Below are 144,179 nucleotides of genomic sequence, written 5' to 3' on the forward strand. Positions count from 1 at the left end.
TTTTCATAATTTTGCATTTTTCAATTTCCAATTTTCTTAAATAAATTAATGAGTGGCAGATTACGTGCGATTTTTTTCATATGCATGTTATCTACCCTTTCTACTACGATGATGTTGTACCTAATGTTATGTTAAAAACTTTAAACGTTGATATTTTATGAATATTTTGCTCTCATAAACAGATATGATATGAGCAAGTACATTTATTTTTTATTAAAGTGCGATAATAACAATTTAATGTAAATACGACAACCATAAATGTATACAACAGAAAAATCTCTATGGAAAAGACCTACTATGTGTCTCGTATATTTTTATTTGCATAACGGCAATGGTTAAGGTTATTTTTTAAAAATAAATTCGTGTCTTGGTTTTCACCAAAGGAAGTAAGATTGTTTGTTACACCCACGGTCTTCCGTTCATGGTATTTGTTTTGTTTAATTAAACAGTTGTGACGCCATAAACGGGGCTCAAATTAAATTTAATAAAAAATCTATACATATAATAAAATCGTAGAAAAGTGCTGTCTGTACATTGAAAATAAAAATAAAAAAAATAGCAGGGGTTATTGTTATGTCGATGTCGAACCCAAAAATGTAATTAACTTTTTTTTGTCTGTTTGTCTGTTTGTCTGTTCGTCTGTGCGCGCTAATCTCAGAAACGACTGATTCGAGTTGGATGCGGTTTTCACGAATATATTGTAGGATGCTTAAATTTACATTTAGTGTTTGTTTCATGTCAATCGGTTCATAAATAAAAAAGTTATGTCAAATTAAAGAATCACGTCGAACATATTATGCTTAATACCATTAATCTCCGCAACTATTTGACGGATTTGGTTGAAATTTGGTACAGATATAGTTTAGAACCTTAGAAAGGACATAGATATATTTTTATTTCAAAAATCAAATCGATCGACATAGATAATTCTATGTCGATCGTTACACGACTTCGGTTCATGTTATTGTTTTAATTCATCGAAAAAAGTAAATAAATAGTAAAAAGGTATGAAAAAAATAATATCAATATAATTAAACTTTTAGTACAAAGAAAATGCCCGAACGGAGTATAAATAAATAATCCAAGTTGTCTTTATCCTCGATAGATGGCGTTGGGATCGAAATAGATCGCGCTATGGTTTCGTTACATTCATTTGGTTGGGTATCGGCCGAGCGCTTCGGTACTATCGTAGAAAAAGTGTATTATCAGTCGTATGATTATTTGTCTGTAGTGGTCCTGCTGTTTCGTATTTTCTAAATTGGTTTCGTTGTATTTGTCAATTAATAAGTTTATTTGTTGGGTTTTCCTGGTTTTTTGGTTAAACTATTTAACGTAGGTTTAGTTTGATATCGATTATTAGTAGTTACTGTAGTTAGTTTTTTTAATAAAATTGTAAGTCTAATTTTTTTTTAATTAGATTAGATTTAAGTCGTTTCTTTTAAATTATTTAGTTTAAGCTTGGTTATTATAGCATAGAGGATAGGTTGTAATATAGTTTCTTTTTTAATTGTTATAAATTCGTAATTCGTAGCTTTCTTTAGTTTTAAGTTAGTTTAAGTCCGTTTTTAAACTATTTTTTCAATGCCCTAAGTGAGTATACATCTATTAAATTCAAACGCAGAGCTCATTATGTTGATTTTTGAAGAGTTCCCTGGAATATCTTCCACATCTCATTTTTGAAGAGATCCCGCGAGATCGGGAACTATGTGGTTAAAACCAAAAATTTGCCGGAAGTCACTATTCCACGCGAACGAAGTCGCGGGCAAAAGCTAGTTGTAAATAAAACACAAGCTTTTGGAACTTTGCTGAGAGAACTTTTCTCACTCACACGTCCTTAAAATCCAAGAAGTTTTTTTAATCACTCAATGAACAGGAAAAGTATTAGCTTATAATTTTAAAAAAATCTGAAAAGATATTGTATCCACAAAATAAGAAAATTCTGGAAAAACATTGTGTTTCTTCATTTATGTGGATGTTTAGAAGCACACTAAATACTCATACGAATATACGTATATCTGAGGTAATTTGGCTGATTTCCACAAGATCAAAAAACATAACCTTCACTAAAGTTTAATTAGGTACATCAAAGTCAGTTTGTAGTATGAATGTCACGAAAATCCGCTGAAAACAAAAAGTTGACATTTCCGTCGATGCATGGCCCGTTTATAAAACATATTAAACGATTTTTGTGACTCTATCACAAAGTACATTATATATCCATGGTTATTTCTATTATAATACGTTTTGTTGTGCCCGAAAGGATTTGAAGCTGGTTAATATTATTATATTCATACTAGCGGACCCGACAGACGTTGTCCTGTCTACACGTTAATTTAAAAATTTAAAACTTTTTCATCCTGGACCTTTTTGATGAAAATTATTATTCAAATGTTATGACAATATCTAACGTCATTAATATTTGACACTGCGATGGTAGCGCCGTCCGTCGGATCCGATGTAAAACATTCCAAAATCAACAATTACTAATAAATTAAAAATTAATTAAAAAAACATTGTCCAGCGGACAAAATTGTGAATCTAAACCATTCTCAGATCCTCTTGAACACACACAAAAAGTTTCATCAAAATCCGTCTAGTCGTTTAAGAGGAGTTCAGTGACATACAGATGCATCCAAATGATTATATTTGATTTCAAATATAGTTTTTTTTTGTCATATCTTTTACTATGCCGAATATTATTATATCTTTTACTATGCCGAAGCCGACACAGAGTCTCATGTCACGAACTTTTCACGCTATAAAGTAATTTAAACATAATCAAAACATTTTATGTTTATCATTATAAATTCATAACGTTATTACATATTTAGTTTTCGTATTAAACGTGTAAATATTTTTTATTATGCAAATGTAAACAGAACATGTTGATTAACAATTGCCTAGTATTAATGTTTTAGAAAAGTTCTATAACGTAAATACTTTGGTAACATTTATTAAGATTAGGTAGACATGGAGAACAGAGATTCTGGAAATTATAATTTATTCAAAACTTTAATATAAGGCCGACTAAAAATAGTTGATGTAAACTAGATAAAATTCCCGCCTACAGTGAAGGAAAGCGGTTTCATTCGACGGTTGGAAGCCGCGGCTATCAGTGATCCCAAACTTTCTGACAGTTTACTGTGAAGTTTAAGTTCAAGGACTTGTAATTGTTTATTACAGGTGAGGCAGTGACTATTATAATGAAACAAAACGGTGTTAAAGTAATATATCTGACACGTTAATGTTGTTAATTAAATTCAATAATAAAATAAATTAATTGGGAAACGCCAACGAGATATTCAACAAAGTGACATTGTTCAATTAAAATCTTCTTGTCTAATAATCATCTATTTATGTTGGTAGCACATGCGCAAATTAATTTACGTCTACGTCCAATTAATGTACCGGCACATAAATCACTTGTGCCAAAGCATGAATCATCGATACCTTACAATTGGTAGAGACTTATACACGTCAATATGATCATCAAACAACATAACCATGCTTGCTGAAACATTGCAGGTGAGGGCGTCCATTTCCCAGACTCGTGCGCAGGCAGTGGGCGGGCGCCGACCGCGGACTCAGTTAGAGACAGGCATCGACGCCGCTCGCACGAATCTGAACGCCGCACAAGGTATAAACACTAAAAAACCAGCGCTTCTCACTGCTTCATATAACATTTGCACTAATAAAAGCTTACGAATGTCTGTGTATTTTTTTCGACACTAATCACCTGGTGACCTCGACATCCATGACTAACTTCATGAACAAGGTGTTCAGTTACAAAAATAATTCGCCGTGACTTCATGCGACTGAAATAACGCGTTCATGCGATCGCGGTAATATTTTGGCTGGTCACGGGAAAATTTGTTCCTCTCTTCGCCGTCATAAGTAGGAACTTTTAAATGTCTTTAGAAATTAAATGTTTATCAGTCAATCGTAAACAATACCGGATATAAACAACACAATTTAATAAACGTCCTAACATCCAATTTTTATATTTGTGACTCGAATTAGAACGGATCTTATTTTCGTACATCAGACAGTCTGAATTATACGAGTGGATTATTTTGAGCCTTGATGACGGTATTGTTAACCTCGTCCAAGCTATAAACATCTCTATTGACCTTAAAACTAGTTGAATATTTTTAATGTTTACTATATCCGAAGGAAAGACAACATTAAAGATTCCAGTAAAATTAAATTCTTTTAACTATATTGCACAATGTCAGGTTCACATCATTGCTGACAGTTAATATATTACAAGAAACTAGAATCTGAAACGAATGAAAATAAGCAATCGATAAATGTACTTTATAAATGATTCCTAATATTTAATATCGTTGATAGTTAAAGAGAACCTATAAGTGTAGCCTCTATTGAACAACATCTCCAGTTATCTTGAGTTATAATTCCGAAAATAAGTGTGCAAATATTTATTACGCATGCGGGCAAGGAGTCCAGAACGAAAATAGACTATACCTCTCGCCGTTCACATTAAATATCGCATCTTGAGCAGCATGGAGATAACAAACTATTTTTCCAACACCTACACACATTCTCAAACAAATTTACATGAGCGAGAGCTACATTGTTTGAAATGCATTCATTTTTCATAGATTCAATAAACGTATCTAAATAAAAGTACATATTTTTTCTTAGAAGTCTCTTCGAGTTGTCGGGAAGTAGTTTTATGAGAGTAGCGACACAAACCTTGCACTTTTAAAAGCACAATAAAAATGCTACTTATTCTAGTTTACTTTCTGGACATAAAACAGTGTATAAAATGTCAACTGTATGTTGCAGTACTTTATAAGTTCGTAGCTAAATAGAACATGAACAGAAAGTTTTCATTATTTATACATTTTCATACCTATAGCAGAAAATGAAATAAATAAAGGCATGTTAATACTGGTACAATATACTTAACGAATATCAATTTGTTTTGACATCACAATCAACACACTCGTCACTCTGTTAATGCACAGATTACCGACATAAGATTTGCATGTCAAACGCATCAATACGCTGATTGTAAACGGATGTGCAGTCGGAGTGAATTCTCAGCATGCATCAGTAATAAATGGCCCGATATATCTTTGATCTACGCTTAAGCCAATCGCGTTCGCATTTCAACGTGAACTGTTTTGCTTATGTTTTTGTGACGGTTTAAATAATATCAACTATATTTTGATTATAATATATCAACATACCAATTTTTACATAATGTCTGGGCGGAGGTGTATCATGTACCTATATGTCTATATCCCGCTAGTTATGTTATTAGAACTATAACGTGTAATAGGTGTTCTGATTACTGAATTGCTACCAATAATAACTTAGTCTAAAATTGAAACAGAGTTTCTGCTTAACAATAAACTCGTGCCATTAGATTAATGAAGTAATCAATATCATTACGTCAATCTGAATTCTCAGACGGTATAGAAAGGTTTATTTTACATGGTCTGTTATTTGTTTACTTTTTTACATTTTCATGCATATACATATACATTATGCACGTAGGCGGTCTGGACGATGCACAAACAGGAAAATGAAGATCTTGCGTAACTTTTTGTAATTATTGTATGTATGTATTTTGTAATGCGGGTTTTAGAGCAGTCATGGGGTGCTAGATACAATATACTAAGTCTGAAACAATAAGTCGATACTAAAATAAAACGAAACTCTTTACAAATTAGTCTTTCCGGCCTAAAAATATTGCTCGTGCATAAATATAAACTTCAACTACACGCCTACTAATTACTTACAAGTTTCCGGCAGTTTGTAGCGTACACAACATACGCGAGTATCTAAACTTTGTTTTGTTTCCATTTATGAATGTATCGGTTGAATCAAATTAGAACCACTTGGGATATGAACAACGAATATCTTACTAACAATGTAACAATCAAACATAGTTAGAGTTTAATAAGATAACGTGTAATAATTTTAATACTATTCTAGGTAAACATTGAGTATATATTGATAGAACTACTAGCTTATGTAATATTTACTAAGAGATTATTGGATCCCCTATCACCCTGTAGCTGATTTGGAAGGAAAACGATCGTTGTTGTCATAATGAAATCAATTATCAAGTATTCCAAAGAAAATTTTAAAATATAATGTTGTTTTCCACGATGCGGTAACATAAAATAAGCTAATTCTAGAGCAGAATGTGACGGTGTTGTGAAGAGTCGCCTTCCGTGTCCATTTCGCAATTACAACGAGACGCTTGTACACAAATAAATCCAGTGACGAACGATTCTTTGGTGGACGATATATTATCTGTTTTGCCACATTATTCACCGCTAATCACACATTAATTAACTGACAAATAGCTTTTAGAAACCCAACATTGTTGTAAGAACTATAAAGACGAACATTCCATATGTGAAAAGATATAGTATGTAGATTTCCATCGGTGACTGTTTTGTATAAATCAACGATAGAGACACCGAAATCTGTAGTGAGACGTATCGAAAACTTATTCGTACAAAGCTGGCTGTCTGCGGCACATTCTTCGGAAAAAATATGATAGCCGTCGTTGGCGGTGGCGGAGCTAATAAAAACGCAATAACACGAGGTGCTCCGACGCCAACCCCGAGGCGTGAATCTTCCGAGAGTGTAATAAAATTATCTCATGAGGAGGATAAAATTTGTCATCCCTAATTTTTCTGATATGCGTCCTGGGGTAAATAGTCGTATATTCTAGGCTAGCATACTCCTACAGTTACAAGGGCGTTGTTGTGTCTCATAAACTTGTGTTATAAAGGCCCTTTAAGTAAACACTAAATAGATTAAGCAAGCACGTTCTCGATTAATAAAGTTGTTCTCTGAAAATTATGATTAGGATTTTCCCTCCCTCTTTTTAGATTATATTGCTTTCAAAACTAATGTCTTAATTAATAATTAAGTATTCTAAGATCATTATAATCCAGTTAAATTAAATTATCTGTTTATTAGCTACATCTGTATCAGTTCTTGGGTCATAAACCATAGACGTTTTTGAATGTCTGCATGCATCGTAAATTTTATTATGCTTTTAAAACTGCAGTTAAGAGTTGAAACTGATTCAAAATGCGTAAGGATCTAAGAGTGTTTTTATCAATTCCTATTTAATTTAAAGTAACAGTACATAATTATACCTATTATTTTGAAATATAAGAGAAACCATCAAAATTTAAGTGTCATCAAAGACTAATTACGTTATTTTAAGAACCCTACGCTAGAAAAGTGGACGTCAAATGTTTTTGTAGTACAGTACATACAGTTTTCTAACAATCTTACAATAAATTACACGTTATATACACATACTTAAATATAAAAAATACTATATTTTTGTCAAAATAAGTAACAATTTGTTTTATAACATTCCAGCGCTGAACGAACGACTGAAAGATGGCCACCGGCCCGAAGATAGTGCACAAGCAGTTCAACTCGCCCATCGGGCTCTACTCCCAGCAGAACATCAAGGAGACACTGACCAAGCACATGCAGAACCTTGGCAATGGCACCGTCGGGTCAGTACCAATATTCATTACCTACTCATCTATCTTCCTGGCCCAGCGGCCATCAGTCCTCTGAGCGACGTGGCCTGCCCATTGCCACTTCAGCCTGCATATTTTGAAGACCAAGGGGGAGGCCTTTGTTCAGCAGTAGACGTCTCTCGGCTGATGATGATGATGATGATTCAACTATCTTCTCAGAGTACCTACTCCGATAGGCGATGCCGCCCTCATCTAGTTATTTAAGAGATTGACGTGTAATAGAGTTACATTGTAACCCATTTACAAAAATAAATACTATTTATTATTTATTAACTCATTGAATACATGACTATAAATAATATTAATAAGGTCAACAAAGGCAGTTTTACAATATAGACTTTTGTGATATAGTATAAAGTCTCTCTATAATGTAAAGAAAAGTAGTAGGTAATATAGTAAAGGAGATGACGCTACTTTTAACTACTGAACATTTTATAAGTAATCCCTTATACTAATAAGCCAAATTACTAATACTTATATTAGCTATGAATATAGTCGTAGATGAATAAGGCACTGTATAGTATACTTTATTCAGGCGAATAAATGCATTTAGATTTCTTAAAAAATAAGTAAAATGTTTCTTTAAAAATATTTTACGAGATGCTGAAGAAGAGTTAGTTAAATTATTGTAAAATAAAAAAGAGTTAATACAATCGTCTTCAGATTTAGTAAATCGACACTCCGATTTAAATATTCAACCATTGATATATTACTGTCTTTTATTAAGTTTACACAATACAACCTGAATCTGTAGAGTTAAATATTTATCCTAAACGAGAATCGAATACTCAACACGATCTGTAAACCGCAGAGCAAACCGCACAGTTAAATATACAACTAGCAATAACTATAACATAATTATACATCACTAAAAACTCAATTGAACATTTTCAATGAATGAATTGAATTATTAACTTAAAGTGATTGAAGTTAACGACAAACTAATTCAACAAACATAATTGCATTGTCTCCTACGCTTTCACCAAGCTTTTAAATTGTATTACTATAACAAGCTAGACATTAAAATACAAACTACATGTACTAGATATTGAGATAATGTTACTTATAATGTAATTAAGATCTTCGTTACCGCGCCCTTTTCCTAACTATATTAGTATTCTCTTGACTTTCAGTCTACAATTTTCTGCTAACCAAAGTAAGTAAGAATAAGAAAATTTTAAGAAAATATCATTCGTTTAATCTTATCCAAAATTTTTAATGCTTAGAAACTATCAAAGCAATTAAAATAAAATCGCATGCTCTTACTGTATATCTGTTTTTAAGTACCAAAGCATCTTATTTTTACATTTCAGTAAGTCAATACTCGTCTGAAGAATACGATGTTACTAGTAATTATGATCGATTACTCGAGTCGTAATTCGTCTGCGTATTAATCTATTAAGGGCACTTTTGTTGCCATATATTGAAGGAGATAAGTAACTACATTGTACGTACTATTGATATTAATATGAATAGATATTATTTAACTTAGTTTACGCACCCTGGAATAAACCTTGACATTATTTCCCAAAAACACTAAGCAAATGTTTAATTATATTGATCATGGAAAAATAGTTTTTATTATCAAGGAAATAAAATATAGATTATAATTTTATTTCCTTTCAAATTTTTCTCGTGTAAAATATCAATGCCTATTCTAAAATGTTTGTAACACAGGTCGGTGACTTCGCAGAGTAAAATAATGCTAAAATGTATACCATACCGCTATATGAGTGACTCGCACAATTTTCTACAGGAACAGGTAGTGCTTTATCTCCAATTTACAGTGATCGGTGGACAGCTGAATACTTACCCACATCCATCACTTGATACAATCTCATCCGTCTCTCTAATAAAATAGAAATATCTATTTTAATATTTAGTGGTGTAGATAGACAGTTCAGTCCATTTTGACCATAATACCATTATGTCATACGAACGTAAAACCAGAAATAATCCTCGTACTGAACGAGGACATGACATCTCTGCGCTCTCATAATGGGTGCTTCCAAAAATAATTTTCCGAGGGCAAGGTCATATTAATATGAATAAAAAGAACGGAGTGTATATAATTAAGGTCCTCTGTCACATATTTTGTAAAGATTCCGGTAATAAATAAAGCGAGAATGTATTGTGATCACCTGTGTACTTGAGAAATAAGGGTTTTTTGTAGTAAATAATACGCATTAGCAGTCCAACTGTGATAAAATGATTTCGTTAACAAGCCGAACACAAGCCAAAACACGGACCCTTTTCTTATTTTGGCTTGTTTTCTGTCACCTGAATAACAAAAAATCAATGACATTTATTTATGTAAAATTTTGAGAAAAATTGTTGTTTACATAAAATGTAAAGTTACTGAAAAGGCGGTGACATTTTTTTAAGTAATACAGCCAAATGAATCCAAAAATAATAAAATTAAATAAGTTGTAAACAGTTGCAAGTCAATATAATTCTGAAAGTTCGAGTGTTAAACTGTTAACTTAGTCAAACCTGTAATATCGAGTTTAATTCCCAAATATAATTTCCAACTTCACAATATTAGATCGGTTAGTGATTAATTGCCTAAAAGTGAATTTGGTCACAACCTTGGGCAAAATACAAATATCGAAACTGAGCTGGACAAAATATTTATTTATAGAAAATTATAATTATTTATTTGCTGTGAACTGGAGGATCCGAGATCTTTAACGACAATCGTGTTAACCATAAGTAATATGCAGTTGAAGCAGGCAGAGTCGCAGCCTTTTTTTGAAATGAATAACGGAACAAATGTCTTTGTGAAAAATACAAGAAACAATTTATTAGTGAATATTGTTTCATCGGCTTTTGACCGCTTGCCAGACCGATGACGTCTTATTGATACAATTGTCGTGCAATTAGTCAATGAATTATAACAATAGAACTTTGCTGTTTATTTTAGTACCTACTACATATTTTACAATGTGTGTTACGGATTTACGCATTAGATATAAAAAACTAAATAAACCCTGTGATAATTTTATCGTACTTAAAAATAGCCTTAATCATCTAAAGAATAGTTGCTAGATTCCTTCCATGTTAATAATAACCAAATCTCTAGACCACAAACTGTGAACAAAATTATTTAAGCACTATCGCGTCAAATCGGAATGTAGCCTCACTGCATCGCCGTTAAAAATAACAGAAGAGAGCTATAAATAAATCGCGTTACAAACGTGTAGGAAACAAAACAAAATGATAGACGTGCCAATAGGCGGTCGATGAGTCACCGTCACCCCTAAACGAATCAATACGAGGAATACGATCACTCCACACGAGCATTAGAGCCCTATTTCATAGGACACCATAAGCATACGGCTAGGTAGACTGAGGAACAAAATGTATGGAGCAGGATCTCCCCAATCTATGAGGCCCGATGCACTGGTATCGAGCGAATTTTTTAGTGGGCCCTGTCTGTAAAACGACGCACCAACCAGTTCCATTATTTTTTTAATGAACTTTGAAACCGTTATATTACCTAAAGGTGAGTCGAGATCCACCTTCAACCACAATCAAAATCAGGACTTTGGTAGTTACCAGGTAGGCGTAGTAGTACCTACTAAAAACAAGTTTGTTTTAGATAGGTCGTAATCCAGACAATTTGGAAACTACAGGTAAAGACGTATCCTTATGAAATAGGGCCCTTATCCGTATTGGTTGGGCGTATGGATCGGATCACGTGTCGTTACGGTAATAAGATGAAGCTCTCACTGATGCCAGTACTAATGCAACGTGCATTCAGCCAATTTGGATCTGTTATATGGACAATGGACAACACATTAGCGACGGTGCATACTGGACACTACAGGACACTAATGATTATCCTGTAATACTGAACTTGATACAGATTAAGCTAGTATATAGAAGATTTACCTACATATATAATAACAAAATTAAATTAGTATAGTCCAGTAATTTAAGCTCAATGTCACATCTATCAATGATATTTCAGTTGACCAGTAAACTGATGAAAATACAGATTTCTCGTTAATTTCTTTTAAATGTTTACTGAGTGATATTTTATTTCGTGTTGCAATATTACATCATTAATTTTGTTTCTATCTGAATTGAGGAAAAAAGATAATATCAAAGGCCACATCAAAATTAGAAGGGTTTCGAAACTAATATTTCCGTTAGTAACAGGTAATATGATGAGAACTATGATAACTAATACAGTAGAAGCTGTAGGAGCACATTAAGGTATAGATCACGTTACACCTGACACACACACTCCTCAAGAGCTTCCCAGTCAAGTATTTATATCATGGTACAAATAATATTTTATAGTTGATATATTAGGCGAAAGTAGCTTCTCTTTTTCAACTATTTTTGTTGCCTTGCACCATATTTTACTAAGAAATCGTTTATTAAAGGCGGTCAACGTCTTTATTTACATTTACCTAATACCTTATTGTTTTCTCGTACTTCAATACGATTACCTACGGATTATATGACATTTTAATGTCTTTAAATACTGAATTTAAAATATAAAATTACTCATTGTTAATTCTAATTAGTCTCTGCTAGTATTCACATTCTTTGTTCAGATAAATAATAATCTGTTCTACAATGATTTACAGTTTGTAGTAACTGTTAACATACCACAGACGTGTCTTTTATCACGGGCGACAGGCCAAACCGAAAGTGCAATTCAAAAACAAACAAAATGACTACATGACGCCACCGTCTTAAGGTGAAGAAAGTACAGGGCGTTGTTTAAATAAAGATTTCTTGGAAATATTTTTCAAGTATCCAATGCCTTAATTTGATTATAGGGTTGTTTTGAGCTTTGTAATCAAATTACGAATTACTCCTGAGCTTTTGCGCCTTTTACGTTGTTGATAGTAATTTTGTTTTAAATTCTTTAGCGAAATTCTCATTTAAAATTACGAGTTTTTATAAAATTCTTATCAGCTCTTATTATGAACGGTTTCAGTGAGTACCCGTAAAAAAGAAACCAAAAAACTTTAAGGACTTATCTGTATATTGTTATCTAGAAGATGGTTTCTCATGAATATTTTAAAATTATTGACAGATTTCCTTTAAAATTATGGACAATGGTCGGATTTTCATTTTGTTGTTGTTGACTTGTAGTATCATCTTTGTTATCCGGGTCACCCATATCTTGAAGGTCATCGCTCTAAGTAGAGCCAACATCAATTACTGCCCCTTCTCACTTTCCACCTAAACGATTTTAATGCAACCATAACATTGTTAACTCTCTCGATTCACGACAAATCTTATCAAAATCTGCGGCGGCGGCGGATCAAACAATAACTTGTACTAATTGGATTATAAACTTTATTACTCACTGCAACTTTCAACATTCTGATGTAAGAGAGAGTGGAAGTTGGTTGGTGTTAATACCTTTTTTATTATTAGTATACCTACACGGGTTGACTGAAAAAATGCTTCGTATAAGTTGGTAAATGATTACAAGTATACAGGTACATATGTAGCTATTAGTAATTGTCTTACATTCAGCTGCAGACAAGATGCAAATACTTAACATTACTAAAAGATCGTAATTATATTGATTACGAAGTAGGCAATTACAAACTTGTTTGTTTATTGTTAAAAATAAAACAAAAACTAAAATATGTTCCGTTCTCACACCTGTCCGCTCTCAAATTGATATACCTACAAGATATTTCATGTTTTTACTTTTCCATTTTTTAAATGTCAACATCGTCTAACAATTAATTAACACAAGTATGCGAATAAAAAAATATTAATAAACATCATCCTGTTTATAAAGGTGCTTTCATTGAAGAGTGCTTCCAAAGATAAACGTTGGGCCGATTTGAATGCCGTTGACCGATCAATTATGGAGTGCGCGCCGCTGAAGGGGCACTGACATTTACGCAGATGAAATTTAGCAACGCGCCAACATAGTGGGCATTCCGGAGTGCATGTGGATCATCAAAGTAATGCCAAAATAAATTGGTGCAATACATGATACCTTTGTGCCGGTATGCGAAGTACGGATGGTAAATGTCTACGCTCAACGTGGTAACGATAGAGGCACTCAGTGTATTTGCTTTTCCTGAAAGCTTTACCTGATTGAAGACAGATTGCGCTTACATTGCAGGCGTATAGAAATATCTAACCAGGAAATGAAATACACATGTTATGAGTTATGTTATAACAAGTTACTACATAAGTAAATCTTGAAAGCAAAATGTTTTAAAATAAAGAATGCAGATAAGCTACCGAAAAAAGTATATAGGTACTTAATTACGTGATTTAATACGCTGCCAAAAAATAAGGCGCGGTGTACATCCCATACATTGTCTTTTTACTAAAGTTATTCTCCAGTTTAAATATTTGTTTTTTTTAATCACTATCAAACAAACCGAGTCGGTTAAACGTTATATAGTAATTACACTTTGTATGTTATTTCGTGCGTATAATTGCTACCTGACGCCGTGTTTTATCTCCTATATAATTAATAATGGCAAAAACGACAAAAAGTGGAAATAAACAAGCAAATGAGGAAGAAGACGCACGCGCCGCCACAGTCGCGACGCGACCGTAACCGCGCACAACACTGCGCCTGCGCGAATATTGAAATTCCGTTATCCATAATTCAAATTATTAATCATTTCTATAAAAAATATTTTTATTGAATTAAATTCAAGAATTTGGCGGTTTAAATAATCGCTGCTGAGTAATTTTGTGGTTTTTGTTTATAAATGTTATTAAATAAAAATTGAAATACATAAATTTTCACAAATATCAAAATAAAAGCTTTCTTTGTTTTAAATTTGTTGCACCATCTTTATTGTCTACAACAATTTTATCACAGTGATATCATAATAATAAAAATAGAAGTTAGCCTGATGCAAGGCAGACTCACCAGCGAGTCAGGATTTGGCATAAAACTGGGCGCACACTCATCGCAATAAAAATAAATATAATCGTGAAATATTGTTGTATAATTAATTTATCTTGAAGTGTACCGCGAGTGTTTGTTACAATGGGCACTGTCATCGAAACTAACGGGTAAGAAATGCTCTTATTCTGCTGAATCATTACAAACTGCTCAATGACACAATCACATATTTTTTTATAAGTTACAAGTCTCATGTTATAGTTGCTCTATTAAAGGGTCCGTTAATTTCCAATATATTATACACCGAGTATTATATCAGTCAACACGCTGCGTAGTCCTAAATAGATCAGTACCTACTATTGAAGATTTCAAAGCCAAAAATCTCATTAATTTATGTAGTTGCCCGTTGTAAATGCTCAAATGTCTAAGTACATAGACGATTTTTAATCATACGTCTGTCTATGTGGTACAGAAGTATGATTGGCAAGTGATGTGGAGATGTTTATTAGCGTGTAATAATTACTTTCTTTGCAACATTTGCATTAATATGCCATTTATATTCCATGTCGTATCAGGCATTCGTTGTTGAACGGAATATGTAAAATATTGAAACGCATTTTTAATAAAAAAATATGTTTCGGTTGACGGACTACTGATTTTAATATCGCACCATAAATAAATGATTAAATTAAATTACTTATTTGAAGAATTAAATTAATTTAATCAGTCGCAATAATATTTTATAGAGCCAGAGGGGCATAACTTATTTTTACACAAACCAAAGTAACCAACAAAAATTGTATTTGTTTGTAAATATTTTTTTCTTTTTTAGAGCACCATCTATTTATATTTCTACATAATAATATAAATGTTTTAATATTTTATTTATTTCATAATGTATTGACTTTATTCATTGATACAAGACACAATTAACTGACATTGACATCTGATCGCGTTACCAATAAAGGTGCAGTGAGGTGAATGTAAACTCGATTCCTTAATATGGACGCTGTTTGTTATACGGTGACACGGTCAGACGTTGCGAAGTAATAACATATTATATACTTATTTATGTGTGAAAATATAAATACTTCAATCAGACTATGTTTACTTTGAAATATGTCTAGATTTATTAAAAAGCATTTTATCACATTATACATATTATAAATGTAAAAGTTTCTTTGTTTGGATGTTTGTCCGTCAATCACGCTAGAACTACTGGACGGATTTTGTTGAAATTTGGTATACAGAATTACAGACAGAGTGTGAGCTTACTTGAGTGATATGGTACTTCTTATTCCACTGTAATGCGGGCGAAGCCACTAGTAGGAGCTAGTATATAATAATAAATGTTTTCACCTAAAATTTGTTTGCATAAGTGAAGCAAAGTAGACCATAAGTTTAACATGACTCAAACAATAATATTAATAAAAGTATCTAAGTATCACACGTACGGTATATCAGACGAACACGATGAGTTGCACGTCTGCCGGCTGACGCATCTCTAAACCTTGCCAAACTTCCAGTACATATATATTTCAGATGACTACACTACAGTTTAAAAACTGTAATTTACCATTTGTCTGAATGATTAACCAAACAACTTTGTAAGTTCATCATACTTACTATTAACCATTGTTTTACAGTTTATTTTATATTAGCTGCCACCTGAACAGGTCCGCTCAAACTGCTGTGGTTCTTTCCTCAAAAGACCACTACAGAATAAACTTGGACGGTTCTCCGACATCTTTAATTGATTTTGTCTGGACTTTAAAAGAGACTATGACCTCTGAGTTTGTTTCGGCATTTCTTCTCAGAGTAGCCCGATAGGAAATGTCGGCCTCATCTAGTTATTTAAGAGATTGACGTGTAAAAGTGTTATCTTATAACCTATTTGCAATAATAAATATCATTTATCATTAAACTTAAACTTATTCATTAGGTACTCGAAAGGTTTCATGCGTGGCAGTAAAAGATCTAAAAATACGCATCCTGGAAACTGTATTTTTTCAATGTCATATCCCTCCTACGTGCATTGAAAATATATTTATAAAAAAGCGTAGCTTCTTTATGTTTTACTGATTATGTAAATACTGAATATTGCAATGCATGTGATACAATCCGTTTATTCTTGTTCTTAATAAAAAAAAATGTGACAAGTTTGTATATGCACCGAGTTTTTTGTCACAATTTTCTCTGTGTCTCACTTACTTATATCGATAGGGACGTTTTAGGATCATTGATTATAGCTATCGACACACAATCTTCCTTCCTTAGTCCTCGTTCTAAACCTAAACAAACTTACACGAAATCAATTGATAGTTTTAAAAAAATAGTACAAAGAAATACGTTCATCCCATAGATACATCAACCAAAAAATAACACTTATTCTGTGTGTAGACATGATGACTCAAATCTGCTTATAAACGTGTCATTTCATGTTACTGACTTTAGTCAGAGCTATGAAACATGGGTTTCAAATAGTGTAGTGCTCAAAATATGGCAAAGGAACGTGCCACATTATTGTTTTAAAAATATGTCAGATTAGCTTTTAAATCATTTTGAATTGCCTTAACTTCAACAACAACATGTATTGTTTGACATTACCGTCCCAAAACATTCCATAATTCCATTTTGTATATGTTCAAGGTGATAAGTTATTCTTCTAACGAATATGAAATATTAATTTTCCTAGAATTCGACTAGTTGACGGTTCGGGAAACGTAAGGTAAAATATTATAAATCTTAAGCATTTCGTAAACAATACGAACTCCGACTGAAGTAAAATGAATGAATGAAAACTTACTACGAAACAACTTATAATGTTCAATTGCTACGAATACAGATACGGATTTAGAATCACTACTTTTATGAAAACGAAAAACATTATATTCTAAATGAAAAGTTATATTAAATACATATTGTATGTTCATAGCAATCGTAGCTATTTGTTGTAAAATTATCTATCGTTAGTTAAAATAAATTAAGTCCATTTTCAAAAATTAGCTCAAGTCCCCATAAAATCCCAATCCGTCCCTGTAAATTTCCGGAAATAGAATTATTAATTGACTAAGTTTTTATTGCATGAAAATGTTTCATTTATTTTCCGTAAATAGCACAATATTTATAATCCTAATTATAAACAGGGGGCGACAAAATTCACACTCTCATTAAAATAAGTGTGGGAAAAGAGTAGGTGGTAATAACGTAATCGTGAACTTAATAAAATGAATTCTCGGCCGTGACCTATTTAGTGCTAACTATCGTGTAGGTAAGATTTTTTAATCTGATAAATCTCGTATCGTAAGCTAATAACTACTTACTTTACCGCGAACGATATTATGAAAAGTTCATACTTACATCAAACATTAATATATTATAATTTAATCCCTAAACTAGTGGGCAGATGCAGAAGTGCATTTATAATACGTCCACATTTTTCAGCGACATTAATGTGTTCTCATTAGACATATAGGTAGGTTAGACGTCCTTTCGAAATACGTGTAGCAAAGATGTAAACATTCCGAGATGTTTGAGATGATTTCCAAATAAAATTCCACTTCATTAACATACGCTACGTACATAAATGCATAAGTACAAATTTTCAATCGCCTTGAAAATATAATCTTCATAACAAGTGAAAACGCACGATTTGGCAATGTTGATTTTGATCACGAGGTTGAACTTTGTACGGCGGTAATGAAGTCGGGTGAAAGTGTACTTACTTATACTTTCAATGGGCTGCCTGCGGTCGGATTGAACAAAAAAGGAGGTATCATGCAACAATGCAAACATGCGACGCTGAGGACCGGTGTACACATTGTATTTATATTTACATAACACCTTTATATTGTATACTTATTTATTACTAAGGTCTTATATGTGTGTGTTACTGAACTCTTAAACGGCTATACTGAGAATGAGAAAACTTTGTATAAGCGCCATAATCTGAGAAATGTACCGAAAAGAACTACATTTGTTGAGTTTACATGTAGATATAAAGTCCATTGCAGGAGTAGGAATGAGGTGAATTTTAGTCAGTAAGAGTAAATAAAAATAAAATAAGAATATGTCTATTTTCGGTAAGGATGATTTATGTTCTTGAATTGGTTTCGAAAAACTCATTTAGTTAAATGAGTAAGTAGTTACTTATACAACAAAGCTTTTGGCACTACCGTTCATACACTACAAATATCTTTATTTTCCTACAGAGGATGCATCATTCATTCACAAATCCCACACAATATTTTTCTTGGACAACTGTGTACCCTTTAAATGCAGTAAAAATTAGACATCAAAGAAAAGCATGTTATCCAAATGCTTTTCTATGAGTAAAATGAACTTATTTAGAGATTCAGATATTTTTTTTTAATATCTTTCTCTTTATGTGATTTGAACGTGGCTTCTTCATTAGATACAAGGTACTTACATTAACAGATTAGAAACATAATCCACGGACTAAGGTTTTATCTTACTATAAATAATAAGAAAATAAAAAAATGTTTTATGATTGACGTCAGATAACAGTTGTTTTCACTCGAATAATTTGATAAAGAAATTTTCCATCAAAATGCGCAAACATAATTTATTTCAGGTATACAAGGCTTCGAGATCAGTTACAATAACATTAATCTAAAGGCAACTGTCTTATCGGCCAGCTTCGTATCAAACATACACAAAAGTAATATAATTATGTTTGTTTTATTTTACACTCAGATATTTGTTCGATCTAATATGTGTGTATAATATAAAACTTTTTACTGGCTGTCAATTAACATGAAAATCTCTTAAAATATGAGTACGAAAGCAGACAAGAACTATTAGTCAACTGTTCATAATTAAGACTATTAAGCATTAACTTTCCAGTTGTTTAAATTTTTGGAGGTAGGTATTTCGAAATTTTGCATCACTGCGCTTTGGTTGGCCGGTTCCAATGAACTAACCAATCACAGCACCGAACGCGCTCTCGTTAAACTTAAAGCAAACTCGTACTAAGGCCCCAGTTTTTGTGTCGATTCGAATTAGTTCCCACGTAGTTTCCTGTGTTTCTAAAACACTGTTAATGTTTTTACATGACTTTCCGAATGGCAATGATAATGGTTTTAGTTTGAAAGTGAGTGAAAGTCGTTCAACGATTTTCGAATTCAGAGGAAATTAATGTCATTTATTTTCGTTTTAATGTTCAGTGATAAATAGTACTTATTGTCAATCAGTGCCTATACAAGTTTTGTCGTTGAAAACTTAAATAAAAAAAAATTAATAGTCCATTTTTCTCTTTATAAACCACATTTTAGACAAACCACTAAATCTAACGGAATTATGCCAGACCAGTCATAACCATTAGAATTAATGGAATAGAATAGCGTGAAATGTCAGGATCAGGGTTAATTAAGACAAAGAATGTTGTATTTTTTATAATATTGATATCACTACGCACATTGTGATTTGATCTATGCAGTCGTAAAATAGTTAAAAAACAATGTATGAGTAAGAAGGTTGTAATCATTCTCAAATTGAAGGAAAAATATTAAGAGATAAAAATATTAAGGAAAAATTTACATCAAAACTACTTCTTATAAATATCGCCGTTTAATCGTTTCATAAATTGAGTTACCTAATTTAAATTAAACAATTTCATTATTGAAGCAGAATTAATTAAGTTAAAAAACTTGTGGCTACTAATTCGATAATGAGCAATTTTTAATTTGTTTTATTAGCGGTTTAGAAAACTTACGCAGTCAAAATAAAAGTTATACTTTTTGAATTAATTTAAAAAACATCTTTTTTTTGTACCTAAGCCATAGAGACCTAAGCTATTGTAATGTGAAACGATTTAGTAGACACGAGAAGTGAGATTGAGATTTTAAACATCACTAGCACAACGATCGAATGGAAATTTATTTTCTAGTAAATTGGTGAGCCACTCAAAATGATGAGTCGTGTAACAAATCAACAGAAGATATACATGACTGATTTACTGATTGACATTCTAGGAAAATCATAAAGATAGCGGTTTGACGTGTTTCTTAGTTCTGTGAGTGCACTGAAAGCGAATTTCCCACGGGAAAGTAAAAAATAGGAATTCGGGAAGTCGAGAGCGATGAGTTATAGAAAAAACTACCATTATCTACAACTTGCTACAGCATTTCAAACCTTAAAATGACTAATTGCTTTTATAGATTTCCACTTTGTTGCTTTTGATATAGGTTTTAAAATCTATTAAAGAAATCAAATACTTATTGGGTAGCTTTAGACGCCGGCATCTATTCTACATACATCATTTACTCGAAGTTGAACACCTGTGTAGGTACTTAACACAGGTGTAATAGGTTTCGTTCACCCTCTTTATTTTGGTTTCGTTGTAAATCCTACGTAATACACAGGGATGAGACTGTCCAATCGACTCTTGTAGAGATCCCAGACCTCACAGGTGCTACTTAATTATCTTAGGTAATTGAATAATGTGTAATCAATTGACTGACTGTATCAGCTCTTTCGTAATAAGTGACTGAGTAACCGACAACGCATAGTTGAAACTGCTAGTTCCTTGTGAAGTATAGTGGGACAATATAAAACTTTTTTTCGGATTTAGCCTTGTTCCCTATTATTACTAACTAGTAACGTGATATGCCTTGGGCTGGCGAACCATTGACGGCACGCAGCACAATATGATGGGCACGTCGTTGATGACATCTGTCCTATGCCTCTGTCGCTATATTAATTTTTATTCGTAGTTGTCTCAGCCTACATATGTCATGCGTCTCCACAAATAAAGTTACGAGCCGGAAAACAAATATTCTATGACGTCCAAACTTTTTTTATATTGTCATAAAAAACATTTGCGTATTTTTTATAAATCATATTTTGCCAACACTTTCAAAACCTTAGTGTTTTGAAGAAAAATACATAACGAAAAATATGCGTCAATTTCTGAAAAAATAAAAATAATTTATGTTATCTAAAAACCCGAAAAAACAAAAGTTGTTTGTATTATATAGAATACGTGGATACTATAATATTATATTACCTACTTGTATGTAAAAATTCATTCACACGTACTGACTACCGACGCGTATAATTTGTAACTACTCTTCTGGCACTAATTCAGTAATTATTCAATGAAAAATCGCGGACCAACGTTACATCTACTAATTAGATTTCACACAATAACAGACAACACAACGATAAATCCATACTTATTTAGAAAGTGTAATTAATATAACACATCTTCACGATTAAATCATCCACACGGCGTCTACTGCTAATAGATGATACCCATAAAACAGCAGCATTAGGTAATTTTATAAATCGCTAATCACAAAATGTTTCCTTCAACACATTCAAAGCGACAATTGAATTGGTTGGACTGCATGTGACCCAAGTTGAACTCATACAAACAAACAAAAACTAATGAGACCAGACAGTATACAAATGAGACAATATTATATTTATGTAAAACAATTTAGAGCACGTTAATTACTTCCGCGAGGATGAGGCTAATCAAAGCGTTTGGACATATGAGTACACATACGTACGATTTAGTATTGGAGCCACAAATTGCCTTCATATCGGGCTGTCAGAACAATAATGAACATTTTTTAAAGTACCTATACTAAATTTTGTTAATCTATATGACTTTGAAAGCCGTGGGATACTTTAAACTCCCGTAATAAAAGATTCTGGATCAGTTACTTACTTGTTTCCTTTTACTCTCAAATGTTGAGTGGCAGTATACACCTATTTATTAAAGGCTGTGTATGTACTTTCCAATATACACGTACATTAACGGTAGACTTAATGTACGTTAGTTTTGTTTGTTTTCAAAAGTTAAATTATTATTTTACTTTTTGTTACAGGATTGACTTCAACGACCCGATCACAGACAAGCCCGCGAACTTGGCAAACTCTGCCGTTTTGCGCATGCTTGAAGAAGAAGAACGCAATCGCAGCAGGGGAGGACGCCCTAGTAAGTAGACGGCTTTATTTAAACTTTGTCTAACCCTCACACAGATAACTGCATGCACAATAAACAATATAATGAGATTTCTCCGTACAAACCCTTTTCAAGGTTTGTTTGTCAAAACAAAATGTAAAACGGGATAAAGAAACAGAAAAGGTAATTTACCATTGATTAATTTATGTTTATCTAAAGTCAAAAAACCTACCAATCCAACTGAAAACAACGACCACCTTACAAATCATGGACAGTGTCATTTGGATCTCAGTCTACGTAGACAAAAAAGGTACCACATACCCCGGTTAGACGAAGTGAAACGATTTTTGCAATAACGATAATGCGTAATACTCATAATTACGTTTAATAATTAACTACCCAAAGAAAAATAAAGCTGAATTAAAAATCCAAAACATATTAAAACAACAAATAAGAGATAAAAAGAAAAATGAAGCACGCGGTTGATTAATTAATTAACTGACGTACTTCTCACCTTCTCTAACTGAGGAAATACTCGAGCTAAATTTATTTCAAGCTAGCCACACCTGCTGCTTATCATATTTCTTGCACAGTGTGTGTAAGCATTTTTAGTCATTTCTGTATAATAATATACTGTTTTACTGAAAGAAAAATACAAAAATAATAGCTGACTTTAACTTGCAGTTCACTAAAATAAGCTCAGAACATCGGCCAATATTGTTACATTTCCCAAAAATCTTATACATATCAATTTTAGAAATGCTTCGATTCGAACAGACCTGAACAACGATCTCCGCGATGTTCCCTGCACAGTTGAATAAGAACTGTGTATGCTTACTAATCCACTAATGTTTTTCCCTGCTTTATCAGACTTAGACCCAACCCAGATATGGGCTATCAAGAAGAACATGGTACACATGAGCCATCCGTTTGACAACTACTGGCCTCCTGATAGATCGAGGATGCGATCAGCTCGGAGCTGGGATGGTCAGCTCAACACCACAGGAAATGTATATTCAGAGTTCTTGAAGGCCACTAAAGGTACCAGCGCGGCCTGGTAGAATAGACGCAGCTTTGTCTGTTCTGTACATAATGTGTCACATATAGCACAGTTCATTAATCGCTGTCGGTCAATCAACTCATGTAGTGTCTAGAATCATGGCAAGATTGGGATTCATACATTTTATGTTATGCGTAAAACAATGTCTTAACGTGCGTATTAGCGTAGCGCAAGGATCACGTCGAGTCTTCTTTGTATTTTTGTGATTAACAATATTTTGATCACGTTGCATCCAGCTATCCGTCATTAGAGTTGAACTCACGTAGAGAAGCCGTCTCACTAATACTACACAGACAACTAACTGGTTCAACAGGAAACCCTCGGCTACCAGACGTTATATGACGCTACGACACTCGGATGATTCATTGATCCCGATATACTGAATGAACCATGATGTGGTAGAGTGTATTGTCCTATCTTTTCAAGTCGTCAGTCGTTAAACTCGTCATTGTATTGACTAAAACCGCCCACAAATGACGAGAAAATATTCATTAGTGGAAAGTATTTGGCAAGGTTTGGAAGCTCCCCATAATGTGCTTTTACCTGTTGTATCTAGTGTTAGTGCACAGTCGGCAACGGAAGGACACAAACGGAAGAAATGCCTGAAACAGTGTTTGTAGGTAAAGTGCTCACTTTATTTATTTCTTTGATAGAATTTCTCAAGTGTACATGCATCTTAAAGTTCATATTTAGTGTAGTTTACGTTTATGTGCATAGTTTGACGAGTAGAAGACGCGTTCGACGCGCCGCCTGTAAGAGAACAAAGGTTTCAAATCTTTGTTTTACTTGAGAAGATAATAAGATGATTGTTAATATGGGAGCTTGCACACCTCGTTCTAAATAGGAGGAGCTCTAGATTATTTTCCTAGTATCTAATGTCAATAATTATATCAAAACAGAACGGCATTATAATTACCACGCTATAAACTATGGAAGCTATTCGTTGTGGTTCGAAGAATTAATTCTTTGAAGACAGTTACAACCGCAATTTTAATTTATACGACCAGACACTACAAATGTATAAAGTGTACCATTCTTCCGTGTTTATTATCAAATATCGACCTTGATTCCAGGATTAAAATCTATAATAGCGTTGTTTGACGTCAAGTCGACTATTTCTAGGACTGTAGATCTCTGTAGGCTCATGAATCAGAGTTTATTTTAAAGCAGGTGCCGAAAAGTTGCAAACGACGTACAATATAAGTATCATAGTTCATACGTTTTCTCCAGGTGTGCACTATTCTGAGAGCTGGCGGTTTTTATTTAGACTTCTTTACTTATTGGCAATATGTTTGCCACAGTTGATTTTGATATCGAGATTATAATACAAAACTTTAAAGATTGTTTCATCGGTATGTTTAAAAACTTTGTCCGGTAGCTATTACAGAAGTTAAAAACATATTCTATTTAATTGGCTAACCCGTCCTTCTCATCAGACCAGTCAAGTGACATTGGAGTCCTCTAAACCACTCTAACAAGTTAATAACTTGCAAGTAGCCGTCGGCGACGATTGGTTATCTGGACCGTTTGTAATTTATGTGCAACTCATGGCCCAATGAATGAGATAATTGCAACCATGTCCCATAATCCCTGATGGATCAGATTGCTGTACTAATTACCTAGGTACCAATTTTCTCCTTATTAAACTCTAGAATATAATTTTTATGGTTAAAATATGATGCACTTACATGGGCTCCATACATCATCCCTGTTGGTATCTATGCAAGTTTCGCAAGAAGTGAAATATATTTTCCGTCTTGCCATTTCGTTAAAATTTACGATCTCATTGTAATGTACGTAGCTAATGGCTTTATGCTTCCATTTCAACATCCATAAATTATTATTACCTAGGTGTTCAGGTGGGTGCTGGAAGTCTAGGTCATAAGAATTAAGTAGGTGTGTTCATTTTTCGGGTGTCGGTATCAGCAGGCGTGAGAGAGTTGGCGAATGCGTGTCCTAAAAATGCGCGTTCTCAAAATATAATATGCGGCAGATATTTGCGCTCGTCGCACCTGCTGGCCAGGCTACTAGTCAAACGTAGTGCTCACCGGCCCGCCGGCGGTTGCCGCGTCTCACGTACTTAACCAATTGATTAATTTAATCGTGAGTTCCTCTATTATAATTTATCACTTTATACCTACTACAACTAGTGAAGCTTCTTCATTCATTATTTTGTGTTTATATTTTTATTTTTTATTGCTTCATTTGAATTTAATTTTAAAAGTGCACTTTCACTATTTTGAGCCAGTTTGATTTTTTTTAATCAATTCGAGCAAAACTCAACAACACAGCTTCAGTTAACATAGTGCAACAGTGATAAGCAATACTTACCCTTTGGGGTAAGTGAAACTCAATACAATATGGAGTAGGATATAAACAGAAGTTTGTTTTGGCAGAACTTCACTTACTCCGGTACAGTTGAACATTGTTAGGATGGTTTCCTAAACACAGAGTAAATTGAAACTCAATAGGTTGTAGGGTACATCGACACATTGCGGTTTTAAGTTGGGAACAATGTTCGGTAACGCGTAGAACACCAAGTACCTTGGAACTTGCTTGGAGTCCTGTCTCCTGATCAAACCTTGAACTACTTTACAACACTAATTGGTGAGACTAGTCTACACAAGTCCTGTTTTTTGTGTTACAAATTACTGATTGACAGCCTGGCGAGTCTTCCAGCTCCAGGTATCAATTACAGCTGTTCTAATTTGGATACTCCATCTCCAAACCTTTATTCTAATAGTTACCTTTTAAAGGTATTCTTGATTTCTTCAAGCTTTGTTGGTGTTTCACTACTTGCTAATTCAAGCTGTGGCATTTTTTTATAGCAAGTTTAAATCGTTTTAAATTCAGTGGTTTATTTGTTTTGATGAACTCAAAAATCTTATTGGCTATGCAGTCACTCACTTATATAGTGTTGCGATATTTCAATGGGGGGAGCGTTGATAACTTATTGCCAATAAGTTATATTCTGTTAGCTCGTTTTATTCCTTAAAAAATAACTAGGTAGGTATTATCTTTTATCCCCAAAAAAGCTAGGCACCCTTTAGTAAAGGTATAGTCTTACTTTAGCGAATCTTAATCTTCCAATCCTGCCTATACCCCAGATTCTATTTCTGATTGTCTAAAATATCATTGAAACATTTTCGTAAATTAGCCGTGAGTCGTGTAGTAAGTGGGAAGGTGATTAAATAGCTAACGATTTTATAACGCATAAACAAATGCAAGGCCGAGTTCCAGTTTATTTTATCTACTCTCCGTGTTTTAACATCTGTTTACTGTAACGACTGCACTGCACATTTTTCAGTCATTTCTAGAAACACCTACATTTATTTAGACAGTGCAAACAAGTCGTTAATGGAGTATCCAAATCTTAACGGATTAGAGCAAATTGTTACACTCCTGGAATAGCCACGTTGAATCATAAATCTTTGTTCGCCTACAATAAAACAAACTTATATTCTAGAAATGTGTTTTTTCGATGCTCTGGCGCATTTCCAACTGCTTGGTGGGTCGCGCTAATTTAAAGAGAGATGTGTCATAATAAGCGTCGTAGTGTTCAACACTGTGTCTCATGGTCTCCAGAACCATATCACCCGACGATTGAGATTGTACGTCTTGATTACACAAATTCCTAGAAACACGTATTTTTAAAAGCATGCCACAAAAATCTAAAATAATCTCTGGCACGTTGCACAAAAGCTAATCATGAAATGAAACGAATATCTTGCATTGTTACAGGCCAGAAGAAAGTAGTGTGGCCACCTGTGCCCGAAACGAACGGATATCATCAAACACCACAGGTAATTAGCTAATGCACTTAATGTAACAACCCTCACATAGATATGACAAAATTACATGTATATAGGGATTGATTTAGATGCAAATGACATCACAGCTGCACATAGCATACATGCGCTTTACGGTGGCGGAGCAACAATAATTGCATGCGAAACCAAGCTATTATTACAGTATTTCGATATGTATTATAAGCTACATTATAAATCCCAACAGCAACAGTCACCTGCGTCCTACAACAACGCGCAGCAATCCCCAGCTTCTCCACAGCCTCAGTACCAGCCCCAACAACAACCACAGTACCAACAACAACCACAGTACCAACAACAGCCCCAATATCAGCAACCCCAATATCAGCAACCCCAATATCAACAACCCCAGTATCAGCAACCCCAGTACCAACAACCCCAGCCCCAGTACCAACCCCAACCCCAGTACCAACAGCCCCAATATCAACAACAGCCTCAGTACCAACAACAAGCTCCCGAGTCGGATCCTTCGTTCTGTGAAGGCCGACGACAGGAAGCCACAGGGCTGAGTAAGCTGATTCCCGTCGGTCCAGGCGTTACCGCGTCCCCTGCCTCTTACCGGCCAGGCCCACAGTCACCAGGCGTCGCGCCGCAGCCCTATCGCCCCGGACAAAGCCGCTGGGCACCAGTACCAGCCCCTCTTTCCCCTCAGGTATTAGGCCTCAATGAAGTTGGAACGTCAACGTCGTCGAATAGAATTTACTTTTAGTGTTCATTATAACTTGACTTGCACGTTTTCATTCTACTAACATTGTCTAGGCAAGTACCTAGTTGTATGTGCAGATCGCTATTGTGTAACGATTGCTTTGCCTTTGTCTGTGGGATATCAACTTTCTAGTATAGAAACTAAGATTAATACAGAGTGATATTTTTGTAACCCTTAGCAACTTTGCAAATTCTTAATTTATGACAATCGATTAATTTGCAATATGAATAATACAGTGTTATTTTAGTTACTTCTCACTTGTACAAAGTTAGTAAGTAGTACACCATGTGATAATCTACTTGCTATCTGATTAACAGAGACGTTGTCTTGTTTGGCATGTTCTTTATTAGTATTGTTGTGGACAGACTCAAGGGTCGCAGCCGGGGTACCCGTCGCAGCAGCAGCTATCGCCGAGCCAGTACTCGCCACAGCCTCAGTACTCCTCCGTGAGTCCGTCGTACTCGGAGCCCCAGTACCAGGCCCCACAGAAGAATTACGAGCCCCCACCAGCGACGATCACTCTTCGTCAGCAACAACCAGTACACCAGAAACCTCCTCCGGTTTTCCCTAGTCAACCCGCCACAGCTTCTTATCAAGGTAACTTCCGAACTCACATATTTAACTTCTACTGGGAACCTGGGTGTCTTCAAAGCCCGAGTGAATAGGTTGCTTATGGGCAGACGTGCTCCACCGTAGGCCGCATCATCACTTACCATCAGGCGAGATAGCGGCCAAACGTATTCAATATAATTTTCCGCGTAGCGTGGGTACAATGCTCAGCACGAGTAGGTGGTTGTTTATTTCCTTATTCTTTTAGTAAAATTTATTACATAGAACGCTTTACCTATTTCTGTTAAAATGAAAGTCTCGCTCGTTCAAACATAGGAACGAATTATGTTTTAACACAGACTAGTAAGAACTGAGAACATTTTTATTTCTCATAGCGCATATCTTCGCTTCTTTGAAGACAGGTGCAAACATAATAAGTCGGGACCCACGTTACAAACATTGCTGTTTGTGAGACAGCTTTTAATGAAAAAATACTTAGGTATAGGTACTTGCGTGCATTTGAAGTGTAACATTAAAAAGTTTAAGTATATATTTTAAAATACATTGGAACTAATCAATATTCTTTATTTATTAACAAAGGTTCTTTATTTAACCGATAAAACTGATAGGGCCGCAAGGATGTACAAATAAATTTGAATTTCAATTAATTACACTAATTGTTCCTGGTCGTAGCATCAGATATCAGCATTTTAAACGCGATATCCCCAGAGATGTAAAATAATTATGTGCTAACAAGGAAGTACGTAATTTCAAGTCTTTGGAGAAACAGTGAGGAAATCCTTCGACACTTGACTTCCTAAAAGCTAAGCTGAGCACTAACAAACTGATGGATATCTAACTAACCCTAAATGTGTCGACGTCTCGGCACAGAATACTAGTCACGGCACAAATACTCTAGGGGTGTCGCGCGCTCAAAAGCTCAGCAATTTGCTACTGAAGCCAAATTTCATTCCGCATTTAAGTTTATAAATAAAACAATAACATTGTTTTAAAAGGTGACCAAGACGATCGACAGGAACAGTTGTGACTTGTGAACTAAATGATAAAAATGTGTTTACAAATGCGACACACTGCCAACGACGAGTATTTTGGCAATTTCGCAACAACATAGTACTTAAATGTCCTCGACATTGTCTAATTAATATCAAACGTTAACCTAATTGGGGCTAGTTATCTCGACATATATTCATTATTTCCAAACTATTTGAGTTCTATTTGTTTACTGAGATTATAAAATCTCCAGGAGGCCCCAACATGCGTGGAGATCAGAAGTGGCCACCACAGTCCGTGAAGGAGGCAGTAGCCGCTGAGAATGAAGCCAGAAGACAGCTGGCAAGGGGACCTGCTTGCAGACCTCGCAAGGTATAATACTATGAAGCTTTTTGCCTAATTGTACATAAGTAGGTAATTTTGGATTTCGGTTTAAGTTTTTAAAGGTTGGTTTAAGGAAACCTACAGGTTTGGGATAGTTACCCCTGTATTTAAACTGTTTATTGTGATTCCGTAAGTACTTACTCTAATATACCTACTTGGTAATTTTATATTACCAATCTTACGCTGAAATTTCAGAAGTGTACTCATGAAGATATAAGTACCTGTCTATCATCGTGTGAACTCCCCCTAATACCTACTCCTCAATCGCTAAAAAAATACCTAAATAAATGCTAAAAATAACAAGAACCCACCTAAGCATGCTGTATATAAGATTCAAAATACTTGTTGTATTTTTTTTTGTAATTGCCTTTTAAAACTTACAAGATATAAATACTCCCATCCACGAGTCAAGTTCATACGTCAGCATTTCTTGAATATTTTGTTCATTATTGTTTTACAATTTCTCATTCTGAGACTCACTCATTGTATATTTTTCACCTACCCACGTTTTGTTAAATATTGTTTACTATCCTAAAAAAACTATTACAAAGCCTACCAAAAAATTATAATAACCCGACCCTTAATAAAAAATAATATAAAACTGTTTTCTAAATAAATATATTCAATAATTACACAATTGCATTTAGGTGCACAATCACCACCCATTTACAGTTCTTGATTGAACATGACTGAATTGGCGTCGACTACAGGGAGATACTCTAACGTTTGTATCTACTTCATATTTAGAATTACTTTCACCAAACTTCCACTGAAACTAAAACAGACGTTTCTACAACATAATAGAGAACCGATAAACAGTAGCTACCTTCACAGTTTTCAAGGAAACCGTTGTCTGTTTTAGCTGCGCCAATATTCGCTTGCCGAATTAGTTGCAATGAACGAGGTGTAGGCGTCGATTCCCAAGTCCGTATGTAGCCGGACTTTAATACCTAAGGTGTAAGTGCAGTTTGACTCCTAGTGCAACTATATGTTTGGACAAACTTTCCATTAACAGTTCTCGGCACTTGATGAAGGGCAAACCTAGTACCTACTGTTTAGTCGCGAGCACCTAACTCGCGTTTAGTAGGCTTTGCAATATCTATCTAGATGTAGGTGTACGACTCTGATTCTAAATTGTAAGGAAACTCTTGTAGACTTTTTAAAGTTTAGATATGCAGTTTAGATTTTTTTTATAATGTTCAAGACAAGTACAAGAATTTCACAATTTCCACAAAAAAAAAAGAAAATTACTATTTCTGCCTTTCGTGTCTCGTAGGCTCACGGAATATATGTCTCCGGCATGTAGATGCAGCTCTTCTGCTATAGCCCAACAACGCTGACAGTAAAAACATTCAATGAACTACTTTAACTAATTAGGCAATTCAGTTTTTCTGAAGATATTTAATTACTCAGATTGTTAAAATCCATACGTATATAATTAGGTTTTGTAAATATAGACGTACAGAAGAAATGTATCTAATAATAATTAATTCTGTCTATCCACAAATCTACTTTAGTATATATCTACTTTCTGAAATGTGCAGCTAGTTTATAAAATGAGTGAATTAAAGTCTAGATGAGCTCGAGAGTCGTACACCTATCCCACCATACATTCACGTAATGGACTAAATCATTACACAAAGACATTCATTTTTCTTCTGTGTTGCAGTGCTTTGCAATGTAGATAAGTTTAGTTTAGCCGGTGCATGAGTAAATTTAAGATCGAAATTATTTATTAATTGGAACTGATTCTTTAAAAAATGTGTTCAAATACTTTATAATAATCTATTTTCAGTGTAATGTTAATGTCATAGGTACCAATTTATCTTAATACTTTATAGAAAAGATTTATATATGTCATTTTACTTCGTGAGTCGAAATTTCCCGAAACATTCTCAACCACAATTTGAATGAAATAATAACGCGATCTTGTTGTTGCCTCTGATTACAGGTAAAGAAGGACTATGGTCCTTTCTTCGCGCAGCACGCCCTGAACAACAACTACCCAGGATACCGCGCGCCACCCGGCACACAACACTATGAGGACCACTCAGGCCGATCTTCATACTAAAACTAGATCTTAGTACTAACTACATCCCTCATGGAATGAATATTAGTCTGACATCAGTCTTCACACGAGAATTTGTTGACGTCACTCATGCCCGAGTCTAGTGTCTACTCGCCCTTAATTAAAGACAGCATTTTGTAACGTCAACAAACGTAGATATCATCTCATCAAAGTAAACATCAATCAATTTAATTGATTCGCTAAAAGCGGAAACGCCGGGATTTCGAGTACTTGTATAGACTTTAGGTATTAAAGTCTTGAAGCATGTACGAATTGAATTTCAATCTGTACTTAATTGTAGGATTAATTTATTTTAACCATTATCATAGTATGTAAGTAAAATGTACTCATAAAAAATATAAAAATAACATTATCATGTTCACAAATCGCCTTAAAATTGTCTCATCTTCATTCATGCTCATTGTTTTCTAAAGTGCGGCTTTATACATTGCGAACGTACCCGAAGTTGCTTAACATTGTAACTGTAAATAATGCTCAACTACCAATGTCATAAACAGATTTTTAAACTCGAGTTAATCTATAAAACTTTACGCAGCTACGTGTAGAATGTGTTTATAATATTGGATATTTATAAATTGAACGCTTCCGCCAACGTAAACATTAACAATTGGCTAAGCTTATTGTACCTACCTAGTCATGAAGAGATTATACGAATATTTTGTATATAAAAAGTTATCTAAATGGCCTTATTGATTTGGTATATCATTATGTAATTATATTTTAAATTAAATAAATTATATTAAATGCCACTTTGTTCTACTTATTTTAATTCGATAATGTTGATCCTTCCTGTCCTCTACTGCTCATTAATTCCTCCTAAATTTAAATAAAATCCAGCATATAAATTGACAATTAACAATAAACTACATATATTGCAACCTTAGACAACATTTTAATCAATAGTATTGTACCATAATCTAGTATAATATTGGCGTATTAACAATTTATCATAGAACAAATAGAACAAGATATTACACTTAGTCAATAGAGAAAAGGCTACAATACTTAATAAAATAAAACCAGAGATACGTATGAAAATATTATATTATCATACATTACATACATCGTGTACAAACCACGCCGAGTACCTAGACAGAGGTGCTCCATAAATGCTTCAAAATAATAACAGCAATCTAGCCAAGCTACGTACAGTACCAATATGTACAACATGTACAAGTATAACAAAACAGTAACAATTACAAAAAGCCGTTGTATTGTCGCCGAATTGAACCAATGGCATAAGTTTAATATCACATAGGTAGCCAGTTTATGTACAATATCATTATGGCTACATGTTTCTAACGTACAGCAACAAAATATAGTTTTATCCCCAAACGATTCTCTTTGAGGCCGTCTGAGGAATTTCTTATATTGAAATAGCTTCTGTTTTCTATTGGCAACATTACAACTGTCAAATAACAAATCTAGCACGCACTCAAATGATTAATTTAGGCCAACGATTAAGTCTTTGTAACAAAAGAAAATCGGTAGATTCTTTAAACAATTATTTACTTTTTTTCTTAGGTAACTGTTTGAACGCAACAACATATAATGGGGAATATTATTATGTAAGGAGACAGAGCAACTTTTTGTGTTTTCGTTCAAAAAGTGTTCCTTGTAACTTCCTTACGCAAGCTCCCCACGATAAAACCTTTTATTTACACGCGTTAACAATAGACAAACTTTTTAACGATACCTGAACCGAATGAAGCGTAACATTTCAATTATTGTGTTATACATTAAATTAGATGAATCTTGGAGATTTACATAATGCATAGGCGTTATAATGGTGAGTGCGTGCTAGGCCTGCTATACTAGATTGGTGTAATCAAGTCTTCGTCTAACTTCGGCAATATAAACTGGACACGACATACAAAATTGTTCTATCGTATTACTATGTAATGCAGTGTGTCGTGTCAGAACACTTCCAGTTATCACATCACGCTTTGCAGCATTAACGTAAATGTAAATCGTCTTATCGGAATTAACAATTAAACATTTGTATATTAAAATATTGCATAACTGATTTACAACACTATTAAATATGTAATTATAAAATATTTAAATATCAGGAATAACGATACAGTTTCATGGAAAGGCACTGAGTATGCTAAAACTCTGTCACTAAAACAATTTACATAACCAAAGTATATTTTCAACTGCTTAAAAATAGATGAAACATTAACAGAATTCGCTAATTCGGTAAATATATTTTTGTTGCATTTTAATATCGTATTACTATTATTGTATTGGGCTTGAACTAGAAACCAAGGTTTCGGAACACATGTACTTAAAATTTACCATAAATAGCAATCAAGAATATGAGCCATACATTCTCACACAGACTGTTCCACGTCGGAACACATTACTTAGCTCGTCAAATTATTAGATTATTATATTATTAATTGAATTTGTAATTCCACACAATTAAAATATTATTACACATCATTTTTCAATATTATTCTCCTGATTGATACTACGTATTAAACGAACGCTTCCACGCTTCGCTGGACGATTTCTTTTTTTACTTAATATATTCCAGATGCAGTAGAATTGTAACTCAATCACTACGCTCTAAGTCCCATTCTAAAGTGCTGAGCTGTATACACACCAAATGTCAGTAGAACATTAATCTTGATACCCAGTGTGTATACAGCTGATACCATGGTAAAGTTCAATAGACTAATTACTAGTAAGTATCAAACGAGTGAGAACCCTTGTGTTTGTTGAATTGCTTGTACTAAATGGTACTTGAGTCGTTCTTTAGTCTTGTAGCGTGGAAGATCTAGGAGGTTGAAGCAAGTGTGAGCTACTGGGAAGTACCTGTCGTCTGCTACTGCTTGGATTCTTATCTGTAACAAAGTTGTATTAATTTTACTTCTGGAAAAGTTGTATTAATTTTACTTTGATTTCGTTTTAAAACAAATTCCATTGACATTAGAGGACATTATAGGACATGATTCTTCTCGAAACCGACTGTATTATTTCTTGGTTACAAATTATATACTCGACGTGCAAATGTGCCTTAAATATTTTAAAGCAAATACTCACTTTAATATCTCTCATTCCTTGTATCGGAACACGATCACTGCCAGTCAAGAACAAAAGGAACTTCTTCTTATCTTCAAGCGGAAGCTCGTGGAAGGTTTCCCAGAACCACCTAAACAGACAAAACACAAATACATTCTATAAAAAAATTGTTAAGATACAGTCAATCATTTTTCCATATGAAAGAGTAACAAACTATCGTACATTCTGATAAATCTTTACATCTTACAAATGTGAAAAAGCTGAAAAGTTTATGAATTTGGTTACTTGGTTGGGTGAACTAAAGTTATTTCACACAGTCGCTATTTAAGTGTGTTGTATAGTCAGGAATAACAAGTTAATAATATTAGTACGATATTAATGTCTTAATGAACCTTACCTGATTTGTGGATCGGTAGGAGTGTAACCATTTTTATATTCACAGTTACTTTCAAACATCTCCCAGTCGTATTCCTCGTTACCCATGACGACCGACATCATCTCATGTGATCTAAATAGTTTAATAATTCTACCGCCACAAACCTGCGAAAAACATTGACATTTTATTAAAGCAAAGAAAAATTAGTAACTATAAAGCCACAACTGCTACATTCTAGCAATAAATCAGACGATTACCTAATAATATAAGAAAAAGAAAACTAATATAGTGTGTCTCACCTTCTGAAAGCCTTGATTGAAAGCTTTGAACTGATTTTCAACAGACTTATTGAGCAAGAAATCTACATATAGTTCAACATATTCCTCTTTGTTCTCATGGGTGACAGGCAAGTTCTCGCCATTTTCCTTCAGCGGATGCACTTCTATCTGACCGAAAACTTCTGTATTCACCGCGAAACATAAGCTAAATACCTGTTCACATAAACAAAAAGAAATTACAAATAGAACACACTACAAGGTCATTGAAGTTAACATTGATCAGTTTTAAATAGTATTTTGATATATTTCTAATACTTTGTCGATTGCCCGGCTTGATACCGAGTTTGACAGCACCGCTTACGACTACTCGATGAACGTGACAGTGAACGTAAATGTATTTGAATAAAATCAAAGTCAACATTATTTATTTCAAATAGTCCAGGAAGGTACTTTTAAACGTCAAAGCTAATATTATAATATTAAAAAGTATTTGTCTGTCGATCAGCCCTCTGATTCTATATGCTCATTTCAAAGTGAAGACTCCTATGGAGAAGCACGAGCAAGAAACTCCATAGGCTAATCTTTTTCAATCACATTCACAATATAATTACAATAAAAGGGCAAAATCTTAAGTACATATGTTACGTAAAAAATTAGCTATCTTACCTCTTCCACATCCTCGTCCGGATAGTCGAGTAAACTTTTAAGACTATTTGCAAGAGTAGGATACAAGTCTGACAGATCATCCAACATCACTGCTTCTTCCAACAACTTCTTGTATAACACCAACGGGAACGGAACGTAGATAATTATAGAATTGTATATAGCGAGACCATAAATGGCACCTGCAAACCGAATTTTCAATGTCATTAAGTTCACATTGACCATGCAGCATATGAAGTGAGAAAATATTAATGAGTATTATCTTTATCTTTATATATATAATTCTTCTGTAAGTGTGTATGTCACTGAACTTCTCTTAAACGACTGAACTGATTTTGATGAAATTTTTTGTGTGTGTTCAAGGGGATCTGAGAATGGTTTAGATTCACAATTTTGTCCGCTGGACAATGTTTTTTTAATTAATTTTTAATTTATTAGTAGTTGTTGATTTTGGAATGTTTTACATCGGATCCGACGGACGGCGCTACCATCGCAGTGTCAAATATTAATGACGTTAGATATTGTCATAACATTTGAATAATAATTTTCATCAAAAAGGTCCAGAATGTTTTAGCTTATTAAAAAAGTTTAAAATTTTCAAATTAACGTGTAGACAGGACAACGTCTGTCGGGTCCGCTAGTGTTAACATAAAAATATTATTAAATATGCAACAAGGTAACGACACAATCTTATATCATTACTTTATTCATCAATAATGAATAGTTATAGACTTGACACGATTTTCTCCACTTTAAAATACTTCAATAGGTTTCTATGTCGAAAAAATATTTTAAATTCTCCTATTACTTTCTTACACTACAGGATATTATTCTTACCAATCAAATAGTACATGACGTCGTCTTCAAATGGATTATTTGAGAACCAGATCATATTTGTTTCTTCTGATTGCTTGAACATACCATACACAGGGTCAAAGATCTCTTTCAGTAGCAATAGAAAGAATTCTTTTTTCACACCACCTGCGTCTTCTGCTTCTTCACCAACAAATTCTACCTGAAATTGTGGATATTTATTTACTAAAGGTCTTTTGGATAATTTACAGAGAAATAAGGGGAATAGGAAATATGTTAGTCATAACAATGTTTCTACAGAATAGTCAGTATGAATGAGGTCGTTGCGTCAATAGTGCGAGCTTGCGCTAGTTTTTTGCGCAACAACGCAAACGAACATAAAATATTATAAATTTTACTATACTGTATACCGAAAGTTAGTCAAATTACTAAAAGTACTTACCCTTAGCGGTTTCTTTAACTGTGAAGTTTCATGACTACTGATTTGTGTCATAGTGTCTCTTACAATATGGTTCCTTGAAACCGTTAGGTTGAGAAACTGGTCTCTTTGGTACTCATATGTAGGATCCATGAATAACCGTGTGAATATTTGCGTCGCTGCTCTACTGATTGCTATCTGCATTTGTAACTGTTGATCTATTTTTAATAACAATGATTTACATTGAACATCAAATAGGAACGCATAGTTACACATGTGGGGGTGAGTCGACTGTAAAATAAAATATTAATTAGATTAACTGTGTTGTGCTATATCGATTTCATACTACATTTAATGAAACATTTATAAATGAATGCTTAGATTTGTTTCATGTTATTTCATGAGTATGGTTACCTATTTTTATATAACAAAGTTGATTAGCAATGTATTTACAATAGTTTTATGATACATCTAATACTTACAGAATGGTCCGATAACCAGGTTATGTAATCAGTAGCAATGTCCACATGGTCACTCAGGTCTTCGATATAAAAACATTCTGCGGGAATTTTCGGTTTCTTTGGATTTGTAAAGTTTATTTTGTTCAATGAGGATAGAGTATTGAGTATCTGTATTATGCTATGAGTGAAGTAAAGTTTCTGGAACGAAACAAAGTTGGAAATTAGAAAAAGATTATTTTGGAACAATTAAAATACCTTATAGCTTTTATATTTATTTTTTATTTACCTTGTTAGCTCGCACCGTAGGTTGCATTAGTTCGTATACAATAACACTCTTGAATATATCAACTAGCATCTCAAAATATTCCGGCGTCTGAGCCTCCCACCATAAATTTACTATTCTCTGCGGGTGGGTTGACAAATTGTTGAAAGCTTCTGCGAACGGACCCTGGAATATAATTTAAATATACTTAATTGACGGCGATAATAACGAAAATTACATGATTAATGTGGTTAGCAAAAAGGACTTATTAGGAATTAGATATTTTTAAAACCATAATTAATCTATACATACTAATATCATAAAGCTGAAGAGTTTGTTTGATTGTTTTGTTTGTTTGAACGTGCTAATCTCCGGAATTACTGGTCCGATTTGAATCATTTTTTTTGTGTTGGATAGTGCATTAATCGGGGAAGGCTATAGGCTATAAAACATCATGCTATGACCAAAAGGAGCCAAGCAGAGCGGGTGAAACCGCGCGGAAGTAGCTAGTTTAGTATATTATTATATTTCTGCACATCGATGATATTGGGATCCACACGATACATGCCTTTAATGTAAATAAACAACAGACAATTTTACCTGTAATTCCACATGTCGGCGAGGATTACGCATTTCATGATACAAAGGTAAGATAAGGAACATTCTGAGAGCCTCCGCGTCAGGTGGCGATACTTTCATCTTCTTTATTATATTTTCTGTCAAGTGATTGAATATCTATAAAATAAAATATTAAATTATTACAGAAACCTAAAAACATATTTTAAATACAGATTCAACCTGTACACACCGATACCATATAATATATAAATGTGCAACTAAATTCTGAAAGTTTACAAAATCAATCACAATTTTTAAATATATCGGGTCTATTTCTACATAAAAACACACTCACAAGTTCCTTAATCGTAGTATTTTCAAATCTGCTAACTAACGTGAATGCTTCCTCTGCTTTCCTGAGGTCTACTCCAGGCACCTTTGTGTTACAGCCGAAGTGAGCGTTGTTCGCCGCTAGGAACGAACCGTTCACACATGCCAGTGAACCGAAAACTGTTTCTAAGTATGCTAACATGTCCTGTAAAGTAGAAAGTTTATAGTGTTCTACATCATGTATCAGTATAAGAATTATTAACTCAAACTATAGGGACTAATGACTGCATAGTTTTGGAAGGTGTCTCTGTTGAGACCGACTTAGGAACAGTATTAATGTTGGTTATCCATTAATTACACTCCACTTCCATTTCCAGTTGGCCCGCTAGACCTGATTTTAAATACACAGTTTATTTTTAAACTGATACGTCTGACATAATGTATTAAATAAGAGCAAATACACATCTTACCTGATTAACAACATCAGAATCTTTAAACACTTCACAAGCAGCTAGTTTTGGAATAGTGAGTGTTACAATTTGCTTTGTATGATCTTGTATACGGAAGTCTACGGGCCCAGATCTGTCATGGTCTATGATCAGAAAACTGTGATCGCCCCCTGCAAACACTTTTATAGGTCCCTTGAAGATCTCTTGTGAAAACTGCAAGCAATTATGAATTTAATTAATTTAACTTGGTACAGGCACAAGGTGCATATTTGTGGGTAACGAGTTTAAGTAAGGTTGAATATCCACTTCAACAATTTCAAAGAGATAATTATCAATTTAGTTTTGTATTTGTTGTGAATATCACCTTTTCTAAACAGGCTTAGAGCACAAATAAACACCCTGTAAAGGTATATAGATAATTTGAGAACATTATTCATTACATTATTAACAAGACAATAATGTATTAAGTACAGTGTCATATTTTATCGTATGCACCGAAAGAGCGATGTCAGAATGCGAAGCATGGCTAAATTGGTAAATCTCACTACATTTTATAAAAAGTCTCTTTGTATGATATTTAGTTCTTCCCCTTGTAATAATTTGCTTATATGACTACTGGACCGTAAATAGAAAAAAAAAATCCCAACTTGACCATTACCAAATCGGGGATTTAATTGTTTATATCTAACGCAACAGGGATTCCCCGTTTGAAGCAATTTAATATTATTTTCAAGCAATCAATCAATTATTCATGCATCATTTACATATAATTGATACTAATACTAATACATATAACCAGAACTGGTACCCCACAAACATCATATTATTGTCATTGTAAGAATTTTTCCCTCAAATGTAACAATTACTCTACACAGATGTTTAGTTAAACTGAATTACTAAAACTATCACAACATTAGTATACCATACCATGCTCCACTTTCAAACAACTCTCCATTTTAGTAATTTTAATTGCAATTTAACCCCTTTACTAAACAATAAAGTATACCATGCATTAACAAAACAAGATACAAGTCACAGCTAAAAAGAATGAAAAAAGCCCTAAGCTACTAAATACAGAAACAATAAAAATGTACTAAATATACTATATTTTGATACTGCAATACATTGAACATAATACTAATATATATTTTTAAATATACAGATGACTCAACAGTTAGTTTGGAAACGCCCGCGTTGCTATTTCTAGTTATTCCTGTCGCGGCCTCGACTTTCGGTTTCTTCTTCAGCTGAAGAACAATATAATTGATGTTAATAACCTATTCCAGGCTATTATTATATCAAAATAAACAATATAATTATCATGTTCAACATTCAGTAACACTGACCACTTAAATGACCAGTATTTTAAAGACATGCAGTAAGTCGATGCGTATGTTAACGCAGTACTTGAAAAGAGAATTGCGGTTTTATTCAAAAATTAAACAAGAAATGAGCAACCAGCCATAATTCATTGATATGAATTCCTACATAGAAGAGATATTTAATAATATAATTTGATTAAATATATCTCATTAGAATCGGTCATAGCAAGAATACAGAAGAGAACAGATAAACGAAGAAATTACATAATAATATGCTGATAAAAATAGGAGGTGGTAACATCCCTCCTAACCATAAAAAAATATATTGAAGAGTTTATAATTGAGCTTTAATTAAACTGGTTCAGATTTTGTCGAGGATAAAGTGCATTTAAATCATTTTGATGAATTCGATTTAATGAAATTGTGAAAATATCAAGCACTGACTAATCACGCAGTGAACGACCGAATGGATATGATGACACTGCTAATATTACACTAGATGTTAAAGGAGAAATGCTCAAAGAAAGAACAACTAGGTACTATCTAATATTGTTTTGTAACAGAACTACGCCATATTCTTATTTACCTTGCTTTGGCCAGGGTTTTCATTCTGTATGGAAACAATAGAATTGAAAACTGAAGAAAAAATAATTTATTATGTGTCCTAATGGATGTAGCAGCTGGTAGGTAGACGATAAACTAACAAAAGACGAATTCAAGCTTGTTGTAGGTCTATAACACCTTTCCAATTGCAATGATTAAGTAAGCAAACGCGCAACTAATCAATAAAACGACAATAGCTTTGTTACACAGGCTTGTCAGTAAAAAGGGCAATAGTTTATCAAGGTTAGTTGCTTTCAATCAAAACTTCGTTCTCGAAACATATTTTGTGAAATCAATTCTTGTATTTTACATTAATGAATGTTGGAAATAAACTCACTGGTGATTCATCTGTGGGTGCAAAGGACACAGGCGTCGGTACTAACGCGAAGGCCATATGTGGACAACCGAGTTGCCCTCGAGCACCATATCCACACGCCAGAATACGGTCACCGACCCTACAGAGCACATGTCGGCGCCCACAAGCTACTTGCGTCACCGTACTGCCCATTAACTCCATGACCTGTCAACAACCAAATAAATCCGTATTTAAACAGTATCATTAGCAATGCATCACTCAGTCGTAATCTATCCTTATACTGCAACTCCCGAAAATATAAAGCGCTTATAATATTGTGCAAACAGTTTTTAAAAAAGAAATAGGGTGTTTTCTTCTGTCTTAGGAGTACATATTTCACAAACCATCACACCAAGACACTAAACAACAATTTGTATGGATCAAACAGTTCAGATCAAACCGTTATTCATATTCCAAGGGCTTAAACCAAATACAAAATTTAAATTCATACACATACTTTTCTAGGAACCAGTTCATCTTTAGTTGTTCCATGTCCTGTCTGTCCATATTCACCAGTGCCACATGTGAACACACCCCCATCCAATGTTAGGAACACAGTAAAGTCTTCTCCGCATGCAATATGACACACCTGGAAAAAATATGATGATCAGTAACTTAGTTTGTAACTTTTGTATAAGGCGGTTGAATTACTGATAAAATATTTAGGCTCGGAGCCTCGGAGCGTCGGAGGCTCGGAGCCTAACTGGCCTTAGTTATTTAGCCAAATATAAATCAGTACCAAGTTGACGTGTTGTATTAGTTGTCAAAACACACTTACAAATCATGTGGACTGTACCTTAACATTTCTCAAAGTCTTCAAATGCGACGGGTAGCACTTATTCTCTCTGTCTTGTAGTCCCAACTGGCCGTGAGTATTTTTACCCCATCCAAAAACTGCACCAGATCTGTAAGTACATAACAAAACATTATTTTGTCAGTCTTATCTCAGACAAAATCATCAGACGCCTTATAATACAGTGTATCATAATTGTTAATTATTTAAACACATTGATAACATAAGTGACAGTAATAATGATGAGAAAAGTCTTGAAAGTAAAAAATAAAAATCATAGTTCTTAGAGCTAATTGTTATGAGTAAAGTGAATTGCCATTCATTTACAAGTTATGCCTGTTACTATTTCCTATTACACAGCCACAAACAATGCATTTTGTTCACCAATGTTTATCTAACCACACTGATAAATTTTGGCAACATAATAAATATTACATTTCTGATAACAATTGTTTTTATTCTCTACCATTCTAGAACATACTAGATTATATTCTTTATTTTATTTGCATTGTAATTGTAATACACTATGGAGAGACTGTCTTATCTTAATGCATTAGGTTGCATTTAAATCTTTCAAGGAGAAGTTATGACAATATAATCAATATGAATGTTTATCCACTCTTTATTTAATATTAATGTTCACAAGATAACCAACATTATGGGCTCTTTGTAATTATCGTTAAACATATGAATTTACCAAAATTGTAGAAAAAAGCAACAATACAGACTGATATGTTTATAAACAATAAATAATGACCATGAACTGATAAAGCTACTGATCCAAATATTTTAATATCCAAATATTATCTTTGACCTGATTACTTTTCTTTGTAAAACAGACTTACTTGGACAAAGCAAATGTGTGGTTACTGCCGCATGCAATCATTGCAATTGGAACTCCAAGCAGTGAAGTAATTGCTTGTGGAATCATTTCTTTATTAGTCATAGTACCCAATCCACATTGTCCATAGCTATTTGCTCCCCAAGAAAATAAGTCACCATCTAAAAGAAAACAAGGAGTTAGGTATTAGCAATGGTCATATTTTATAGTATGTGAAATAACTCAATCTTAAAAATTCAACAAAGTTATTTGGTTATGGATCATATGTGTTTTGAATAAGACTCATGTCTACAACCCACCATATGATGGCTGGTTAGTTCAGATATTATTATGAATTTGACTATAAAAATTACTTAATAGACTCAAAGATAATATTACATTTTTATAGTTAAAGATAAATAATATAATTAATTATACTTACTATTTGTCAATGCTATTGAATGGTAAGCTCCACATGCAACTTGAATAACATTTCTTGTGGCTAGTACTTTCACAAACTTAGGCTTGTCTTGTGCATGCATGCCCAAATTGCTGCCCAACTGGCCCATACTATCTGAGCCCCAACTGAACAGCTGTCCCCACTCATCCACTGCAACTGAGTGCTGTATACCACAAGCTACTGATGACACTGTGCATTCTTTGAATGTTTCAACTAGTGCTGAAAAATAACTTGAATAAATACAAGATTGTTTTTATGTAACAATATTTATAAACACCATTTTTCTAAAACAAGTAGGTAAAGGAGTTCACCTCCAATTTTCCCTATGTCCCTATTTAGTTATATTTAAACAAAATTAACTACATATATCATTATAATAAAATATAGAATTTAATTAAACTAATGCTCCATTCCTCATACCACATCAAAATCAGTACCTTATTTTCAAATGTATCAATTAGAAATAATTAATGACAAATTGAGCATCTATTTTAAATTGATTGATACAATTATGTACCTAGGTAAATTCCAGAATTATGTAGTGTTCACTATTTGAATAGGTAACAGAACTGCAGAACCAACCTTCAATTTACATAAGTCAAGGTATCACATGTTTGAATGAATGCATTAATAACAATTGTGTTTTGTTGTGTTACATTTCATCTGAATACCAGATGAGTAGAATAAAATGGGAGTGTACTCATTGTTACAGAATTGACACATTTTGATTGAAACTTCCTTTATATTGAATATTAACCTTTTGTCTGCAGGTATATACAAAAGAAAACACATTGTATCTAGTACAGATCTGCACCCTAACATAGTATGGGTTAAAGTACAGGCTCATTCTAATTACTATTGTATAAAATATATAAACAAAAAGTAGGTAGTTGATACAATAATTACAATTATTAAAATAAAACTGAATTATAATTTAATTGTTTTCCTTGTGTCTTTATTATTCATTCTTTCATAGTTCCCTTGCATTGCATCAGCCCCTTTACTTTCATCTTACACAATATTTTTTAAATATTGCTTTAGAAGCCTATATGAAGCTCCTCTGTAGGTAGTACATGAAAAGCCAAGGCTCAATGCATTTAAAAAGAAAGTATTGAATTACATAAAAATTAAATATAACAATAGGTACCAGGTGTTTTTCCTTCTCTGTTGTCAGTGTGGCGCCCCAGTTGGCCAACTTCATTATTTCCACATGAATACAGGTGCCCACTGTTTGTCAGGTACATTGTGTGGAACTCTCCTGCAGCCACAGCCTTTATATGGTTGCTCTCGCGCCATTTTGATAATGTGGGTTTTATTACCTGTTAATACAAAGAGAAAAACAACTTTATAATGGATATAAAAGATAGCATACCCAGGTTCAAATCTAATAAGAATCAGTACACATTTCAGTATCTTTCAGCAACACAGTTTATGTATTACTAATTAAATTTTGTAAAATTAACTTCAGTAGCATTATGAATTAACTGGAACCTTGATTTATCGATAATATCTAATAACAAACCACCTTCGGTTTTATCTAACCCTACTTGTACATCAAAGTAATTATTAGGCATGACGAATATACTTACCAAATCAAGAGTCTCTGGACCTTCTATGCACAATTCATGATAAGTCGCATTACCCCAACAAAACATCTTTGTGCTGTTATTTTGCAATGACTTTTAAATTTTACAACTTATGTATAACCTCTACTTCCGATCCAGATCAGTCTGATTGAGAGGTAGTTAGGAATCTGATTATTCTAAGCCGGGAGCTTTACACAGTTAATTTTATTTGCAACATAGTGGATGAAAATAATAAAAAAGCATTTTCAAAAAGTCGAGAACAATCTTCAACTTCGGCTGTCATTAGCGCTGTCATAATTTAAGATGCGTTCAGGAATATAAATCAAGAATTTTTGGACGTTCGAATAATATTCGACTAAATCTTTCTTTTCTAAATTAAAAGGTCACTTTAAACTGAAATTAAAAATAATATAAAAAAATACAAACGTCTTATTTTTCTCTTTACTTAAAAAGTAAATTATAATAAAATGTTTATTACAATGAGTTCACAACCATTACCCCAGGACCCACTCATCATCAGCTGCTGCTGAGCTTTGTTCGAGACTATGGACATAAAGACGTCTATGTTTGAGAACATTTGAGACATAGGGGTATTTTCTTAAATTAAATGAAATAGGAAATCATTTCTTGTAAATCCCTGAGGATACTCATGGACCGAATAATATTATAAAAAAAAATTAGTTCACCCGCAATCATAGATAGGCGATTTTTGAAGTAATTACTCACAATAGATAAATACCGTGAAAATATTGAGTATTTATCAGATTATACTACATAGGTATACGTAGTCATACGTAGATCTAAAACATACTACTACTATTTACTCAGTGTTTATACATGTTTAGTATTTATCCGAAAAGTCGCGCAACACTACCAGCAATTCAACCTTTTTATTTATTTAGTTTAGATTTAAGGTATGTGTTTATTGATTGTATGCAAGAAACATTTATTCTATTCTTTTCTATTGACTATAAATTCTCAAAAGTCTTCAGTCATCGTCGGAAAATTACTGTAATAAGTATTACATTATTATAAACCCAACCCGCACTAAACAAGCGTGGTGGATTAATGCACAAACCTTCTCTGTGAAAAAAAGCTTTTGCTATCTATAGGCTGATGTAATATTATTATAAAACAATGATCTAAGTTATATAAATTTAATAGCAAACTAAAACCATTTTTTTTATTTTGCTATCTGTACATTTTTAATTTCGTACTTTTACCAATAGATGGCGGTGTCATCAATTTGCAGTTATGTACTGGGTATAGATGTAAAAGGTAGACCGTAGAGATGTAAAGTTTTAGCTATAGATAGATGGATGGTACTATGGGACGTTGTTCGGCCATATTTGTTATTGTGCTGATGGGAATTTATATAGATCGTTTGATTTTAAACTAGAAAGTTTTACATTCTGTAATGTATTTTGCTTCATTATATCCTTTTGAGTTTTTTTATCTTGTGACATAAAATCTTCAAAACAATTAAGAGTTATGTTAATTCAGTGACTGTGGATACCCCCTTGTGGTAGATTGCTGTGCTGTTCCAGAGCAGTTTATTGAGAGAATTCCATTAAAATCTCACTATCGTGGCGGGGGCTTCAAGTAGCAATGGCAAAGGGGGCCGACAGGCCGCCCCAGTCGACGTGGGGTCTCCCCTACTCGACTGGGAGGAGGCTGACCATTTCAGTTTTGAGGATTCAGAGAGATTCGAAGAAGATTCCTTATGCAGCTGGAGTTCAGAGCCTGAGAGCCTTTGCAACAACTGGCGAGGTTGGAGAAGGCCAAATCTTCAGAACTCATTCGGAACCCGATCGACAAAAAAGAACATTCAAGGTAACTATACAGCTGATTCTTTGTTTCGATTTATTGAAAATGCATAAGATTTCTTAGCGAATCACGTTAACGTAGAGGAAGTTGTGTTAATTTTATGTCATGATTTCTATAAATAGCTTTATTCAGCTTATATTTTCACTAAAGAGCTGTGATGCCATAATCTATAGGTACTAATTCAATGTACATTGTGTTTAGTGATACAAAGAACAGGTGCTAGAAGTCATTTACCTTTGAATGAACTGTGTACTAAATGGTACCTTTGGGTTCAAATCCTTGCGTTTTCAATGTTGTAGCATCTTATTTTATTTTCCTAAGTGAATGGAGTATGGTATTTTTTGTTCAAGTCAACTTTCTAACTTTCACTGTTGCTTTTTTTAAGTAAAAAGTGATAGTGTTATAAATTAAATATGAACATCAATGTTTTTTTTATAGTAATATAAAACATATATTCTGTATTTACAAAAATGCTTATTTGTAGTAGTTAGTGATAATGTACTGCATTATTGATTATGAAATGCTTTTGTAAAATAGTAGATGTTATTATTTCATTTATTAGTCCTATGCTTGTCATTACTATAAATGTATTTATTCAATATTACAATATCCTATATAAAACTAAAAATTAATATACATTGAAAAAGAGTTTTGGACTTAAATAATAATAACATATTCTATAATAATAAAGTGCAAAGATTGTAGCACTCACATGAAACAATGTATATTAAACTTTACAGAAAAGACAGTTTCAACACTAAGTGAACTTGCAGCAAAATGCGTAGCATCTCACATACCATTTGAATTAGTTGAACATGTCTATCCACCGGTACCGGAGCAACTTCAACTCCAGATTGCATTCTGGAGTTTCCCTGACAGTGAAGATGACATCAGGTTGTACTCCTGCCTTGCAAATGGCTCATCTGATGAGTTCCAGAAAGGAGAACATTTGTTCAGAGACAGAGCAGTCAAAGATGTCTTACAAATTGGTAAGTAACATTGCAAAGGTGATTGTGATTACATGATTAAGAGCCAATATTTATTCTCTTGCTTATTTTCATAGGTTTCCACTTATCTGCAACAGTAGTTGTTCTAAGTATGCCTCGGGCGCAGTTCAATGTGGCCGTAACCTTTGACAGACAAAGAATATCATCCTGCAACTGCACTTGCTCCTCAACAGCTCATTGGTGTTCACATATTGTTGCTGTCTGCCTTTACAGAATACACCTTGTAAGTATATACAAATTCTATACTTGTGTGATTATGAGAGTCTGGTAACAATCAAAATTCTTCAAACTAAAAATGAGTAAATGTTAGTTAAAACAAAGTGGTTGTGATGCAGAATTTTTTTTCAAAAAAGTGTTGCATTACCCATTCAATTTAAAGATTTGTCAAATACACTGGTCAATTTTAAATGTTGAAGAAGATATTTATGCTACATGCTAAACATGACTTATGTACAGATCTGTCTATTTATAGATGAGACATTAACTCATCTGAAATGACTAACCAACCAGTAACCTTATAGTTTGATCATTGCCAACTACTCTGTGAAAGTATTGCTAAATCTAAACTTTGGCAATGTGGCAAGGTTTATTTGAAGTTAATTAGGTGTTATTGATTTGTTGTTTTTCATATTACATTATTTTTTATTCTGACTTCATTATTTCCTACAATGTAATTAATTAAGTAAATATAATACATCAATGAATCATATTATTATAGCATTACATTGCACTTTTCTGCAATGAATAGGTAATTAGATACAATTTGTAAGTGCCTATTGTTTTAAACATTAACTTATTTCCAAACAAAGTAAATTACAATTTTATTTAATGTTTTGTACATCTCTAAGCTTGTATTAAAACAATCATCGACGCAACTATGTTTGGTCGAGAGGTATTATTAACAGTTCAGGAAACTTCATGAGTAGGAAATTAATTGGTAATTACTTATTTATAGAATAAGTGATTAAAGTTGTTAATTGCATTTATCAGTCAATTAATTATTGTTTGTGTTTATCTACTCTAGCCAACTCAAGTATGCTTGAGAGCACCAGTTTCGGAGTCATTGCAGCGGTTACGAAGAGATCAACTGCAGAAGTTCGCACAATATTTAATATCAGAGTTGCCGCGGCAAGTCTTGCCGACGGCCCAACGTATTTTGGACGAACTTCTGTCGGCCCAACCGAACACAATAAACACGACATGCGGTGCACCCGACCCTACCGCCGGGGCTTCGGCTTACGAGTACACATCCTGGTTCCTTGACGAGAAGACCTTACATAACAACATCAACAAGATTTTAGTCAAGTTCTGTGTTCCAACGCCTATAGTATTTAGGTAATATTTTTTCTTATTCCTGTAATGTACCTTACTTATGTCATCTTCTCAGTAACAATATTATTGATTATCCTAGAGTGTGATGTTGTCAGTTGTTTTCCCGGGAATAAAGTTTATTGAAGTCCTTATAATAATCCTACAGCGATGTCAACTATCTAAGTACAAGCGCGCCTCCCGCTGCGGCAGAGTGGTCGTCGTTGCTGAGGCCACTACGAGGCAGGGAGCCAGAAGGCATGTGGAACTTACTCTCTATTGTCAGAGAGATGTTCAAGAGAAACGACAGAAATGCTATACCTCTCCTGGAAATTATCACTGAAGAAGTTATGGCTTGTGAACAGGTAATTACAAATACTCTTACTACAGGAAATAAAAAAATACATTGGAAGATAGTCTAGTCTAGATAAACGTCTTGTTGGTACATAAAGTTATATAATATTATGTTAATTTGTTTATAACAGATTATAGTATGGTGGTACACAACCAAAGCTGCTTTAGTAGCATGGGGCAACAACGGAGGCGGCGGCAAGCATGGCGGTGGCGGCGGAAATTCTGCCGCTCAACATGCCTGCTCTTCTCTGTGTGACGAGGTATAAAAAATATTGTTTTCATAAACATTTGAATGCTGCTTTTGATAAATAATACCCTAAACATAAAAAAGCCAAACATTTAGTGCAGATTTTCTTGCAGTATTATTTTAAAACAATATTTGATGATAAAAAATGCGATATTTAGGTATCTCTCTCGTAAAGTTGCACTTAAAATAATGATGACGTGTTCAGCCCACATTGTGATCTCTCCGTCAATTTTTGGTTGTGGATAACAGTAAATGATAATACAACAGTTTAGGTATATCACGCTAAAACATATTTTTATGAGCCATAGTATATTTTTCGATTGTGAAAATACCTACTATACTTCAATTTGATTATCTACTGTGTGTCCGTATCACATATATTTCATGCTTTTGGAGACTGAAAAATGTTATTATTGTTATTATTTTCTTCCATATACAGGTGGTTGTATTGTGGCGCTTAGCTGCTTTAAACCCAGCTTTAGCACCTCACGAACGTGACACATTACACGAACAATTTGCACAATGGCACATGAAAGTGCTAGATAAGGTAAATAAGGTAAATCATCATGTCACTATTTTGTAAGTACTAGTGACACTTTTGTTAATTGACACTCATAATACAAGATGCATAACATAATAAAATAGATAACAATAATATCTACATTATTATTATTATTCTACACATGAATCACCATCATATTCTTTACATTTTGAGTTCCAAACTGACACACAATTATTTTAATTTTGAACAGGTGGCGAAGAGTCGTAATACTCATATACCAGCAAGTTCGTCGTCGCACAGTCGCCACTCGTCGCGTTCTCACTCACACTCTCCTTACATCAACGGCATAAGTGAGAACGAAGTCTTTCCCGGCTTCCACCCGGCAATGGAAGCTTGCTTCTTAGAGTGGGACGACTATCAGATACCGGGCGTCACATATACTAAAGACTTGAACCCACTTTACCATAGCCCTTTCACTATCTTCAGACATGCAGACAAGCAAAACGATAGTGTGCATCAGGTAAGTCGTTTGTGGGTGATATTGTTTAAAATCTAAAACCCGATTAGTTTCAAATTATTTAAATCATGGTGTGATTATTATGTAACTATACTTTTTCTTGACTGTTTTTTATTTTCTTTCTTATTTGTCGGAACACTTACTTAGGTTTTAGATTTTGAACAGCTTTTCGATTTTTAGTTTGTTTTGAATATGCAGAGCTCCAATGAGCTTCATACTTCAAAATCTTCACCATCATTTATTATATATTTTAGCTTTAAAACTAGCCTTTGCCCTGCAGAGGGATATATAGGCTAATTCATTTATTTAGATTTAGCTCTAGTTCTTCATTCATCTCTTTACATTAGTCATCTATGCCTACTATAAACATTACAACAATAATAGTTTCCATAGAGTACACTTGCATAAAATTATGTATGTTCCAGGTAAATTCGTCTAAAGCAGTGTTGAATAACGAGATGTCACTAAGTTATAGACTTACGAATCCTGATCCCTCTCTGCACGGCCATCGTACTACTGTTCTTAGAAATAGTCATATTGCAGTTGACTTAGCGATTCCTGGCCCATCAAGTCAGGTACTGTTATTACAAAATAAAACAAACTATTTCAGCTTTAGGTGTTCTATTACTTTTTTTAGATAGCTTTTGATCATAATTTCATTCGCGCATTAATAGCCAGATTTTTCCGATTATTTCTGATCTCGGAAAATATTTTATTGCTCCCAAACATTTTTCAAAGAAATCCATATGTCAAAATACAGCTTTCTACGACCAGTAGTTTCGGCTGTGCGTTGTATTTAAACATGAAGTAAGGAAGTGGTTTTTATATAGGTTTTCATATTGTTTGTAGCCTTGTGGAACTGAAGAAGGACCCAGTGATCCACCACGCGACTCTGGACCCAGCGATGGCAACCACTCTAGTGTCTCGTCTGAAGGCAAGTATTTGTTGTTGTTACCATTGCAAAAAACTAACAAGTGGAATTAAATTAAGACTTTAGAGTAAAGATATAAATTAACTTGAAAATAAACTAAGAATCCCTTTGACGATTTTGTTTCATTACCTACGATTTTGTTTAGATAAGACGACGAATTGAGATAATTAATTATAAGACGAACATTTTGTTGCACTGAAAAGGTTTCTGCGAGAACGAAGAGGAGATTCTACAGCAGAGTGGTGGAGATACAGACTCTCAGGAGTCAAGCTCTCCCCCCATATCGTCTGATGATGCCCAACGTCGCGTTTCTAACGATGAGTCGGTGTCCGATGATGACTGTAACTTGTACTTCTACGACACTGCTGCTGCCAGGAGGGCAGTGGCCGACGAGGGAACTAGCTCAGGAACCGTCGTTGTAAGTAGTCAGACGTTAGCAAAGTCAGTGTTTTGGAGTAATACCATGACGTAGATTAACGTGTGTTTCCCTGCAGTCGATGAGTGCGAGCAGTTCGTGCGGCATGGGCTGGGCGTGCGGGTGGGAGGGGTCGTTCGCGCGTGCCGAGGGTCTGCACGCGCACGGGCACGCGCGCGAGGCCTGCGCCCTGGGCGCGCGCCTGGCGCGGGAGCTGCTGGCGCGGCCGCCGGCGCTGGGCGGCGCCAACCTAATGCCGTCGCTGGACCCGAAGAAGCCGCGGCGGCGCCACACGCCGAGCCCGCGCCTGTGCGCCGCCAGCCACCGCCTGTCGTGCCTGGCGTCGGCCACGCTGGCCAAGTGCGCCTTCCTCTGCACCGTAAGTACCTTGCCTCGTGCTCTCCCCGTGACGTAGCGCCGCCGGAGCCGCGCCGCTGAAGAGACTCCCGGCCCTAGACTGCACCGCCTTGCATCGCCTCTTGTGTGTGTCGTCCACCACGCTCGCAAATTGCACTTTGGTCGGCGTAAGTACGTAACGGATGTTTTGTCTTTCCTAAAACTTGTACCGGTTTAGACGTTGGCGCGGCCGGTCCCGCTGGGCGGCGTGCAGCGTGGGCCGTATGACCCGAGACGGCCGAGACTTCGGTTTACGTTCAGCCCTAGACTGGCTACGCATCGCCTCTTATGTTTTACTTCCGCGACGCTCTCAAAGTGCGCCTTCCTCGGCACTGTGAGTACATTTCAGGGGGACGAATTTTTCTTAAAAATCCTTTCGTGCTGGTTCATCTGTGTAACTTCTATGTAACTTTGAAATGGTTTTACCGATTTAACAGGGTTATCATTTTAGTTTCAATGTTCAACGAATTTAAAGTATGTTATAGGTACATCTTAAAACTATGAATGATAACGAATGTAAAAGGTTCTATTCTTATAAAATAAATCTTCAAATAACAATCACGACTGCTGATGACTACTTGCAAAGTGATGAACTTTGTTGCCTTTAAATTTTTAAGGTGCGCGGAACTGCATGACCCACGACTATGAACTATTTGAAATGCAGCAACAGTAAAATAAAAATGCAATATATGGAACACTTAGGAACCTAAATTCGCTCCCCCATATCGGACCAAATACAATTTGCGATTTGAAGAGTAGCGTGAAGTTTGGTAACGTGCCATTTTGTAGTTTACACATAGTATACATACTACTAATAATGTCACTAAAATGTTGGTACCAAAGGTAAAAATGAGATTTCCTTTTTTTCTCCCCACAGTTTAAACCTGGTGTGATATACAATCACATTGGTATTGGAAATAATTAAGATTTATATTTCAATTTGATAGGTTTTAGCAGAATTCAGCGAACACCACGAGCTTGCCTTCCGGGTAGGTCTGTTTGCACTTGAGATGGCTCGACCGCCGGCGAGTACTAAGGCTTTGGAAGTAAAACTAAATAACCAAGAAACGGAGTTAGTTTCTCTACTGAAGAAACTTCCAACTGGCGCCGAACAGTTAGCTTTAGCTCGAGAAAAAGCCGAACAATTGCGCGACGGTACGCTAAGGTAAGCGGAACTTCATGTTATAAAACAAAGTTAAATAACACAAATCATAATGAACCATATTACCTTAAGTAATAAGATCATTGAAATTTCGTAGGAACCGCGGACCAGCTTTGCTGCCAATAGCGTTAGCGAGCTTCCTATTCGATGTGTTGGTTTTATCTGCTACTGATAAAGATAATAAACATCCTGTAAGTAAACATTACAAATTATTTATTCACATATGTGTAGAACAACTAGATACAATAACGATAAAATATTGTTTTCAACAGGCAAGGTCGCCAAATGATGAAACACTAGGCTTTGAAGCCGCTGTTGCAGCTTTAGGTCTCAAAGCCAATGTGTCCGAAGCAGATCATCCTCTACTATGTGAGGGTACAAGAAGACAGCGCGGAGAGTTGTCTCTGACGCTTTTGTCTTTCTACAAAGATGATCCTGTCAAACTTGCTAGGATTATGAATAAAGTACGTATGCAAGTTAGCATTAAATATCTTGTACCTTCTTTTTGAGAGGTTTTCAGAGTTTGCAGAAAGTGACATGGGATTGTTGATAATGCTAAATTTTGTTGCGTCGTCGCGTGTGTAGTTGCTGGACCGCGAGATCCACCAGTTGACGAAGAGTCCGATGGTGAGCCTGTACTACATGAACAACCCGCGCCTGGCCGCCTACCGCGCCGACGTGGCGCCGCACGCCGCCTTCGCACCGCTCCCACCGCACGCGCCCAACACTCTGCCGCCTCAGGTAACCTACTCGTCCTATATGTACCAGTCATCTATTGTTAAAAACTGGTTTTGTAAGTCTTATTAATACAGGTGCCGAGAATAAACTTCAGCTGGTAAAGTTTTCGCTATTTAATTAGAGCGATTCGTTTATGCTTAACACTGATTGACAATAGACGATGAAACACAACCTATATAATAATAAAACAGAAGCACCGTATTATGATGTCCTCGTGTCTGTATTAGTTGTGATCGTTAAGAGTGAATTTCTAATTCTGTGATTGTCCTAGTAAACGCTTATGCTAATGTGTGTTACAAAACAAATCCTGCTTAACGAATGTGAAGTGGCGTCTGTAGCGTGGCACGCATTGAGCAAGGTATGACTGGCGTGTGCAGGCGGTGTGCCTGAGCGCGGAGTTGGAGCGGCTCGTGGTGACGGAGGACGGGACGTCGCCCCCCGCGCACTCGTCGCTCGCGTCCCATGCGTCTCTCGCGTCCCATGCGTCGCACGCGTCTCACGCGTCGCACGCGTCCCATGCGTCGCACGTGTCACATGCGTCTCACGCGTCACACGTGTCGCATGCGTCTCACGCGTCACACGTGTCGCACGCGTCTCACGCGTCCCACGTGTCGCATGCGTCGCACGCCTCGCACGCGTCCCACGCGTCGCATGCGTCTCACGCGTCGCACGCATCGCACGCGTCTCATACGCCGCATCCTGTGCCCCACGCTTCTTCCACGCACACGCCTATCTCCAGGGCCAAGGATTCCAGGTTAATATTGTTTTGTGTTATTATCATACAATCGTTTATAAATATTATCTTTGATGTAAATGTCTTAACATCTACTGTCTATGTTTTTAGATATAAAGGCAAGCGCCAGTACCCTTCGGTGCCCAACCAGCCATCCGAAGCGTCTGCGCACTTTATGTTCGAGTTGGCTAAGTCCGTACTATTCAAAGCTGGTGGGTCATCCAGCACTAGTCTGTTCACACAACCCTCATGTGCCAGGGAACACCATGGACCTCACAGGTATATACATCTTCCAAAAAAGCATAAAACTTTCAAATAAATTAATTTAGAAAGTAAATAACTTGAAATAGCGCTTTAAGTATGGATTAAGACGGTTCGTTTATTTTACAGAGGTTTACACATGGCCGCATTTCAATTGGGACTTTACGCCCTTGGCCTACATAACTGTGTAAGTGCGAACTGGCTCAGTCGCACTTATTCATCTCACGTTAGTTGGATCACAGGCAAGTACTTTTCTGTACATTAATGTGACAAAATTACCATGATTGGGTTCTAATTCCCTTTTTTGTTTGTAGGTCAAGCTATGGATATTGGCGCACCTGCTATTTTATTCCTGATTGACGCGTGGGAAGGACATTTAACCCCGCCTGAAGCTGCTAGCATCGCTGATAAAGTAAGAACATTATTTTCTAACTTTGATCTCGCATTTCATGCTAGGATTCTTTGCGATGCGGTGTGAGTGCGATTAATAAATTTATATGGTTCTCAAATAAGAATTTTACGTCGAGTTCCATTAGGAACAATGTCTGACAACTGGACAACGTTAATACGTTACTTTAACGTCACTGTGCCGCCAATTATGCTGTAGTATTTTAATGATGTGCTACTGTTTTCTAATGAAATATTGTTCGTGCGTCCTCTAGGCGTCTTCAGGCCGCGACGTGCCCACAGTCCGCGCGGCGGCAGAGCTGGCCCTGTCGGTGTTGCCTCACGCGCATGCGCTCAACTACAACGAGATACAGCGCGCCGTATTGCAATGCAAGGAACAAAGCGATTCTATGCTCGAGAGGGCCTGTCTTACTGTTGAAGCTGCCGCTAAAGGTATTGTACTAGATATTGATTATAGCGTGCTCGACTACTTTTGAGTTACACCAGGGCTCATATTGTGATAAATTGAGTTGCTGCGTAGTTTTAACTAATCTTATTTTTCGTATTCTAATACGTGTTTGTGTTACAGGTGGTGGCGTGTATCCTGAAGTATTGTATACAGTGGCCCGCTACTGGCACGAGCTCTACCTCCGACAGGCCAACGAGGAGACCGAGCCATTGCTCGACGAGCCACAGTACCGCGCCCAGCCACCGCCTCTTGCCGTACCAGTGCCCTACCCCATTCCCTACCCATTCACCTACCATCCCTACCCGCCCACCATCTACCAGCTTCCGGTAAGAAGATTTCTAAATCTTTAATAAATATTATTGATTTTGCAGAGAAAAGAATTACACGATATTTTTTGGTTTTCAGTACGCAGGCACAGGTCCTCCACATCCTCCGCCGCAGTACGCGCTGCCGCCGTACTTCGTCCGTGGTATAGTGGCGCCGGCCGCCGCGCCCGCCCTCGCGCAGCATCCGCAGCACCAGCAACACGCGCCGCTTCCGCAGCACGCGCAGCATGCGCAGCTCCCGCAACACGCGCAGCATCAGCCGCTGCAGCAACACGCGCCGCTACAGCAACACCCCCAGCACCAACCGCTGCAGCAACACCAGCCGCTACAGACTCACCAACCGCTGCAACCGCACCAGCCGCTACAACAACATCAACCGCTACAGCAACATCCGCCACTACAAACGCTGCCGCAACCCCTGCAGCAACACCCACAGCCGTTGCAGCAACATCCCCAACCATTGCAGCAACACCCACAGCCGCTGCAGCAACATCCTCAACCGATGCCGCAACACCCGCAACCGCTACAGCAGCACCCGCAACCGATACCGCATCCACAACCGATGCAACATCCGCAACACCAGCCGATGCAGCATCCTGCCCTTACCCAGCACCCACCGATGCCGCAACATGTTACACATGCCACTCCGTTACCACAGACTATAACTGTCAACGCTACAGTCCATCAAGTCGTAAGTATTAATCTTCTCATATAAATTTCACAATGATATTTGTCTAGAATTTTTATATAAGATTGGCATTTTCCTTATATAATTTTGAAGATTTTAATAACTTGAAATAATCATTCATTTTTGGGAGTATGGATAATTTACATGTATTGTTTTGTGGAAACAACCGATAAAACATGATGAACATGAAGTTATAAAACGCTAAATGACAATTGTTTGTTAGCAGCACCCAGCCCCGATCCCGCCGCCGCTGCCGGGCCCGCAGCAGATGGTGCCGGTGGCGGGCGTGTCGGCCAGCGGCGTGAGCGTGGCCAGCGTGAGCGGCGTGGGCAGCGTGGGCAGCGTGGCGGGCGTGGCGCCGGCCGCGCAGCCCGCGTCGCAGCCCGCCGCGCCCAACGTCAACCAGACGCAGCTGCGCCGCCTGCTCGCCGCCTACCGCGTCGGGATGTTGGCCTTGGAGACGCAAGCCCGTCGCGTACACGATGATCGTCCACAAAATAAGTTTGGCAGGTAATGCTCAGCTTCAGATTATTTTTCTAGCGTAATATGTTACAAATAATATTTTTTATTCAATAAGGTATCTCAAAAGAAAATTATGGTCTTACTAATTGATTTAGTTATAAACTTGTTTTTTTTTTAGTAAATTGTGAGAAAGTAGTTGTTAATTATGAGTTCAACAAAATTTATAAAAAGTTTTGATATTTAAAATTAAAAAAAAATCATGTTGACCCCTTTTTTTCAGACAAAAAATAAGTTACAATTTTACTACTGTAGAAATACAAACATAATGTATTTGCGCAGGAACCCGCCGTACGGCGAGCACGTGAAGTGGTTGCTGCGCATATCGAAGCGCCTGGGCGCGCAGTACCTGCACCAGTTCTGCGTGTGCGCGGTGAACTCGGTGGTGTCTCCGTTCGTGCTGTACGAGCTGTGCGTGGAGTCGGCGCACTGGCTGGCGCGCGGCGGCCCGCACCACCTCGTCATGCAGCACCTGCGCGGCACGCTCGCGCCGCTCGTGCAGAAGTGCCAGCAGATGTACGTATACCTCTCTAATATGCACTCTCTCTTTTCATACGTTGAAGAATGCATCGTGATCCATACGGTCAAATTATCTAACAGTACATTGTTTCTTTTATCGAATGGTCGCAAGAGCGATAGCCAACCAAAGGATCTTCGGGCTAGGTTTCGTCTAAGATTTTCGAATCACCGGTCAAGTGTATTAGTATTTATAGTATTTTAGATTTTCAGAAATTTTAAGTATTAGCTTGAGTAGTGTCTTTCATCTAGATGTACTATAAAATATTTATTCCCAACAGGTACATTCAATGCATCCATCAAAAGCTGTACCACCTGACTACAGTGGAGTATGAAGAGTTCGTGAGCATCGTACTGTCGGCGCGCACCGCGTTCCAGCTCACGCCTGAAGGAAACACACAGTTCAAGGAGTGGCTCGCTTCACTGCGCAGGTCTGTAAAATATCATCGGAATGTGAACACACACATACACTAACTTCCCAAAAATATTGCTTGAAATAATATTAATTTTAAATCAATATATCGAGATACTAGGATTTATTATATATTATGTTTGTTGCTATGAAAATTTTAGTTGTTATTTTTAACTGACGAAACATCCAGACTTCCCATCAGCCAGATTGTTGGAAACAAAACAATATAAATTACATCCTATTGGTAGCTGTCCTATTTTTCATTACACTCGACAACACTAACCCGTTACTATAAGTCTATTTTAAAAGACTTGCATGTGATGGTAAGCAGCTTAAACCTATATTTTTTTTACTCCCAGATAAGTGTGGAAGTTAACTCACCTCCATCAGATTGTGAACTGACATTACTTAAAAGTGTGAGTACTTCTGTACTCGTACACACTGCAATACTGCATGGTCGTGCGCCGTCTGCTCGCTGGCTACGATAGATCGTCACAAATTATAAGAACATTACTGTTGCTTCATGTGCCCAAAATGTGTATTATATTATAAACATAACAAACCGTAGTGAGTTGTTTACTGGTAGTACAGACAACAGTATTTGAATGTATGCATTGATGTTTGCTATATTCCTATGAATGAAAAAAAAAGTTTTAATTTGCAGGACATTTTCTTTATTTATATGTTGAAAATGTAATGTTTTAAATATTTTTCTGGCAGCAAATGCCTGTATACTTAATAATAAAACAGTTTCGCATTCTTCCAACTGCTTGCGTTATGATTGTGGCATTTATCTGTCAAATTCACTATCTGTTGAGTCCTTAACAAGGTTAGTGTTTTGTTGTAATGGATGTATACTGGCTGTTAATGTCGATGAGGAATGCATGGATGTAAGAAATTAATTTGTTAAATGGTAATATTTTATTACTTTCAAGTGTCGACGCTTATTAGTTTTGAACATCCCTTAATGTTCTTTTTAACCCGTATAAGAAGAACGCATTACGAAAGCAATAAGAAATAAAGGGTATACATATTCATTTGCAGGTCCAAATCGTGCAAGAAAGATCTGTGGACGCAGCTGAACGCAGCTCTGCAGACAAATGGCAAATGACGTCGGCAGCCGATAGTTTGTAGAGTGCGGTGTACCGCGCGCAAACTGTCACAACACAGGCGATGGCCGCGTTATCGGCTTGTATACCATCTACATAATAATATTTAACTATATTACATATTGTGTTATTTGTAATTTGAGTTCTTGTTTACTACGGAAACGATTCTATCAGTACTGAATGATTGATGTATTGTTAATACACGTTACAGGATTGAGAGGTTATAATATACTTTAAGCTAGTAACTAGTAATTGGGACTTGAGATATTTCTAATCGTTGATGAAATCATAAGTAATGTGAAAATACTTATAATAAATCTGAAAAATAGTAATTCGTAAAGATAATCGAGACATGAAAATCAGAAGGTGTATGTAAACTTAAATTACAAATAATATAATTCCGACTTGAGAAGATATAACCTCTGTTAGAAATAGTAACACTCGACTTTGAGGGTAATCGATCTCAGTGTAAACACAAACGGAAAGTATCGGTGATCACATGAAATGTTGCTAACTCCTAATATATGTTCAGCGTTTTTGCACATTCATATATTTGTTTGTATAATCGTTTCAAGACATTCGCGAAACCGTTTTTGTGTCAGAGAACAGAATGAAAATTCATAATCATAATTTTATTGTCGTTTGAATTCACGTTACTAACACGAGAGAAACATTCAAGCTCATTTGAAGGTTGTGCTTAAATAGTCTGAGATTTGGTTGTTATCGGAGTTTATTGTAAGAAGAGTTCATGTTTGCACCATTGCTATTTGAGGAGTTTAGCAACATTTAACTTGTTTTTCTTAGATTGTGCAGTGTGACTTCTCATAAATGATGTTAACCACTTCCATCTTCTAAATTGCTTATTTTGTAAGACATTGCACAAAATCACCTTGAATTCCCTTTTGTTTTTCCGTGGATTTTTAATAATCTTGACACACTTGAACTAGTCAGTGGTTTTGAAGATCCGTATTTGGTGACCCAATGGAACTTCTCAACTGTAGCTCATTTAGTTTTCTTTTTTTTTCTTTGAATAGCTTAATGTAAGACATAAGTTGGATTTTAATGTCTTTTTACGTATAAGGTTTTAGAACCTTTTGACTGCATTCGCGTAAAAGGTATTAAATGATAACGAAATCATGGAGAATGTTAATCAGGATCGGAACTTATATCCAATATTGGAGTTTTGAGTCGAAATGTTTCAGTTGTGGTTAGCATTTTGCTGCTTTTAGTTAATTCTAATTGCTAGGTGGGCATCTGATGATATAAGAAGGATTAACTATGTTTAGAGAAATAATAATGAGATGCAATGCTTATTTTCATGCTAACCCTCTATAGAAGCCTTTAGTGCTAGAGTTAATTCATCAGTTAGTTCAGTATGCATAAGTGTAAAGGAATTCAAATTATGTAGCCGTGGGACTTGATTCAGTGGCGTGGACATTTAAAAGTCAGACAGAAATTCGGGCGTTAATTACTTAATTAAATCAGTGTCCACTTAGCGGTTTTGTCGTGAAGATCTCTATCATTTTGTAAGCTTTTAGAACATAGTACGTCACTCATTTATTGTATGCGTTTCATCGTTCTTTTTATTTTAGTGTAATGCGAGTTTTCATTATATCATTTGGAAGATTAAGATCGCGATGCGCTATTATTTATACTTTTTATTTGTTTTATTTTTAGCAGGAATTGTGCTAATTGTTTTTTTGGTTGGGTTAACGTCGATTACGCAATGTTACATTCACCAATACTGACTACTATAACGTATAAAACGACTACAATGTTATATTATATGTTTATTAAATCAAGACTTTTAATTGTAGTCGATTTATAAGATATTCTCGTGAATGTAACTCAAGTATTGCGACGAAAATACGGAATTTCAAAATTGTAACCATAGTCCATATTACACGAATTGGCTTAAGATGTTTCAAGTGACCTAAATAGCGTCATTAGACTACAGATTATTAGACAGAATGTAGGCGATGACCGTCGATACACTATTTTTGATATTCTCTTGTCGAAATTTGCAGTTTCATGATGTTTAATGTAATAACGTCTCGCGAAGATATGTAGACGTGCGTTCTATTAACTATAGTGACTTTATTTACACGTTTTTATTATAATACATATTATATATAAAGTATATGGTAATGCGTAGTAGCGTTGAGAGCCTCTGAAATATATTTAAATAATAATGTGTATGAAGCGTGTGCTGGCAACAAATGAATACCGCAACATTAACTTCTCGAAGATATAATGTTCATTTTTAATCACATTTGCTGAACAATGATTGTCGGTTTCAAGGTCTTCGCGTTAATTACATTCGAGCGGGTTAAAGTGATAATTTAACACGATTGGCACGCTGAAAATTAGAATTTTATAGAATAAGTCAGACGGTAATATATTATTGTGTATATTATATTAAACGTAAAGTGCTAGAAATTCTCCTAACATGAAAGCAATATTGAAATATCATTTTATAATAAATATTACGAGATTTAGAAATATGTATTGTCTATTCGCAAGAATATTATTGTAATTGATGTGGTGGTACATTAAGTATAAATGAAAGTTGTGCATGTTTAGTAAAAACGATTAACTTGCCGGTAGTTTGCGTGTTCGTGTCTTTTTGAATATCGTAATACGCTAGTATAAATTGCTCAATCAAGTAAACAAGTGAATGTTCAGAGAATTTGCGAGTAAACCGTATCAGCGGGCTTTGGTTGTGCTCTACTTCAAAGATACGGGAAATATTTACTAAGAGGTCGGAGTCGGAAACAGCTGTCGTAAAATGTAGCTAAACCATAAATGTTTTAAAATTTGCAATACAATTTGTTTGGACCCTGAAATGATAAATATACACAAGCGAGACATTTGAACAATCAGCTTGAGCAAATCAGTGCTATTAGCCCCGGACTGGACATGTAATATGGTGTAATATGATCTAAACTGTAGTCCCTTTTTTTTGCAATCTTGAAAGAGGTTTTAGGACTCCTGTGCATATTCTAGAGTGAAGGAAAGTCTGACATTGGAATGAAATTTGTTGCCAGCCTAAGCATCAAGTAGTTTTAGTTCAATATCTTTATAAAATTAGATGTTTATGTGCATTCATTAAGTGTGAATGTTTCAGCATTCAGTAGATAGTAAATTTTAGAATGCTAGTTAGATTAAATTGAAGGACGTTACAATCAGATCAAAGTTAAGGTTTACTATTTTAAGTGACTTAAAAAAATATGTTCAGAATTTTAATCAGGAAAATGGTTGTATGGTATTTCCTAAATAGACTATTTGATTGTTCGATATTCATATTCAGAATTATCCTCTGCACAAAAGTTTGCTGTTACCAACTCGTTAATAATGCACTTTGAGTTTTCGTTTTTTTGCGTGTTTCTTAGGGAATAGCATTTCGTAGCGTTTTTTTGATTAGGTTTATGTTAGGTACGTACATAGATTATAAGAACTATACTGTAAAGATACGAATGCTTTAACATCACAAGAGAAAGATGGACTCAAATCAGTGTTCTTTTTATCAGAAATATACTGCATATGTTATTGGACGAGTATCTTTGCAGTATCTCTCTCTATCGCGTCCAATTTTGTCTACTCAATTCACATTATTTTATTAAATTTTATTTATTTTTACTACCTCGTTAATCAGACTTAAAAATTAGAAAGAGTTTATCCTACGTCATTAGGTTATAAAACGTGTATGTGGACTTTTCCGTAGATTACAGAATAATGTTTTATTTCTTTTTATTTCCTACTATTCCTAATTTTCTTCCTACATATTTCTTGCTATTTTACACAATATAAATACAGTTAAAAATATAGCCTTATAAAATCGTGATGTGCTTCATTTTCACGAAATACAGTTCTTTCAACACATTCACAGGATTAATGAAGTAGGTATCTCTTGGGAAGACAGTAATGGTCATAGATATTTGCCGTCCATAAATTTATTTGCAGAATTATACTCCTTTTTAAGTCATCTTCCAGTTGAATTGAAAGTATATTACAGTTCAATAGCAATACGCTCGTCGGGCATTATTAACATTTTCTGGTATAATTTAGTTTACTATATTTTTTTGCAATAGTCTTTAAAGCGCTTCGACATTTTTGTCTCAAAAACTATTTTTACACGATAAAGCGTATTTAAACAAACAACAAAAAAAAAAAGATTAAATATATCGTTAGTTTCGTAAATATAGAACGTTAGTACGGAGCATATTTTAATTAGTCGTTTAATGCATGTTCATAGATTTAATTCGCCCAGAGTCAGGCAAGTTTGCGAGGTGTTCCATAGGTGTTGCGGTATCCCATTGATTTGCAGTTATCAGTATCACATATCAGATCGACTTCTTGTCGGGAGATTATTCAAACAAGCATAATTTAATGACAATCACAATTAATTAAATTATTATATTTCTAGCGTTGAATGTTGAATTTACTTACTAAGTCAGTGGCATAATGAAAAGTGGATTAGACATACATTACATTAATTGATTCGCGATCATGCGATACTTATGTTATTTAATTATTTATCAGACTACAAAAGAATAAAATTGATTGCATGTATTTATAAATATACTCGTATTTATTTACATATACATAAATTAAAATAAAAGCGTATGTCTTTTCCGCAATGATTGGTCTACATTATTAGAGTGGTAGGGCACAGCTATTGAACATATTTGATAGTTCAGGATCGTGGGCAATGGGCCATTAGCTGCAACAGTTGTACTGAGTTTTGTTCTTTAATACTCATGGCAATGTATGCATGTCGAACTACGTCACATCACAAGTCAGTTTAGAATTATTGAGGATATCAGTCTAGCAAGTTTGTTTAGTTCTACATCGAAGATGCATAATTATTTTATACATCTGGATTTGTAGTTTAATTATATTGCACTTTGTAAGTGTGGTGTCTCCGCCTATTAAAGTATTTAACCATTTACAGAGTTCGAATGGCTACTTATTAGTGTACGTAATAAATTTATATAATGATGATATTTTATTGTGCATAAAGTATATTTGAAAGTGTTGCAAAACAAAGATGTCCAGTTTGCCATTATCGGGTTGGAAGTACTTACTCTAATAATTTCAATTATAACGAAGTTGGAAGTTATATTCGATATTGCGTTTATAATTTGCAGCAGCAAGTGACGCGCATAATAAGAATATAATTAAGTGGTACGTAGCAATTTGGGAATGACATTTATTGTTTTGTGTACACTTTTCAAGTCATGTACTATGAAGCAACAGTATGGAGCGTCCAGCTCTCAAGATATCCTTGTTAAATATTGTTCAACTCATATACATTATAGCATTCTTTGCAAAAATCTCAAACGAACTGTTTATTTTTTTGTGCCACGATCGTTTCAAAAACTGTCCGCCATGTTTACCTGCAGGACGAAAGACTGACAAGAACATTGAAATAGTCGAAAGTGGAGACTTTAAGATAAACCAGGATGTCTAGAAATGATACTGTTATAGCATACGTTTATCGGGTTAATATTTTCCTTAGACATTTTATTGTGAGCGAATTGTTTTCAGACATCCTGTATAATTATAGAAAGTGCCCATACATATAGTATTTATTAAATATAGCACTAGACATTTTGCTCCGTTGTCGCAAATGGTTGTAATTATAAAGATATAGTTAATATTAATTAGTAAAATGATAGACTGTTTTGCACGACTTCTGGTTTGACCGTGTCAACTCTTCTTCCTCACGTTGTCTCTTTACATGCAAACAACTACCTGAACACTTTGTGATGACAAGTTCTTCTCTGAAGTTTGCCGGTTGCATGTCAACCTACAACGTTTTCAATTTTCGGTACATTCAACCTACTTGCATCCCACATAAAAATGTGTTTCTACTCAATCTCGAAATATTTTGACCTCTTAACGTTTTATTATTACTTTTACGATTACACTAAGTCTTTTTTGGCAACATATTTGAAGTAATATTATTTAATTATTCAATATACTTATCTATATTAAGACTTAATTTGTTTTATTTTATTTATACTATAACCTACCTCTAGTTGTATAAGTAATTACAAGTGTTGTTGTTTACCGGTCGTATTTAGTAACTGATTTTATTCCAAATTATCTGGATTGATTTCGATTTTAACATAAAATTCATCACAACTAATCAAAAATCGATCTTAGTCAAAAGATTTTGAATGGAGATCGGTCATTCATTTCGACCGTAAATCGTTACAATACAGTAGATACATCATAGTAAATCAATGAATGATCTATACCTGTTACAAAATTTTTGTATGTAAAACTATAACGATCTAAATTTATATTAATTAATTAAACAAATATAGTGCTTTGTTAATCAAACAGTTACTGTAAATGTCTAAAATATGTTAAATATGAGGCATTCATCTCGCGGTTGTCCGTTTTTGTCACGAACCTCTGGACAGGCCGCTATTACACGTTTGGAGGAAGGCCTAAATAATCACATCTTAATTCGAGTGACTTTCAGATTAAATTCTCAGTTTGAAGTGGTGTGGATCGAAGGATTTCAAGATCAATGTAGTGGGCCTCGATGTTAACGAAGGTAAGACAATTTTTGTATTCTGATAATCTTATCACTGGAGAATACTAAGAATTGGTTTCAGAAGAAACATGCTACGGGTTAGACGCTTTCTTTTTCATCATCATCACATCAGCTTACCAAAGTTCACTACTTACAGGACATAAATATCTTCCATAGGGACTGTCCTCACCTCTTTTTCTACTGACCGTATTTTATTTCCTTAAATTGGGCCTTATACTTATCTATGTAATATAAGTAAGTAGATATCTATATCTATTAAGATCTCTATAAGCCAAAGCAAACCCAGTTGATTAAAAGTCAGCTGTGATTTAGATTAGATAGGTACTCATTATTATTTATAATACAAGGCTACCTTTATTGTGACCTATGGTACTAGGTACTAATAAATTGATTGAACAACCTTGCGTGACAAAGGTTTTAATCGGTTACCAACTTAAAAAATAAATAATTAGCATACATTCTTGTTATACCTATACACATTGATATCTACTAGTAATCTACGTAATGACGTACAAAATTATCAGAATTCACGAACTTACAGATGAACCGTCTCTGCAAGAAATGTTTTTGTTGACCTTTTTTGCCTGTTATTTTTCAAATTTATCGCTTTGGATAGTGTGTGTAGATGTTTCCTTAGCTTTTGAGTGAATAGAAACCATACGGTCGCAATCGCAACTTGTAAGGTAGGGCACCGATAAGACCGGCGCGCGGCGCTGGCGACGCTGCGGGCACTGGAGCGCATGGCATTCACAGCGGGAAGCGTGATTCACACGTGCGCGGATTGACAACATAGATCACGACTTTTTATCCTTATCTTTCTACGAGTACTACTTACGTATGTATGTACTGTAAACATTGATTGCTAAATCTAATATTGTAGCGGACACTGTTTACAGAAAACAAGTTCATTGATTTCTTATATAATTTATTGACGGAGATAACTTGTTTTTTTATTCTATTTTAAAAAGCGAGCCCTCTTACACGTGGTCAGGAGATAAAAATAGAAATTTTCCGGCGGGTCAGTAATGAATTTATCAGTGTGTTTTCTGTTATTGCTAGTGTAACACTCAATTATATTTTATAGTTAATTAGGTAGGTATGTGACAGGGAAGTACTTTGGAAAATAACATATAATAGTTGTGATACGCAGATAGATACGGTAATTAATTATATTATGGTCTATTTATACCGAGATTATGTGCATTAGGTATTTGCTATCAATCTGCAATGTATCATCATGCAATGATGTTTTCCGGTACGATAAGCGCATCTACGTACTTAATTAAGTAATTAATGATGTGATGCATCTCGTGAACGAGAGTAATATTGATATTAAACTGAATAATTTTAAGATTTCAATTTTTATTCCTTATATTAGTTTCAGGCAAAAATTAAGTATAAAGTTAATAAAAGTACACTTACAGTTACATTATAAAATTAAATTTATCGAGTATTTTCATTATCATCATCCTGATTTAGGTATTTTTATGTCAATTATGTATTTGTCACTAATTAGCCTATCTAAGCCTGATTTATAAACAACAAGCAAAGGAAAGAGGGCTCGTGTCTATTTAACCTGAGTACATATTTGGGTACATAATAATTATAAAAGTACAAATAGAAGGTCGGTGTAAGCAAAGTCGTAGATCTGATAAGTATCATAAAACAGAAAGTAACGTGTTTGTTATCTAATGATGCTATTATTGGACATATTCATAAACTAGTAAGTCATTAGTAAATACTCTGACGTATTTAACTAGTTTATTTGTGGTTCTTATTATAGGTACATTTACCAGCATAATATTTGACGTATTATTTACTGATCGTTCTACATAATATATTGTAGCAATTAGTCCTTGTAAACAGGTATGTACTAATAATAAGTAAACACTGTTTAATATGCTTAAGTGCAGAAAATATTTAAAAAATATTTAATTTTCTACTTTCATTACATATTATCAAAATCATACGTGTATTGTATATGAAGAACTTCTTTTTATGTGTTATTGGGCAAACGATAAGACGAATCCATTGATGGTTAAACGACCTACCGCCAATTGACACTCGCAACTATAAACGGGTTGCAAGCGCGTTGTCAACCTTGTATAATGGAGCAGGATCCTTACACTATTTTAAAATAATATGTTAGAGCTACACGAAACAAGAAATATACTTGTTTATCTATGTAGCTATATGAAATTAGGTCAGTGCTACCAACCAACTATATTTTTATTTACTACTTGCATTTAGTACTCGCGTGTTTATGTTTGCATCTTGCAATACTTGACGTCACATTAAAGTGATGAATATTGACATATTCTACCTTGCTTTATTTTTTCCGAAGAATATCTTATTTTTTATTACACATTTTATTCAATAAAAAATACGACTCGAATATTTTGTACAAATATTTAAGAAACGTATGCTTAAATCGTAGGCCCCATCATAAGCAATTTATTTAAATTGAAAATGAATTACCAAAATGCCATGACACAAAAATAAACGCGGTCCGAAAATGTTTTTGTGTTTAAATTCCATTTCAGCTTCATTTCCGAACGGAACTTTATGAAATTTGTTAGTAGGTACGTTCTATGTTAAAATTAAAACATGCTGTACAAGATGTTTATCATGTACCTAAATGGAAAATCCCGCTGAAGGTAACCATTCCATACGAATATAGTATTGTGTTTGTTCAAGTTCTACTATTACTTAACGACACCAACACTACAGTGTGTGCACTATCAACAGTGCTGATATTTTTAATGGACGTAACGTTAGAAAAAAAAACACACACAATTATGACTAAACATTATTAAAGAAATAATTCTATCATCGTGTTTATTGCAATTTACGGAAAGTTAGGTTAGGCGAATAAGGAATATCTATTTATAAAATGTGATCTAAGTTACATTTATTTATGCTGTATCCTTTCCTTGCCTTTGTTGAAAACAAAGAATAGCTAGTTTGACATTGAATTCAATTTTTAGATAATAAAAATCAATAACTTAGACGTATAATATTATTTATCTTGTTATAAATAAAGGTTTCAGATGCAATCTTCCAAGTGCATTGTAACTGTCTACTTGATGGATTGAGGATGGCAATATTTTTGATGCAACTTTTAGAATAGATAGATAGATCAAAAAGATAAAAGATGTCCCCATGACCTTTATATAAAATAATATATGTCTTCTTCCTTATTCCAGTTACTTGAGATCCTTTCCTATCAAATATCATCCAATCACAAACGCCTTTCATATCATTCTTCACATAAAATATAATATACGTGTTTTCTTTGATCTTCTTGTTTCCTTCCACATATAAATTCCGCATTCATTGCTTCACTTTTTAAAGGTACCCAAATTAAGTAGCTTCACATCTTTGCTTGCACATAAACCTTCCCAAATTTGTCATTCTTCGATTTTCGACCTTATGACAACGCTATAAAGCTGAATACTAACTTGGGTTGCTATCTGTACACGTAGGTAGTAGAACTATAGAAATGCTCGCAGATGTATATTTTCTACATTATACAGTTGCATGCTTATAACTTGTATTAGACACAAAGGTTAATTAACTTCATTCATCTAAATTAATGAACTAAATATGAAGACTAGAGGTTATCCATGTTTGCAACTGAACATAGTAATAGAATGAACACAGTTACATAATCAGTTAATTATGTACTAAGTTGATATCGTTTCTGTTAATTGCGTAGGTAAGGTTGTATCTTTTAGTTCAATATGAAGATACTTATATTACTTACACATTGAATTAAATGATACAGGAGCCTCCATTTTATAAGCGGGAATAATTGAATTCTAGAAAAAGGCCAGACACAGGTCCTAACCGGCTGAGTTGTGTGATATCAATGCTGAAAGGTACGTATGCACTTACTGTACTACATCGTGGGAGGGTAGATGGCGTAGCTTCTGCCTACCCTTAGGACAAGGCATGATTCATTATGTATGTGAACTTATACGTATAACAAAAACCATTTACCTAATACAAACTTATTACTTCCAAATGTTACGAGGTTTGCGGATCATTTAGGTACCTAACAATGTGTAACCCTTAAATTTTTCACACCATGTTTGACAAACATCTCAATTACGAACTCACGGATTTTCTGTTTAGTCGCAATAACTGCTAATATGCAGCCATCGTGGTAAACAAAACAATTATAATAGGTGTTTAAATTAAATGCCCAGATTATTTGCTAAATGTGTGAGCAGTCTGCGCCTTAAGTGCTCATGCGGCCGTCCTATGGCAGCGTGACGCTGGCCGCGTGGTCGGTGACTTTTGTCATCATGTACTCTTATCTCGACGCTACTGCACTGATAATAGAAGCGGTATTATTTTCATTGGCTGCGCGGAGGGCGTGAGCGCCCCCGCCTGCCTCTATAAAATCGACATACTTGAACATAGTTCTACATTTATTGATCTCGCGCCGCGCCTGTCGCGTCACGTTTGTCTAACAAACGTGCTATTAACACACCTTAATTATAATTAGTATTAATTTTAGTTTTTTATAACGGTAAGTTTCGCATTTTATTTTTAACTTTTCAATTCATTAATTTTGATTTTTAGTGAATTGACTAGTTCATTGTTTTAAGTAGACATTTCTGAAACCGTGAGTGCTGGCTAGAACCTAGGTAGGTTCTAAGTTTTAACCTAAGTTTTAAAAGTTAACCTAGGTTAACGTGGGCACTTAGAGGTTTCACATTTATTTATTTTATGGAACCAATAGATTCACTTTGCAGTTTCTGCTCAGGATAGCTGCAGTTGTTAATATTTTTTTAATGAAAAATCATGCGCGTTTGTGCTAATACATACCTATTTGCAAAAATTTGAAGCCCAGGCCATCTATAAAATACTTAAAAAACTAATAATTAATTTTCTGATTTTCTGAGGGCTTAGTACGAGTACGAGTACTAAGCCCTCAGATCTAGAATTTGAATTCGAGCCAGCTAATCAGCACCAAACGCGCTCTCGTTGCAGTTACTTTAAACGTAAAGCAAACTCATACTAAAGATGCTGCATTCAAAAGACCTGGTTTTATATTGAAATAATTAATTATTACCTAAGGGCCTGTAAGTCGTTTTTAGATTGCAATCCCCATTTATAGTCACAGTAGACATCTAGCTTTTTACGTAGGTTAAATTCCTATTACTAACTCTTCCTGATAATTGTAATCCTAGGCAAATATTTACATAAGGTAACGTCGAACTTAGGTTAACGTTTCGAACAACCAAAGTTACTTTTTTATAGTACCTTTTGGCTATCCTTAACCCAAGTGTCTAAAAGCCAAGAGTTTTGCTAGATTCTAACTAAACACAATGGTGTCCTGTTATTCTATTTACCCGTTCACTACAATTTATTGATTTGTTTGCAGATAAACATAGACACAGAAATAAAAATGGCTTACTTACAATCGATGCCCAAATCTGAAACTATCAGGCTGCGTGAAAAACATGTGGGGTAAGTTGAGATTACATATTTTAATACAGTATTTAATAATTAGAACTGTTTTCCGATAAATATAATAATTATCTTAATACTTCAATAAGAATAAGTAAAAAATACTGTAACATAGAAATCTATTCAGAATCAAATTAATGTCCGCACAAGTTGAATTTTTATGTATTTGATTTCCTCATGTTATTTTTAGGCATATTTATTAATTATGTACTTTAAACATGTCTCTTTCTGTTGTTGTCGCGAATGAATATATGTTGTAACAAGCCAATTATTGTTTTAGTGCTGCGTGCCAACTGTTCTTCCGTTCGTCTCCTCTGAAAATTGTGCGAGGAGTCGCCCAATACATGTATGACGAGACTGGCGAGAGATATCTCGACTGCATCAACAATGTTGCACACGGTTAGTACAAATTGACGTTATCTTATTGCGGAGAATATGATTAAAATACGGGTCATAAAACCAGTGTTGGTTAGATTTCTATTATCACGTTTGAACGAACAGTTAATATCCAGTTTATTTAATTTCAATTCTAAGCTTTACAACTAATCGTATGTTTTCATTTCAGTTGGCCATTGTCACCCACATGTAGTGGAAGCAGGCAGAAACCAAATGTCTTTAATTTCTACCAACAATCGTTACCTCCACGATGAATTAGTAATCCTTGCTGAAAGGCTCGTCAAAACCTTACCAGAACCATTGTCCGTCTGTTTCTTTGTCAACTCCGGCTCAGAAGCTAACGATCTTGCCTTGAGGCTTGCTAGAATACATACCAAGAATAAGGATGTTATCACCCTAGACCAGTAAGTATTTTTATTCTGCTAAAATTAACTTTATTGATCTCGGGAAAAAGTCTCTTTTAGTTTGGGAACGTAAGATTGCTCCTGTAAAGTTTTAAAAGGGTAATGCTCTATTCAGGACTTTTTACGATTAGTTCACTTTATAAACACCGAAATGTGTGTTATACTATTACTTAATAAGATATAGCTACTTAAGATAACGCGGTATCTACAATGTAGTAAAAGATAGTGAGCGCGTCATCAGCACGCTGTCATGAAGTGAGCACTATTCTTTGGGAACTGTACAAGCGAGCCTGTCCTTAATAATTCAGTGATAAATGGGGTTGATTATTCAAATTTCCGGTATTTAATTAGACCATTAAATGGTTATAATGCCGTCCGTTTTCGATACTCCTTCGTAGTTTTGTGGTTACTTCGAGCTAGTCGAAGTGTTATTAGGGTGCTACTAGCGCCTGTTTGTTACAGCGCGTATCATGGCCATCTTACGTCTATGATTGATGTGTCTCCATACAAATTAAACCTACCCGGAGGGCCCGAGAAGCCAGAGTGGGTTCATGTGGTAAGTTACACACATTGACTAGGTTGCACACGATCCCAATGTTGCATTAGTTTAGGATATCTCTCCCTTTATTCATTATTTATTCTTATCTCACAACTATATTGACAAGTCAGTATCATTGTATGCAATAAAATTGATAAGTACAGAATGATAAAAATAGTCTCAGTGACTTTCGGATAAGAATCGTGAACTGAATCATAATTACGCGTCCTAAGGTAGATAGTCCCCAGTTAATTAGATACTACGCTAATTAACTGTTTTTTTTTTTCTGAAATTGATAAAGACTTAATTAACGAATTATAATTTATTTTGTTAAGTTATTCACTGCGCGCACACACTGACTCAGTCTTGAACGTTATGGAATTTTCCTGTGGGTTAGGGTATTTAGTTATCTTAAATTGCTCTTAACTATACTTACGTTAAACTCAACTAATGGGGTTAAAGAGCAATTTGTGAAAATCACTTTTAGTTGACAATTCTGGCAAATGAATAGCTCTTAGGAACAAAGTACATAAACATTTTTTCTGTATCTAAACTCAGTTAAAGATTGTCCATTATTATATATTTTTTTTCATTTTAATCATCACCTACAAATTTTCTCTAATTAAAAATGCGTCTATATCTAACACCTTACTCAAATTCATAATCCAACTTCAATTGAATACTTTTTCTAATCATATGCTATTTGACCCTATTTAGGCACCAGTTCCCGACATATACAGAGGAAAATACGTATACCCCAATGACTCTCAAGATGAAGAAGAATTAGGAAAACTGTACGCTGATGAAGTCGGCAAGATCTGCAAAGAGAGTAAACGCAAAAATGGTGGCGTTTGCGCATTCATTGCGGAAAGTCTCCAAAGTTGCGGGGGACAAATCATTCCACCTGATGGTTACCTCAAAAAAGTATTCCAGTAAGTAGCTTTTTTTCTTTTTTAAAGAAAAACATTGCCTCACACTGGGATTTTCTCCTGTGTCGTAGGTACGTTAACAACAAGTTCACATACACATGACATCTCGAAATAACAATTTGTGGATCACACAAAGAGTTCTTCCGTGCGGGAATCGAACCCGCTACACGTTACGCGGCAGCCGGTTACTCAACCACCGCACCTACTGTGCAGTCATACCTAAACCATAAATATTTTTGTGTATATATTTTGTTCAATTTTTTTTTGTAAAATAAATTTCAATATGTATATAGTAGGTCCAATTAATGCAAGTTTGTGTCATGTGCATTCATATATCAGTAGTAGATTGCAGCTAAAATAAGATATCAATCATTGCAACAACCTTGTACTCTATTTAGATGTCTATTATACAGATAGGAAGATCATTAGCACAAATTGACCTATGCGTGATTGTTTACAATAATGTTCGTATCCATTAAATGAATTCATGGACCAATTTAAATTTTCAAATGATTGAAAAATATTTGTTGGTTAATATGGTAGTAAATTAAGTATACCACAAGTACCACAATAAAGTTATAAAAGGTTGGAAAAGACCCGAAAAGTATGGTTGATCATGCCATTGCATATGTAATAAGAAGTAATCAAATCCATGTATTGTCTAATGTGAGGTTGGAAAAGAAGACAATGACTAAAATTGATAGACTGTGTGAAAAATGAAAAGATATGGAAGAAAAGGGAGTTAGTGTTATTTGATAAGAGAGTAGGGCAGAAACACATACAGGAAGAAGATAGTTTACTATAGATAATATAATCAGTTTTTACATTGAAATACCTCCTTTTACAGGCACGTTCGTGAAGCTGACGGTGTATGTATAGCTGATGAAGTCCAAGTTGGATTTGGACGTGTTGGTACCCATATGTGGGCATTTGAGACACAAGACGTTGTTCCTGATATCGTCACTATGGGCAAACCTATGGGCAATGGACATCCAGTAGCTGCTGTCATTACTACCCCAGAGATTGCGAAAAGCTTCGCCGATACTGGAGTGGAGTATTTTAATACGGTAAATATTCTTTTGTAATATTACTAATACCAATGAATTTTGTATAAGATTATAAGTTAGCTAGAAAAATAGGAAATTAATACTTTTAAAAACAGGTAAAGTAAAATGTTTGAAAGTAGATATTATTGAGACAGAAAAGTTTATTTGTTGATTAAGTAAACATTTCAATTGAGTAGTGTAATCTGAAGACAACGGAAGTTTTTGTTATTCGAGCTACTTATTATTAGCAGTAACAAACAACAAAGCATGATATTTGCAACTACGCTTGTATGTTTGCTGCGCTAATCGAGTGATGCAACACCTGTTTTTAATATCTACGTGCTAAGTGCTTGGCAAAACAAGCTGATAATATTATGATATATTTTCAGGTCTATTTTTAGACGATATCAACTAGTTACGTCCTACGTGACCTATCTCGCTTGAATGTAGATTGTTGATAGGGAGTTGTTTTATAAATAGACTCATGAATGAAACTTTTGATAGTTGATGTGTTTATAATGTGTATTTTTTCGAGGTGGTAACCAGAGATGAATAATACATTATTATTATATTAAATGTAACAAGCATTTTTGCCAGTCTCATACAATGGAGGGAGATTTGAAGACATTGTTCTAGACTTCTTGTTAATATAATAATTTTCAAACACCAATAAAACCCAATAATACACCGTCCTACCTCTTCCTAGGTAATAGTTTCTTTTAAATTTTAAAATATATTTCTTTTATTTGCAGTACGGAGGCAACCCCGTCTCCTGTGCTATTGCCAATGCAGTTTTGGACGTGATTGAAGAAGAGCGTTTGATGGAGCGAGCTAACCGAGTCGGCAACCATTTAATAAGCCGGTGTCAACAACTCAAACATAAACACAGCTTAATTGGTGATGTTCGTGGAAGGGGATTATTCGTTGGAGTCGAGCTGGTCACTGATAGGGAGACAAGGACACCTGCTACTGCTGAAGCTAAGCATATTGTTAACAGGTAAATAATCTAATACTTACCCGCACTACACACGCCATTTTTAAAGTAACATAAACAAATTACAACATTATTTACTTATTTCATATTTTTTGCACATACAGCACAACAGGCTTAGTGCCATAGGCATTCTCTCTCAGTTTATAATATCAATAGAGTGCATACAATGTTATGTACATTTAATCAATAGTTACAAAAAGTTTTAATTAAAATTGTTTCCAATAACAATCACTTCTGAACAGCTGGACATATTGCTTTTAGGTAGCAGTATCAACATAAAGTGTAAATACTATTTGTTAGTGTATATTAGAAAATAAATTCTCCATCGCTTCTGTCTGTTAGCGATAATCTTAAAAATAACTCTTTTTTTAAAAAACTTTGTCCCACATGTGAGATCCATGTATGTAATACCTCCTGTGTCGTGGGTGCGTTTACAAACATACAAGTTCACATACACATGACACCCAGACCCGAAACAACAATTTGTGGATCACACAAAGAGTTGCTCCGTGCGGGAATCGAACCCGCTACCCGTATTACATACATGGATCTCACAACTTTTGACGGTAGAAAGACTGAGCTGCAGACTTGGGTTTTTTACAGGATGTTTTTGATGGGATATTATGTACATTGTATCAATAGTTACAAAAAGTTTTAAATAAAATGATTGTCAATAATGATCGTTTCTAGACAGCTGGACATATTGCTTTTAGGTAGCAGTATCAACATAAAGTGTAAATACTATTTGTTACAGTATAATAATATTAGAAGATAAACTCTCTATCGCTTGGTATGTTAGCTATAATTTCAAAAACAACCAAATATTGCATTTTCCAAAGCACGGAAAGTTACATTTTTCCTAAACAAATATGTTTATTTACAGGATGAGGGAAGAAAAGATCCTCATAAGCCGTGATGGTCCGGACAGTAACGTACTGAAGTTCAAGCCTCCCATGGTGTTCTCAACGCAGGATGCTGACAGACTCGTTGATACTCTAGACAGAGTATTAGAGGAACTCGATGGGAACAGGGCGCCTGTTACTAGCATCAAGTTACAGGTAAATTTTTTGATATATTTTTTCCCTTATAAATTATCCCCTTGGTGAATAAAAGGCGTGATGATGATGTCAGGTCTGCTGCTTTAGGCACATGCCTACTACATAGTTGATAGCATCACTGTTAATTGGGTTCGATTCTTGTGTCAGGTCAGAAAGTTTTTCTATAAAATTCTACGTCAGTCTAAGTTACATTATGATGGTAATAATCTACCCGGGAATATTTTCATGTTTGTATTTAATTAGTGCATCTCTAGCCTTTCAAGGAATAAAAAATGTCTTCGATACTATCGACAATACAGTTTTTTAAAGATAACCAATTTCAACGAAACTCATGAATTAATTATTTATTTTCAGGTGCTAGTGACGCCTATTGAGGAAGCGAAAACAGAGTCGTCAGCTCTAAATACCACCGTTAAACAGAGCATTACGAGTTCGTGACTAGAATCATAATTTTATATCTTAAATAACTTAAGTATTAATCGAAATAAGGCTGTAAATATAGTTAAGTTTATATAATAAACTCTAAATATAAGTTCTTAAAAGATAAATTCGTAAAGCTACTAAAATGTTGATGTTATATAAGTACATTGTTTGACAGGCGACAGCAGGTCAAACTGCTCCTTTCTGTCAAATAGCTGTATTGGATTTTCAATTTAATGGTTTTGATATAAAGTCGAAGTCCAATGCAATAAAATGACATATTGGAATAGTTTGAACTGCTGGCGTCTGCCTTCCTTCGTGGAATAAAGATGTGATGATGTTAACTTTTAAGTACTTACTTCGAATGTAAAGAATCAATGCAATATTTTTTTACGTATATAAAGATTATTTTTATATTTATCACAAACGTATTTTATTTTTTTCCAGCCAAATACGCCAATACTTGGCGGGTTTCGGATACGATGATAAATTACAGAGAATTTTTAATAACCTAAATAATATATTGAAGTTTAAAATTGAGCCCAACATTTGGTAGCAGGTTTCACGTCTATAAACATTTTATAGCCCGTAAAAATGGGTTGCATTTCTGCAAAGAAATAACGTACGTTATGCTGCTTAAAATAATTTATTTTCTTAGTTCTAAATACATGATAAAAATATGCCATCCATTTCACTAGTCTTGTTATTAGTTCACAAAGTTACAGAATAAAAAGTTAAATTAGAATAAAATGAAAGTTCTTGACTACCGATGACAATCAAGGAAATGTTAATACTCATACAAAAAATTAAAACAAGGAAGTTATATATCGTCATGTTGTTCTAAGATTGTTACTATGGTTAAAATGCAAGTTATTTTTTGGCTGGCGTTTTCCCATATTCAACATTTTTGTATAACGTTTCATAATTATCTATAGTCACAAGTACTTGTGGTTTGTAACAAGGTTTGTGTATTTTGATTTCCTGCAGCAGGTTATAGCCAGCTGACCCAGGTGTAAAAAGACAGTCTCTGTAACTAGCAGTGTGATCCTCATTACAATTCGCACACTTTGGTGGTTCTTTCTCTGGATCCCTCTCACATTTCTTGGACAAATGTTCTCCTGCACATTTTACGCATTTAATTTCCCCATGGCAATACCTTTGGGAGTGGCCCCACTTTTGACAGCGATGACACTGCTTTGGTTTCGAGTTTGGCGGTTCCAATGTTACCTTATGTCCTAATAGCTTAGACAATTTCAAAATAGCTTTCCCACTTTCATCGTAAGGTACAACAGCCAAAACCAATATTGTATTGTCCTTTCTATCTTCTTTGGTATTCATTTTATGAACTCTTATCACAGGAAGAGAAATAGATTTCAATGCATGTTTGACTTTGAACAAATCTACTTCCTTCGGCAGCCCCCTGATGACAACTTTCATTTTCCTTTTAGAAGGATGTCCAAATGTGTGGTAGGGTAATTGCTTTTTGTCGAAATATTTTGTCAAGTGTTTGTGGTCATTGAAGCTTTGACAAAGTATTTTAGTGTAGTTTTTACCGAGGTTTGGTTGGTAGAATTTGATTCCCATGTGTAAAACTTTTTTCACATGTTGTTCAAAGTCAACTGGTTTATGCAGGAAGACTAGTGGTACTTTATTTTTGACTTTTGGCCATTTTGCGAGCAACTGCGGTTTTAAGCTTGAATCTAAAATAGTTTCTCCTGATTGTGATGTTGGTGATGCTTCTGCTGCGGCTTCTGATGTTGAAGCTGCTGCTTCCTTTGATGTTGACGGTGTTGCTGGTGGCGATGCTTTTGATGTCGACGGTGTTGCCGATGCCTTCGATGTCGACGGTGTTGCTTCAGCCTTTGACGTCGATGGCGTTGCCGATGCCTTTGATGTTGACGGTGTTGCTGCTGCCTTTGACGTCGATGGTGTTGCCGATGCCTTTGATGTTGACGGTGTTGCTGCTGCCTTTGACGTCGATGGCGTTGCCGATGCCTTTGACGTCGATGGTGTTGCCGATGCCTTTGACGTTGATGGTTTAGCCGATGCTTTTGATGTCGACGGTGTTGCTGCTGCCTTTGATGTCGACGGTGTTGCTGCTGCCTTTGATGTCGATGGTGTTGCCGATGCCTTTGATGTTGACAGTGTTGCTGCAGCCTTTGACGTCGATGGCGTTGCCGATGCCTTTGATGTTGACGGTGTTGCTGCTGCCTTCGACGTTGATGGCGTTTCCGATGCCTTTGATGTCGATGGTGTTGCTGCAGCCTTTGACGTCGATGGTGTTGCCGATGCCTTTGATGTTGATGGTGTTGCTGCTGCCTTTGATGTCGATGGTTTTGCCGGTGCTGCTGCTTTTGATGTCGATGGTGTTGCTGGTGATGCAGGTGCCGATCCCGTTACTGCTGCTTTTGATGTTGATGGCGTTACCGGTGCTGTTGCCTTGGATGTGGATGGGGTTGCTGGTGATGTCGGTATCGACGCTGTTGATGTGGATGGGGTTGCCGGTGATGCCGGTATCGATGCTGTTGATGTGGATGGGGTTCCCGGCGATGCTGGTATCGATGCTGTTGATGTGGATGGTGTTGCCGGAGATGTTGGTATCGACGCTGTTGATGTTGATGGTGTTGCTGGTGATGCAGATACTGGTGCCGATGCCGGTGCTGCTGCCTTTGATGTTGATGGTGTTACCGGTGATTCTGGTATCGATGCCGGTGCTGCTGCCTTTGATGTTGATGGTGTTACCGGTGATTCTGGTATCGATGCCGGTGCTGCGGCCTTTGATGTTGATGGCGTTACCGGTGATTCTGGTATCGATGCCGGTGCTGCGGCCTTTGATGTTGATGGTGTTGCCGGTGATTCTGGTATCGATGCCGGTGCTGCTGCTTTTGATGTTGATGGTGTTGCCGGTGATTTTGGCATCGATGCCGGTGCTGCTGCCTTTGATATTGATGGTGTTGCGGGCGATTCTGGTATCGGTGCAGGTGCTGATTCTGCTGCCTTTGATGTTGATGGTGTTGCCGAGGCTGCCGATGATGATGCTGTTCGTGACTCTCGTGTTTTTGATGAAGATGGTGCAGCCGAGGTTGTTGATGAAGTTTGACTAGATCCGGGTTCAGAAATAGTAAACCCTTCCATCACCTTAGCTAGTTTTTCGACCTTCCCTTTCCGCTTCGACTTCTTTTTAGTCATTTTATATTCTGAAAAAATAAAGAATTGATTTAATAAGAGGTTATTACCATACCATAAGAGGAGAATATTTAAAACGATGGTTATCGTAATGAGACTTTGCTTAAATATTTGTTATTTCTACCAAAAAACAAAAGGACATGAAGTCTAAAACAATTTTATGAAAAAAATAAAAATATCTATTACGTCAAAGAGAGTTGGATCACTAAGTTTTTTGAATGCTAAGCTATGTTAAGAAGCGGTGTTATTTGTTTGGTGTTCGAAAATTATAACTTACTTACGTTTTAAAAAACTGGATCACAAGAAAAAATTGATAAACACACTTGTCTAAGTAATCTTCAAGAAAGTTTTGTTAAATATTGTAAAAAATCCACACTGTCAATTACGTAACGGGTAGGATAAAAATAAAAAAAAAAATCATAATCTACCCGCCAAAATACTCTTTTTTCTCATTTATAACAAGTTAAAAACTTTGGCTACAGGCCTTTCTATATTTCTATTTCTGTTGTCATCATGAATATGAACGAACAATCATTATGACTGGTATTCTTAATCTGTACGATTTGTCGATTTATAAAAAAGGAAAGTCATTACAACTTCAAAAATTATACCTATATTAAACTTGATTTTCATTCTAACATTATTTACTTACTGTGTAGTGAGTATACAGTCAGGCACATATTAATATATATGTACTTCCTTTTTAATTTATTTTTTTCAAGTGAAATAAAAAGTAATGTACTGAAAAAGTCTGTCATCGGCTCGGCTTTGTGACTTCTGATATGAACAGGGAATCGAAACCGAGCCCTTCCGGTGGGGTTGATATTTAAATTAACAGAGGTGAATTAAATTCTATGATCTAAAAAGTTACATAAATTATAAAAACTATTGATTTAGGTTCTTTAAAGCAACCACAACGTATAAACATTCCTTGTTGCATGCCTAAATCCAATGAACAATATTTTGCGAAGGCAAAAAGTATGACTCGGTAAACTGTTCTAAAGCATATTTATTTTATAAGCGAACAAAAACATAAATCACAAAATCTTCCGCTCCAAATATTGTCAATGCCGTGTAGTCTTTCCGACAAAGAAATCAGACCTTTCCAACTGTCTTTATCATTGAGCCATCTATTGAGCAAACTGACTTTACTGGCTGTATAAAAAATATACAATAACTTTCGACGTTGAATGTGCTGTTGCGGCCCGTTTTGGCTTACGATGCAGTAAGAGTAATGCTCCTTTTGATTTTTATGTGTACGAGATATTGAGCTTTGTTTGAGTATCCACAGATTTATAGTATTGTAAAGCTATGTATATAAAATGTGAAAATATGTCTCGATGAATTAAATTGATTACTCCTTGTAATGATTCACTTTTTTAAGTAGCTATTACTTGAAGGAAAGAAGGAAAAATAAACCCTAATTGAAATAATAATAATAATGTACGGAGACGGTAATAATAATAACAAAGCTTGTCAAGTTCGTTCATACTACCTACCAGATAGGTAGGATGAACCCATTTAATGTTACTGATATTTAGATACCGAATGCTATTGCACATATTCCTCAAAATCTTTATAGGGTCTGTTGAACCTTTTTTATTACACTATCCGGCCTATCCGAAAAAAATAATAGTATTATCAGTGTCGTCAATAATATAAAAAAAATCCCATAGCCGTTTTCTTTATATTCGGTTCAATACTTTTTTATATTATAACCAAGACGTGGCGCAGCCGGCCCAAGCACGTGCGCAAACTTGCCACCGACGACCGTTACATCAATCTTGTCTACCTTGGTATGTTTTGTGCAAGCTTTTCTTGCACGGATCCTTTAAAATTCAATTCTTAGTCCCTTTGCTTTGAATAAAAAATGTTTAGCGCTGTTTGCAGCGGTTACGACGTTGTGTCACCGGGTGTTCCGGCACCTTCTGTAGACAATGAAGGTATTCAACGTCTGGACAATGCGCGAGGATCCCGTGCTACAGCGATTAGCCGGATTTATTTAACGGTTCTGATCTCAAGGATGACCTCGCAGATATCGGGGTGTCTGCCTAAGAATCTGCGTATATTTTATCGTTCGAGGGGGAAGTTGTGATCATGGGATAACGTCTTTTGCGTACTTGTATCTGTAACGGTTCCTTTTATTTATGTTTAATATCTACCTTTGTAGTTAAGTAAGTACTGGTTGTTACTGGTTCTGGTGAGAAAAAACGGCAGTTTGACGGTTACAGGAGATGGTTTCGTAAAAAAGCATACAATGTGTATTGTCTCTGTACTGATTTTTTTTTCTTGAATACTAAATAAGCTGGCTGACAGTACCTAACAAAATATTTTACTCTTGACCAAATTTTTCATCCGTCTCATATCCCAAAATATTCTTATTATAATTATTGTAAAGTGATAAGGGAGCAATTACGATGGGAAACGATTACCGAAAGTGGTTTGGCACGCGCGCCACCCGCATGCGACATGCGATGGCACATGTCGGTTGGTGACGTCATCCTATCTCGCGGCTCGACTACACTTCCTAAAATCAAAGCTGTGTACCTACCACGTAGCACGACCTAACATGGCGCTTCTAACCTAACAAGATAGATCTAAATTGAATAACAGATTTGATGAACGGTACTAACTATGTCGGTGTCTTCTAACAATAATTAGACTACTACCTGCTATTCGCACTGAATGAATGTATTTAAATGGGCCTAGTGGACAAAAGAAATAAATTCTTAGAAATGACCTATATGAATTTATGTTTATTAGAAGTTTGTACAAAAAATTAAACCTGTTTGTAGTTAACTGTTTTATTTTGCAGATTGCTATCAACTTTTGATGCCTGTTAAGTGTTAGGGTATCGATTTTATGCCATTAAAAAACGTGTGAATAGTTCGGCAACACTTGATGTGGTGACAAATGCTGTGGGTATGCGGGCGGCACGCGCCCTTTGTAATCTGCATTGACATATGATTAATACCAATTTTGATTTGAGATATATAATGAATGCAAGCAAGTTTTGGTTTGATAGTTGATAGATCGATAGGAAGAGGATGACCATGGACAACATGGATCTACTGTGTAAGGATGTGTTGTACGTCATGCTATAACATTTGATAGGAGAATTATAAGACTGAAAAAGCATTTTGCGCTGCGCTGACCCCTAGCAACTTTTGGATAAGGTTAGGAAGAATAATGAATGTTAATTATCTACATGTTTTTAAGTTTCCGAGCAGCTTCATTTTAAAAGTTTGATAAAGAAGGGTAAAGCTTTGATATGACATAACACTTCTTTATCTCGAAGGTTTGACCTACTTATTTGCGGTGGGTCGTTACTTCCTGCGAAAATCCTTTTTTGTTATTAATATAAATCGCTCCCCATCGAGGGCCGTCGGTTTGCAAGTAATGACACTATCAGTATCTAATTCAAGTAGTTGGGCATTCGTCACACTTTACGGCGAGAGGGATCGCTATGACGTGGGTATCAGAAGGATTGTCAATCATTCTGCAGAATAGCCCGGAAAGTAGTTGCAGCGAAGGATCGGGTGACAGACACCTCGACCGTTCTCGACTGACATATTGCTCTAAACGTCCGTCGCGATCCCCAACATTTATATTCCAGTTCCGAACTCTCGATCCCAGATAATGCTTTTACAATAACGATCTGGAGATGACGACGAATTCGATTTCAATACTGAACGTCGTCCTACAGACAGAGACTTATTTATTATGATAATTCACGCTCGAAATTCTTGTGTTAGAATATAAAATAGCTGTAAAATAGTTTTTTAGAAAAAGGACGTGGCTTTGAATACAATAGCGTATTAATAATGTAAATGTTTGAACTTGATGATCTGTTTATCGATCGGAAATCCAAAATTTTAACAGAAAGGACCTTTTAAAAAAAGCACTGCAGATAAGAATATCTATAGGAAGCAATTTAAATAAAAAGTCAAATGACTAAAAATAAGGACAAAATAGTAAATAAACAAGCACACAAGACAAGCAATAAATGGCGATATGTTATTAAATAAGCACACAAGACAAGTAATAAATGATGATATGTTATTTAGATAAGGGCAGTGTATTAAAAATATCTTATTTTACATTGATTGTAACCCACAACCCTAAACCCACGTAGTCATACAAAAGAAGAATAAAACAAGTTTTTATTTGCAATGCAGCGCCGAAATCATGCAATTTTATTGGAATCGTTGCCAGCTGGTTGAATAAAAAGCAAATTTTAGATACACCTTGCGCCTTCACTGTGCTTTCCCACGATGTTGGTACAAACTCCTTCGTTAGGGGACCGGGTCCGACCATCTGTAAAGTAGATTCAAAAGTACGAGAGAAACTAATGAAAACATTTAGCTGCACTTTGGCTTTGTCGCTGCAGATTTATGCTTTAATTGTGCTGTGAGAAATGAAACTAAAATGCGAATTTTGTTATTATAATCACAAGAGCTTTGTGCAAGAATTTTTATTTTGTTTTTCTCAAGTCATTTGACCAAGTGTAAAATTCGCCTATCTTCCTCTTTATGTGTCGTATGTTATTTCTATTTTCAGTAATGTATTGGGGGTACCTACTTACTACCTTTTCCGAGAAAAAATATTGTGGAAATGTATCTGAGTAATGTTCCCGGATAATCCTCGTGGACTAGATTTTTTCACATAAAAAGTGTTATAAATTAGTATTTCTATTACGCCGTTTTTGTCCCAAAATTTCGTATCAAATAGTTTAACGGCAGGCGACCTCTATATAATACGGGGCTATGGGGATATCTGAAGAATAGTACGTCTCAATATGCAATAAAATCGGGAAACGTATGCGACCTCAGATCCGAGAGGATTTTCGAGAGCACACCTGAACTAGATTACTGTATCCGCGCTATAAAAAACCTACGTTCAATCGGGCGCCCAGAGTAAGGGCGAATTTGAAAAAGACTGGGGTTATTCCGCAGTGGTATATCAAACAGGGGAGATGACAATGTTCCGTGTTTTTTTATTCACATAAACAGTTTTACATGGGACGTCGGCGATAAAAGAAACTCGTTTACAACGCGGTGCGGTGGGAAGTCTTCCTCGTATTCTTGAGTAGTCCATCAGATCGTGTCAATCAATTGTCACTTTTGTGTAGATAATGGCAATATTGTATTCGAGATGCGGTCCACGACACACCTGGTTGTAGGACTGTATATCGCTTTTGTTACATTTATGGACTCAGCTGTGTTTGTGTGATGTTACCGGTAGCATTGAATTAGTCTACAGCTAATCACCAACATTTAACTTACAGGATGACTAAAAAAGATTTTAAAACTTTTTGAAATAGGTAGACTTGCTAGAGATGTATGTAAGGTATTGAAAACTTCTAAAAAAAGCAACGTCACGCTTTTTACTCCCGAAGGGGTAGGCAGAGGTGCTCATTACGACACGTAATGCTGCTATACAATATACAGTCACTTTTCACCATTTGTGTTATAAGTCCCATGTAATAGGGGGTGAGCCTATTGCCATATACTGGATACAATTCCAGACTCCGTGCTACCACTGAGAAATTTTCGAAAAACCGAAAAAAGCCCAGTAATACTTTGTCCGACCCGGAACTTATACTTATTGTTAAAGGGTGAGTAAATAATATAAATGTGTACTTCAGCTTAGCTTCCCTCTTCTTGGAATAAAAGTTATCTACAGGGCAAAGTCCGTGTATTTAGTCGTTTGCGTATAACAGTACTTATTGCGTAATAAAGTCGGCCAAGTCGCGTTCTGGGCTCTTAATATTAAAAGCTTTAAGCTCACCTCACATCCTTGCTTATAGTCCTCATAGGTAGGTATGTCCTTTGCAATCTTTCCGTTGTTGCCACGACCTGAATCCGCTTTTGTCCCACATGAAAAGAATGGGGGCCAGAAAGCGAGTGTGTGCGTAAATAATTGAGGAGAGGCGCTCCGCCTTGTGAGGAGATGTATTAAACAAAACTCATTGGGAAGTGCGCCACGGTGCTTGCACGGGTTCGCTTCAGCACGTAAAGTTACGTATTCAATCAGGCCAACTTCGCTTTGTTAAAGATTTCGCTAGTGTGCAAGTTTAGTCGAACCAAGTTAATAATTATAGTAGTTGTTTGCTTATTTCTGAGCCAAACATAATAAAAATTGTGTTGTATAGATTCGTGGCAATAAATATCAGACCATGGTATTGTATATTGCTTTCAATCTGCTTATCCAGATGTTATTCGGGAGACGAGACGGGGTCTATGATCAGAGGTGATGATGCTCCTAAAGTAGCGGATTCCGAAATAACCTCTATAACATATCAATAAACCTTCCTATGTTAAATTAAACGGACCAAAATCACGAGCCAAAAGTAGTCTACCCTACAAATTGTATCCAAATAAATACCTCAGTATTCCAGACAAAACTTAGGAGAGAAAAAAGTATTCACATTAATCAATTGTGAATTTTATTATTCCCACCGTTGGTACACCGGGATCTGTTTTCAGAAAGGATTTGGCAGTGAAGCGGGTTATGATAATCGGCTGCCACCATTCCCGAACTTCCCGTGTCCCCGTCTTAGATAAATCCAACCAATCTCCTACATAAAACTTTGTAAGATATACGCCCATGAAATATTATATTATGCTGTGATCTTGAACACATAAGTAGGGCAATTTGAAGAATGAAACTGTGACAAAGTATTCATAGCGATCTTATTGATTCCTCGCTTATTTAATGCTGGATATATAAGTCCCTATAAGTCCTAAATTTTCTTTCAAAATTTATTTACTCTATGAGGAAATATAGAGTGTAGATATAGTACGTATTTTATATGCCATATTGACTTCGACGAAAAAAATCCTTCATATATAATGTGTAAAAATGTATGACTTAAGTAATAATTCACATTATGGTTAGATTAGATTTACTTATTCAGTAATTTAATTAAACCCATTAGCATACATTATACTAAACCTAGCTATTTATAACGCGATTAACCTAATCCATCATTGTTGATTAATCGTAAACGTAAGACGTAGGTAATTTCTATGAATAGTAACAAGTTTCAGAAGCAATGTTAATGATTTAATATTAATGAGTAACTAACTGTTGGGTACATTACCTACTAAACTAGGCTTATTGGTGACAAACTATGCCACCCTATTACTAAATTTTACTTTAGTATATGTGTAATATGTCCGAATACTTAGAAGCTAATAAAGAGCCTACATTACTTTAACATTTAAAGGAATAGTTCTAGAAATTTTCCTTAAGTTATTTTTTGTTCACTAATAATTTATTTTACCTATGTTAAGCTGGTGTTTCTTTGCAACTTAAACTTAAATACGGAATCTTGATTAAAAATATCGTAAACAAAAATCTCGTAATCAAAAGAAGGTAAACAAGAGGGAATCATAAATGCATATAGGTATTACAATTGAGTCGGAGTTGGATCTCATTGTCTTTGTAGCGCACGTGCATTTCCCCCGGGTACAGGGAGGGACGTCTGAATCGCCCGGGCCTTGATGTAACCGGACCTTACTTGCGCATTTATAGCTAAAACATATGCAACGACTGGACAAAGGCCGTTCCTTTTGTTATGACTTCAATAAATTGGTATTTGAAGCTACTTTGTCGGAAGAAGGGTTGCGAGGACGTGGGTAAAAGATGTGAACTTTAAAATAAATGGAATCTTTGGGAAATACCTTTTCATTTCGTTACTAAAATTCAGTTAAATCAAACTGTGTTAAATATAGGAATTGTAACTGTCTTATAATTTACGTAACGTACCACAGCTTTACCCAAAAAAATAAATAATGAACGTACCAACCTAATGTTAGAATTTTATACTTATGAGAAGAGTTTCTTTTCGCATAAAAACGTTCCTCAAGTTTTTTAAACGACTCCCTTGATGGACGTAACAGAAAATTAAGTATTACCGGTTCTCGTATACTTACTACGTATACTACTTAACCTTAATGTGGAGTGAAAGTATTGAAAATCAAACAAAGTGTATGGGACGTTTAGTAGGCTACCGACAAGCGGTGCCTAGGAAAATAATTCCCAGTGGAAACATTGCAAATAGACGGCGCACGGCATAAACCGAGTGCATAGCCACAGTTCGATTGGTTAGGCGAAGAGGGGACATGTTCGCCCGCAGACAAATAAGGCAAAATTTACACTGGGTCACATTTGGTTCTGAGTAAAAGTTGTACCTTTCAGCAAAATGGATTCTGTTGGACCGGGGAGAACGGGAAAATTTCTGAATATAAAAAAGGAAACGTATGCCAAAAATTTCGTATCTTATATTTGTTTCGTTTGTCGATTCTCACGTAGCGAACACTTTCCGCATTCATATGAAAAAAAGACGAGATGCAAGTAAATACAGAGTGATCTATTTAAAGCTTAATATTGCTTTAGGGACTTCTAATGTCGTAAAAGGTAATAAAATAACAATGGAGTCCGGAAGATGAGGAGCAGGTAACAACTTCCTGTTCCGTTTAAATCGGTAGGTGTATGGTTTAATGTCACCTAACAGTGTTATACTTTTGGCTTAACCGTACCTACGTTGGATAATGGACACCCATCCGGTGAAGGAAATACTTTATAGGTTGTAGCCGATCACTATTATAACGATCAACAATGAAATTGTTGCAATAACCATTTCAATAATAGAGCTTTCAACCTGCGTCGATTGATAAAAGGCTTACATTCATTATTTTATACCAATGTCGGCAAAGAACATAAATATTTAGTGCCGGATTCATTTATTAAACGTTGACGTGAGCCATGTTAAGTAATTATGCAAATAATGCCTACCTTATTAAAATGTTTATTAAAATTATTTCGTCTGCTGCGGCTACAGAAATATGGCCAGATTTTAGTTTGTAGATGAAATAGTGAATTATATTTTGCTTTAGGATTTATTTGTTGAGATACGTAATATGTTTTGTAATAGCCTTTTAACTCGATATAACGTGGATTTAATTAGTTAGAAGCTTTTACATATTCATTCACAATTTTACTAACAAATCACTGAAATCCAACGCATCAATCATATACTAGTATTATAATCATTGTATCGGTTATTTTGGGTTGTATCTTCTATACATTAGTCTTACCGTAGTGCAGTAGTTACATAGCTATTACGAAGTGTGTTTATATTTGTGCAAACGTGAGAAAGCGCACGGTATTGCGGGTGGATAACATGCACCTGGTCGCTTCCGCAAGGATATCGATTTGTATCCCATCTACTTTTAATAGATATCAAGTGAAACCGAATCCGTCTTGAGATACAAGTACATTCAATTCATTTATAGTACAGTTATTTTCGACGATACAAACGTCAAGCTTTTTAATCCCTGATGTAGTATGCTATGCAAGGAACATCCACTTTTAACAGTTATATGTTATGTATGTACAGGTTTATGATGAAGGTGTACAGTGTACACCTATTGCATATACTGGGTTTTATTTCAGACAGCCTGGAAATGAGACTCGAGATATATAGGTAGGTACCTTACCATCATACTACCTCCGCATTACACGTGACCACCCAAGCGATATGACAAACGATTCAGTCAATTATTACGGGAACTCAAATTACACGATTGCTCATTAACCAAAATTGTACCACTCAGTGTTATAATTACTCACAATCTAGGTCACAGGCTTATAAGTTCCAAAGTTTGCTTCGAAATTTCTGGACTATTCAGGATTTTCGCGATAAAACTTAACAAAATACAAGTCCCAACTGCCTGTACCAAACCTTTCTCTAACATCTTTAGGCATTGTTCAACTTCTTAGATGTTTTTTTTTTCTAAGTCTAGCTTCCCTCGTCTGATTAATTGTTCAGATTAAAGACTTAAGTGGACACTCAAATTGATTACGTTACTGCCAAATCGAAACTTAGTTCTTTAATGTTATAATCCAATTTTTAGATGAATCACTTCCAAGTGTCTTTTTCATTATTTTACTAAAATAACTTTTGCTGATAGCAAAATAAACCAAAACTAAACGTAAATAGCAAATAGGTAATGCAGTTCCTTTTTAAATCAGAGTATTTTTAAGTAGTTCTTGATGACTTAAAGTCAAAGAATCATTGCATTACCCACCCTATTTTACCTTAATAAAATAAAGGTCTCATTATATTAAGCAAAGCACGTTCTCCGGTATCGCTGAAAAGATCTTTTGTTCGGCAGCAAAACACTTGGGGCGAGTCAATCGTGGAGCGAGGCCCGTTAAGCTTTGTGCCAGCCTGCAAATTAATGACTAACAAGGACTGAGTCGCGTACGCAGTCTAAAGTTTCACCTCTTGTTTACACCCTATTAGATTTTTGTAGGCTTTCACTTGCTCGTAATTATTTTTACCTTTGATTTCAAAACCAGAAAAAAACTTGTGAAATATGCTGAACAGCTTGGAATATGAGCACTGTTGTTGCAAACTTTGTTTGAAGTTAATTCCTACACGTTGTACGGTATGAAACCTAGAAAGTTTTGATGAAGTAGGAATGTAATTATGATATAAAAATGTTTTGGAAAAAATAGTTTATACTACGTATGTAGCTTATAGCCTATTAATATAGGTAGGTGGGTTTAGATGTATATAAAGTTGATACTTACAGGGATTTTCAAGAAATAGCTCACCAATGTTATCGAGCACCTACAAAATGGCGAAGAAGAAAATAGACGAACACAGTTTGATGTTATTCTGTGGTTTGTTTTATTTCTTTGCTTTGCAACGGTTCCGTAAAGTAGAGGTGAATTATTACTGCAAGAGGAAACTGCAGCGCTGTGTATTTAAAAATATTTATATTGACAAGAGCTCCGGGGCTACGAACCGCGATTTAAGCAAAATTGCTGAAGCGGGCGTTGTGCAGCACTATTTCCTACTAAACATGTTACGAGAGACCTGAACTTTGTCGATTAGCTCTGAATATTGCAAGTGCTCAGCCTGCATCAACAGGGTGGCATTAAATGTATGGTAATGACTGTTACCTTAATTAGTATAAGGCAAGTAGGAACATATTATACAGTAACGGCAAATTCTGATGCAGCGAACGTTAGTCCTGCACTATTTGCATAATAATAGAATGTACCGTGTGAAAGTATAAGCCAACCCTCTTATAAAATCGTGTGATTATCGTCTAAAATAATTCAATTTCAGTTACGATTACACGAGTTCCCACCGGGCAGGATTTCTCCCCTAAGTACAGGTAACAGATAGAAGGTAAGACGTTCGAGGGGACGAAATCAATGCGTCGTTTTGCGTATAAAGAATAGGGAAGCATTGTGTGCGCTTACGCAAGGAGCCCACGTGCGCGCGCGCTCCCACGGGTCGAATGGGGAGGGATTTCGGGAATCGAATATAAGGGCCAAAAATCCGCTGGTTGAGTCACATTCGAATAGAAAGCGATACAGTGCACAGCTCCGGGGTGTCGCGCTACGGCGCCCCCGGTAGTGCCGGACCAATTCCCAATTAAAGTTGTTACTTTGTCAATTAAAAGTTTGAAATCAGTTGTTAATAAACTGTTAAATTAAGGACAATACTGTGAACAATGGGAACAGTCTTCAAAACTGAAGTCCGGACGAATTCTACTTTCACGAACACTACAAGTAAGTTCAAGTAATTTAACTTGCAGATAATTAAGGATAGATCGAGTTGCACTTTTGTTGCACAATATTTATTGATATTGTTTTTTAAGTAAAATGTTTACCTTTAATTAATTCCTTACTCTTTTTTTGTTACAGATATGTAGAATATAAATCAGAGAGAGTGAGCACGGAGAGATGTGGAATTTGTATATATCAACGTAATCAAATGGCAAAACCAAGCTGAAGTTCAACTCTAAAGGAACTTATTGAAGGCATTGACTGCCAGCAGCCAACAGCATCAAAGAATCACCCTTGTATACGAAAGAAACCAAAGGAGACCACTATTCAACCAATTCAGGTGACTGCAAAATAATCTTTCTAGACTCCCCAAAGATAGGATAGGATACTTTAGGATACCGTATTGTTAGGGAATTAAGTAAACGTTTGTGGATAAAACGTTAATGTTTGTACATAAAATTAGTATAAACTAGGTATTATTCATAAAATAAGGTTAGGATAGGATTAGATAAGTACTTGCAGCAAATATTAAGAGCATAATAGTGTTCACATTTGAACCGAAAGTGCCTTAATGATCGGTGTTGTTGTCAAAACTTAGTTACGTTTCATGTTTTGTTTGCAACTGTTTCAATTGTTCACGTTTTGAGTCTGTTTTTGCTTTTGTTACATCTGTTGGATTCTAAAGTACGTTGTTGTTTTCTGTTAATTTCGGCTACAGATTAAAACTCAGTGTTCGCACTTGCAGCTGCTAGTATTTCACGAATATTTGCATTCAAATTAATATATTCTGGAAACAATACATCGTAGCTGTTAAATATTTATCTGATTTTCATATACCAAATATGAAGACCAAAGTGCTTAATTTTCTTTCGGTTACAAATTCGAAAAATAATTTTTAGCTGTACCACAAATGTTGTGTTCACGTTTCTTGTTTTTGTAAATAACTATGTTGATTTTTTGTTTTAATTAGCAACAAACCAGCTGGTCTGGAAACGTTGTTATTGTTGGGTAGTATTTTTAAGTTTTTGTTTGAAAACCGTTGAATTTTTGTTTTAAAACCGATTTCTGTTACGATTCATTTTCGAAGACTAAAGACCAAAGCAGCAAAGTTTCTTGTTAAAATATGCTCAAGTACCTGTCATGAAAGTTCAGTTACAGTGCAGTGTTCGATTAATTGTTAGCGTTGATTTTTTGTTTGAGTAATAACGTTGTTTGTTTTTGTTAAACTGTTGTTGATTTCAAGTTAAGTTTGCATTTTGTTATAACAACCATTTTTCCGTATACGTCTGTCTTGCAGCTTCAGTGGTGTTTAAATCCAACTCATTGGTTAATTTAAAAATGTATTTTGGTACATTTTAAAGTCTTCACCTAAAATGTTTATCTAGCGAAAGTGAATTTGGGTGTACGCTATAAATAGGGAACACTATTATCATCACACTTACTGACATCATAACACTTAAGAACTTATAACATTGTTCTTTTAACTGTTGCTACTGTTAAAGTTTTATTAGAATACGTTTATTCCTATAATGTAAATATTATTCGTATAATAAACTTATTTTTATACTCGACAAAGTTGTTCTAGTAATTAGCGTGCACCACAATTTCGTTTACGCTAACTTGTTTCAATTTAATTTATCACTTTCTTTGCAATAAAATAAAGTGTTATACAACTAAAGACAGATCTGCTGCAAGACAGATATTGCTGTGTACAGATATGAAAATGTCATCCGCAGTTAGGAACAATTGAACATTGATTCAATGCCAATAACAATAAAACAATCATGTTCATTAATTTCAGATTTGTTAAGTTTTCGTTGCCAGTTATACTATTGATTTGTCTGTTAAATTCATATTATGTTTTTGTTTTGTTTGTTACTTTCTGACCATGTCCATCTAGCAAGATAAAGAGGGTTTCGAAAATTTAATTGATGAGAATGTGATACTCCCTCAACAACAACTCACTTAGTAGATCAATAATGTCATTTGACTATTCCGGGAATTGGGTCGCATTCCTATCAATGTTTTTTCTAACCTCATCGCGTTTAGGTTACCTATTAAGAAATAGACCGCTAATATCTTATTAATTTTCATTCCAATCTTATGCACCTAAGTTGCAGTTTGATTTCTTTCTCAGTAATAACTATGATGTCCATCTTTAATAGTCGTTTTCCGCCTTAATCATTATCTTACTTTTAATTTTTGTGTTCTAATTTGTTAATGCTAACCTTGTTGAATTGACTGTTACTTTCAAGTTAAGTTTTTGTTTTGTTTTTACTATCATCTGTTTTTGTTAATCTTCTGATATCCGTTAAAAATTGAATTCGTAGCGATTTCGCGTTATCAAAAGTCTTGTTAATGTTGCTTTCGATCCAAAATTAAACTACGAATTTCACAAAGTTTTTGTTGTAATCAATCTGGTATGACTCACAGTACTTACCACAATAATCAGTTGAAAGAATATCTTTTGACACTTTCCATTGTAAAAATTGTTAAAGTTTGATTTCTCTGTTATTAATTCTTGTTAACGATGAAACCTGAAGCCTCAGTAATTCTGTTAAGGAATTTCTTGTTGAGTTTTTGTTTAATTGTTATGTTGGTCTTATTGTTGATTTCGCTGTTAATTTCAAGTTCAGTTTTTGTTTTGTTTTTAATTTCTTTTCGACTGAATTTTTTGACTGTATGGTCTTCTGACTGATTTTTTTGACTGAATTCTTTGACTGTTAGATCTTCTGCTTATTAATTTAGTTGAAACATTTTATTAATTTCAAACTTGTACACTGTCAATTTCCAGTTTATTTTCCGTTTGTTTTCTGCAAGGTGCTCTCTTCAAGTAGCTTCACGTCCTCTCCTCCTATTAATTATTAAGTTTGCCTTGTTTTGAAACAATCACATCGTGCCTTATTACCGTAATGTGCCTAATATTGTTTCATTTTTGTTGTTTCGTGTTTTTGCCTTCTTATAGGGTTCTGACCAATGAGGTTCGAATCCTATTTGGACGCATTGTTTTTTATCACAGTGACGTATAAATATTGCTGGAATTTCAATATTATTGTACGAATCTGTTGAATACTTAAGCCTAGTGACTATTTTGTCCCCTTAATATCGTTTTGTTATGGTATACTTTATTACAAGCACACTCCACGTTGTTAATTTGGATATTTCGATACACGTGCCGCTGAAAATAAATTGCACTGTTAAGCTCATAATTAAATTAAACCCCATCAACCAATAGTTTCCAAAGTGACTGAGTACAAAACACATGAACGGGGATAAAATTGTCATTACGCACTTATTGTTTTTACCATTTGGTATAATTTTGTTGAACGATTAAATATTGTTAATGTTACATAGTTTTAAGCGTTGAATTGTTGTTAAGTTTTGATTGTGATATTATTGTTAAATTTTGATCATGGCTGTGTTTGTTAATTTTATGTTAAGTTTTCGTTGATACCATTTTTGTTCATTGTTCTTTGCCGACATTAAGGCCACCGAGTAACACCAAAGTAATTGTAGTATAACATTGTAGTGTATGTTTGTATTTAAGATTAATCTTAGTAACTACTGTATTGTTTGGAAGTAACTACTGTAACCAAAGCTTTGTATAAAATTAACAAATAGGTAAGTTAGGGTTATTTATTAGAGATGTATGACAGTTCGTGTGTTTGTGTGAAATAAATGTACTAAAACATTTAATTATTTGTTTTACTTATTTTTATTGTTTTTTTTGGAAATAAATAATTTTAGAATGGTAAAGGAACCCATTGGAGCGGAGCCAAATGTTTTGCTGTATAGGACAAAATCTAGTTTGGGTAACGGGATATGTGCAACGTGAATGTGGGCACAAAACAATGTTACCATACGATTTAGATAGCAGATACACGAATGTAGCGTAATGAAGATAGTTTGCAGTAGGAGAACAAGAAGTTTGTCTGATGCAATCTCGCAGCTTAGCTTCTTCTTAATTGCTTCATTTCCGAAGGTAGTTTTTAGTATTTAATATTATGTCACAAACAATTTTAGGCGAACCAATCGGTTGAATCGGTCTGAGGACATCGTCTCGTTGCCTGAAACAAAAAAATGGCGCTGGATAGTTTCTGACTCTGAATAAACTGATTAAACAGTTAAGCGATATCCACAAGATTCGTAACTTACTAATACGTATGAAAATTCTTAGGATAATCTTAAAGAATTAAAGGAATAAAGGGTAAAATGAATTGAAATATCCGTCATAGGTATTATCGATATTTAAACCAACATTATAATAAAAACCTTACTTTCTCTCGCAAAACTAGTGACCAATAAAAGAACATAAAGAACTTCCTTTTCCTACTTGTTATTGGAGTTTTTCTTCGAATAGTTCGTCTTTGCAGTAAATGCAGGAAACGCAAATTCCCGAATTCCCGACTATCTATTCCAAGTGTGTCTAATATGTTTTTGGGGCTATTTGCCTTATTATTATGGTCGGAAAATCACTAAGTTACACAGCTCTTAAATACCTTTTTTCCAACCATAACATTTTACGGTGCTCATCCATGACTATGACCATCTCCTATAAACTGGTCCATTGTGTGATCAACGACATTGATTTTACTTTTTTACTTAAATTAGATAGAACATCGAATAGCGAGAAGCATTTTATGCCCTTCTTATACTACAAAAAATATCCTAATTTTCTTTATATAAGGCCATGTATGTACATATCTTAATGCACTTAAACGCCCTAAAAGAGTGACGCAATTCAAGGCTAAATGCATAATAACACATTTACACACATAACAAAAACTATATTTGTCTATTAATACTTAAGAGAAATTTCACATTTGTTGAAATTGTTTGAAGAATTTACGTTCCAAATCAGATACTTGGACTTGAACAATAATTCTATTCATGCTCACATGCACGTTTCATATTTCTAACTTCAGCAGAACAAGTTATATTTGAACGCGATAGTTTAATCTCGTTCTGCTCCGATTTTTCACACCTCGCACTTTGCTACGATATTTTACGTTTCGCTTATCGATATTTTTAGAGCAACTACAACTATCTAGAAATATATTTTTATCCTGGATTTTTACTGCATGGTTGCAATTTTATTAAACATTACCTAGTTATAACATATTTAACCTACTTAGTCTGTACCGAGCAAACGACTCATTCACGAAGAAACGTTTATGTTCACAAAGTATCGGAATGAGTCAACTTAGAGGTACAAGTATTTCAACAACAAGAAACTTTAAATAAGTTTGCTGGAAGTCAAGGAAACATAGATAAAACTCTTTAGGTACTTATTTTGTTCTCACTTGCGTAACTTTATTGTGCAGACGTTTGAAACGGAAATTTCACAAATTCGTGTTTGATAAAATGAAGTAGTGAACTCGTTAATATAGTTTGGAAAGAAGTGTTATGATTTAGTTATATATTCTAGTAAACCCCGACTGTTAAAATGACTTCATCACGTCGTATTGGTCATAAAAGCATATCTCCGATAAGAGTTTCTTGGATAGAGTTTTACATCAGACGTAGTGACATAGTGTGAAGGATAAAATATAAAAGGTATTCGCTTTAGCAAACAGTGACTCGCCGTCGATCCAGATATCTGCGCGAGAAGCTGAAAATGTAACGGGACTACAAGCGACAGAAATTCCGACGTCCAACGTTGAAAATTATTTTGTATTTGTCGATAGGGCCCGGATGCGATGGAGTCATTGAGATGAAAAATTAATGATGTTTTAGCTTACGTTCCAGGTGCTCCTGTTAGGAGGTCTTGTCTCAACGAAATATGCTGTTAAAGCGTTTAGTTGTTGCGGATCATCAGTCTCCAGAGCTCCTCTGATGCCGGTCACCATATGCTTGCATTCCTCACTTCTCTTCAACTGCTTCTCAGTTCTCTCTTGTGTGGACATCAATCTTCTTTGATCCAACTGGACATGCCTCACTTTTTTTCGCACCAGATTTACGTAATAATCAATTTGTCGTTGAAAATGATCCACGGACCAGTAAAATTTTAAGTCAGCAAGAATCATTAGCAAAAAGCCTGTGTAAAGGCTCACCAGGGTAATCGCAAAGTAGTACAAGTTTGGATCAGCTGATGAAAAGAATGGACAATCATCTTGTAAAGTGAGGCAGCTCCAAAAGTAAGATGTTGTTTCACGAATAGGAGCATCTGGTATAAGACTCATGCTGACATTAAATTTGTTTCACGTAAATTTTATTATTTGTGAATTTGGTCTAACATACTCTGCCTGACATCACTAATATATGTCAAAAATCGGATCTGTCATGTCGCATGATAGAAACCATAGCATAGCAACAAATAGGTCTGTACTTGATTTATAAAGAATCTATATTAAATGAAGTAGTTTGTAACCAAAATATAATTATAAGAACATTAGATTTGCGAGATTTGTTCCTGTGTGACATTATTAAGTATAATTATAACCACCCACCAAGTACCGTCCCATAATAAAGATAAATATTCCTCAAACCCTTCGCAGATTGTATTACGTATCACAAAGAAAGGAACAATATTTATAAGTTAGAATATCAGAATTTCAATCCTTTTCACGTCTAAGTGTTTTCTAAAGAAAGAATACGATACCGCAATCATCCGAGCACGACGAAGTGGCATCGCTCACACTGACAATAGCGAATAAAAGTGCACAATGCTGCTAGAACGCTTCACTTGAGGCAATATCGAATTCCCGTGGACGTTCGCCGAGACACCACCCGTCTCCTGAACCAACAAAACACCGCCATGACAACCAGTCTGCCGGCCAATACCTCAAATATTCAGCTGGAACAAAGTAAGTTGAGATCTTAAGGAATATTGGATACTTTCATAACATTTTACCTAGCTATCTTTCCATCTACGAGGAATTTTACTAAAGAAGATATAAAGAACTATGAAATGACAAATCTCGGTCTAACTATATTTTAAAATATTGGAACGTATAAAGAAGTATCTGGTAAAGTTTCGCTCAAAACTTTAGTATTCGCAAAGTCGCCTATATTCGATATTTTCAATACAAGCTCTTTTTGAATGCCATTTGTACAACTTTTGCTGATATTTCATAGCCAAAGTTTTGTGAGCAAAAGATTAGATTCTGAGCCAACATCAATGTGATTTATTATGTTTTACACAATTCGTTTTAAAAATTTTGTTATTTTATTCTTGGCTTCGATACAAAAATAGTAATACATATTATTTCGTTAGGTAAGTATTCCAATAGTATTTTTTTTGGCTGTAAGCAAAAGAAACATAATTGAGATTTTCTTTCATATTCTATAGAATACGATAAAGTTGAATATTGTACATTTATGCGTATCTAGTTATTGTAACTATAAATGTTCTCGAAAGGATTATCAATTTTGGAAAATAAAACAACATTTAAATTACTTTTGTTGTGAGCATTTGTTTTAATTTATTTAAGTCCAACCATTTTTTCCGAAACCTCCCAGAGTTTGCGTGCTGTATCTCGATCTACGGCAAGTCTTGTCACATTTGCTTCGTGACAGTCCGCGAAATACTTGCCGCTAACGCCTTCCACTTCAGGGGAAACAGCAAGGTAAATTGAAGTCTGAGCACCTTCCCATTGTGTTTTAAAGAACTTACTAATATAGGGCATCAGTGCTCTAGTCCATTTCGATTTCAACTTTAACAAAATGTCTGTTGAAACAACTCCTGGGTGTAAACTATTCGCAGTGACTCTTGTTCCTTTCAATCTTTCTGCTAATTCTACAGTCATTAAAATATTATATACCTTTGTATTAGCGTACACTTTGGCATAACTGAAGGTTTCACTAGTTTCCTTTTCTGCATTAAGGTTATCTAAATCAACTGTTCCACGACGATGAGCCATTGAGGATACATTGATGATTCGGCTTGGTGCCGATGATTTTAGTAGCGGGAGCAGCAGGCAGGTCAAAAGAAATGGTCCGAAATGATTCGTTTGTGCGGCAAGTAGTAGTCCATCCTCTGTTTTCTCGTTTGGCACCTCATAAACACCGGCGTTGTTGACAAGTATATCGAGACGTTTCTCGGTCTTGTTAACACCAGCAGCGAACGCTCTTACTGAAGCCAGGGAGGAAAGATCTAGATGTCGGTAGTGAACGTCTGCGTTACCGGTGGCTGCGATGATCTCGTCGCGAGCCGCTGTACCCAACGCCTCACTCCTGCATGCCAGAATAACACGAGCGCCTCTTTCAGCAAAGTTTTTCGCCGTCTCGAATCCGATACCTTTATTTCCACCTGTAACTATCGCCACTTTACCCACTAAATGTTTACTGTTCCTACATATACCTGTCGTTAGTTTGCAATATACTTTAATAAGGAAAATCAATGCAAAATTTACTAAAATAAGTGACTGTAACATTGTGTTGAAACAAGAACATTTACTATACTGAATCGATAGTCATGTATTTTTTATTGATAAGATAACGCTTCAATTATGACTCTAGACAAAATGCTGTAAGTAAGTAGTTAAAATATTAGTAAATAATATTATGAAAAATGTTTGTAGGTGTAACACAGTCAGGTGTTAGGCTTATCTATAAATATGTTAAAACTGATGAAATAATATTGATAGGTATTTTTTTTTTATAAAATTGCATAATGCCTCGTAAATAAGCCAGGAATAAACAAAGTGACATGACATTTTGGTATAATTTTCATCCTGGATTGTGCCTTGTGGTCTGTTAATACAAAAAAATATATTTAAATAAGCCAAATATTACTACAGCAGGACCTCTTTAATCCGAACTCTGAAAATTTTGCCCCCGTTCGGATTGGTGGAGCGTTCGGATTACAGGGATATAGATGATAAGGGTATTTTTTGCGAATAAAACTACATAATAGGTACATACATAATACAATATTTGTATTAATATATAAACGTTACATATTTTATTCAACATTTTTGAAGAAATCCCGTATTTTGACGTTCGGAAAGTAACTGGCGGGCGAGAGCGAGACAGCGCGGACTCGGGTCGGGGGTTCGGATTACAGAGGTGTTCGGACTAGAGGGGTTCGGATTAAAGAGGTCCTGCTGTATTTTATTATTATTTATAGGAATCAATTATGATTTTTTCAATCTGTCCATGCTAATAGATGGTCTAATTTATTTGTGGATTACAGAATAGGATATATACAAAATCTTAAATAATCAGCAAATCACACTAAACAAAGAGTTCTTGCATTCAATATAAAGTTAATTTGTATATTCTGCATCATTGGCGCCTACAATACTATGTTATTAAGTTACGTTTCAGCACATTGCTATTATTTTATTATCAGGCACCAGTAAAAGAAATTAGGTACTAATATTTGCATCATTCCACGAATTGTTACTAGTAATATTTAAAAGTACGTTTTTATTTTGTACCTGATAGTAATAGTTAGTAGGTTAATAAGCCCTAGTTTGAATGTGCGCCTACCTATTGCCGCATAATTATTTCCGCCGCTAAGCAGCGTTGCCTTATGCCGCGTGAAGGGGTACGGTGTCAGAGTGACATTAATTTAGCGTTATACTAAGGATAGTTAAAAGTTACTCCTACCACACGATTTGTCTATTAGAATGACTGATTTTTATTAGGGTCATTGTTTTAAGTGTAAAAAGTAACAAGAAATTTAAACTAATTACATTTTATAAATTCTATCTAATAAATCATACCGTTGTTATGTACGTTTTATGTACCTAAGTGGTCATTAAACACTACAGATTGGTTTCATACCGTGCATCTATTACAAAGTGCATTGTAATATTACTCCCAAACTGACAGTAACTGCCGGGAGGGAATTACGAGCTCTAAAGTTCAACAATAAGACTTTAACAGGCCCGTAAAATAAGGCACCCTCGGTGAAGTATATACCGGCCGCTTGGCACGATTTTGTTTGATGGCTAATTAGGTAAGTACGTCTTAATTAATTTATTACAAGATTTTACACTTCACCAAGCGATTTATCAGTGTTCAACGAAGTTTTACGATGCTACAGGGTAACTTCCCTGAATAAGGAGCCAGGATTAGCACAGCCTCAAAGAATCTTAATTGAGTTAGAAGTAATGTATCTAATTACCTTAATTTAATCGGTTTTATGAATTTGTTCATACTTATATCTAATTAAATTAATACCTACTTTGTTTGCCTACAATTTTATCGTCTGCACGTGTTTTCTTATCGTTCCGTAGATAAAACGGAACAGATTTTATTGCCGACATTGTAACACCACAATTGATGTATGGATATGCTGTATAATCATGACATCGTGACAATAAATACCTAAGTAATTTAAAATTTACTTTAGACTAGGCGACAAATTTTTTCAACTAGCAAATAAAGTCACCTTTTTCTCCTGAATGTACCCTGAAAAGGGTGATTTTATGATAATAGGTAGGTAATTAAAGTTTCCAGTAAGTAAATTTGAAAATATAACATTATTGTAAACAAATAGGTGACTATAGTGTGAGTAATAAACTAAGGCTCGGTCACAAGGCGTGTCTCGATACCTCAGCGCTCGGCACTCAGGAAACCCTGGTAATGAGGTCGTTTGATGTGATTTGACGCGACAAATTGCTCAGCAATTGCAGGAGAAACACCTTCGACACTTTGCTTTAATGACATATTTCTCATTATAATTCTTGATAGTGTCTTATCTTGGAGTCAACTGTATTAGATCTTAATTTAGTAGTGTAGGTGTATTAAGTTATTATGGGATTAAATTAATTATGATATAACGATATAAAAGCCTTTGATATTAAGCAATAGGGAACTTTATGCATGAGACAGTGTATTTCTAGGAATACAAGGAATTATAAAACATATTTGTTATAAGTACATGCATGTATGTAATAAGTTAACTTGTAGAGAAGCAGAAAGCCACGGTTGTGTCTACTTGATTTACGTAGCGTAGTAATTAATTACCAAATAATAATAAAGTCAATGAAACACTTGCAATATAATAGGTAATAAAGTGAACGTAATCATAAATATTCGTATAATTTTCATAATGCACACCAGTAATTTTTCAATTGGAATGTTTAGTCATGCGATAAATGTTCGCATATATACGTGTGTATGTAGGTAGTTAGCTTCGCTCTGATAAACAAAAATGCCTTTGGTTTAATGGAGCTATATTCTATACAAATAAATATCAATAGTACAATAACTGAGGTTTTTATTATTAGATGTAAATGTAAATTAAAATTAAAAATAGTTTTCGTACCACATCTTTTAGAAAGCAATTAGTGTTTGTTATAATATTCATATTTCATTGAAAAGAAAATAAAAGCGTGGGCGGTGGAAATATTATTTGAATCTGTATCCTGCCCACAACAAGACCTATTTCAAAGTTAAATTTCAGCGAACATATCCAGTGTCAGATTAGCGGCGACAAGCATTTTGTCTAATGGAACGGATCCCAATTATGTTTAGTAATCCAAGTTGTCTGTTATGATGTTGCAAAGACGACAACTAAACTGTTTCTGGCCTTGTAAGGCCCTTTGTAATTTCATGGAGTCCTTTATAAAGGATTTTGAAGAACAACAGAATTATTTGGTACAGTAATTACGTTTCATTTTGTTTGATATTGAATTTTGACAAAAGCTACAGCTAATAGCCATGATCCTACTCTTGATAAGGAAGAGTATGAAGAAGATATGTATGGTGTGTTGGTAGTATTACGAAAGTGACAAGGTCTTTTAGGATCGAACTATAAGGGGTGAGCAGAAAAGAGACAACTTTTGTATCTAAGGAGGACAGGAATAAAAGAAGATTGTTTTTAAAGTAATGACGCTCACGACTTTCTTAATTGGTTAAGACCAGAAAAAACTTGTGTTCTAAGCTTGATTCTTAGTAGTAGTAGAAGTTATAATTATGTAATTTTCCTCATAATAAAGGATGCCATTAGTTTTATTAGGTTTAATTTACTATTATTAAACCTTTATTCCTTTAAATGGTCAAGGAAAATGTTTAAAGAGAAAATAATATATTCCCGAACGAACGCAATAACAGATTACAATTGCCAAAGCTTATCAGCTAGAAAATTAATATTTGTAGATAACTAGCAGGTGTTTATATTATTAGGCACATAACATAATTACCACCGAAACACGTATTCTGGATTTGTTTCTATATCTGTGCTATTATCACGATATTGGTGACTAAGAGAAAATTAGTAGGCACTAATTTGTATACTTGAATAAGACAATTAAAATTAATGTTTCGAAAATCGATCAATGAGACATTTAACATTGATCGTATCTGAATTTCGTGCTCAGTAGCTTCGTCCATAGACTTCATAGTCACAAAACCAACAAGGCAGTAATTCGGTTACATTTATAAGGAAAGGAACATAAACCACGTATGTCCCAGAAGCTTCTTTAACAGCAATAAACCATTAATTGCCTACTCGTAAACAATTTTCTTTGGGACATAATGTCCTCCGTATAAAAGACATTACTGAACATATTATGATTGCAATAAAGCAACAAATTGGGTTTTGCTACTACGTTTCCATGATTAAAATAAAATCATATTAGGTGTGATAGCTATTTTAGGAATACTTATACTGTTATGGCTGGTTTTTGTTGTGTATGATCTGGAATTTTCCTTTAAGTTCCTTAAGGTTCCCTTCTTTAGACGTGTACTTCAGGATTTTCCTTCTAGCTTTAAGCATCTACTTACGACGTTAGTTACAAATATATTTCTAGTTTCCATGTGAAGTTTTTACACTGGAAATTACGCTACGAAGCTATTCGGAATGTTTTGATACGGATTGTTACTTAGAAGTTGAAAAATTAATAAAACATGACTCAGGGTAAATGTACTGACTTCCTGGTCTGCTACTTTTTGCCTACTTAATACGTGAGTAGCAGATATTTTCTTGCTACGATTTATTATATACGTGTAAATGAATTTGTGTTTTTATATATCCAAGGTGATATCGGTTTAACGAATAGCTTTAACTCAATGACATAGTTATATAACATAGTCGGCGGGCCGCGACGACGCACCGGCGCGTACGCACGTTTGGCAACTAGTATAGTTAGGAATACGGCCATGAGCGGACTGTGGCTAGTTAAGACGTCTAAAAATGTAGTCATATATACACGACAATTCTTTATCGCCGATAAACGCGTTGATACAGCCCGTGCGTCTGATGATTGAGGTTACTTCACATGACCCTCTTCAGTGATTACTTACTTATCGTTACGATTTATTTCGACGAGCGATTCCAAACATAAAGTATATCAATAAATTTAATCAGTGAAAATGATTTTATGGGCTATATTCGGTATCATAATATTGTTAGTCCTAATAGTGAAGGTGTACCAGAAACTGACAGTTGGAATATGTAGGACCAGTGCTCATATGGTCGGTAAAGTAGTGATAGTGACTGGTGGAAACAGTGGACTCGGCTTGGAGACAGCCAAGGATCTAGCTAGCCGTGGTGCTAAAGTGATTTTAGCCTGTAGGAGTGTTCGGCGAGCCGCAGCCGCGAAGGAAGAAATAATAAAAGCGAGTGGCAACACTGATGTCCACTTCCGACAACTAGATTTAGCTTCACTTCGATCGGTCAAGGATTTCTGCGATCACATTTATAAAACAGAGAAGCGTGTCGATGTCCTCATCAACAATGCTGGTGCGGGCGGGCTCGGTAACGGTAAAACAGCTGATGGACTACACGTCGGAATGCAAGTTAATTTCTTCGCACCATTTCTTTTAACTTGTCTGCTAGTGCCTTTGATGAAGTCTTCAGCACCGAGCCGTATTATAAATGTATCATCCATGATACATAAATATGGAGAGTTAGACTTTGACAATTTGAATATGGAGAAGTACTGGAGTGATTACTTGGTGTATGCGAACAGTAAACTGTTCCTGAATTTGATGACATTAGAATTAAGTTCAAGACTGAAAGGTACGGGTGTTACAGTAAACTCTCTGCATCCAGGAGTGGCTGCAACAAATATATTTAGGAACATTCCTAGCAACATCATTAGAAATATTGTAGAAAAATGTATAGGATTTATGTTCCAAACCCCTTGGGAGGCAGCACAAACCACTATATACCTTTCAGTATCTCCTGAGGTAGAAGGTGTGACTGGTAAATATTTTTGTGACTGTCAGGAGAAGCTACCTTCGAAGTGTTCTCAAGATCCCGAGTTAGCAAAGAGACTGTGGATAGAATCGGAGAAATTAGTGAAATATACTTTACCGGACAATTAGTAGTACTTAATGGGTAGAGGCATATTTTTGTACAGTATAGGTAAATTATTATGTATTTAAAATATTTTATCTTCTTACATAAAGATTTTATACAAACTGTGTTGTATTTTTAACTTCTTACATAACCTAGTTGGAGAATTAGTTGCCTGTGACATACAATTTTAATTGCTTAGTTGAGTTAACGTGGATGAGACATTATTTTAGAGGGATAAGATGTTTATTGAACTCAGACTTTTACTAAAATTAATGATCGAGATATTATTATTTAAATTGAAAAGTGTGTGACCGCTTTAAGGAAAGTATAGTACTTATACCTATATGTGGATAAGAATCAATTGGTTGAATGGTCCATGCTAATATTACCTTGCATTGTTATTGAATAAGTAATAAATATGAACAACATTGTGTTCTTTTGTTTAGATAAAAAGAAAAAGAAAATTCTATATCGTATGGAAACTCGTTCGAGACTTAAATATACGAAGCTGAACTTATCCAAGAGACATATATTACTTTCAAAAGAAAATATTTTTAATTTTAAAATTGCTATCACATGTTTATGATCTTATAAACTATTCTTCTTCTATAGGCTGTGCTATAGGGTGTCTTAGGATCGATCTTAGGATCATAAAGTACGGTAGTAAGTTTATAAAGTTTATAGGCTCTTATTAAATGGGATTCATAGCATAATTGGTGAAAATTGTATGAGATTATAATTGTGTATTACCTGAGATCAAGGACATGCTTTAAATCCTTCTTATGAGATAAAATTCGGAATACTTTTACCTATTATTTGCAATTAAATAATATTAACCTTCCTTCTACATATTACATGTAGAATAATTCTGAAAATAGATCAAACACAATTTTTCCGTCCTGGAAATAAAGGCAAGTGGCACTTGCGGTAATTAGATGTCTAGACAACAAGCGGCGCCTTATGTCATGAGAATTTATGTAGGTAAGTGTTATGTAGTAGTTGCATGTACCTCTATTCTTAGAAACTTTAGTTCTTACAGCAGGAATTTACTATCAAAATGTTAATGGTTTGTGTATGTTAATAAGCTCATCTCTTATTATGCGGGATTCGTAGTATGATTGGTAAAAAGTAGATATTGCGTTTAATAATTATGCATGTCTGTTATGTATGTTAAATATTAATTGCTAGTTTTCATCTGAGGAAATGATTTTTCAAAGATGCTGCTGTTTACTGCTTCTTAGGCCCACTATACAGCTACGGACTAATATTGATATTTTGTTTTAATGGAACAAAGCCGCTGCAACTCCTGTAAGCCAGGATCTGCAGTAGATACAACCATGAAAACGCTAGAACACTGAAGTCCGGCGCGTCCCAGGGACAAGAATGCTTGTCTTGGATCCTTGTATTGATATAATAACCCCTACAAATTAATATTTATTGATACAATAATGAATGCTTAGTAACTAGTAGGTACCTCACGAGTTTAATTGAATTTGTATACCTAATACAACCATGTAACGCTATTTCTAATTAACTTATCACTTCACCTACCTAATTACTTTATTTATCGTAAGAATGTGATATCGAAAGTATTATCGATGTTTTCTTTTAGAATTAACATGTGCACCTGCCTTTACGTGTAACTATTTACTTATCCACTACATTAATATTATAATATTAGTTTGCCTTTTCATCATTGAATAAAACCCATGTATATGTTTTTATTGATATATAATTAGGTCAGAAATAAGTTACATTCTAGTTTCCACAAGATATTATTAATCTTGTCCCAGGAAAATATATAAAGAAAAGTGGAAGTACAGTCGCGGGCAGCTGCTAGTCATATATACTCAAAGTAAATCGAGGTCAATGTCAAGTAAGCCTTCACGCTACATATTTTAAGTTTGTTCGCATAAATTGCAAATGATGGAAACCTTCTACGCACAAAATTAAGGTAACTAAATTAACATTCAAATAGTCTTTTTTAAAAGTAAAAATATATATGAATAACGTTACATATGTGCTTTAATAATTTAACTAACATAACTTCATAATTTCTTTTTTTTCGGGCTTAAAAAAATCTAGTTTCTAGCCTTTAGTACAGGCGTAACTAATCTAATCAGATAACAGTTTGGGATAGCTCTTATCTGGTACAGTCAGCGTAAATGGGGCCGATCATTTCGAAATCAAAATGATGTAATGGTTATCACGTGTGCGATCCGTAGGGAGTCGTAGGAACACTTGTTCTATAAGTACTACTATATTTTTATCTTATCAGACATAGTTACACAGAAGTTTGTGAAATTACATAGCGTGGTAATACGTTTACCTAATTGATCAATTCTATCATTTGTATAGGTATGCAAACTAGGGCTTAAAAACGTTTCTATGCTTTAAATTTTCTTCACAAGGTAGTTAAAACTAAACTGTTTTTGTTCACATGCTGGAAAATTGTACAGTGTACACCCCACTTGACCCGTGATGGGAGAGATGAGGGGGACGTATCTACCTACCTTAATGCAATAAACTGCACAATTATGTACACACTAACAGATTACAAGTTACACGAATATGACAGTAAGTGGAGTTACGCGTAAACCAGACCGTGTTCTATATACCTGTGTGTAGTAAGTATCAACCTATGTGAACAGCACACCTGAGTGACGGATATAGGTGATTATGATACCTAAGTTATGTTCCAGCTATTAGTCAAGTTATGCTAACTACCGTACGGTTCTAAGATCTATGCTGTTATCGCTAAGAACTGCTTTACTTTGATAGGATTTTTTTGATACTTTGTTTCAGGACTGATTATTTCTTAAGATAAGCCAGTAAAAAGTATCATAAACAAATAATTAAAAAAATTGGTTCTATATTTCTATCTTACTGGAAAATCTGTGATGAAAGTCCCTATCTTTCATACATATTATTGCATGATATCAAGTACCTACGTATCTTTAAATAATGTAACTATGCATACAGTGAATTTTTGCAAATTACAGGGCCATCACCTAATAACCAGTAATTTGATCACGACGTTGAATGGACTATTCAACGCGTTATGTAATTTCCGATTATTACGAGTTAATTAGTGGACACTAACGAGAGTACCAATAGTTTGTACTGTGTACACTTAACATTAATTTATCGTACGTAGTTGGCGTTAAATTGAAATTATTCCATGCGATGGCCGGGCGTCGCTGTGGTCGTTTTATTTGCTCATAAATCTCCCACGCGGTACATCTGATTTACAGTACTGCTCTTTGTGCTTGCTCACCTCACTGTTTGCGAGGCTTTGCGGCGATATACTCACACAATTTCGGTTTATACAACTTTAATTTATTAGTCTATATCCGATTAAAAATAGTGGTTTCAAAACCTAACTTTGTTTTAGAGATAACTGTGATTAAACACGGTGACGGTATTTTAAACACGTTCCATATTAAATATTAAATCAGGATTAACATTTAGTGAGCTCAGTATAAATGATTGTATTCGTATTGAAATATTACTCAGACAGGAACTCACTTTATTGAATATCGTTCGATTCCGAGCAGTATTTCATGTAAATTCGTGTGGAGAATAAAAGGAGGTTTAAGTATCTCATATCCCTAAAAGTACGTTTTAATAGTAGCCTTGTTTAAAGTAGAAAATGTGTGTTTTAGAGTGATTTGATATGTGCAGCTTTAAAGCCTGGAAAATAGGCGGTTAGCCGTCGGAAGTGCGGACAATATTAATGTGTTCCATAAGTCAGTTACAGTGTTCGTATTTTTCTCTCGCAGTCGTCCGGAAGACAGCAGACGCCACTAATTAACAATATTAGCATATTCCCTTGAGCACGCCTTTTTGGTGACTAAAAATAAATTCTCGTAACATGGCTCTACGTTGGGATTTTTGCGTAATTTCCGTGTCCGACGCAAATTAACTTATTTGCATGGGTTTTATTACTTGCTCCTAATACGAGTACTTACTGTAATTTATTTTGAGTTCATATCGATTTTTACTACGCCTTTAATGTTGATTACCAAAGAAATTATTTTACCGAGCAAATATTTTTTAATAAATTTTAAGGTTTATAATTTTAGCACGCCTAGGTTTGCTTGAGATTACAGTAAAGCTTGGTAAAGAATAGTCAATTAGAACACTGTTATACGTTTTTCCGACGTTTACTTAACAAGTCCTTTGTAAGGTTACCAAGTTTATGGGAAAACTAGGCTTTGCGTATAACACCGACGTTTAACTTTTTCAACTCACAGTTGGTTCACACTTCGTAATGAACATTTCACAACTATAAGAATTTTTAGACTGCCGTGAAAAACATTCGCCTAGGCTTGTGTTCTAAGTTCAGAAAAACCTAATGAGTTCGAATTATGAGTCAGTTGCTAAGTCAAAATTATTTATTTAAAATAATTACCTTTATAAGGGCTTCAAGCAATTTAATTTTAATCCAAACGATATTATTTTCAAATGCCTAAAGCAATATTTTAAGATCTTAAAGCGTCTTTATCGAAAATCTCGACCACACTGTTCGGTCGGTCACAAAATTTAATATCAGCTACTCTAAGACCTCATAGTTATTGAAAGTTTGTCTGAAGTCCAAACCTTGGCAGCTAGCTTTAGGCTCCGTCCAAATAGGAACATTGATAAATTGTATTGCTGTTAGTTCTTGCGACGGGCGGCGAAATTAGTACAACGTCGACGGTTGAACACAGGAGTGTTCCCTTCTGCTAATGTTTGGAACAATATGCTCAGTACTCACCCACATATGTGGAGCTGGCTTTTTGTGTGGTATTGTTTGTGTTATCTAAACGAGATTGTTTTTTTTTTTTACAAATACAATATACGTGGAGATAGTATCAGTTTGCCTTCTTTTCTCTCTGTCATTATTTTCAAAACGATGATCGACGCTTAACTGTCGCTGTCAAGCCACTTCAATTGTTTTTGTTTCTTATTTAATCATTTATGTAAGACTTCCTTAAACTGTTAAAGGTAGATAATAAAAATAAAATGTGTATGTAACCTACTGATAAATATTTAACCTACATTTATATTTCTTATCGACAATATAAACAAATTAATGTTTACAAAAGAATGTCCAAGTACTGTGACCTCTAATATGAACTTGAATACAACATGAATTTATTACCTACAAAGACACTGGAAATAGTTTAAGAGACACTCGTTTGACAGAGGCCAGAGTGAAGTATTCTCTGATACATCTAAACCTTTTAACTGCGATCTCCAACCCCCCTACTAAGCGTGGAGATTAAGGCAAACGCTGTTGATAATGTCTATCAATCAATAATAGATACACTCCCTACGTAATAGAACCATCTAAGCCTGAGTATACTACATCTCTATACATGTATCTGTATTAGTTATCTTAGATTTAATAGTTGGCCTGGTAATCTGTGTGATACAGGTTTTACCTACGTTAGACACCAGTCCCAAGTTCATTGTATAATAATGTTTGCTGTATATTTTTAATTGATGACGAGAGAAATAAATATTATTTAATATAATATCGACATTGGTCAATTTTGACAATTTATTCCTAAAAATATCTATCTATCTATGTCGTTTATTTGAAAGAAAAAACCAGGCTTATAATATAATTTTTAATGAAAATAATATATTAAAAATAATTAGGTGGATAACATTCTCATTTTTGTTTGTATCTTTGTTTTTTTCTACCCACGGTTATCAGCATTATCAAAGTCATGGTTGAGTCGTTGTTAGCGTAACGAGTTCCTGGTCTGGTTCTCGAGTCAGGTAAAATAGTATAGAGTTTTATAATTTTAAAAATTGACATTTTGCAAACATATTCCTTTGGGAAATAAAAGGCCACTTTGTTATGTCATGTTCCTACATCAAAAGCAAGTAACAATAACTTAGTACTAACATTTAAATTATTATTCATCTCAAGTGCTTTCTCCTAAAAAGATATTCCGTTCAGTTTATTCCCCAGACCGTCGTAAAATGGAGGAAAGATTCAGGTGACCTGGCTGAAAATCTGATTTTACGAGAGTCCAGCGCTACTCGTATGTTAACTGGTCAAAATACATAGAGCCCAGGAATGCATAGTCAGTAAAACTTTTAAGTCCTATATAAACAGTAAAATCAGATGGGTCAATGAAAAATTGGTACTCCTGGGACCACTTTTGAATCAGAATAAGCTGGGTAGACTTTATTTTAAGCCCTGGTTTTTAGTTTGAGAGCACTTAAAATATCTAAGAATGTGTGGAATACATTTATTTCTTATATAACCATTATATTATTTGATTTTATCAGTTTGTCACATTATCTAGAAGCTGACTTTAATTTTGCTTGCTTTATGTGCAGCGGGGATTATATGTGGTCAGTTTTCATATTCCTGTTTGTGACTGAATAGGTACTTAGTTAATAATTGAGATATAATTAAGAATTTTATGATGGCAAGATGAACTCAGACCATGTCTATTAATCTAATGAGGTTTTAAAGCATAAGATTCTGGGAAATATTATTTTCAGAGTGCTATTATAATAAAGTCGAGTTTTTAATTACATAAGATAAGCTGTAGGTATACTTAATATAATGAAGCATTCATCTACAAGTCCATCACAAAAACTCACTATACTTTTTGCTTGGCAACGTTTGATATGGAACTTACGATTAATATAATTATGGAATGTACCTACATAACGTGCCACATGTGAGATGGTAATACTCAGCCTGATATAAGCGTGAACATCAAGGTAAGGCCAAAGATCAAAGATTAATTGGATATGACTCATCCAATGTTTACTTTCTTCGTTACATTTGTCCATGCAAACTAAACGTGTGCATATTACACAGATTACAAAAACGAATGAACGCAGATTTTAATCTCACGATTTGCAAACCCGACTTTGCGACTCATATGCATATTAAGGACTATATTAAGTCGAAATTAGTTCGAGTCCAATTAGGCGCAGTTGGCACCTAACTGTCGGGGCGATACAAAAGGAGAGAGTGCACAGAATTTGTGTTTTTGTTCATAGTACACGCCGGGCAACAATGACCGTGGTAAGCCACTGAATTGCTGGTTTTATAGTGAACATGGTCAACGAAAATGTGGAGCGAATCCTTTATGGTATTGGCAAAGTTCCGTACTGATACTATACTTGCATGTTCGAGTAAATCACATCGTTGAACATTGTCGTTTTGTGTCCGCCGCGCGATTTTTACGTGCAAACGCTTACTCGACGCGTTTTGTTTGTTCAAACGTGTTTAGTAACGGGTTTATGTTCTTATATATCTGTGTAGGTATGTGAGGCATCTCACTTATGTTAAGTGATTTATCGTGCTCATGTCTGAGTGGAGTCATTTTGTAGAGATGCTTCTTGCAAGGTTGAGTACTCGAGGACAGTTTGTCTGAGCAGTTCATTATCTAAGAAGGTTAATGTAGTAATTACTATCACATCTCTATAAGATAAGACAAGATAAGATATATTATTGAAAACAAATATTATCTATAATTGATCCTTTCATTATTTAAAAACTAGAAAACTAAATTTTAGCTTCCATGTAGTGCTTAGAAAATAGAAAAGCTATTTTAATTTGATCAGATTTTTTAAACATTAATAAAGTATGCTACATTTACAACAGTGTTGAATCGTAAAAAAGAAAACAATTCTAGATTTATGTTTTCATCGTTTCACGCAAGTGCTTGAAGTGGCCTGTTTACAGCCAGCATGGCGGCAGTCGCACTGCGTTCAGACTTCACATCAAATCCGAGGTTCTTTTGCAGGAAATCTTCTCGAAATCTGAAATGAATGAGTAAATACACTTTAATGTTTAATCCTGAAATCTAATTTGCGCCTTTTACTGGGCGGTAGCGTGTGAAATCATACGATTCGGGACCTTTTACGATGCTAAAATATTACGCGCCTTCCAATGAGAATATTTTTTTTTTCATATAATATTTTCGTGATAAATGTCGTGATATTCGAAAAGCAATCTGTGATATAACAGAGTATGGTATTGACACACCTAAGGAAAACCATTAGCATACGTCTCTGTCGGTACCTACTAGTGATGGCGGAAAATTACTTCAGATGTTATACAACGTTTTTATGAAATATTTTTATCATTGTGATCTACTTATTTAAAACCATGTAAATTGTATAATTGTGTAAAATAAGATCTTGAATCTTGAAAGTATTTGAATAGGACTTTTTTATTGTCCATTTAAAAAAATGACATATTCCTGAAATATAACCTAATTTACAATATGTAATACTATTGTAAATTAGGTTTATTATTGCAATCATTAGTTATTTTGTGGACACTGACGTCTATTGAAACAGTTGCATTTCATTTCCTCAGATACTATAAAGTGTAAACAAAAAGAAAAATAGACAAAAATAAATAATCTTTGCATTAAGTACTAAATATTTTTATTTTAACTATGCGGTCCAGTCACTTTTTCAGTTCATGGCGAAACTTGCTTATACACAAATATAACGCACTGTGTTGTACAGCGTTGTTGACAGGTACGAATAGAAATAGCTTATTCAGCAGCATTTTCTGTGTTGCGTTGTTGGTTTTTATTGCAGTTTCTTGACAAAATTAGACCCACTGTATTACGTAACGCGGAAAATTTTAAACATAATAAAGGAGGGGTCCACTTCGAGGGCCGTAGAATTTCCTTCCCTTTACTTGTACCTTTCTTAATTATTACAGAGCCGGGCCACTGTATCTTAACTTCCGAACGTAAACTTAAACTGTTTAGTATATAATAGTCATGGTTAATTTTGTAAAAAAACTTTTCTTTTTTACTAAAAATGTAGGCATTCAGACGATTTACTCTCGATTATAGGAATATCACATGTAAACAAATAGCAATGTACTGCTTTTAAAATTTAATAGTGAAACGAATGATCAGTAGAATAATTTGCAATTACAAAATGATATTTTACTTTATTATTGGTAAAGTGTGAACACAAGCGGATTTCTATCTCTTCTTCTATTTTCTGTGGGTAAAGCAATACAAGACCGAATAGTAAAGTACAAAATAATAATTTTAAGATTCATACCGGCTATAAATGGTGTAAAGAATACCCCTAGCACCTTTTCTTACAGTAAAAAATGTGTAGCAATTAGCAGAGGCATGTATTCAGACTGTTGAGCGGCCGACCACGTTAATTCGAAGCAATTATTATTTAGGCCACCCAAGTGTGTTCACCGTTCGTGTCCAATGAGTAACATTGACCGTTTCCGACAAAGTTACAAATGTCAATTCGCACACCGTATAGCTGTATGTAATTGATATTGCGTGTGACTAGTACTGACCGCAAGCAGATAATTGGGGAAGATGTATAAAGAAGTAGGTACCTAACGATTAGAGAACGTTATATTGTTTTTTTATATGACATTGAATTAACTTTCTTGATACAATATCGTGTTGAGGCTAACGTAATCTTTATTTGAAGTCTTGAGTACAAGATATATATACATATATCAGACCTCAAAGTACAGCTAAAAAAGAACTATTAGATTCTATTCATCAGAAAATAAATCTGTTTACCTGTTAGCGCGTTCAGAGCACACCTTGATTAGAAACAAATCATAGTAACAGTCACGGTATCAAACACAAAAAACGAACAAGAAAAAGGGATCTATTTGGTCTCATAAACATCAAGCCGCTGTAACTTCAGTTCATCCCTTATAGTGGCACTCGTAGAAGTGAAGAAGAAAACTTAGTGGAGTTAACTTAAAAACTTTGGCATGGAAATCACAAGGTGCTTTTCTGAGCTGCCCTACTCCTGTACATCGCATAATTTTATATTTTACAATATCCAATAGCAACAACCAAATATACCAGTGGAAGGTGGACCACAAATCCACTGACATATTACGTCCAGCCAGTCTCTTACTACAAGCAGCCTTGTTTACCGGACTTATTCGAACGGATTCCGTCCGTTTTGTTAATGATATACGGGAACTAGGTCCCACCTATAAGTTGTAGAGACTTTAGTCTGCTTAGGGACCATGTTAGGTTTAGACAACAGATTTGTATTTCAGTATAAATAGAAGTTTCAGTATGTTTATATTTGTGTTGTCTCGAAGTTATATGGTCGGGTTTGTGACTGACAATGTTTATGTTTGCTGTATTGTAGGTTTCATTCATGCTGCTATTAAGTAATTGTTGAACGGATTAAAGTATGTAAAGGTATATATTTTTTAAGAATAGTGTTCTTTTGAGATCAGTTATCAAAATTACTATTTTCAAGTGATCATTATGTACTGCCTAAGATAGGTACTTAGCTCCCTAATTTTGGTTTCGTAATGCCTAGTATTTTACGGTAATTGCTACGCAATTACTTATTCTTAAGGTAAAACAATAATAGCTCTAACTGAACTGAACTTAGAGCTAATTATTTATTTTAAGAAGTGGTTATAAGTTGTACCTAATCCTGTAGGTACCTAAATATAAAATCTATGTAAAAATAAAGTAAAAAGAAATAATACCATTGAATGTGAATCTTTTACAAATTGATTTGTACCGTTTATAACAACGGTACGTATAATTACAATAGAATAGAGAAAATATTATCAAAACTATTTTGCGCCTTAAATAAATTACGAGCAACATAGGTACCTAAGGGAAACTATACGCAAGAAACAAATTTTGTTATGCGCTTTTCCGCAGGAGTTTACAAGGATAATATGCATGAGCGTGCCTAAATATTTTCTATACCTAAATATTTCTCCAAATAAATATTTTTAAAACAATCTGAAACTTCTATTTATAGCTGGAATTTATGTCAGTTTTATTCATTAAGAAAATAAAATTCAGAAATCTAAACATTCATTAGGTACACGATCCAAACCACCAACGAACAGAAATAGAATTCCGAGTTTGGTTACAATTTACAAATAACAACATACTTACAATGTCAATCTTAAATATTTCTTCAATGTATTGACATGGGTTTCATTTCCGATCCATACAAAAGGTACTTAATTAAAGAATGTTGCCGTTGACTTTATACGATTTCTAAACATTTTCGTATTCCCAACACAATAAGAGGCGTGCCAAGGAAATCCCCCAACAAAGTTCGTAAGGAAGTAAAAAAGACGGCAGACTGGAATGTACTGCGATGTTGAGATTTTACGAGTTTAGAAAGATATTTCTATGTGTGGGTCACGTTCTCAAACTTGCTAGGAGAGCAGTGATTTAAGTGGTATTTACTCGACCATTAGAAGGGCTATGTTTAGATGGATTCGTGGGCAATAACCTGAAAGTGCTTTATTTTTTACAGCCATAAATGGCTGTTCATTTCGTTTTTATCAAGCATATCTGTGTACTAAAATTATTTATTGTAATATTTCTATAGTTATTTATTATTTGTAAGTACGTTATATATTAGATGCAGTTTTCAAAATAAACCAATCATGAACTTTATCACTTATAAAATGTATATGTATCAACATCACCCTTTAAGAAATAAGACCTGATATATCTTAAACAGTATCGTACCTACGTTACAAACTTATAGCAATACTTATTTTCTGTAGCAGCATATTTTCAAATATTTCCATGTAAACAGAAGATTCAAAGTTGCAGCAAACTTATTTAATGCAGTATGAATCTCTATTCTACTTACCTATATAAAGCGAAGTTATATTAGGAAACTTATTAATGACGGTAAACGATGGATTATTTTGACATTTGGAGCATTATATTGATTGAGAATCAGTCGAGCTAAGAAAACATTAGCCTTTTACCATGTTCTTTCATATTGCGAGTGCTGTATACACCAATAAGAGATAAGTTTACAGCAAGTTGGTAAAAAACGTATGTGTCAAATCTAGTGAATAAGTCGTTGGTGTACCTATCTTTAAATAAATAAAATATTTTCTTCTGAGAATATCAGCGCTGCGAGTACCTAATCCCTTTGTACCGAAATCAACCAGTGTGAAAACGTTAGTAACAAAATTTATATCCTCAGATTTTGTTTGTCAATATTTGAATATATTTTTCGCGAAATGGAATAAACTTTATAATAAAACGAGAATTCTGTTATTGTTCAACAAAAAAATGGCCGCTGGCCTCATATTCACGCTAACCGGTCAAAGCTATTGGCCTACATCCATAGGTACCAAAATATTATTATTTAATATTTTGAACATATATTTTCAGTCGTAACTTCATTTAAATTTGAAAGTACTCCAAATTGTTTTTTTTTATGTTCAAACACTGACGCACGGGCTACAATATCCACTAAAATTTTGTAAACCCAATTGCAGTCCTTGAGCTGCCTGCCAAGAATGGGCAAGCATTTATAAGAGGGAGGTCTTTATTAAAAGTAAACATTTTCAATCTGATGATGATCTCCAAATACTTTTTTTGAGGGGGGAAATCATCCAATGGCTTCTGCCACTTTGGCGAGGCGAAAGGGAGTGTCAGACTCTTACAGACTAAAAACCACCCCGTTCCTACTCTTGCTTTTCGAGCCTGAGCCCAGGTAAACCTGCTAGGTAGTCCACAGCTCCGGATCTCCAAATGCTAAAATACAAAGCATGAGAAGTGTACCTATAGGCTACGATGTTCGCGACCAATATTATGATGATGCCATTTGTAAAAAAGATATCAACACAATGAGAATTGCTAATCTTCAATACTTCAGACAGCAAAATAATTAGTCTAAATCTAGGATTTCTCAAATACATGCCGTAAGTAAACATCAGTTCAACCCAACTAACTTGTTTGCCTACGAACAACAGACTAATTATTTCCAAATTTCACTAGCAAACTTTAACTTGGTATAAAGTTGATACCCTTTACAATGGTTCCATGGATTCAGCGTTCCACGTGAAGCTCAAAGGTAAATTGGATGGTGACCACAACGGTTTGAGCGCACAACACTCATTCACTTTCAGTATACAAAACTGGTTTGTTGGCGGATTTTATATTAACCTGCCTTAAGGCTCACACGTTTCCAGGTTATTAAATTGTTTTTAAATTGTCTTACCGACCTTACATAAATATTTGTCAATTAATCAACATTCTAAACAGAACAAAACCCATTATGAAAATTAAACGGTTTTCCCGGTCGAGTTCTTAATAAAGAATATTTAAAACTTAAAAAATAATTTGTTTATTCTTGTTTAATGAATTACTTCACATTTTTGACGGGAGCTCTTTTACCGAAATAAGCCCTCGGGGATATCGTTTCATTCAAAAGCCTGTACTTTAAAAATTAAGTAGGTACTCATAATTACTGATCTTGAATAAAATATCAAGTTCGTTAATTTTAATAAGATTACTCTAAAGCCTTCAAGCTCATCTCGCTCGGAACAACTACCAAGTATACTTCATCAAATATTTATACTTTCATAAAATCACTGTGCAAGTAATAATACTTAAGCGGCTCATTAGATTTTATAAAAATGTTGCTTATTTTTATTAGCGCTTGATTTTTTCGTTTAGCTGGAATGAATATTTGATTTCAGCCTATATTTTCTGGTAGTGGTTCGTGTGACCCGAAAACGTGTGGCACGCAACTGTGGCGGCGCGAACACACGGTATTGGAATTTTTGTCGCTTTTCGCCTCCCACTGTACGACTCTTTCAGGGACATGGAAGATAGGGTTGCCCGTAGAAATAATTGTGGACCTCTTTTATAGCGGTGTGTGGGCGACACCTATCCGTTTTTATTAAAGTAACCGTAAACCGTCAAATCGGCACAAAGGCTTTTCAGATGGTTGGCTGGCTCAATAAAATTACATAGTTTTTGGTAACGGCCGCGGAGATACGTTTAACACAAACGTGTTTTGACCAAATTAATTCGAATGTGACATTTCGACAACAATCACTTTTATATCAGGAATTAGATGCTGTATGGTAGCGTGACTATTTATGATTAATTAAAACATTTACTACTGTTCCCTGAAAATTGACACAATATTCCACTTATAAGGAAATAGGACTGATATTCTAGTTAAATGGCACAAAGCAGGCAGGTATGTTGTTGTACATTTGCTTCGATTATTGTCATTGAACTCATTGAACTTTATTGTTTGTATAATTGTGTGACTAATAGAAACTTTGTTGGGAATAACGATAGCAGTAAAAAGTTTATAGTATGGCTGTGACCGTCTGTTTAACACGTTTTAAACTAGTTGTCCTTTCGAGAGGGCATAGAAAATTCAATTTACATATTACAAGAGCCGGCTGACTGGACACCTCATTATCCCATATAATGGTCGTCGCTGGGTTGCACTCCCACAAGACTTAATTACCCCTAATCTGGCATTCCGAGAATCTAACAGAAACCTCGCCCGAGTAATTACGGTCCACTGTTCTAAAGCTAATGGACTCGTTTATTTATCTGCTAATTGCACGTAATCCGCGAATCAAGATTGAGATATATTTGACCGTATGCATTATGATATTTGTCAAAACTTACATCACGTTGATGTTGACAGAGTTTGTATTCAAGCTTTATGATAGTCTGTAAATGATCTTGAATGGTAAAGTTTGGAGCCACGTCTCAAAACTTGTGTGAATTTTTTGCTACCGTTTAGAAATAAGAGGATAAGTAACGACTCGTCGCGAACATAGTTAAGTAACTTTTGTAAAGTAGTTTTGGACCGGAAAGTTGGTCGCGGAGTACCTAAAGAAAAGCCCACACGTCGAGAAATTATTATGAAATCTGGAACTCGATTTTTTCTACCATTCTTCCTTATAGCTCCGAAATATCTTTAGGACACATTGAGATCACATAGCTTTAGTGTCTCGCGTTTGTTTCGAAAGAACTTATTTCATGAACTCTGAGCCAGCCTCGTTTAAAAGTCATGTGTAAACGTTATGATATCGCCCCGACCTGCTTACGTACACTCGTCGCACTTTGCCTGCCCCTTAATTGGAGGGGTTGGCATATTTCAACACGCGACTGTGTACACATGCAAACAAAAATAGACTCTCGTGCAGTTTACCACAGACTAATATCAGAGAGTTTTGTAAACACAACGAACTATATGAAGTTAGCGATTTTAGAGCTAGTAGTTCATAAAAAATATTTGGTAATATATGGAATATTACAACTCTAAATCATTTAAGAATCAATCTACACAATCAATTTAATGTGTGCAATATGAAATAGAAAACTGGAATTGTAGAGAACGGATAAATTGGATTGGTTCTCGGCGGTCGGTATAACGACTCCATATAAGATTTTAGATATTAATGCACCATGATTTGTTCAATACTGGAGATATATTTTTATTTTGTGGCAAAATAACGTAGTGGATGACAAACTCACGGTACAAAAATAATAAATGAAAGACAGACCCTGAAAACAGTTTATGGAAATTGTAACAGTTTTTTTTTTTTTTTTTTTTTTTTTGAGGGGCGAAAATCATCCAATGACTTCTTCGGCCTTGGGCGACGCGTCTCTTACTGACTAAAAACTACCCCGTTCCTACGCCTGGGTTTCGAGCCGGAGCCCCTATAAACCCGTTAGGTAGTCCGCAGCTCTGGATCAGGCATCAGCACTACTGCGCTAATCTGTGGTGGTCTGATGGCTATTTGAGGCGCGCAAGGAACGCGACGCGCCGACGCACGGGTCTGGTTCTGTTCGGGCGTGAGCTACCCTTGCTCGCCGACGCAGGCCCGCACTTACGGTGGCCGAAGATCGTCCCGCGATCCCCGACGCCCAGAGTGTCTCTCGCGATGGGGCGTGAGGAGGTTTGTTCCCTCACGCGGCCTCCTCCTTAGCTAGCATGACTGCTTCGCGAAGGAGGAGACGGCATCCCAGTCCCTCTCGCTCCGCACCATGGCTTGAACGAGTGCCGGGCGCGAGAGGTCGCCGTCGCCGACCACATCCCTGAGGACTTGGCGGTGCTCAGCCCACGCAGGGCACACCGCCACTGTATGTTCTACAGTGTCCTCCGGGCGGTCCTCGCAGTGATGACACCCGGGCGTTTCCTCCCGCCCAATAAGGAACAGGAACCTACCGAAACTTCCATGTCCGGTAAGCACCTGCGTCAGGCGGTAGGTGAGGACGCCGTGGCGCCTCTCTAGCCACTCCTCAAAGAGGGGACTTACCGCTGCAATGACAGCGAGCCCAGCCCTCGGTTGCGACAGTCGTTGCTGCCATTCCGCCATGAGATCGCGCCGGAGCTCGTCCCGCCACGCACTGATCTGGCGCGGTAGTGGAGTTTCGCCCCGGCGACACGCGTCGGCGCGCAAACTGAACACCCGCGCGAACCTTCGCCTCCAAATCCCACGGCGGTAATCCGGCAAGGAGGTTCGCCGCCTCCCCGGAGATCGTGCGATATCCACGGATCACCCGGATAGTTATGACCCTCTGAGACGTGAGCAGCGCCCGAGCTGGCCGCCGCATCAGGTTCGGCGCCCACACAGGGGCGCCGTAGAGGGCCATGGACCGCACGATCCCCGCGTACAACCTCCGGCAGGAGGCATTTGGCCCCCCGAGGTTGGGCAGGAGCCGCTTAAGCGCAGCCCCCGTCCGTTCCAGCTTAGGAGCCAAACGTCGAAAGTGTTCCACGAAGTTCCATCGACTGTCGAGGACGAGTCCTAGATACTTCATCGTCGTCTCGACGCCGATGGAAACTCCTCCCGCCGTTATTTGGGACCCACCCGGAGGTGGCGCGTTCCCGCGGCCATGAAAGCACATGGCCTCGGACTTGTGGAGCGCCACCTCGATCCCAATTGCCGGATCCTTCAACAACTGTCGCAACCGCTCTCGCTATTAAGTTGGCCGCCGCCTGGTGCGACCTCCCGTGCGCTAACACTAGCGTATCGTCGGCGTAACAAATTAAACGCCGTTCGGGAGGTCGGTGCGCAGCAAGTCGTAACCGATATCCCACAAGCGGTCCCAAAACGAACCCTGGAACAGCGCGACATCTCTCGCCGTTTCCATTCGCCCTGGTGACCGGGGTATTGACATACCTGTCTGTCAGGTAGGCCTCGATTATATGACGGAGGTATTAGGAACCCGGTGATACCGGAGTGCCTCCAGTATGCAGCTCCAGGGTAGGGAGTTGAAGGCGTTGGCGATGTCGAGAGACACCGCCACTAGACCTTACCCCTGGACACTGCAGTCCCCGTCGTGAGGTCCCTTACGCGCATAAATGGCGTCCACCGTGGAGCGCCCTCTGCGGAAGCCGAACTGGCCATCCGCGAGGTCCGGCCCGATCCGGACAAGTGCGCGACGAGGCGGTTCGAAATTATCCTTTCGAAGACTTTTCCCACCTCATCGGGCAGCACAATGGGCCGGTACGCGGACGGAGAGTCCGCAGGGCGCCCCGGCTTCTTCACGTGACCAGTTTTCCCGTCTTCACTGAAAATTGTAACAGACTTACACTGACAATAACATGCTACAAATAGGATTCCTGTGTTACAAGGATAACCTCAAATAGAAGAACACCTAGTCTACCAAATGAATATTTTACATGTTTAATCAGAAACTGCGTACTTCGCCGAGATAAGGGTAAAGGGGTACAACCGACTCCGCACGATGCACTTTGAAAATTTAATGCTGCATAGTAAATGCTGGTCTAGTGGAATAGTTCCGTTAAAGACAATAATAATAACGATTTTCTTTGTGAAACTGAACAGCAAATTCTACAAAGGAATTTGTTTTCAATTTTTTTCTTGCTACTGGCACGCCTTAAGAGTTTCAAGGAAATTGCCAATGAGGTTAAAATTTCTTTCGTTTTACGCTCTGTGTCTTGTACACTTTGGATTTGTTCTTATAGTTTTATTTCTTATGCGATTTGCCATTCATCCACATAATTGAGCGCTTCACTTCAATACGCAATCACGTCGCGAGATCACAGGGTAGTTAGATCACAAGAGGTAATATGTAATTGCTTACTCTCGAATGAAGCTGAGCTCAACGTCACCGATGCCAGGTTAGGTTATCTAGGTGTTTTAGTACTTTGAATAAGATTAATTCTGATTCCTGGAAAATTAGACGGTTCCGATTTAGGGAACCAGAATTAGCTCTGGCAAATCTTTTAGAGGAATTGTTATGATGGAAATCATTAATGCTAAAAGTAAGGATTTCATTTCCGTTTGTACTTAGTTATAGGGCCGCTCACCTTAATTTTCGTATTAAGTTTTAATGTTAGTATTAAGTATAAACAATATTCGTATGTTAAACAACTGAGAATATTGTATCAGATAATTCTTTTTCCCTTTCTTATCTTCGTCTATCCCTAGAGTGTTTAGTTTAAAAGGAAAACTGTAACTGAAATCGTCATTATCTTTTATTAAGCCGTCGATAACGAACTGAGCGTCGAGCTCTTGGCGTCTTTTCCCTTTTTTTTTGTATTGTCCCCTAATCGCCACTTTGTTATTCAATTTGGAGTGTTGCCAGCGACCGGCCTATTAAATAATACCGCGCTGAATCGGAAGATTCGCCGGCGCGCCAGTAGATATAATAGTTTGCTTCCTGATAAAATTTTTAGTGAAATATTCTTGAAGCTCAGTACCTGGGAGCGTCGTTTAAAAACTGCTTTGTGGATAAATTCCGTTTCGAAATATGTATATTTTTCAACGTTTTTCGTGTATAACTCTTGTTATGACTTTATGTTTCAGTACTAGAGCGTTTGGTTTTTAGTGGTTATTTCATAATTTTGAAATATTCGTGGTAAATACTTGTATTTATTTTTCGAAGCTACATTAATATTTACATACTAGAAAATATGATGTCGCTTAATATTATTACGCAACAACTAACAACTTCATTGACTCTTTTTAGTTTTTACCAAATAATTTCTTTAGATAAACAATCAAGTACTGTTCTTAATAGGTTTTAACTAACTTTTTACAATAAGTAATGATTAAGGTAAGTAGTTAAACCTAACCTTCAGTAGCAAACGCGTCAATGCATGCAATGATGGCTTCTGCTTATAATATTCAGTAATTACGAGACTGGTAGATTATGGTCCATTAAATCTTAATTATTTTAATACGATAACAAGGTACTGAAGATGCAATGACGACGTTTAGTGTATATAGGCTATTAGAAGGTGAATGAGAGTTATGCTAATTTTGTACGATAAAATGTACAAAGTGGTAGCTAGGGTACAATCGACCGAGTTTGCGTGACGGCAGTAAACGTGCACACACGACATGTTGTTTAGACTGTGATTTTTGTGTCGTAGAACAACAACGACTAAATTACATATTGGTATGCGGTTCAATAAATCATTTGTACATACAATAGAATTAGATTTAAAGGAGCTTTGTGGTTATTGGTCTCTACTAAAGACAGGCTATAGTTTTAAACAAAAAATTCTTTTCGAACGATTTTGTACACCCCTGTTTAAACTGTACAGTTGAAGCGTTTATTCTAAGCGTAGGTTATACTATACTAGAGATATGGTCGTACTGTTTGTACTGTCATAATGTTATAGCTAAAGGTCTGTACCCCGCTTAAGGTATCAACGGATTTATATTCAGTATTATATATAAAGTAGGTACATTAGTTTGACCTGCCCGTCTAATGCCACGGCCGTTGATGTCGTCCCACTAATGCCCTTAAATACATGTAATTGGACAATTTACAATAGATGTTATTATAGAGTCGTTATGTGGACGTTTTAATGTGAGTTGAGGTTCACATTAATTCAAAGTGTCATTAATGGATAGACGTCGTTTTGATGAATTAACTTTGATATAAGGTAGGTACTTGACAGCCTGTCAAATTATTTGTGCAACATGACACTGAGACATTGTCCCAAGATTAGCTGGAATTTGGTGGAAAAATCCATAATATAGCTGGTACCTACTTCAAGTTTTATGTTATGTCAAAAAAAATGAGCTAAGAAATCAAATTTCGAAACGAATCCTAGTAATAACCCATATTTTGTATAAATCGGTAAAATGTGTTGATAAGCACAAATCTCGAGAACAGCTAAACCGATTCAAAATCGTAAATTTTTTATTGGGTTAGTATATAGGTTAGGTTCGTTTTAATATGTAACAAAAATGCACAGAAAAATTATGCAAGGTCGAAACAAAGTTTAGCCATTTGCTAGTAACTAATAAAAATGGTACTCTAGTAACTCTAGTAACACTCTAGTGGTGAATTTTAGCTTTCAATATCTTAATTTCAGTGATTGTAATATAAAATACGTAGATTGGTAGCTACAGCTATACTCAGTGTCTACTTCTTACTTGGAATGTATGGCGGTAGTGTTATAGTTTAATAATAAATTGTGATCGTGTACTGAGAACGTGTTACCGACGCCACCTGTCACGGAACACGAACGTACTGCATGTAGTGTCCGTACATAAATGTTCAACATTTAACATGACCGCTTACAATGTTCCTACCATACTGATACAATATTATTTATTACGTGGTCCAGTATTGAAATGAGCATATTTATGAGATCAATCCTGTTTTATGAGTAGTTTAGAGAGAATTTAGTACGATGATAATGTTTCAGGAAGATTTCATTTTGTAATGAAAATTATTTTTTTCTACAATTTTCTAACGATCGAATACTTCAATGGTTTGTAAAAGAAATTGATGATGATATATGTAGGTACACGTTGTAGAACGTATATCTTCGAACATTCATTAGAAAGATTTTCTCTTAAAAACCTTAATGTGATTCTCATGCAGCTACTTCACAAAAAGTACAACAAATAATACGTTCGCCTTAGGCAATCCGGTACAGGAGAAACGTATTCGTTAGTACTATTTTTTCCCATTAGGTTTTTCCTTTTTCTAAGTGATAATAGACAAGATGTAAAAGCATTTTACGTACAGTTGTAGTTTGTTAATCCTTCGTAACATTAGGTTTCATGCGAATGTCTTGATTCTACTAACTATATGGTTACATATTAAATCCGTTGTCATGTTTAAGTCTTGGTTATTTGGGAGAACCATAATCATTACAGACGAGTAACAGATTTAGTCGAAAAACACTGAATAAATGTGAACTAAAACTATTTTCCTACTTGTAACCTTTTATTAAGTCTTACTTACTCGACATGTTAAACTTTTGTTCTATTTATTCTCCCACAAACATGTTTCATATGTGAAAAGTTAGGTTTTGCATCAAACATGAAGTAAGTCATAAGTTTGAAGTAACAACTCCGGCTTATCACGTCCTGAGCTCGGCAGATATGGGTCAGTGCTGCATAGTTAGGGACTGTTAGCGATTTGTGTCTGTGGTGTGATGGTTCTTTCTTAGTGTGTGTGCAATGTACAGCTGCCTACGTATGTGACCAGCTCATTAGCCTTATATTCAAGAAACTGAGGGCTAGTGGACTTCGGTCTTCGGTTTCGTTTCATTGGTGTTAATAAGGCGTAAGAATAAGTCCCTTACTAATAAATCTCTTAGTACCTGTATACAAGCTACATTTCTTATGAATATATTTTTTTGTTTATAAAATGAAATATGTATGTGTGATGAAAACACAAATATCGACTGAACTAAACTAATTACTTATACACCATTGAAATCAATAAAGATATTAAAATAAGTATAATAGTTCACTAAGGACAATTATAAAAGTTACCGATAAAGTTATCAGCTGATTCAATAAACATTTAATCGCTGGAAGAGTTTGACGATAAAAATGCCGTCTATACTACATAAAACTTTTTAAATTGGTACATTTCGATGAACGACGTCGATGTCGTTAGCTTAGGAGTGTTCAAATAAATAAACGTAATTCGATTTAAGAGCCAAATCAACAAGCTGTGATTAATTTGATATTACTCGTAAGTATTGCCTAGATAGGCAGGCATTTGGAACACGGTTCGTATTCGAAGCGTAAAACAATAATCGTAAATAAATAATATTGAGGTACCTATAAAGGCTTCGTAGCCTTAGTAAATTGTTCTCCCAAAGTATCAGCCTTTAAAAGGAATAAATAGCAAAACTTATCCAGTAAGTAAACTTTTAAATTATTCAGAAGTTATGCAAATTAGATATTGAACTTTTTGTAGTTTTAGTTTCAGTCTTCCAGCGTAATTAGGTTTTTCAATTTGGAAATACTTAAGATCATGGATCGAAGTCTGGTTCTACTAAAACTTTCTAAAAACGATTTTATTTACTAATATTGGACTTGTTCATGTTCTTTAGTCGTATCGTCGTATCGCCTTTTATCACAGAATGGGTAGACAGAGATGCACATTACGGAACGTGTACATGTCATTGTACAATGTACACGAACTTTTCACCATTTATGTTAAAGGTCTCATATAATAGGGGTGCGCTTATTGCCATATACTGGGAACAATTCCAGACTTTGTCTTACTACGGAGAATTTTTATAAATGAAAAAAGCCCAGCAGTTCTTTGCCCGGGAATCGAGGGTACGTGGTTGGGTCATTAGTTTAAACATTGACCATTGAAACACTGATCTACAGAGATATATGGAAGTTGATATTTTACGTCGGATCTGTGCTGTCATCTACCATCACAACCCACTAGTAAAATGAAAATTTTGAATGTTTGGTTTATGAATGCGTTCCGCTTTAAAGATTAGTACGTGGTGGGACGAGCTCCGGCGCGATCTCATGGCGGAATGGCAGCAACGACTGTCTTCGACCACCACAGGTGCGGGACGGCGAACAAAGGTAGCTCTTCGCCCGACCAGAACCAGACCCGTGCGTTCGGCGTATCGCGTGCGGTGCGCGTCTCAAAGTGCCCTTAGATCGGGTCCAGTAGGGCTGATGCCTGAACCGGAGCTGCAGACTACCTAGTGTGCTTATCGGGGCTCCGGCTCGAAAAGCAGGAGTAAGAACGGAATGGTTTTTAGTCAATAGGAGGCTGACACTCTCGTTCGCTTCGCCCAAAGAGGGAGAACTCTTGGACCCTTGAAAAAAGCCGTATGAATGCGCTTTTACCTTGCTGAATGATTCAGTATTTTGAACACAATTTTAACACCAAATAGTTTTCGATATTTTTTCTAAATAGTCTTTAATTTCCTCGCAATTCCCTGTGTTCAATAAATTAAGGCTATTACAAATGTTTATTACCCTAATGTCAAGTAAATGGCTGTACAGTAAACCACAGTGCGGCAGTGAGACAATGACGTGGTTGCTGATTGTACCCTATTTGCAAACTATGTTGGCCTCTAAGTGGCGTCGAGAGACTTGTTGTTCAAACTATTAGATTTGATTAAATATTACACGATTAAATGGATATGTATTTTATTTACCAGATTACGTAATGCTTATTTGTAGTAAAGAGTGCAGTGCTTATTTGTAGTAATTAACCTAGTTTTTTTATTGATATAACGAATGGGGCAATGATAATGATGATATTATGATAGGTTAGATACTTACCTACGTGTTAAAAATGTTACCTTGTTAATTGGTTTACCTATCCTTTTTTTCCTCTCAAATGGCAATTGATTTACCTATAGATTCCTCATTACCTGACCATTATATTTTTACAATAAAATGCTACCGAAGATCTCGTTAGTAAAATTCAAGTTATATCCAAGTCGAAATCTACCGTCATTGTTCTAATTCCAATTCTAATTTGGTATTACAATAACGATTGTAAACAATATTCATCAAATAATCGTCTATTATAAAGAAAATATCCACGAACAGTTGTCGTTGTAAACTTAGCGAAGTAATTGATAGACCACCATTATTGCGAGACAGAGATTGGTTGTTTATTTTTGATTAAAAAGCGAATCTTGATTCATTTAAACTTAGAATTCGATCAAAATAATTGGAATTGCGTGTCAGTCAATAAAAACTTGTGAGGCAGCCGCTCGAGGCCAATTAAATAAAACAAGTTTACGAAATCAATTAGTTGCAATGTTGGCTTTACACAACTTGTTATTGAGTTTCCCAACTCGTAATATGTCCTACGTTAGGTTTTCTGTATCCTTTTAAATTTAATTTAACTTTTGAAAATGAACTTTGTCACGCTAATATGTGGGTTGACTTTGGTAATAGTGTGCGCTTTTATTCGCGAGTGTTTCTGAGCTGCCAGTTCTCATCAACTACTATTTTATTTAAATGTTTGACTTTACAAATTAATACCAGTCCTTTGTAAATAAAGTGGCATTGTAAAGTTTTACTATTCACAAATTGTTTTTCATCAAATAAATTCGCTTTAGTTAAGGTACAAATAAGTTATTCAGTGACAAGAGTCGCTTTTAGGTCACCTGAGAGATGATGAGCACTAGATATGTTTGCTTTAAGTGAATATTTTAAACATGAAACTGTGGAAGCTGCTTGCTTTTCCAATAACCAATTTTAGAGTCTCGTCTGGGTATTTTGAAAGGAGAATTTAGCTATTCGGGGTTGGGTCAGATCGTCAATAATATTAAGGGGAAAGATAACAACAAAAAATGGGTGGTAAAATAAAAGTTAGATCACTACATTATGGACATAAAAATAAAATTTTACGAATTATAATGATTATAGATGATTAATCAAGAGGTACAATAATAATTTCAATTATCAGTATGAACGACAAAGATCCTTTATTTTACCATAATACAATTTAAAAGAGTTTTCCAAGGCACCTTAAAACTAGTAGTTCCAATACTTTTCGATCGGCCTTAGAAAATAAACCTATAAATTATAGCGAAACCCATTTCAAATTCAATGTTTCTCGAAATTTCTCGATAAAAAGCTGTGGTCGGACTCATTGTTTATAATTATAACTTAATTAAGTTAGTATCAAAGGAATCTAGAATTAACTTATTATAAACCGCGTTCAATTCAAAAACTTTGAAAGTAGTTCAAGCAGAACAGTTTTAAGTTACTATAATAATTAAGGTTTTATTTTTTGTATAAAATATAATTTATATTTTATTTAGTCTGCCGACTTTTCTTATAACGATCTTAATTAGATATTATAACTTCCTCAAAGAAAGTATCTTGTAACGTAATTAATTTGATCGATGGAACGTTATTTTCTTTCTTGCCTACATTTTAAAAAAGATTTTTCAAAATGTTGAGGTTATAAATTGTGTTACAGGAAAATTATTCGTGAAATGTTTGTTAAAAGATTATTATATTTCGCTGTTACGAGAATTCATGGAAGCTGGCAGATTATATTTAAACTTGTGGATAACAAATGAGCGAAATCTTCTCGAAACTCAATAGATGGCCGTTTTCGGTTCGATTTTATTATTTAGTAGAATGAAAACGTATTCAATACTTAAAATGTGTTCCATGTCGCCCATTTAGGAGCGTGTGAGGATTCTCGGCCTGCAGACTCGCGGTTCCATACTTATTTGCATCTGAAAGAGCTTCAGTAGAACGTACCTTTGTATGAAGGCGGATGAGTGGAGAGGCTACAGTAATAAATTGTATACATTTCCAGTGCCTTCATTGAGTAGATTCAGAACAATGGTTCTAGTTTGTACTGGATAGACCAATCTTTTTGACAACTGAAAAGTGAAAATAATCCAAAAAACCAATATACAAAATGGACGTGTTGTTTGTTCACTATTTGGCATCGGCTGTCGAAATTGTGAAACCGTTCGTTGTTTTGTCATATTGATGTATAAATAAATACACAAGAGTGGATCTTTTGTTAGATAAATATTTTTAAATTAAATTGACTTTGAAACATATCAATTATAATCTATATAGAGCCCATAGTCATAGTCACATCGTCATCATCGGGTGATAATCATGACCTTTACTTTTTTTTTAATTGTATAAGCCGGTAGACGAGGGTACGGATCACCTGATAGTAGGTAATCGCCGCCGCCCATGGACACCTCAACAACTAGAGGCATTGGCAAGTGCGTTGTCGGCCTTTTGGGGTTTAGGAATTTAAGGGTTGTTGGGGAATCGGGGATTGGGAAGGGTAATTGGGCCTTCGGTAACCTCCCCCATACAATGAAACACAATTGTTTCATGTCGGTTGACTGTGAGGCCGTGGTATCACTCCGGTCGCTTCGTGCTGAAGCATCTCTTCCACACTTAAAATTTTACTTGTGTTATGATATTCCCTGTCTTCAATCCACCAATCCGCTGCTATATCTGAAATCGGAATGAATATCAAATCAGAACGGACATCGGTTCAGAATAAATATCAGTCTTATACATTCTAGCCAATTGAATAGATTTTGATCAAAATATATAGGAGGCTTGTTGAATTTTTATATCTACTTCAAAAACTTGAATCAACCGAGTATTCCCAGAAATATCGACCTATTTTCTGTTACCTTTACTGTTCTGTAAAGCCGAACGTTCTATTTATAACAAGATTAAGCTTAAAATCGCTTGCTACGTTGTTCTAGTCTTGGGAATCTGGCATGTCACCCGTGTTGAGTTCCCAAAGGAGATTGTTCCTAAAGTCGACGTGAACACCAAATAGTCCGAGGGAATACACTTGATTTAGAAATAAGAATAGTGTCCGTTGTTTTATGTTGTTTGAGAATATTTCTATGGAGTATTAATATTTAATTGGCGTTCCAGTCTCTGCCTACCCCGATGGGAGACATGCGTGAGGTTATGTATGTATGTAGTATCCAACTATTGTTTAAAGACACCGAGGCGGACTTCTAAGTAACCATTTAGTGCGCTAAAATTTCCAAGATTTGAATTAAAAGATTTAAAAATTTATCAGTTCATTGATATTCTACGTTCTACATAGTATGTAGGGTTCCAGATTTTTTTGTTTTATCTAGTATTTGCACCATTTATGTTGTGGTTCTTGGTAATGACTTTTGTACCCGGTAAATCGCTAACAAAAACATTTTGTAATCGAAAATATACGTACATTATTAAAAAAACAAGTAGGTATTTTTTAAATCGAAAGTGTGTAATATATTTCCTGTTGGTAGATTGTGTTTAATAAAATAAAAATATTCCATACATTCAATTTGGGCCAGCCATGTAAAATTCAGGAGCTCTTCCTTATTTTGCATGTGATCGAAAAGAAAAATCATTTTTACGTTATCAATATTTCTTTTTTAATACTGCTGATTTTATTTTCTTTTTTTAAAATCGTTAACCTCTTGGAAGTTTATTATTTCAAACTAAAATATATTCATAATATTTTAATAAAATATCAATATAATCAATCAAACAATAATATTATCATGATAGATTGCAATTTAAATAATAATATTTATTGTCCTACTGCATACTGTAATTTTTGGCCTATCACTTAGCTTCAGGCTATACTTTTAATCAAACTACGTAATAAAAAACCTTATTAGATATCATCAACATTATTTTTTTTAGTTGACGAGGGGAATCCTTCAAAATGTCTCTACGTTTTTAGGGAAAAAATTAGGGAATGTGGGATTTTTACCTCACTAAGACTTCCCCAGTGGCCACCATCTGCACCTAAAAGAGGCACAGGGTGCACTTAGTAGTAAATACCTATATAATCAGTACTAACATTTACATACATAGTCATATTACAAAATTGGTTGAAATATTCACTTCTGATATGTTAACTATTTAGGTATTCATAATACATGAGATATTGTGTAATATCCAAATACAATGTATATTTTATATATTATTCACACTTCAAAACAGTATAATGCTTCTGACGTGTCCAATATCTGAATAGTGGGTGTGACCTAATTCCGGCGCTAACATTTCATTCGGGGTGGTCGCTTCGTTTTTACGACTAGCTGTTAATACGCAAAGCATAATCACGGTTCATATTTTATTATCAGAAATGAAAAAGGGTTATAATCTGGAATTGAATTTCAAACATTTCGTATCAGTATCGAATGGTACACAATCAACATCAGCCTATGTATTTCAATCCACTGCTAAAGGACTTAGCTGGGCATGGTACAACATCACACTATGTTAATTACTGATGATGATCAATGATGATGCGCTTGTGGAGGCCCGGCAAAGCCTTGAACACGGACGCAAAGTTGCAAGCCTTTCCGTTTTTTACCGGATACATTTCGGAGAGTGTGCGGGGAATTGCACTACTTGATTCCCCTAGTCCTTCCATCATCGAACCACAAAACATTGACGAAAGTCACCGCTTCATAGTAGATATCCCACCCACTCGCACGATGCGCTTCGCTTCAAGCTTCCTTATGCGAACTGCTAGGGACTAGGGAGTGAAACTCCTTGCCGGAGTCTGTGTTTCCTAGTGGGTATAACCTGGGTGTCTTCAAAGCCCGAGTGAATAGGTTGCTTATGGGCAGACGTGCTTCATCGTAGGCTGCATCATCACTTACCATCAGGCGAGATAGCGGCCAAACGTCGACCCATTAAACGTAAAAAAAAGAAATACTAATTATAAAAGTAAATTTTCGGCTTATTTTTTATGGGGATAAGAGCAGACGGATCACCTGAGGTAAGCAATCTTCGTCACCCATGAACACCCGAAACACTAGAGGCGTTACAAGTGGGGGTTAGGAATTTGAAGATTGTTGGGGGAGGAAACACGACGATTTTCTATGAGGCTGTGGCATCACTCTAGTTGAGACAGCCCATTCGAACCGCAGCATGGCCCTACCACAATTTAAAATAATTTAAGTTAAGTTTATAATGAAGTTAAGAAGTTTATTTTCTAATAGGGCAATCAGGGGTAAGGTTTAGCCTAAACTTGCTACTGTATAGGGGAAATTACGCTACTTCAGTTGGTGGAAAAGAACACGCGGCAGGTACACTCAAGGCAGGTTCAAATTCTGCTCATATTTTGTTTCAAAGAGTTACTAAGCTATACTACTTCTACCAACACATGTTACATTATAAGTCTTAAATGAATACTACATATATAGGTTAACATTACTGAGATACTGAGACTATAAGAAAAGCGTCGTCGGTAATAATACTTCTGCAATATATTAGATCACTTCGTAAAACGGAACCCTAATAAACCTTCATAAAGTGAACACAAACTGTTACTCCCTCATTAAGAAGTGATTATATTCCCGTTATTTGCAAATACCGAATTTCTATGCTTGTAGTTTTTCGGTAATGTCGGTAACTTATCGCTGCGATAACTTGGAGGGCAGCTATAAAAGTATGCAAAATCTTTGGAATAATTATGTAAATGAAACATTCCCGCGACCGCCATTCACATTCAAGCAGGTACTTAGGTGCCCAGCGTATTGCAAAGATTAAAGGTGTGTAGGCACACGGACTCCACATTTTAATAGTGTAGTATTTTGTATAATGTATTTGAAATGAGATTTTATTCGTGGGTTTTGATAAAATAAGCTCAATATTAAAATAGATAAATAGGATTTTTTCTGTTAATAATCAATGGGGTGCTGAAAAGAAAATGAAATGATAATAAAACAAACCAAACAGCGCCCATCATACAGACAAATTCATGGATGTACACTGTTTTACCCAATTGAAATTAGATGAAGAAATCAATGGTTAATCATTAAGCGAAGTGTTTGAGAGAAAATAATCCCCTAGAATCAGTTCATTTATAAGAATAGCGATATTGATTTTTCGATTGAATAAGCGGCTCGTTGGCTTTGTAAAAATTCGACTTTTAATTCTCTATTGTCGGTGGCGGCAAGGCCATAATGGAATCAAGGGGTCGGGTCACGTCTTGGACCCTCAAACGGCTGACGGTGGAAGATAAACTTTACCTTCATTGTCAATTTCCTCAAGTCTTGAGGGTACTCCGCACGGCCGGAAACAATGAAAGAAAAGTACTTTCAACGAGTTTCTGTTGACTTTTTAAATGGTGCGTTAGCGTAACGCAGCCTATTAAGCGGTTTCGATTGCGGTAACGACCTACCGATTTGCTCTATTACTGGGAATGTACGTACTTGCTAGTCACATTATTACTGCGGTGGCGTGTCGATCGATGCTCAGTGTATAAGTACCCGCCTGCTGTGTAATATTATTAGAACTATAAATGTACCACATCGCTAGGCTGAACGCCGAGACCTGCATTAAACTTAATGATATAGTCCAACTAATCCACAACCGATTAAAAGGGATAGGTTTAATAATGTAGCATGTTAATTTAGATTTGAAATTGGTAGGCACTATACTCGTAATACTCGTAAACTTTCGTATTATTTCACACTACTAATAGCTTAATTAATTTACGAGGGTTTAAAACTGAAATGGGGAATGAAACTTTAATTTAAGTTGGTGTCGTTTTGCAAACATCCAGGTAAGTAGGTATGTAATATATTTATACGTTGGTTACATCAGTTTGCCTTTTCGAGGAGTGGATTGAAATAGTTATTTATGTGCTGTCCGGTGAGAATAGATGTTGATAAGGATTGAAATCCCAGATAGGGCAGAAAGGTACAAAATACGATAGATAACTTCTTTAGATAGGTTTTTTGCGACTTCTTTACGATAAGGCAACGTAGTGAGCATAAAGCTGATGGGCGGACGCCAACTCACGGCGATGTGAGGAGAGAATGGATCTTTTGTGTTAGACGAAATTTGAATTTGAATAACAAACGTGAACGTTCAGATTTTAGAGCAAAATTAAAGCTTATTTGAAATAGTATCATTCTCATTGTAATCATAGACATAGGTACATTACGGTATATAAAGACGGATAAACTCCATAACCATATATTATTTTAATTTTTAAAGGCTTTTTCGTTCGAACCAAAATGTCTGAAACGACAGCTGAAATGTTTTACATAATTGGAGTTATTTTGCAGGAAAGCTGATGATATTTTTGGAACCCACAATATTATTTTTGTAATTCAAGCAAAATATGAGGTTATGCTCCGTGTATAATTTTTGCAAGCACCACAACGACGTGAGTATCGTGTTGTGTCGCCGTGATGTCGTGTCGGTTAATGTGGAAACACGCATTAGTAATTAAGTAGGCACCTTTTATTATGTTTACACACAAAACACAATTAAACTAAGCTTCGTAGGGCGCGAGGGTTGTCCTGGGAACATACTCGTAACACGTAATTTTGTATAATGTTGTGTACATAACACTTTTTCATTGGCAGATACGTTATGAGCGACCTTTCAATCGGTCGATGACCGACTATAGTTAGTGAATACTTATAGTAGAACTTTAACATCGACCAAGCCCAATAATTGAGCTATCATATTATATTATAATTTTTGACTTTCGTAAACTTGAACAATTACCTGGTTGTTGTTCTCTACAAGCTGCTTTTAACATAATTTTATAATCAAAATATAATTAAAATATTTTCACTTTGATTTCAAAATCATCATCAGCCAAAAGATGTTCACTAGTCTGCTATGTCCTGATCCATGAGCAGGTGGGTAATTACATCCAACGGGTATCAAGACCGAGATTTTGATGATAACATTTTCCTGTGGTCCGCAAGTACCTAATATGCAGGGAAACTCCAGAAAATAGAATTACTGAGGGAAACAATAGTACATTCTGTAGTAGAATTACATACTGATCAATCTTCGGAAGCCTGAAATGGACAACATAATATAGCATCTCCTTTTAAATTATAAACTAATGACTGCCTATGCATACTTTAAAAAGTTTTAAAATTGATAAAAGTCTTGCTTTTTCTTTTAGTGGAATCTATTAAAAATAAACTACCTATAGTGGGTCCAACCCGTTACAGTGCACAAAAATTGACAGAAAAAACTGAAACGCGGTACCAGCGTGAAAATTATTTACGGCGCACTTCGTCGCTCTTCCGTGCACTGAATACCTTCCCTGTACTAGTGGAGCTAGGTGCGGAGCTCGATTCAGCGAAACCTATGCTCGGCTCTCATACTTATTGCTTTAAAATTTTATTTATAACTAGGACCAGTGTAATTTTGTTGAAAAGGGCAATTAAATGCAAATTAGACTTATGTAAATTAACATGGACGTGTCAAAAAAATCTACAAGTACATATGTTAAGAATAAATCTCAAGTTTATTTTTAAACACAATCCAACTGAGCCAATGAAACCAAACCAAACAACCGTGTATACAGTTCATTCAGTGTAAATCTAATCACTGCCCCTGTAAAGCTTCTTGAACATAAAAATAGTCAGAGTGTACGACTGGCGCGAGTGAATCGTAAACAGGCGCGGGTGTCACGGCAATAGATCACTGAACACCAATCGTGTAACTTACATATTAGGCCCATACGTTAGCGACGCCACACCGACAAAAACCAGTCGCACGTCCCGTTATGTTAAACTACGAATTGATTCCCTCAAGGAGTTTCTTTGAGATGGCACTGTTTTTTAACGCCAGATTCGCAAACATGTGTGTCCTGCGACATATTGCTTTTTTCATTCGTTTTCTGTGTCGTGTTTTCGCTTTGGTAGACCGTCGATATTGGGCTTTTCTCGTCTTCTATGACGAATGCCACGCATTTTTGTGCCTGTAACAAGATATGGGATTTATGCTCAGCTGATTGGATGAGTTTAGTTTGCTTTATTGCGCACAAATAAAAATATAGTTCTAGTATAAAATGTTTTTTTTTAGCGTTGCCCCATACTAGGAGTGTCGTGGTTGCGTTTCCAAACATACAATTTCATATACACATAATTTCATATACACAGACCCGAAACAACAATTTGTGGATCACATAAAAAGTTGCTCCGTACGGGAATCGAACCCGCTACCCGTTGCACGGCATCCGGTTACTCAGCCACCGCGTCAATCGTGCAGTTAAATCAATGTGGATTTTACTTTAAAATAAATAATGATCAAAGAAATAATTATTTATTTACAAGTGTGAAGATGAAAGAGACGATAGATCTATCAATTAATTTGTAGTCAAATTCAATCGAAAATAACCACATTTAAACACTCCAATTAAAAGCTAAGTACCATTAATACCGATTCAAGTTGAAGCCGTAACATCGTAACTTGAAACTCATAATCTCAATCAGAAGTTGGAAGCGGTCACAGAATTGCGATAAATCATTAAATGCTTGAGCCTTATTGACAGCCTACGTTACATTTAAGAGAACTCTTGAAATCAATTTCCTCGCTGAGTTGAGAGGAAAATCTGATATGGCGAGGTAGGTACTCGGCTCGGCTCTTGACGTCGCTTCGGTTCTAGTCGTTCGGCCGTAGAAGCCACTGCACCATGCACAAACTCCGACCTTCGGACAACCTGAAAATTAGATTGTAGCTGCAACTGACACATGCCTTGACCAATACTCTTTACGTTTAGAATGACTATTTGCGCTTCCTATGTCCAATGTCCGGTTCGCATTATTGTAGTGATAGGGAAAAGGATTTCGATTTATTTTGTAACAGTACTGGGATTTTTTATTTATTACTTGATGGGTGTCTCTGGAAATGTATTAAAATGATTGTATTTTTATAACTTATGACGGGATATTTATCATGATTATTCACTTTGGTGAGTTTCCGATATTTCGGCACTGTTGCAAGCGCCATGATCACGGATTAACTGAAAAAATTATTGTAAATTGAAAAAAGTATTTGTTACTTATCAAAACCCATGCTTGTATTAACGTGAAGATATTGTATACTCTTAACTTAGAAGCACTGCTAAAGTTGTTTGAAGAACCATCTCAATCCCGTGATCTAACACAGGAAGTCGTCAAGACATTATTGAGTATTGACGAAGACATCAAAACTTCGATAGTCGGTACGACATTTTCGGTACCTATGACAGGCAATAATAATAATCTGACGTTTATCTAAAAGAAAATATTATACGCCATTTATTACGGTGTCCTTGTTCTCAAGTGTAATCTGATAACAAATCCACCCGTGTGGCATAAGAATGACGTACCTACTAGTGTACTTGCAAGTGTTCTGGAATGTTCGGGTGACTGGCGGTTTAGCTCCGTGTTAAGTGGCACCCATAAACAAGGGTCCCTTAACACGTCACTTGCTACAAATGGACTCTTTATGTCCCCGTCAAATATAAATTTCCCCGATTTCTTGGCTGGCTTTTCTTTTATTTTGTATTTGTTTAATTGTGTATTTAGATGTTTTGTGTTCTTCTAAAAATAAAAAATGAAATTGGCAGACAGTAGGAACCGTATACGTAATATCTGTAGCAACCGCATTTCAGCCTCAATACGAGTAGTAAACCACAATATTATAATACAGTATACGCTATATAAATACGAATAGCTTTGTAAATGGTTTACTGGTCATAAAATATTTTTTTGATAATGGCTTTTGGGAGCGTTTTCAGCGTTAACACAAAAACGTTAAACGTGCACATTTATCTATCACGAAATTACATCGCATAAAAATTGAAACACTGTTGGCACAATGAAAAGATTTTTTTAAAGTTCACTGCACCGAACAATCCAACAGCAGGGTTTGTTTTTGTCGGGCTTGATAGTTTTTGATATATGGACTGGATAAAAAAATGCATAATAGACAAATGTTTGTACATTCTCGGTAGAGTGGAGCTGGGCCGAGAGCATGATAAAAATCCGCGGCAGTTTGTTAGAAGTTTTGGCGCGTGGCGGCGCGTGTCAAGAAGTGCTGACAGGAGCGCACTCATGCTGCGATGTTTCCCGGTTGCTGCGCCGCTCCACACCGCTTTTTTTCTTCCATTGGTATACAGCGGTTTGCGATTCAACGCTCGTTTTTCGTTTACTTCCCTTCAACGTTTGCATTGTTTGTAATCGGACAGACGCTGCTTTGTAACGTATGTGTGTTCCGTGAACGGACTGCTTTTTTTCGATTTGTTTAACGCTTGGGTTAGGTTCGGTTTCACAGCTTACGTCGTGCCCGTCCGCTTTCCCGCGACCAATGTGAACAGAAATGAGGCAATTCATAAAAGAAATTAATGTATAAGTGGTTAAGCTCCAGCTATCATTCAAAATAAGTGAGCTCCATAAAACTCGTTTTAATACTTTATTTCAGCTTAAACTTCCGTAGCTTTTAAATTATTTGTCCGTGGAGGCTGGAGCCATTCCAAATTAAATTATACGCAGAAAATGTTCGGTCACATTGCAAAATTCATTATGATTTCTGTTCTGAGCGATACGTTTAACAGAGTCGTTTTTACTTAATTCCTTGCCAAGTTGTCCGCTTAAAGCAAGTGAAGCATTTAAATTGAATTTAGGATGACAACTCCAATTCGTGTAATAAGTTTGGGTGTTTGGAACAATTGTACTAATCCGACAATAATTGGCGACAAGAAATTTCGTGTCCGCCATTGAGATGTTGACAAAACATAAAACGTGTTGCTACTGCAAAATATGAATAAAGGATGGACGGACGTTTCGAGGGATAGTCCTTCGGGTTTGATGGTCTAGTTTATTTACCAGTATATGATAAGAGGTCGTATCATTAATCCCGTGAAGTTGTTGATAATTCTCCGTATTTTTGATAGGAACCTACGCAAGCTAAACTATAGGCTTTTGTTTCTTTCTACTAATCTTGTACGTATTATAAAGATATGTTAGTTTTAGGGTGATTGACCTTTATTTCCAAATAAATTATTTAAGTGAATCAAGACGTTCCATCCATAATATTTCTTACGTGATATTTAAAAGTAATGGATTTGATCTCAGAGGAGCTTTATGGACTGGAGGTGTGAAAGGCATCAGAGATGTTCAATATTATATCGTCCGTTATAATGCTCTTTCCAGTACTTAATCCGAAGATGTGAGAAAAACATTACTCACTGGTTACTGAAGTCCTTGGAATTATTTACTCAGGGGTACCATGAGATCAGTTTGGTCTTATGGCAGCCACAGACTATACAGTATACTTGCGCAAGTCTGTCAGTATACTGTATCGTGTGTGGCTGCCATTACAGTTATGTTTATTGTATTTTGATAGATATTTGTTAATGTACAAAATCAGGGAAAACAGAACCACTGAAAAATCAATAACGCGCAATATGAAAACAGTGTTATGAACACAAATAAATCTCGTTAACTCCGAAATGGCTTTTGTATTTTTTATCAACTAAATTGGTATGTTCGTGAGATGAGAGAGTCGATACGCCACAACTAGCGACCGCAAGCGCTCGCCGACTGGTCGCAGCTGCGGTGGCAGATTGTTTTGGAACAGATACATTTCATCATACCGAACAATCATCTCCTGTATTAATGAATTGTTGATTGGCACGTCACTACTAACTTCAATTAAATATTTACATAATAAATACACATCACTGTAACGAGTACCTAAGCTCAGGTCAACGTGCTCATTATGATTACTACTGGCGTGTTTCATGACTATTACGACAAGGAAATTGCGTTTTTGTATTAAATTGATTTACCCCAACAGCGTTAAAATAATCTGAACAATGAATAAATAAGATTTCAGTAACCAAAAATAACTACATAAGTGCCCACTGTTCTATTTTCTTGCAGTTCATAAGGAAAACGAGGGCAAATGGCACTCAGTAAAACGCTTTATTCCGCAAGTTGTATAGATTGTTTTAAGTAAACATGCAAAGTTAATTAGCTTAAACATAGAAAACAATGTTTACATAAACGCGGACGCAGTCGAAGGAATAAGCTTTCCGTTTTCCCGTTTTTCTGCGCGCCAGCGGAAAAACAATTTAAGTTAACAAGTAAAAGTATTAATCACGACGAGAAAGAAGATATCGGAAACAAAAGTGAGTGCTTTTTCAAAGAAATCACGTAGCACTTACATAAAAAGTGGTTTCGAACGGGGAACGTAACCGCTTAACTTTTAAACCTAATACGTGATTCAATTTAGGAGTTGTATCTCTCGACGCCACGAACCCGAAAACTGTCGCTGAAATCCATTCAACTTTTCTTTCATATTTCGAAGAGAATGCTTCTTGCTTGCTTCTGTTTACAAAGTGATCCCGAGTAGAAAGAAAGAATTTGCGTATCTTCTATTTCGCCTTTGACTGAATCCATATCGAAGCATCTGATTTAATCAATAATGGAAATGAATGCCGGTTTCTTTCACTCTTCCAATCGAGAAAGTCTGTGAAAGCGGTACTTTAACGTAGCTTACTCCAGCTTGATAATTGGACAGAAGTCATTAATTAAAATGTTTGGTTTAAATATACTTTGAGAATACAAATTCGTTAATATCTATCTAAATTAGAAGTGAGAAGACATTTTACTTATTTATAAATAGCAATCAGAAGGAAATTATTAATTAATTCAAGTTGAGTATTAAAATTTCA

General features: G+C 35.3%; 9 protein-coding genes and 1 long non-coding RNA gene across 22 annotated transcripts; 7 read left to right on the forward strand and 3 right to left on the reverse strand.

Moving 5' to 3' along the window:
* Window positions 1–3,031: 3,031 nt before the first annotated feature.
* On the forward strand, window positions 3,032–32,717 carry LOC118268158 (uncharacterized). Of its 5 annotated transcripts, XM_035582484.2 has the most exons (11): window positions 3,032–3,183; window positions 3,526–3,637; window positions 7,384–7,526; window positions 22,266–22,375; window positions 23,213–23,383; window positions 27,144–27,205; window positions 27,417–27,881; window positions 28,301–28,532; window positions 29,749–29,867; window positions 30,742–30,836; window positions 31,831–31,952. In XM_035582484.2, exons 3-10 carry the CDS (start codon window positions 7,405–7,407, stop codon window positions 30,787–30,789), a joined length of 1,329 nt encoding a protein of 442 aa, XP_035438377.1. In that variant the 5' UTR covers window positions 3,032–3,183; window positions 3,526–3,637; window positions 7,384–7,404; the 3' UTR covers window positions 30,790–30,836; window positions 31,831–31,952. The 5 variants fall into 5 exon arrangements, with proteins under 5 accessions (XP_035438377.1, XP_035438376.1, XP_035438379.1 ...); XM_035582483.2 differs by lacking the exon at window positions 30,742–30,836 and having other exon boundaries at window positions 3,033–3,183; window positions 31,831–32,717; XM_035582486.2 differs by lacking the exons at window positions 23,213–23,383; window positions 30,742–30,836 and having other exon boundaries at window positions 3,033–3,183; window positions 31,831–32,717.
* Window positions 32,718–32,994: 277 nt separating this feature from the next.
* Window positions 32,995–45,845, reverse strand: LOC118268157 (probable E3 ubiquitin-protein ligase HERC4). 3 transcript variants are annotated; one of them, XM_050706448.1, is made up of 20 exons: window positions 45,549–45,845; window positions 45,107–45,278; window positions 43,942–44,178; window positions 43,525–43,681; window positions 42,683–42,791; window positions 42,344–42,475; window positions 41,869–42,051; window positions 40,779–40,853; window positions 39,628–39,819; window positions 39,183–39,362; window positions 38,870–39,004; window positions 38,294–38,455; window positions 38,029–38,205; window positions 37,571–37,837; window positions 37,153–37,330; window positions 36,319–36,497; window positions 35,674–35,865; window positions 35,396–35,538; window positions 35,020–35,128; window positions 32,995–34,820 (listed from the first exon to the last, which is right to left on the reverse strand). In XM_050706448.1, exons 1-20 carry the CDS (start codon window positions 45,612–45,614, stop codon window positions 34,668–34,670), a joined length of 3,198 nt encoding a protein of 1,065 aa, XP_050562405.1. In that variant the 5' UTR covers window positions 45,615–45,845; the 3' UTR covers window positions 32,995–34,667. The 3 variants fall into 3 exon arrangements, with proteins under 3 accessions (XP_050562405.1, XP_050562406.1, XP_050562407.1); XM_050706449.1 differs by lacking the exon at window positions 40,779–40,853; XM_050706450.1 differs by lacking the exon at window positions 45,549–45,845 and having other exon boundaries at window positions 43,942–44,189; window positions 45,107–45,251.
* A 1,276-nt stretch (window positions 45,846–47,121) lies between these two features.
* Window positions 47,122–66,371, forward strand: LOC118268566 (zinc finger SWIM domain-containing protein 8 homolog). 5 transcript variants are annotated; one of them, XM_050706456.1, is made up of 27 exons: window positions 47,122–47,378; window positions 48,113–48,361; window positions 48,436–48,602; window positions 49,404–49,714; window positions 49,857–50,052; window positions 50,173–50,301; window positions 50,728–50,835; window positions 51,041–51,310; window positions 51,733–51,882; window positions 52,157–52,241; window positions 52,442–52,656; window positions 52,733–53,032; window positions 53,997–54,214; window positions 54,309–54,402; window positions 54,484–54,675; window positions 54,797–54,952; window positions 55,327–55,703; window positions 55,794–55,961; window positions 56,073–56,185; window positions 56,258–56,355; window positions 56,606–56,783; window positions 56,920–57,125; window positions 57,205–57,816; window positions 58,037–58,323; window positions 58,615–58,848; window positions 59,130–59,279; window positions 60,305–66,371. In XM_050706456.1, exons 3-27 carry the CDS (start codon window positions 48,471–48,473, stop codon window positions 60,369–60,371), a joined length of 5,046 nt encoding a protein of 1,681 aa, XP_050562413.1. In that variant the 5' UTR covers window positions 47,122–47,378; window positions 48,113–48,361; window positions 48,436–48,470; the 3' UTR covers window positions 60,372–66,371. The 5 variants fall into 5 exon arrangements, with proteins under 5 accessions (XP_050562413.1, XP_050562411.1, XP_050562410.1 ...); XM_050706454.1 differs by having other exon boundaries at window positions 54,309–54,675; XM_050706453.1 differs by lacking the exon at window positions 47,122–47,378 and having other exon boundaries at window positions 48,218–48,361; window positions 50,728–50,844; window positions 54,291–54,402.
* LOC126912762 (zinc finger SWIM domain-containing protein 8-like) lies at window positions 47,154–48,369 on the forward strand. Its single transcript, XM_050706667.1, has 2 exons — window positions 47,154–47,325; window positions 48,113–48,369. Exons 1-2 carry the CDS (start codon window positions 47,154–47,156, stop codon window positions 48,367–48,369), a joined length of 429 nt encoding a protein of 142 aa, XP_050562624.1.
* Window positions 66,372–71,310: 4,939 nt separating the features above from the next.
* LOC118268225 (alanine--glyoxylate aminotransferase 2-like) lies at window positions 71,311–78,633 on the forward strand. Its single transcript, XM_035582616.2, has 10 exons — window positions 71,311–71,477; window positions 72,336–72,421; window positions 72,702–72,820; window positions 72,987–73,221; window positions 73,684–73,777; window positions 74,477–74,691; window positions 75,536–75,755; window positions 76,487–76,731; window positions 77,612–77,786; window positions 78,141–78,633. Exons 2-10 carry the CDS (start codon window positions 72,360–72,362, stop codon window positions 78,222–78,224), a joined length of 1,449 nt encoding a protein of 482 aa, XP_035438509.2. The 5' UTR covers window positions 71,311–71,477; window positions 72,336–72,359; the 3' UTR covers window positions 78,225–78,633.
* Window positions 78,634–79,654: 1,021 nt separating this feature from the next.
* LOC118268226 (serine-aspartate repeat-containing protein I-like) lies at window positions 79,655–81,400 on the forward strand. 3 transcript variants are annotated; one of them, XM_050706221.1, is made up of 2 exons: window positions 79,655–81,079; window positions 81,188–81,400. In XM_050706221.1, the coding sequence occupies exons 1-2, from the start codon at window positions 79,789–79,791 to the stop codon at window positions 81,304–81,306; spliced, it is 1,410 nt and encodes a 469-aa protein (XP_050562178.1). In that variant the 5' UTR covers window positions 79,655–79,788; the 3' UTR covers window positions 81,307–81,400. The 3 variants fall into 3 exon arrangements, with proteins under 3 accessions (XP_050562178.1, XP_050562179.1, XP_050562180.1); XM_050706222.1 differs by having other exon boundaries at window positions 79,655–80,971; XM_050706223.1 differs by having other exon boundaries at window positions 79,655–80,917.
* A 10,600-nt stretch (window positions 81,401–92,000) lies between these two features.
* LOC126912727 (uncharacterized) lies at window positions 92,001–96,683 on the forward strand. Its single transcript, XR_007707395.1, has 2 exons — window positions 92,001–92,990; window positions 93,126–96,683. It is a non-coding gene; the product is annotated as an uncharacterized LOC126912727 (long non-coding RNA).
* Window positions 93,916–99,268, reverse strand: LOC118268669 (uncharacterized). The gene is made up of 2 exons (XM_035583244.2): window positions 98,729–99,268; window positions 93,916–97,054 (listed from the first exon to the last, which is right to left on the reverse strand). Exons 1-2 carry the CDS (start codon window positions 99,167–99,169, stop codon window positions 97,007–97,009), a joined length of 489 nt encoding a protein of 162 aa, XP_035439137.1. The 5' UTR covers window positions 99,170–99,268; the 3' UTR covers window positions 93,916–97,006.
* Window positions 99,269–100,382: 1,114 nt separating this feature from the next.
* Window positions 100,383–101,408, reverse strand: LOC118268647 (retinol dehydrogenase 11-like). The gene has a single exon (XM_035583213.2). The coding sequence runs from the start codon at window positions 101,360–101,362 to the stop codon at window positions 100,412–100,414; it is 951 nt and encodes a 316-aa protein (XP_035439106.2). The 5' UTR covers window positions 101,363–101,408; the 3' UTR covers window positions 100,383–100,411.
* A 4,603-nt stretch (window positions 101,409–106,011) lies between these two features.
* Window positions 106,012–107,309, forward strand: LOC118268458 (retinol dehydrogenase 13). Its single transcript, XM_035582961.2, has one exon. It carries the CDS (start codon window positions 106,257–106,259, stop codon window positions 107,211–107,213), a length of 957 nt encoding a protein of 318 aa, XP_035438854.2. The 5' UTR covers window positions 106,012–106,256; the 3' UTR covers window positions 107,214–107,309.
* The last annotated feature ends 36,870 nt before the right edge of the window (window positions 107,310–144,179 follow it).

This window comes from Spodoptera frugiperda, chromosome 29, assembly GCF_023101765.2.
Source record: "Spodoptera frugiperda isolate SF20-4 chromosome 29, AGI-APGP_CSIRO_Sfru_2.0, whole genome shotgun sequence".
Taxonomy (NCBI): Eukaryota; Metazoa; Arthropoda; class Insecta; order Lepidoptera; family Noctuidae; genus Spodoptera; species Spodoptera frugiperda.

Bases quoted from the DNA above. Each gene is read 5' to 3' on its own strand.
- LOC118268158 (XM_035582483.2), top strand. From the start codon at position 7,405: ATGGCCACCGGCCCGAAGATAGTGCACAAGCAGTTCAACTCGCCCATC. The intron at 22,376-23,212 runs GTAAGTAGACGG...CTGCTTTATCAG, and splicing joins CAGCAGGGGAGGACGCCCTA to ACTTAGACCCAACCCAGATA. The intron at 23,384-27,143 runs GTACCAGCGCGG...GCATTGTTACAG, and splicing joins GTTCTTGAAGGCCACTAAAG to GCCAGAAGAAAGTAGTGTGG.
- LOC118268157 (XM_050706448.1), bottom strand. From the start codon at position 45,614: ATGTTTTGTTGGGGTAATGCGACTTATCATGAATTGTGCATAGAAGGT. The intron at 38,456-38,869 runs GTAAAATTGTCT...ATTATATTCCAG, and splicing joins GCCGACATGTGGAATTACAG to GGTCCGTTCGCAGAAGCTTT. The intron at 35,539-35,673 runs GTGAGACACACT...TGTTTTTCGCAG, and splicing joins TCAATCAAGGCTTTCAGAAG to GTTTGTGGCGGTAGAATTAT.
- LOC126912762 (XM_050706667.1), top strand. From the start codon at position 47,154: ATGGCAAAGGGGGCCGACAGGCCGCCCCAGTCGACGTGGGGTCTCCCC. The intron at 47,326-48,112 runs GCCAAATCTTCA...TAAACTTTACAG, and splicing joins AACTGGCGAGGTTGGAGAAG to AAAAGACAGTTTCAACACTA.
- LOC118268566 (XM_050706451.1), top strand. From the start codon at position 48,471: ATGCCTCGGGCGCAGTTCAATGTGGCCGTAACCTTTGACAGACAAAGA. The intron at 50,845-51,040 runs GTAAATCATCAT...AATTTTGAACAG, and splicing joins TGCTAGATAAGGTAAATAAG to GTGGCGAAGAGTCGTAATAC. The intron at 56,186-56,257 runs GCAAGTACTTTT...TTTTGTTTGTAG, and splicing joins TCACGTTAGTTGGATCACAG to GTCAAGCTATGGATATTGGC.
- LOC118268225 (XM_035582616.2), top strand. From the start codon at position 72,360: ATGGCTTACTTACAATCGATGCCCAAATCTGAAACTATCAGGCTGCGT. The intron at 75,756-76,486 runs GTAAATATTCTT...TTTTATTTGCAG, and splicing joins GAGTGGAGTATTTTAATACG to TACGGAGGCAACCCCGTCTC. The intron at 76,732-77,611 runs GTAAATAATCTA...GTTTATTTACAG, and splicing joins GCTAAGCATATTGTTAACAG to GATGAGGGAAGAAAAGATCC.
- LOC118268226 (XM_050706221.1), top strand. From the start codon at position 79,789: ATGTGTAAAACTTTTTTCACATGTTGTTCAAAGTCAACTGGTTTATGC. The intron at 81,080-81,187 runs GTGCTGCTGCTT...GTATCGGTGCAG, and splicing joins TGATTCTGGTATCGATGCCG to GTGCTGATTCTGCTGCCTTT.
- LOC118268669 (XM_035583244.2), bottom strand. From the start codon at position 99,169: ATGAGTCTTATACCAGATGCTCCTATTCGTGAAACAACATCTTACTTT. The intron at 97,055-98,728 runs GTAAGCTAAAAC...TTTTTGTTTCAG, and splicing joins CTAACAGGAGCACCTGGAAC to GCAACGAGACGATGTCCTCA.
- LOC118268647 (XM_035583213.2), bottom strand. From the start codon at position 101,362: ATGTTACAGTCACTTATTTTAGTAAATTTTGCATTGATTTTCCTTATT.
- LOC118268458 (XM_035582961.2), top strand. From the start codon at position 106,257: ATGATTTTATGGGCTATATTCGGTATCATAATATTGTTAGTCCTAATA.